The sequence below is a fragment of the Microchirus variegatus genome (genome assembly GCF_963457635.1).
Source record: "Microchirus variegatus genome assembly, chromosome: 1".
Taxonomy (NCBI): domain Eukaryota; kingdom Metazoa; phylum Chordata; class Actinopteri; order Pleuronectiformes; family Soleidae; genus Microchirus; species Microchirus variegatus.
In genome coordinates, this window is record NC_139802.1 from 39,542,550 (window position 1) to 39,685,918 (window position 143,369).

Consider the following 143,369-nt stretch of genomic DNA (forward strand, 5'->3'; position numbering starts at 1 on the left):
GCGGCTGACGAGAGATTCAATACCGAACAATTAAATTCCGCATGATTCGACCTTTCAAACGAATTGATTCCGAACGATTCAATCTTTCCAATGATTCAGTCTTTCGATTGGATCGTTCAGGAAGAACTGATCGATTCCGTGAAAAAATTCTTTTGAACCAATTTTTGTTTTAGTGAACTGATTCTAAAGACTCGGTCCAAGTTTCAATTCCAGCGAATTCAACTTCAAATATCCACTTTTATTTTTCAGACCGACTGTAAACATAAATAACTCCCCAGCAATTAGCACTCTGACTCTGGTACCTTTATTTTAAGAACATGAGCGTTTCATCTGTCATGTTCTTAAAATAAAAAGTCACGATCATGGAGAACTTTCATGCAACTCTGATATATAAGCTACATGTTTAAAATAGTAACAAAGTTGGATGTTTAGGAATTGGAAATTTCAAAAAATCTTTTCCAGATACTTGGATACCTTTGGATACTTACTAATGGTTCCAGTAAGAACCACTTTGATCAAGAGAACCCTTTAAAACCCCTTTCCCGAATAATGTTTTTAAAAGGGCTTCTTGGTGGAAAAAGGTTCCACCTGGAGCCAAAAAGGACAAGCTGAAGAACCTTATCTGGTTCTACTTAGCACTTTTATTTCTAAGAGTGTAGGCTCAACCTCAAAGTGCTTAATGGATGAGACAAATTAGTATTTTTGGTGACATTAACCTTTAAAACTGTAATTACTGAGACATGTTAATAATTTTGTGAAATTAACCTGTAAAACTTTAAAAAGTACTTCAGTGTTACTGGAGCACTCCACAGTGATTTGCATTGCTAAGCAGACACCTGCAGTGGATCAGTGCATGCACCGAAAACACTATTATCATTTTTTTTAATGGAAAAAAAAAAAATAAAAAAAAATAAACAGCTGACATCTTTCCACCCTCTGGCGTCTCTGCAAGGTGACAGTTTTGACAGGTTTTATGTTAAACGTGTTACAGCGTGTTTAACGAAGGATTTTACATTTCACTATCATCATTCCAATACTCGCGTTTCACCTTCATCCGCCCCCCCCCCTCCCCCTCACGTCAAATGTCAAACGACCCACTTACGAATGCATTCACTTCTCCTGCCTTTAATGTCACATAATAGGTAACAGGTAACATCTGGCACACTCACTTTCCCGTCTCTCCAGCACATCTGCAAATAAATCACCCTTCGCTGAATCTTATTTCTGCCGCCCGGCCTCTTTTTTTAGTCCATGCTCTGGTTTAGTTTTCTCAGACGAGAGAGAGTTCCTCTCTCGCTCTCGCGCAGTTGGTGGTGAATTTATCTCGTGTTGTTGTGCGAGAGCTTGAGAAAACGAAGCATTCAGGAAGCATTCATTCAGATTGTTGCTGTTGTGCAGCGATTGTGCCAAATGTCACATTTTTCTCAAGGTGCGAGCGTGTTGACATGTTGCATGGTGATTAGTGCAGGTGTGAACACCGAGGAGGAGGAAGATGGAAGCTTTCGGGAAGCCTCGGTCGATCCTGTGACATCCCTCTCCACACCCACTTACTCTGATTGAAAGCCTGAGGAAACAAGTGTTTTCAAAGTGGCCCCTTCTTTGCATCACGTTGGCACAGACAGTGACGGCCATACAGTATCTTTAATATTCAATTCACACAACGCCTACAGACATGTATATCCCAACCTCCCCCCACCCACCCACAGCAGCTGCACTGCCCAGCGCATCTCTCATGGGTGACTCTCATCTCCTCTCTGTCATCTCGAGCAGCTCCGGCACACTCTCTTCCTCGCAGGCTGCTCGGCACAGACGAGCAAGCGGATGAGAGCGGGTGGATGTTCTGCCTCGCGGTGAAGGATGAATTTACATGCGAAAGACACACAACAACATCTGTGAGACGAGGGAAGAAGGGAAGATTGCCTGGATTTTACTTTAAGGTAAGGAACGAGTGTGAGCGTCTTCAACTTTGTGACTCTCCATCCCAACGCGGTGTAATTATCGTGATTCATTCTCCTCCGAGAGTTCGCTTACACACAGGGAGTGACTTTTTTTTTTTCTTTTTAGTTGCATAGTTTCAAGGAAAAACAATCATTTGCTCTTAATATCCTGCTTTATTGTTGAGAATCACACTGATTGTCACCAACAATAAGTGTCTTCTCTAAGAATTGTATTATTATCATCATAGTTGTTGTTGTTTACATTGATTATAATAATGTAACATCAGGAGCTTGTTCGTTTGTTGTTTTCTTACCTCTTTAGGACTCTTTTCCGGGCATAAACACTGACCTTGTCAGGACCAGTAGTCCTCATGGAGACCAAAACCTGGTCCTAATGAGGCAGAACCTCATTTCTGAGGGACTGGTTATAAGTTTGATATGAATTTTGGTTTGGTTGAGGTTATGATTAAATGCCTAGTGGGTAAGATTAAGGATTAAGGAAACAATATAATTACATTATACATTTCATTCAGGAAGAATAGCTGCTGCAGTATAGCCAATGCTATAGCTGTGTAATATTTGATTCATTTGCATTGTTCAAATTCAAGTGATTCCTCCTCATTAATTACTTACATTATCATCTTACTGTTGTTTGTCAATAGACAGAACAAGAAAAATCACAATGGACAAATACAAATAATAATGACATGAAATTAGGGGGGGGAACAAACTCTATTTTCCTCTATTCTTATGCATTTGCAGCAGCATTTGTATAAACGTGTATACGTACGCTACAGCTAAACATAAAATACGAATCATAAAGTGATTTGCTTTTGGATAATGGCATTGTACATGTATGTATGTTGAAAAAAAAAAAAAAAAAAAAATTCACCTGCATGTGTAAAAATGACCAAAAACAGACAAAGTTTGAAATCAATAGTAACCTCATTCTTTTCCCCCCGAGGCTTAAGATTCACATGATTGCTTTAACCGATTGACAAGCTATCGCACACACGGTTTCTACACTGCTCTCAGAACTGATTGGGTGTTTTGGTCAGCATGTTTTTTTTGTTGTTGTTGTGTGTGTGAGAGCATGCGCTTCACTGAATCAACCCGTTTACAATCATCAAGGAGACTATACAATTGAACTATTGATTTTCTGAGAGAGAGTTTTGTGTGTGTCGTTACCGACGGATTCTTGTTTGGTTCCGCGCTACATGGCGTGTTATATGTGTGTGTGTGTGTGTGTGGTGTCTTCATAATTGTGTCAAGGGGAGATATTGGATTCTCAAGGCAGAACACATGCACCCATGTGCTGAGCACATGGTAGCTTCTCTGGGTGCGTAATACTAATGCCTCTGTCTCCTAAGATATCGCCATGGCCCAGAATCTCACCTGGAAGATGTCAAACCCTTCCAATTCCTCCAGATCTCAGGAGAGCGACGCCGCCGCCCCCCAGAATGTCACCTACGTGGATTTCTACCTGCACAAACCCTCGGTGGCTGCCGTCTTCACCGTCTCCTACCTGCTCATCTTCGCGGTGTGCATGGTGGGGAACGGGGTGGTGTGTTTCATCGTGCTGCGCCGGAAGAACATGCGCACGGTCACCAACCTGTTCATCCTCAACCTGGCCATCAGTGACCTGCTGGTGGGCATCTTCTGCATGCCGACCACGCTGGTGGACAACATCATAACAGGTGACGCCAAACCTGGATTTGCATTGTTTTTTCCTCCAGTGGGAATGTGTTTAATTAAACTCATTGTTCAAACGACTCTGCTTTGCATGTGGGTTTTTACTTCGATCTGCATTAGGTGAATGTGCTCATGTCTTTCTCTTTCTACTTGGCAGTGGTGTTTTTTTTTGTTCTTGTACTGACTCATTTTGTTTCTGGGGGGGGGGGGGGATGTGTCAAGTGTGAAAAGAAAAACACCACAGGATAGAAAAAAGGGAAAAAGTGTTAACTGGCTTTTATAAGCAGCTTTTTAAAAAAAATCCCAGATATACTGTACACTGTTAGAAATAAAAGTGCTAAATAGAACCATATAAGGTTCCACCTGGATCCCTTTCGGAGGGTTCCGTCAAGAACCCTTTTAAAAACCCTTTATTCAGGAAAGGGGTTTTAAAGGGTTCTCTGGATTAGTGTTACAAGGAACCCTTCACACGTTGCTGACTGATAGGGCCTCCAGAGTCCCAAATATAAGGATTTAAATGATTAAAAAGTTGATTTTGCATAATATGGGACCTTTAAAGTTCCTGCATACACTCTCAGAAACAAAAGTGCTAAGTAGAACCATATAAGGTTCTCCGGCTTGTCCTCATAGGAGAACCCTTTTTGGCTCCAGGTAGAACCTGTTTACAAAGGTTCCATCTGGAACCCTTTTGGAGGGTTCCACTAAGAACCCTTTAAACAGGAAAGGGGTTTTAAAGGGTTCTCTGGATTAGTGTTACAAAGAACCCTTGAAAAACCCTTTCTTCTGTTTTCACACTTTGCCAACTGATGGGGCCTCCAGAGTCCCAAATATATAGTAGAACCATATAAGGTTCTTCGGCTTGTCCTCATAGGAGAACCCTTTTTGGCCAAGAACCCTTTTAAAACCCTTTATTCGGGGAAAAAGGGTTCTCTGGATCAAAATGGTTCTTACTGGAACCATTAGTGTTACCAAGAGCCCTTTCTTTGGTAAAGGGTTTTTCAGAAGCAAATGGTTCCAGGTAGAACCTCAGCCCTTATAGAAGGAACCCTTATTCCAAAGAGTGTATCTGCTAACGTCGTTTCACCCTTTTCTCTGCAGGGTGGCCTTTCGGCAGAGTATTGTGTAAGCTGAGTGGGATGGTTCAAGGAATATCTGTGTCAGCATCTGTGTTCACACTCGTGGCGATAGCTGTTGACAGGTGAGCCGACGGCTTTGCTTTGTGCTTCACCGTCTTTGTGCTTCGCCTTTTGTTTTGTAATTAATATGCGTTTTCTCACGTCCTCTCTCTGCCAGGTTCCGCTGCATCGTCTATCCTTTCAAGCAGAAACTAACCATCGCCACCTCAAAGCTAATTATCGTCATTATATGGGTCCTGGCCGTGTTGATCATGTTCCCCTCCGGGGTCATGCTCCAGGTCACCAAGGAACAGAGGGTGCGGATAGTCCTCGGACACAACAACGACGACAACGACAGCCGCCCCTTCTACTGGTGCCGAGAAAATTGGCCCAATCAGGAAATGAGGAAAATCTACACCACCGTTCTCTTTGCTAACATTTACCTCGCCCCGCTCAGCCTTATTGTCATCATGTACGCCCGCATTGGCTTCACCCTCTTCAAGACCGCTATCCCCCTGATGAAGGCCAGCGGAGCTGTGTCCGGAGAAGGGAGCGGCAACAACAAGCTGAGCGCGGAGAGTCGGCACACGATATCCAGGAAGAAGAAGAGGGTGATAATGATGCTGCTGATCGTGGCTCTGCTCTTCGTCCTGTCCTGGCTGCCCTTGTGGACGCTGATGATGCTGAGCGACTACGCCAGCTTGACAGAGCACCAGTACCGCGTCATTAATATCTACGTGTATCCGCTCGCTCACTGGTTGGCCTTCTTCAACAGCAGCGTCAACCCGATCATCTACGGCTTCTTCAACGAGAACTTTCGCCGGGGCTTTCAGGCGGCTTTCAAATTCCAGCTGTGCTCTTCTGCCGACGTCGAGCGCAAGCGGACCTACTCCCACCGGATCAGGGCGAACGCCGTGGTGCCGGCCCAGCCGGCCGCGCTCAGCAGATCCGGCTCCAGAGTCGGGTCGGCGCGAGCGGGCAACGGGGTGTGCTCGTTCAAGGAAGACGGGTTCTTGGCTGGAAGGAATGACAACAAAGAAGACCTGATCATGGAAGATCTGGAAAAGGTGTCGCATATTTAGACTGAAAGTGCACAGCACATAGACATTATGGAGAATCGCTTATTGCAATGGAAAGGTCACAGATATATTCATTCCAAGAAAATGTTCTTTCAAGTTCTGCAATATGTGTATTTTCAGAAAAATCATGCGTGTATATAGCAGAGGACAGTGTCAACAGAGAATAACAATATATTTGACTGACATTGCAATCATAACCAATCACTGGAGTCAGATTCTGATTCAAAAGTTGCTAACGCAGGAACAAATTACACTCTCGTGAAAAAACGCAGCCTGCATGTCACACCCTGTGAGGTGAGAAAGATGCGAAAGACCTTCAGGAGATCGAAAAATAAAACACGAAAGTGAACGTCAAATCGTTCTGACATTCACTTTTTTTTTTTGTGTGTGTGTGCAACCTGCTTATTTTTCATTTTTCTGAATCTGAACAAAAAAATAAACAGCAACACCTGTCTGTCAAGGTCCGGCTTGAGTGTTTTCGGTGCAGGTATTTATCGGACGCAGCTCCCTGCGGTGATGTAAAACATGACAGCAGAGTGTTTCCAAGCTATTTCTGCCGACACTGATGCAACACCAGAAATGGAGGCAATGTCACCTTGTCCGCTCTGACGTTTGAATTCAAAGTGCTGCTAAAGCTACAATTTTTTTTTTTTTTATATCGTTTTAACAAGGTTAATTGGCTTCCGTAAATGCTAAAAAAAAAAATTGGTATGCGAGGTCTGTTTTGCAGGGGTGACGTAAAACGGGTGAAATTCACAACCAGAGTTGAGGGTCAGTGAACGTTGATCTCACGTTTCAGGGCAAATGATGAATTGAAACGCGGGGGAATGAGAACGGGACGCCTGTCAAGAGTGGAGTGGAGTGGAGTGGAGTGCGCGGCAGCTGTGTAGAGAATTGTGTCAGCTTCCTCCAGTCAAAGTGCACGTTGTAGCGCCTCAGGGCAGTCGACTGGTGGTTGACGGCGATGGCGATGGCAGCGGGCGCTGGAAGAAAATCACAGGCTCATTTGGAAACCGTCCGCGTGCCGTGCCCTCCACTTATCGGCTCTTTGCAGGGAGCGTAGGGCGATAGACTTCAGACAAAAGCAGAAAACATACGTACTGTTGTGCACTGTACTACATTTGTGTCATGTATTTTTTTTGTGTGTGTCTGACGTATGCACGTCCGTAACATGTTATTGTGTCGCACTGTTGCCGACGCGCAGGCGCCGAAAAACCGTCGCCAAATTCACATAAAGGTAGATCAATGTGAAATAAAGGCGTAAAACTAAATGAGACTTTAGACACTTTCGAGTTGTGTGCTGTCAATTATAATGTTGCACTAAAATGACGTTGTAAATAACATGATTACAGTAAAGAGTGTGTTTGCTTAAAGCAGGGGTTCTCAAAGTGCGGCCCGGGGGCCAATGGCGGCCCGCAGAAACATTTCTGGCGGCCCGCAATGAATCACAGTTGATTAGTTTTAATCCACGAGCTACTGAGCTTGTTAAATGTTTATTGGACATTACTGGATATAGACCAATAATTGTAAACTGTAGAACTGCTGGTCATTAGAATTATGACAAATCTTTGACTTTTATTTTTAACCTTATGACTTTCTCTTTTTTCCCCCTTTTTTTCCCCTAAGGAACGGGTTCCTAAATTGGCCCTCAGGTACCAAAACTTTGAGAATACTGTGGTGTTTTTGACCACTCCTGCTGTTCCAGAGCACTGCTTTTCAAAAGAATTGTTGACCGCATTATGTAACGATGCATTGTGCACACGACGCCGTCTACTTTCCTGCTGTTAGTGTCAAAAACATTACGTCAGCTGACAGTCAGTTGTACCCGCTCCAAGCAAGGAAACACGCTTCAACGAGTCACGTTCTGAAGTGTCTTACGGTAACGAAGGTGTGCTGTTTTATGCCGCAGTAGCACTTCCTTTGATTATGGCGTTGCGTTGGTTTGTTATTCCAAACAAGTCGGCGGGGGCATAAATATACTTACCGTTAAGCTTTGTGGGCGCGACAGTTTGAAAGCACCCTTAATGATCACTGCAGAGAGCACTGAGAATAACCTGCCCCAGGGAGTGAAGGAGAGGAAGATGAACATCTCACTGATGGAGAGTGTATCCAGCGTTCAGTGCGTACTTCATTTATTGTGATGATGGTGTTGCCGGTGTGAACTGTTAATTATCAGTGTGTGTTCATTCATTTAAAAAAAAAAAATAGATAAAATAAACTGAAAGATGCCATAACACTTGCGAGCATGCGGACGTCTGTGATATGTAACTATTCTGTCGTGAATATTATTACATACGTGCTACTCATTTTTGTGATCTTGCTGATGAACAGTACTAATAATAAAGACATTTTGTGACATTTGTGTAATTGCTGTTTCAGACTGAAAGCTGTTTGTTATTATTGTTTTTTTTTTTTTTTTTTAAAGAGTGCCCTCAACAGCAGGGACACATTCACCATTCGTTGCTCATTTCTGTCTCTCTCTGTCTCCATTATCAAAATGGATTGAAGGCAAAGGGGCACGCGCATTTCAAGCACCAATTATTGTCTCTAAAAAGTTGGGCATTGTTAAAACATAAAAAAAAAAAAAAAAATACTCAAAGAGTAGAAAATGGGTTGAGGACTCAATTGTTTCTGGACTAAATGTGTGCAGCAACGCATTGGTAAGGACAGGATGGAGTCCAGTTACACTGTTAGAAATAAGAGTTCCAATGGTTCTTCTACAAGGGCTGGGGGGGGGTTCTACCTGGAACCATTTGCTTACCTTTGAAAAACCCTTTCCCGAAGAAAGGGTTTTTGGTAACACTAATGGTTCCAGTAAGAACCGTTTTGATCCAGAGAAACCCTTTAAAACCCCTTTCCTGAGTAAAGGGTTCTTGGTGGAACCCTCCAAAAGGGTTCTACTATGAGGACAAGCCAAAGAACCTTATATAGTTGTACTTAGCACTTTTATACAGCGGTGATTAACTGTGTGCTAAACACCACTGTCACATATTGCACATATCGGCCATGTGTTTTAGATCTTTGGCCAGTGTGTTCAAAAAATCTCAAACATTCAGTTCGAAAAACAAATGCAGAGTCCAGAAAACCACTGACCCAGTATCATGATGCTTATTGATTGTTACGCACGGTTTGATTTCCATTCAATTTGACCGCTATGATTTCGAAAATGGGGTATTTTCAGTCCTCCGATGTGAGCGATGTTTGTCCCCGGACGCAGAAATAGAAAGGTTTGCTGCAAACACGACACAAACACGACATAGAAACCAAATAGTACAGACGACAGCAGTAATTTCACAATAATATTAAGATGAATTCAACTTCTCTGGTATACAGTATGAAGCACTTTTAATAATTATTAAAACCAAAAATACACACGTAAAACGTTACACACACCCAAAAGAAAAATGACCCTTTGTGTTTCCCGACATGAGGCTATACCTCGTATATCGGCGGACAGTGAGATCAGATGTGATCAAGTGGATTAGTGAAGGCCATAATAAATGTGGGGCGACACTAACTATCTGTTAAATCTGTGTCCTGTGGGTTCAAAGAAAATGGATTGTCCGCTCAACAGATTAAGGTAACCTTCAGGACCCGCTAATCCCCGAAAGCCATTAGCGCGTCTCCCTCCAGCCATATCTCAGTCTTTGGTCTGCCATTAGTGTTTATGGACCACTTCGTGCGGTGTTTTCATCAAGCACACATATACGCGCCACATCCCAGACCTATTTACTGGCACAGCATGTGTCTATTAGACTCCACTAAGCGCATCATTAATCTCTAAACAACAAGTGAGAAGGGGTTACCTCAGACAATCTGCACTTCATTAAATGCACTGAGCACATGTCAATACTGAAAATTGATGAGATTCGGTTTTTAATTATCTTATTCTACCTGGGGGCGTTGCAGAAAATGCACTCTGACTGAACGAGACGATAGATTCTTTGGCGTGTCGTGTTTTTGTAAAAACTTCCCCCGTGATTGATTTGGGATTTGAGATGCGAGGAACAAATAAGTAAGTAAATCTTTTTTTTTTTTAAATGAGCCAAAACAAATAAAATGTATTTTATTTGTGTAAGGCATGCTACCATGGCAACCCCCCCCAACTCATGGGATTCAGGTTAAAGCAAATGCTTGTATAGCCACAGTAATACTCACAAAGATACGCCGTGTAATAAATCGATTGCACACAGACTGGACACAAAAAGGGGAATGTAGTTGTCTGGTTAGCGAAACAAAGTCCCATTTTGAAGCCTTGAAGATCTACAATGACTGCTGCCATGTTTGTCATGATGTTCAACCAGGCTCATGTTGAAGGCAGTCACATGGTATCCACTCATATTATCTTCTTTTTCTTCTTCTTTCCTTCGGGAACATCTGCGCGTCCACTTCACCCTGAACCTTGTGCCCTCTTCTGTTACAACAACTGGCCTCACGTCCTCCTTCATAGTTTCACTCATACATGCTGTCATTGTATCGTCTATGTTCCTCTTTTTTATTTTTCATAATTTAGAAAATGATTATGTCATGTTCTAATGAAGAAGAGCTGAAAACCAACATTAACTGAGGAAACCAGTGAGAACTAGAAAAGCACTCAGAGAGCGCAGGCCTCCGTCAAGGAAGCTCAGTGCCTACGAAATAGCGATAAATATAGCGATAGCGTCTACGGATCACGCCCAAAATTTAATCACTTGTGCTGACATTTCCTGAAAATTTCCATCCAAATCCAACTGTGACTTTTCGAGTTATGTTGCTAACAGACAAACAAACGCACTAGAAAAGCACTCGGAGAGCGCAGACCTCCACCAAAGCAGCTCAGTTTGGTGTAGGGTTTTCTGTCTTCCTGTCTGCACTTCATCTGTCTTGTCTCATCATTTGATTCCCTGATTGTCTGCACCTGGTGTTGATCGGTTCATGCTCCTTTAAATACGCCCTCACACCTTTGTCTTGTGCCAGTGCGTCATGTTGTGTTTCCTCGTTGTGCGCCTCACGATTCCCTTCTGGATTTTTTAAAGTCTGTTCCCTGTGCCTGGCTCGTTCTCGTCGGACCCCGTCTGGATTTATTGCCCGATCAAACGTAAGACTTTGCTTCGTGAAAATAAACTACACTTGTTTATCGGATCTCTGCCTCCGACTTGTGCTTTTGGGTCCACGCTGTGTTTGAGCACATCACGGCCAGTCTTGTATAAAGTACTTGAAAGCGATACTTAAAGTCACCGTTTTTTTAGAATATTACTTGATTTGTGTAATTAGCATGTCTCGCCTGTACTTGCACCTTCCTACAACACCTGCAGGAAGTCGGCTCCCCGATACCTACATGTAGACAAAGAGGTGTGAAAACACAGCCTGGAAAGGTAAACTCCTTGTCAATTGGAGGAATGTGAGAGAAAGGGGAGTTCCTATGTGAAAATGTGAAAATGTCATTTTGGTTGTAGTGGCGTAAAAGTTATCAGAAATATAAATAATGAAGTAAAGTACAGAATTCTACTTACCTTCTAGCTTTAAGGTACTACTCAACCATTTGGTCGACCACACTTTAAGTCACTATATCTCATTGAAAAATGCATCGAGTTGAACTCACTAACACTAAATGTGACTTGAATGTTGGACTTTATGAATTATGCAAACCAGGTTTATTATGAACAGACGTCTCAACCGTTTGGTAGAGGCCTGTGTCTGAAATACAGTGTACAGTAACAAAGTATTTGTATTTCGTTACATTACAACACTGGTTTGGCCTTGACACTCACCAAAGCAGGTACAAAAACATATATATATATATATATATATATATATATGCTATATCACTAATGGAAAAGCAAAAAAAAAAAAAAAAGCTAGCACAGTCGAGTTGGAACTGTATAGTAAAAAAGTGCCGAAAGTGCTTCAAGCTGCATCGTTGAGTATGTGTTGGGTTGTGCAACAGACAAAAACACCACACCACCTCCCCCCTAATCTCTTGAGGACACATCGTGGTTATTTCGGGACTTTATATAATACATTTCGTACATATAGTACCCTTTTAAGAGGCAAGAGACAACGTTCCTGTTCCAAACACTTCCTGTTTAGTTCGCTCAGTGTGACGCGAGTACGGACACTGGAACTTAATGACCAGCGCTGTGTGACAAACACAGTCGGGGGGTGAAATCGATTTTTCTTTGTTGTTTTGATACAGAACAGTGCGGTTTCCCTTTTGTGCTGTGATCATTTTCCTTGAAGATTCCTGTCCAGATTATAAAGTGAAAGCAAAACTTTAATGGGTAAATGTGCATGTGGCAAGTCTTTTTTTTTTTTTATGTTCATTATAACAAGATTAAGCAAATCCATTGTCCATTACTGTAATGGTATAATATTTCACCTGATAATGAGAAAAGTATTATGTTCAGCTCCTAAATCAATGCCCAAATAATTAGAAGGAGTTGTAAACAGTTAAAGTCGGCTTTTTTTTAAAAGCAAAAGACGTGTTTCCCTTGAGAGTTGAATAGTATCAACGGCTGTCTGAAGTTCCAATATTTCCAATCCCAAATACAAAAGTGGTAGAAGGTGGTATTACCACCAAAAAGATGTTTGCCAGTGTTAAATGTTGTTTTAGGAACATCATGAGCAGCTTAAGAATAGTGGTTGATAATTTTATTTAGAAACATTTCTGCCTCCCTGTGGTCACTAATATGTAATGCAGCTTTAAATTAATAGCTTAACTGTGAGATACACTGGAGATGAGAAGACCTGTTCATTAAGGGTGAAACTATAGGAGGAGGAAACATGTGGCTTATTATTGCTGCAAAATCTCTGCACATATCTGAACCTTACCAAGAATCCTATTGTTTTTGATGTGATTTCTCTTTTGCAAAAAAAACAAAAAAACATTTCTTCCCATCGGTCATTTCCCTGCAGAACTCTGCAGAATTCTGCATTTCGTTACCTTGTACTTGTGACATGTGCAATGACTATAAAATTTAATTATAATCTACACGATGTCCTTATTTTTGAAGGATAAACACATTTCATTCACATTCACATACATTCCTTTTTTCAATGAATATAACATTAAATTAATCAGAAATGCACTCTATACATAGTTAATGTGGTAAACGACTTTTCTAGCTGCAAACGTCTGGTTTTTAATGGAATATGTACATAGGTGTATAGGGGCCCATTTCCTGTGTTCTAATGGTACATTGTGTTTGCTAAGCGTTAGAAGGCTATTGGATGATGAGAAAACCCTTGTGCAATGATGTTAGCACAGCTGAAAACAGCTTTGCTGGTTCTTTGACGGAAGCAAAGTTTGATTATTTTGGAATAAAAATCATTATTTCTAATCTTGTCAATGTCTTGGCTATATTTTCTTTTCATTTTGCAACTCTTTTGATGAATAAAAGTGTGCAGGATAAAGTGGTAGACAATGAATGAATGAATAAATGAATGAATGAATGAGAAGTTGTGTAAATTGATCTATAAAGAGCATGGTAGACTTTTAGTCATTTTTCGTATATATCTCCCTGCTTTATATGCTTGCGCTCGCTGTACATGCAGTTCTTTGATAAGCAGACACAATCTGAATAACAGTGTTCTCAATAAAAAAAAAACAGACCTCCTGCTGTGATCCCTTAATATACTCATCATCAGGGATAGCTCTGAGTTTATTATGTCTGTATGACGACACATTCAAACGCCGTATGTACTTTGTTCAAAGGCCACAGTTAACCCGAGAACACTATCGCTCAATCTCAAAACACCATCACTAACGCCGGGTGATTTTTACCCGAGATAACACCCAATAGAAAGTACTTCATGTCATCAAAATATATCAAAACATGGCAATACATGACAAATTTGAGTAGTGTTCTTTTATTTTAAATGCACCATATGTAAGAATGTGGCCAAAAACGGTTACTACACTCAAATTCAAAATACCGAGGTCTTTTCGGTTTCGTTTTCCACGCCGTTGTAGCTTAGACGTACTGTAACTGGCAACCCGTGGTTGCTCGGCAGCTGAGACTCTACTGACTGCAACGTTTGGTTCGACGGGCGGTAGGTGGCGCCACATGCCAAAACATGATTTCAAAACATAAACGTGATTTGCAGTCTGCAAAAGATTTTTTTTAATGCGAATATTTTGGCTGTACTGTTGTTGTTGGTGAGTTCAGTTTGTTATACGAACATTATTCCTGAGTCTCTGTGACATATTAGGAGGATTTTACGATCAGTTGCTTTAGATTTATTACGTAATGCACCTTTAAACTGTGTCATGTCTAACAAAATGAAAGAAAAACCAGCCACAGATGAGCTCATGTGACACCCAACTTGCACATAATAGTGGAAATGATCTATCTATCTATCTATCTATCTATCTATCTATCTATCTATCTATCTATCTATCTATCTATCTATCTATCTATCTATCTATCTATCTATCTATCTATCTATCTATCCAGCTTCACTTGGATTCATAATTTATCTCAGTTCATACGTTTCTCTTTATTCTGTATTTTACAGTCTTGCATTGTCCCCACAGATTTCAGAAGATCCCACATGTATTTGATGTGATCATTCTTTTTTTCTTTCTTTCTTTCTTTCTTTCTTTCTTTCTTTCTTTCTTTCTTTCTTTCTTTCTTTCTTTCTTTCTTTCTTTCTTTCTTTCTTTCTTTCTTTCTTTCTTTCTTTCTTTCTTTCTTTCTTTCTTTCTTTCTTTCTCACAGTTAGTGCACATTATGCACTAACTGCTGCAATAAAAGTCCAGTGTGCAAGATTTAGGCCCAGTTATTTGGCAGAAGTGGAATATAAACTAATTATTGTGATGTTTGTTTAGTGTGCAATCACTTATTAACCACAATTAAGGAGACGATCAGATCAATCAGATCTCTTGCACCACCTATTGGCCCATTGTTGAAAACGCATGCTTTAAAAAGGGGAACTCATGCTGACTGACGGTGCATGGTGAACGTGTGTTGAACAGATTATCAGTAATCACACACCAGAGGGACTTTTTGGTAAAATTTATTTTGCAAGTGTTTAAGTGATACATGTTTTCCTGGGATTGTCTTAACAATGATGTCCTCCTCCCCCCCCTCCCAACAACTAGGACAGGGAATGAAAAGCAATCAAGTTTTTTTTTTTTTTTTTTACAATAGGAGAATATACAGGAGCACAAGGATACGCATGTTAAACTCGAGTACCCTTGATTACAACGCAGACTTGTTCAATCACGTATCAGAAACAGACAAAGGGCGTACTATCAGCGCTAATCGAACCTCTTTGACGTCGTACATCCAACCGTGTGTGTTTATTCCTATTTTATATAAAGATGGATAGTCTATAATCACATTTTCAAACACGCGTAGAGTGTTTTCAAAAGATGCTCCCGCGTGACCTCCGTTCTCTGACCCTCAAAACGCGTCGTCGTCTCCTCCCTGGAGGAGCCGCTTTCCCCCAGGGTGAGACGCTCACAAATCATCATGCTCCAAGACATTATGAAAGTTTTCCATACGGTCAAATATACAGATTAAAAACAGTCAGGTCAAACTTGGGTGTGTTTACGTAATTATCTGCAGAAGCAATCACGGGGGGGCTAGGGCAGATAAACTGGAAATCAATGTTATTGTTAAAAAGACCAGCGAAATTAGGAGAACGGCACGCGAGTAGTGCAGCAAGACGTCTTAGAATGACATGAGTCATTGAAATGAAAAAAAAAAAAAGCGTTATCCCAAGGGCGCCTCTCACTGAGCGGCTCTTCCTGTTTTTATTTTCAAAGAGCTATATTTTTTTTGCTTTAGAAAATGAGGAAACCATTGAGGAAGGATGTGGCAGTGAACAGACATGGAGAAAAATTACAAAAAATTCGACCGTTCGAAGCTCTCATTTCACCCTTCGTCTTTTGTGATGTTTGCCTCTAGATCCTCGTCGCTGTCTAAATCACTGAAGAGCCTCTTGGCAATGGTGTTTCTGCTTCTCTCCGCTTTGATCCCCTTCTTTAGCTGCACTGGTAATGGGTTCACTGGTTATAAAAAAAAAAGAGAAAAGAGGGTTATTTTCGTGTGACAACCATTCAAATGTTCATCTCAAAAGCTGTTTAGAGCGAGTAATGTGTGACCTTTAAATACAAACGCGTCATAAAGATTCAAAACTGCTGTTAAATGAGTTCACACGATGCTGATTCTCTGTGTCTGTGGCGACGCGGAGCGATGGAGTCGGTAGGTTGTCGCGTCCCTGTTTAGTTCAATGTTTTAAGATAAAAGCATTTTTTATTTTTTACTGTATTGCTTAAAATCTTCACAACCCCCCGATGGCAACCAATCAATGAATGCATTGTCACAAAAATTCAAAATGTCAGTCACCTGTGGAACGGACAGGCCTGTTAAAAAACGCCATCCAATCGTGTTGAACGGCCCGAACGAATGAATTGGATCGTCATGCATCAATCAAACTGCCATCATTAGGTTAAGGAAAACCCCTGCTCTCTGAAATATGAACGAGGTCGTAAGATACTGAAATGAATGCTGACAAAGAACGGTTAGAATATGGACCCAGAGCTGCGATTTCTGGAAGTAGTGGGGTAATGAGATGGTGGTGACACTAGCAAATCTGTATTGTGTAAGTTTTACACATAGACAATAATGAAATATATAATGAACTATAATCTATCTATAAAGCACGTTGCGTCTGTCTGTCTGTGACAGGCATATCTCGCTGACTGTTAGTCAGATAGCCTGAAGACTTTGGATATGGGTTGAGCATGGCCCGATGGTCTGCCTCCTTGATTTTCAAATTGTTTGGAGGAATTAAAATTTTCGCTGATTTACCGCGGCACACCAGGCAGGCAAGCGGCTCATCAGCAGCAGCTGCGCTGTCTGGAGCCGCTGAACATGGTGTGATACTGGAACAACAAAATCTGTGTCCATTCACCAGTACGCGAGCACATATTTATTTTTGCATTAGCGTGCTACGACTTTGCGGCTAACTTGGCAAACCTGTTTCCAAAGGTAAGCTAGCGAGGCTACGATTAGCATTAGCGTAGGGATAACGTAATACAAAACATCGTGCAACCTCACCGGCGTGGCTGACAGTCACAACAGCTAGCTACGCTAATGCTAATGGAAAATTTTAAAAATTGCGTTGTGCCTAATGAAGTTGCACAGTGTTTGTATTATGTTAGCCTTTACGTTCCTTATCATGCATTACCATAACGGAAAAATCTCCTTCAGCTCCCCCTATAGGAATACATACTTACTACGGGCACTGCATTAGTGAATATAATGAACAATATAATGAACAATGCTGATTAAGCCTATCAGCTCCACATGACTCTCTGTCTCAGTATGAAGTTGTTCTGTGAAGACGGTCATAGGCAACAGCAACATTGTGCTAGTAAAGCAAGATGGCTGCAAACATGTGGAAAGTTTCAGAGGTGAATTCTACTGTTGAACAAACAAAATCGTGCAGCAGTTTCACACATGTTGACCCCACCCACCCCCGTGCTGCCACTGTACACAAACAAACGCTCCCTCAGTCAGCACACAAACAGCGTTGCATTGTTTCTGTTCACAAAGACCGAGGCGGAATAATAACATCAAGAACAACACAAATCACCAAACGTTACACACTGCAGGTTTATTTTGTTATTTGGTTACTTGTAAAAACCACCACCCTCCCTCCTGGTGTGTTTTTTTTTTTTTAATCTCTCACCTGCTGATGGAACAAACTGGTCTTCGGCTCTGCTGCCATTATCACTGTGACTCGTGCTGACCGACTCTCTCTGCTCCTCATCTGTGACAATTCTCTGTCTTGCGCTCTCGAAAACAGACTTAATGACAATTGAATCCTCGTAGATCTGCAGAAGCAAACGGAGGCAACGTGCAGACACACACACACACACACACACACACACACAGGTACAGGGGGAGTTAACCGGAGCTAACATCCAAAACCATTTACGACCACATACTTTTGAAATACCATTTGAAAAATGATTTTGTTGCTCCTAGATTAAAGCATTCCCCAGGGCTCACCTGAGATCCCTCCAGATTATAAGTCTGAGCGTTGTGACACAGCAGGAAAATATCTTTCTCCAAATCCCCCACACTTCTGTACTTGTGATTGCGCACACGTTCCTGCGAAGCAAAAGATAAGCAACAACATTTAATGTGGCCACCGCAACAAAGCTGTTCACACACTATTTATTCCAGTGGCATATTCGTATCACGTCACACAAAAATACTAAATCCCTAAATGCAAACCCAGGCAAGGTGATAGAGAGACACACACAGTGGGAAATTACTAAGTGCCATATCTTCAAGGTTGTAATCGCATAAGGATGAAGAGCCACAGCAGTTCAATCACCCCGCCAAAACAGCAGTTAGCATTTGGAAAAGTGATCATTTGCAGGCTCTAGCAGGCACATTGCCGTCATATATAAAATGTATCCACTGGACCGATAAATCCTCTGAGGATGGAAGTTTGTGTAGAACTCTGTGCTGCACTGTGGAGCCAAGAATAGAACTTTTCTTGGCGGACTTCCGGGTTTTCGGATACCGTCGCCCACGCCAGCACTCTCGCGCGTGTTTTACGGACAAAGCGGAGCTCCGCGAGACAACAATTCCAGGAATTTAGCGCATTGTGACGTCCCAGTGAGCACGGAAGTCAACATCAGTGTTTTATCTCCTGTACTTAGACTGAGGAGGACCACAAAAACACGAGTGAGTCATCTTTTTTCACACTTTGCCGACTGATAGGACCTCCCGAGTCCCAAATATAAGGATTTAAATGATTAAAAAGTTGATTTTGCATAATATGGGACCCTTTAGTTTTTCTTTTGTGACTTTTGGAGCTTAGGGTAACAGCGAGGACAGCTCTGTCTTAATGGGAGAAATCCATCTAGCAGCAACAAATAACCATTTAATCTGATCTCAAAGCATTAGTAATCAGGTTCAATGAGCTCTATTACGTTAATGTCCAGCTCTAAATTTGTTTTCTGTGCTTCCACTGGAGGACGTTTGCCTGATTCACAAGTAAAAACAAAAACAAATTAGACTATCTGATGTGGACTGCATCAGCTGAACCTCTGTTAGGCAACAGGAGGTTCATCTTGAGTCCAATCTGGAATATGAGCGAGCAAGTCTATGTTTTTTTTCCTATGTATCAGTGAGCCAGTATAGCACTTTTAATACATACAATGTAAAGTGCTTCACAGAAGAAGAGCAGAAAATACTTTTCCGTGTTTGCTCTTGTTATTATTAGTACTGTCGAAATGCACTGATGTGATGACTCAAGTGGAACAAACTTCCTTTTCCGGAAGCACAGAAGCTAATGTTGCCGGTAAAATGTTTATTCTGCTCATGTCAATCAACCGTAGAATAAACCTCCGCCACTGCACTCTTAGAAATAACGGTTCCAAAAGTGTTCTTCTACGAGGGCTGAGGTTCTACCTGGAACCATTTGTTTTTTAAGGGTTCTTGGTAACACTGTAGGTTCCAGTAAGAACCATTTTGATCCAGAGAAAACTTTGGAACCCCTTTCCTGAATAAAGATTTTAAGTGGGTTCTTGGTAACACTAAGGGTTCCAACATTTATAAAAGGTTCTACCTGGAACCACAAAGGGTTCTCCTATGAGGACAAGCTGAAGAACCTTATATGGTTCTACTTGGCACTTTTATTTCTAAGAGTGTGGTATCTGTACACAGCAGGACATCTATGGCCTATATAACATGACTCATCTAGGGAAAAATGACCTTTGATGGCTCCAAAAATAGCTGGCTCTCATCTTGGATTTGTTTGGCTTACGCGACGAAAATGTTGATGTTATAGATACTGATACCGTTTCAAAGGTGAGTCTCTTCTGAAAGAGATGGCTCCGTTCAGGTTTAAGTGTAGTCTTAAGTCCTTAAAGTAGTCTTTTCCAGCCCTGGGTGTCCATCTCTTTCGATGCATAATTGTAACCTGTGCATTGGTTGCCGTTTCCTCCGCTCTTATGCACTTGATGTGTGTCACGTTAAAGGCCAAGAAAATGTCAGATGTCTCGCATTTTTCCCCCACCTTTACGAAGACACACGGTACCTGATGTGGAATGTACAGTCCTCTCACTTTTGCTTCCCCTTCGCTTTTAATGAGGTGTTTGATTTATGGTCTGGCACACTGACTTCTGACTTATTAAGTAGAACGTGCTTATGTTTACTTATACTTCAGAAATGTACCACTTACTTAAATCACTGGTGTGTGGACCATCCCTTTCTTTATTAGTTAGTTATAAGTGTGAGCTTGACATCACTATTAATGGATCACTTCACTACAGTGAAGTCTATCTATCTATCTATCTATCTATCTATCTATCTATCTATCTATCTATCTATCTATCTATCTATCTATCTATCTATCTATCTATCTATCTATCTATCTATCTATCTATCTATCTATCTATCTAACTACCCACCCACCCACCCACCCACCCACCTATCTATCTATCTATCTATCTATCTATCTATCTATCTATCTATCTATCTATCTATCTATCTATCTATCTATCTATCTATCTATCTATCTATCTATCTATCTATCTATCTATCTATCTATCTATCTATCTATCTATCTATCTATCTATCTATCTATCTACTCAAAATACAGCAATTAGCACAGTTTAGTTGGAACAAAATAAAACTACCAAACTGCCTCATCTACGCCCGCTTTTCTTTGTATAAAACAGGTTTGTGATTTTTTATCTGTTTTTGGATTCGAGCCCATTGCTGCCGTCATTCTGTCACCCCGGTGTTTTCTGGTTTTGCCGCCGATTGCTCGTCCGCTTGATTGTTTGTGTGAGTCATACTTTTTATTTGGTATGTTATTATTTTTAGCCGTCTACCGTCGTCTCTGCAAACTAGAAAGCTTGGCTCCGAGGAGCCATGGCAGTGTGTTCAGGAAATTCTCAACATTCACATGGACGACCATGAAATGATGAGGTACAAACAATCATTGTTCCCGATGAATGAATCCTCAGACTTTTCAAGTTTTTGTGTGAAATTGCGAGGACCTGATCCTTTAAAAAACAAACTTGAATGACTTATTGGGCTTTTGGTGCTTCCTGTTGTTGACTTTGCATTTCAGTTGTTTTTACTTTGAAGTTTTTCTGTGTGTTGCCTGCTGTCTGCTCTGATGTGTCTCACCCATACTCGCTCATCCCGTGCTTCCTTCTTTAGGCATCAGTGTTCCTCAGGTTCTGTCATTTCTTCCTTGTTCCAAAAGTTTTAGCTCTTTCTGTTATACCTGACTTTACTCAGGGGATGCCTGTGCTCTCCTTTTTTATCCCTGCCAACCGGTGAGTATATTTTCCATTACATTCCCTGTTTCCACCTACAGTACTCGCAACAAAAACTGTACAAAAATATACAGAAATATTGGATCAATTCTCATACAGTTGTGATCTATGCAGCATCTCCCCATCACATATTTGTAAACTGTTAAATAATGTCATTCTGCCTCAGCTGAACTCGATTTAGCGGTAAAAGCATTGTTATCCTTAAAGTGGACATATTATACCCTGGATTGTTTAACATTCAAGTGTGTTGCATCCTTATATTTGGGACTCTGGAGGCCCTATCAGTCACCAAAGTGTGAAAAAAGATGACTGACTCATGTTTTTGTGGTCCTCCTCAGTCTAAGTACAGGAGATAAAACACGCGACGTTGACTTCCGCGCTCCTTGGGACGTCACGTGGCGCTAAATTCCTGGAATTGTTGTCTCGCGGAGCTCCGCTTTGTCCGTAGAAACACGCGAGAGTGCTGGCGAGGGCAACGGTATCCGAAAAACGGAAGTCCGCCAAGAAAAGTTCTATTCTTGGCTCCACGGTGCAGCACAGAGTTCTACACAAACTTCCAGCCTCAGAGGATTTAACTGTCCAGTGGATACATGTTATATATGACGGCAATGTGCCTGCTAGAGCCTGCAAATGATCACTTTTCCAGATGCTAACTGCTGTTAGCTCCCAGTAGCCTCTGTGGCTGATGTCATTTCCTGTCCCTTAAGTTTCATTTTACTTTTTTTTAAGGTGGACCTAAAGAGATACTACTAAACAGACGGTTCTGAACAGGGCTGTTTTGGCAGGGTGATTGAACTGCTGTGGTGCTTCATCCTTATGGTATTTTGACCAAAGCATGTCACAGACATGTTCATTAGGACACCAGGGAACTAGGACTTGGAGAAATAGGGTATAACATGAGTCCTTTAACCCCTCTCTCAACATTATATTTACAACGGCGATGCAACTTAATAACTCTCTCGACAGGTTTCAGCCCCAGAGGTTAAATACCTGATTGGGTTTTTTTCCACTTTCCAGTTTGTCAGAACTGAAGAAGCCTCTTGGATATGAGAGGTGAAACATCTTGAACTTAACTCAAGCAAGTCCCGTCTTCTAAAGCTACCTACAGAACATTAATCTGTTCTAGGTCACCAGCCTTGTTGCCGTGATTGGTTATTGATCTCGAAACTAAATCAAATGAAGTGAGAGGTTCCAAATCCATACAGTCTGACGTCGCCAGGCTGTTTGACATCATACCAGACCGCTGTACGTCTCACACTTTCCCCACATTTACACCGGGCTATTGTGAAGTGTTGATGTGAGTGACACTCGCTGTCTTTGGATGGATTATTTACCAGATGAAGATTCATCTGCCACTGACTTGCTTTTGTCTGAGCAGACGAGACATCTGTACGTGTCTCACCGGGATATTCGGCGTCACGTACCCTGATCCTTCGGAAGTCAACGGGCTTTCGGATGAGCTCGTAGTACTCCGGCACCTCCTTCTTAGAGGGGAGTTGCACAAAGCCTTTACTGATCTGTCGGCCCAACCTGAAAGCACAACGTGACAGATCATGTCTTCATATCGGGGATCCGTTTCAGAATGTCACGACGTTGTTGAAATAACAAATGGCCGTGGTCGCGTTCTCTATATATTAGATGGATAATTAAACATCTTATCATCTTTTGAAGGTTGTTTCTCCTGGATGATGATAACATCATATTGTCTGCAGCCATAAAATTGTTTTTCTAATCATTGTTTAATGCGTTCTTAGCACATAATCGCGAACAAAGTCACAATGCCGGCAAATACTGAGAATGCAAACTGCAACAGCAATACTGTAAACTGTAATCCTAATCTGATTTTGGCTTTTCATTTTGTCTATCTATGAACCCAACGTGCCAATGAGACATGCATGTGAGCTTATACGAGAACACACAGCTGGCAAATGCATTATAGCTCATTGGTAACATCTGTACAGCTGTTATAGTAAACACTGAGTTTACTACAGTTCAGCATTCAAACAGACTTTAAATTCTACCAGAGTGAAAGCGTACGATGTTGTCCATCAGCTGCAGCTGTACTTTGTGTGTAGTACAACTGCATCCTCCGTTGTTCACTTTCTGTAATCTCACTTACTTCACGTCTAAGGACCAGCATAAATGGTCCTAGCTTCACTGCTGTTGAGGTTTTGAGGAAACGAGGGTGATCGTAACCATTTTGTGGTTATGAATGCGGAGAGGTTTAGGCACAAAATGTCAAAAAGAAACGATCATGGTTAGGATACGAATGCAAATGTTTTGGAATTGCTCTGGAACTGTGGTCTGCAGCTTGGCATACGTTTCCCCTTGTCCCCTCAACCTCTGGTTGGTGGTAATTTTGCCTCAAATCCTTGAATTATACAATATAAAATATACAGTTTTCTTTGTCTAGTAAGGAGAGGAAGGAGGGCGAGAGAGCGTTGAATGGATAAAAGCTTGCTGTTGGACGCTACACCACTCAATCAGCACAGTATCACACTCTGAAATATCCCAATATTTTAGCGTATCGACACTTTCTTGAATCCGTCATTATCAGTTGTGCAGTCAGCGTGTTCGCCTCATTATAAGCATGCAGTTAGCATTCAGCTCGAAGCGCAACACACAATATTGAATGAATGTTGAACATTCAAAAGTAACTAAATGTATCGTTCAAATTAAAGGACCAGTGCGTAAGAATAAGTGACGGCTAGGGAAGTCGACTTCTTTGTTTACATGGTGAGCTTATGCTCTGGCCGGTATCTATAAAGCAAGTTGTGTCTGTGTGTCTGTGACGGGCATATCTCGCTGACCGTTAGTCAGATCGCCCTATGACTTTGGATATGGGTTAAGCTTGGCCCGATTGTGTGCATCTTTGATTTTCACATTTTTTGGAGTAATTTTAATTTTCACCGATTTATCGCTCTACACCAGGTAGGCAGCGGCTCATCAGCAGCGGCTGCGCTGTCTGAAGCGGGGTGGTGGGAGTGAAGAGGCTGTCCTCATGGTGGTCTAGACACTTTCACACGGTTCACTGCACAACATTTTTTTTTCATTTGGATTAGCATGCTGCTACTTTGCGGCTAACTTAGCGAACCTGTTTCCAAAGGTACGCTAGCGAGGCATCAATTAGCATTAGCATTTGACTGTCACAAACGCTAGCTACGCTAATGCTAATCGAAAATGAAAACAATTGCGTTGTGCCTAATGAGGCTGCACAGTGTTTGTATTATGTTAGCCTTTACGTTCCTTATGTATTACCATAACGGAAAAATCTTCTTCAGCTCCCACTATAGGAATACATACTTCCTACACTTCGCATATTCAATTTCTTCCAATAAACCCTCTTAAATGTTACACACTGGCTCTTCAAAGGATGTCGATATATTTAAATATTGTGGTGATGAATTCAAGGTCATAAAAATCACTCTATCTCCACTTTTTCACATGTTGTGACATTGTGTAAAAGTTATAATACACTCACCCGTCCTTGTAGTTGATAACCATGTCGACCAGTGTGTTCAGCGTCCGGGTGAGTTCGGGTGGATTCGGAGGGAGTTTCTCCGCCGGTGGGCGCCCTCGCTTCCTTTTGACCTTTTCGCCCGTTTCCTGTCCGGCCTGAAGCACTTTCTCTCCATGCTGGTCTCCTTTACGTTTCTTCAGACTGATGTCCTCTTCCATGTCCTCCAGGGAACCGTTTTCTCCTGCTTCAGGCTGCAGTGAGAGGGAACATCTAACTAACTCGAGTAGGTACAAAAAAAACGGAAAAAAAACACAAAACAATCACAAGTTTAATGTGGAGCCAAAACTTGTAATGTTCTTCCTTTTGCGAGTACAACGCGATGCCAGCTGAGGATAAGGAGCAAAGACGATCTGTGAGTGTTTCCCATTCAAACCTCTTCCATTTCCATTCATTTTAAACTCATCCTTTTCGTGCAACACTTACAGACACAGTCGAACAGATGTTTTCATACAATGCTTCACACAGAAAGCTACAGAAGTCTATTACCCTTTAAATTTAAAGCACCCTCAATCTCTATCTTAAGGATGAGCATTCAGAATAATCCAGTACGGCTTTGTATTTCAGTTTATTTATTTATTCAGTAGAATAAAAATGTAAATTCGCATTCGTACTATAGAGCAACTCAACTGCTGTGCTGTGCTCTGAAAATTTAGGACAGATTATTTCATCTGGAGCCTTTGATGTCAGATGATTATCAAGGGGAGGCGCATTTCATAAAGAAAAAAAAAAAAAAAAAAAAAGGCACAATGGATGTGAGTAAATTCGAAGAAGCCATGTTTTTTACCCGAGTCTGAAAGTGCTACTAATGCAATAGATATGAATCAACGTTTCCCTGGTTTTGAAGGTGTGTGTGTGTGTGTTTGTGTCTCTGCTGCGTCCTGTGATATCTCCCTAGCCGTTTCAAACATCTGCAGCAGCCACAGTGTTATTATTCCACAAAGGCAATTAGAGGCCAGAAACATGAGTATGCATGCAGCAGCAGCAGCAAGAACAGCAGCAGCAGCAGCAGCAGCAAAAAGAAAAGGAGGGGAAGGACACAGATCCGGCACGCTGTCCAATCCCAAAACGGAATATTGATGCATCGATCATACATGGGCTCAGACGCATCATGTGAGCGTGCCTTTTTTTCTCAAGGACAGAGACGGAATCCTCCTTTTACAGTTTGCACACACTGGGTCACAACAACAACAATAATAATAATAACAACAACAACAACATCTGCCTTGCATGCACTTCCCGCACCCTGAAAAATACATGGGATTGAGTTAGAAGGTAACAAACACTAGAGAGGAAACAATAGAAATGCTGCTGGGGCTCAAATAGGAGAGGCTTTTGAAAGCAACCTTCTGCTCTCTCTCGCTCTCTCTAAGGGAAAGGGGGTCTGCGGCTGTTTACGGCGGAATACTGGAGGGATGGAGGGGTAATCCTCCAAGATGTATGACACAGCTGAGAGGTGTGTGATTGACAGTGTCTGTGTGTGTGTGTGTGTGTGTGTGGTGGGAGTGGAAGGGTGTCTTGTCAGTGTGTGTGTGTGTGTGCTATGTGATGCTCCATGCTTGTGCCATCTTCCTTTACTAATCTGGCAAAGATCATCTGTTCCAACACACACACACACACACACACCTTCACACTCCCTCTCTTCTCTCGCTCTCTCTCACACACACACGAGACAGACAGACACTCACACGCTTTCCCTGGCGCGCGCACACACATAGACACACACACGCACGCACACGCGCGCGCGCATTTTTTTTTTCCATCCATCTCTTCCCATGCGTTTGTCGCCTGGCTGAATCGTGCGCCCGAGAGGCAGAAAGAGCGAGAGAAAGAAAGGGTTTATTTACCTGAGTGCAATCTGTAGGCTGGCTATCGGGATCGGCTGCAGCTGTGGGGGAGAGAATTAGCAAGCCAGCATAGCGGCGAGCTGCTAGTCTCTTCATCAGCTGATCACTCAGAAGCAGAGCCCAGAAGGGGGGAGAATCAAAAGCGCTATGTTTTTCATATACAAAATCAATGGGCTGCTGGGGCAAGAAAACACCAGCGCCGTGTGCCCATCTCCTGTCTGCAGCTCCCCGACGTCTTTTTCCCTGACTCTGGAAGGCCCCGAGCTTGTCTCCCTCTGCATGTTTTTAATATCGACTCTTGCCAGACGCGAGTTTTTTTTTTTTTTTCTGTTTTTCTTTTTTTTCTCTTCTTCTTCTCTCTCCCTCTCTTCGTCCTCCTACCCCTACTGTTAAAGTTATCCGGTCCATTTTAGAACTTGTAGTATTATTAGTATTACTTCATTTATGCATTGCATTATGGAGAGAGAGAGTGTGTTATTGCATGTCAACCAATGCATGGGGATGTGGGGAAACTGCAGCCACACACATGGTTCATGATGTATGTGCAAACACACACACACACTCACACACACACTGAATTCCAGCATGGTGATTAATGCATAAATATTCACTCAGATTTCACTTGTTTCTGCCAAGACTGCAAAAAAAAACCCAAAAAAATATCCGTGCAACACTGAGCTCCATTAGTTTCTGTGAAAACAGTGGACTTTTTTTTTTTTTTTTTTTTTTTTCCTGGTTTGGACTGATGTTCAGACACATCTGGTTTGTGTAAATCAGTGTTTCTTTCTTCCCCCCCCCCCCTGCATGTTGTGCAAAATGCTGCTGGGGGAAAACACACACACACACACACACACACACACACATACTTGACTCTCTATAGTTGCGTGGACCCTCATAGACAGTATGTATCCCCTAACCCTTAAAAAAAAAACTACATGCGTAATCCTAATCGACTCCAAACCCTAAACCGACCACCCCCAAATCAAGTCTTTGACCCTCTTAAATGTCTCTTAGAGTTGCTAAAATGTCCTCACAACCAACATCTTTGCACACAAAAAACCCTGAGTTTAAGTGTATTTTTTTTTATTCTGTAGCATGACCCTCGAGTGAGGTCACACTCAGACCTTGGTTCAGATCCAGATGTGTCATGCACAGATTTGCCAGTTGTGCAACGTGAGAAATTCATGATACACACGGGTAGAAGAGGCCACCCGCAGCAGTGCTGTCAGCCCATGTTTCTCCAGGTGATAGTCTGGTCCATTTATCATACTTTAACTTTATTTTATTACTTTATTATTATTACTTAGATCCATACTGTGTCTACATGAGCTGCTGACGGAGTAATGTTTCAATACTTGCACCAGATCGTTTCACAAAAGCCTCTGAAAACGTCACTCTCAATTTCCTCACTTATACCATAAAAAAAATATTTTTGGGAGGGGATTCCTCTATTTAGTATTGAGTTCTTTCATTTAAAAAAATTTTTTGTATCAGCATGATCACCGTGCTCGGTGAAATAATTCAGTTCTGTTCTACACTCTTAGAAATAAGGGTTCCAAAAGGGTCCTTCTACAAGTGCTGAGGTTCTACCTGGAACCAAGAGTTTTTCAAGGGTTCATGGTAACACTAATGTTTCCAGTAAGAACCATTTTGACATTTTGATCAGACAACCCTTTAAAACCCCTTTCCCGAATAAAGGGATTTAAAGGGGTTCTTGGTGGAACCCTCCAAAAGGGTTCCAGGTGGAACCTTTATAAAAAAAAGGTTCTACCTGGAGCCAAAAAGGGTTCTCCTATGAGGACAAGTAATAAGTAATACGTTATTGCATTACTACATCATGTTTTTTGTCCTTTAGCTGCTGTCTTGTGATGATGTGAACACAGTTTCTTCACTGAATCCAACCTGGAAATAACAATATACTGAAGTGCCACCAGGGGGCAAAAAACGAGCCATTTGAATGGAAGTCTGTGGGTAATGAGGTCACACTTGATTTACAGCATTTTCCTGAGGACTTGGTCGTCTCAATCTCTCGTTTCTGGTTCTACTCTTAGACATAAAAGTGCGAAGTAGAACCATAGAAGATTCTCCGGCTTCGTCCTCATAGGAGAACCCTTTTTGGCTCCAGGTAGAAACTTTTTATAAAGGTTCCACCTGGAACCCTTTCGGAGGGTTCCACCAAGAACCCCTTTAAAACCCTTTATTCAGGAAAGGGGTTTTAAAGGGTTCTCTGGATCAAAATGGTTCTTACTGGAACCATTAGTGTTACCGAGAACACTTGAAAAACCCTTTCTTCGGGAAAGGGTTTTTCAGAAGCAAATGGTTCCAAGTAGAACCTCAGCCCTTGTAGAAGGACCCTTTTGGAACCCTTGGCACAGCACACCCCGCGACCCTCGTGTGGAGGATAAAGCGGTAGAAAACGGATTGCTGGATGTTTGCAACGACATTGTCACGCGCCTGTCCTGTCTTTAAACGGCACATCGTTAGGAATGTTTTTTTGATTTACAGAGATAGGGTCTATTGACATTGTGGGAAACAGAGCCACGTGGTTTGCGCTCTCCAAGTGCTTTCTCTAGATTATATACATAATTATGAGTCACTTTTTGTCATCGCAGATATATCAGATATATCCTCATGTCTTATTAAATTTACATATATATACGTTAATCCATCTGTGTTCATACGCTTCTGTTCACTCTTATGTGTGACATCTATTGATCTCATCCGCTGTCTCTCCCCCTCTAAACTGCAGGGTGGAGCACTTATAGACAAATATAAGGATAAGCACACATGAAAAGAACCTGCAGCGCTCTATGACACTTAAGTTTGCCGATTAGATGTATGTTGAGATGGAGTACTGATTGCTCATTTGAGTGCCGCGTGCACTTTCGCGTGACATTCATCCGTAAAAATGATATTCACATGAAGAGCTCTCCTCTTGTTCGTCTTTTGTCGACGTTGTGAAGTTGTGAAGGTGCGCGGGAAGAAGCTGCAACTTCAGTAACATTTCAGTGTGCAGTGACTGGATTAAAGCAGTGAAAAGGGGCTTTTGTTTCAGCACTATATTAAAACAGCCGCCTGTTGCCATGGCAACAGCAAATTTTGACGGCGGACCTTGTATATCGTTATTATTTTATCGCTGTCGCTGCGCGCTGAGTCGTCTGAGTGGCTCGCAGTAGTAGTAATGGGACAAAGCGGTACTTGTGTTTTCTTTCTTTTTTTTGTTTCACATAATCTTTGCAATTAGGCGCAGAATTAAAAGGGGGAAAGTCACTGTTTTGAGACACCGTTTGCACAAACTTAGTAGATGACCAACTGTATTTGACACTTATTTTGTGACTTCGTGGCTTATCACATGTTCCTTCAGCAGCAGTGATCATATTTCAAATTTAACTGGAAATTGGTGGGAAATGTGTTGGTGGCACATTCGAGATTATGCAATCATGTTCTTTGATCTAGTTATTATAGGTGCATTATGTAATAAATCTAAAGCAACTGGCCATAAAATCCTCCTAATATGTCACAGAGACTCAGGAATAATGTTCATATAACAAACTGAACTCACCGACAACAACAGTACAGTCAAAATATTTGCATTAAAAAAAACATTTAAATCATGTTTATGTTTTGAAATCATGTTTTGGCATGTGGCGCCACCTGCCGCCGTCTACAAATCATTGCAGTCGGTAGAGTCTCAGCTGCCGAGCAACCACGGGTTACCAGTTATGTCAAAAAAAGAAACCTAAAAGACCTTGTTATTTTTAATTTGAATGTAGTAACCATTTTTGGCCACATTCTTACATATGGCACCTTTAAGAGGAAAGTCAAAAAAGTGTCTATGACGGGCATATCTCGATGAAAATTAGTTTTTGGAGTAATTTTAACTTTTCACTGATTTATCACACTACACCAGGCAGGCATCGGCTCATCAGCAGTAGCTGCGCTGTCTGGAGCGGGGAGGTGGGAGTGAAGAGGCTGTCCTCATGGTGGGTGAGACATTTTCACACACTGCTCACCGAAGAACATGGCGTTATACTGAAACGATGAAGTCGGTGTCCATTCACCAATACGCGAGCACATATTTATTTACCATTAGCATGCTACTACTTTGCGGCGAACTTGGCGAACCTGTTTCCAAAGGTAAGCTAGCGAGGCTAAGATTAGCATTAGCGTCGGGGCTAACATAATACAAACACAGTGCAACCTCGTTAGGCACAACGCAAATGTTTTAATTTTCCATTAGCATTAGCATTAGCGTAGCTAGCTGTTGTGACTGTCAGCCACGCCAGTTAGCCTTTACGTTCCTTATCATGCTGCAGTTGTGTGCAATCACATGCAATTTAAAAAAATGTTGTTTTTTTGAAAAATAACACAATCAAATATGTTTATCATGCATCATGGTTCTTCCACAGCAAAGCATATGACAAATCACACTTACAAAATATGGATTTACAAATGCCTTTATACTATGTTTTTTATTTGATTTGTATCTGTTTTGTGGATGAACTTCCATAAGTCGTAAAATATTTTATATTAAAAAAAAAAATAATAATAATAATAATTTTTAATTTTAACTTTTTAGCTAATGTACGTAACAAATACTACATGAGAAATATTATACTCTGTCATGAACATGTTACCTGCTGAGTTATAATACAATAAACATGTGCGCCCTGTTATACACCTGCTATACAACAGGTCACTGGAGAATGACGAGCATTAAGAATCATGACAGCGTTGATATACTGAATCTGCTCATGTATGATTCATAATTCAAAGTCAGAGGAGGAGAAGAGAGGCTTTCCACTGTGACGAGCAGCTGCCTGTGAAGACAAGAACGCATTGAACACACAATGAAAATGTAAAATAAGAAACAACACAGCACAACTGTAGAGGATAAACTTAATTTGAATGCTGTAAAAAAAAAAAAAAAAAAAGACTTGCTGAACCACAGACCTGCACTGTCTGTGCTTTGGAGAAGTTGGTGTGAGCGTAAAGGAGCACTGCGATGTCGTGATGTCCCGCCTCCAGCGCAATGGACAGGGCCGTGCTTTCATCCTGAACACACAAAATCATACACTTTGTGAGAGCTGTTTGTACAAGTTACAGATGAACATGAACATTATACTATGAAAACCATACTGTGATAGTATTTTGATTTTGTATTTCAAACCTGAGAACCTTTATCAAATAAGTTAAATGCTCGTTTTCACGCCTAATAGTCCGGAAGGCTACGATTGGGGACTCGATTCAATTTGGGATTGCGCTGCATCAAAAACTAAAAAAGCACTCGGAGAGCGCAGAACTCCACCAAGGCAGCCCCCCTCCACGGATCACCAAAATTTAATCAGTTGTTCCTGGTCCCATTGCGGGACTTTTAAAGAACCCTTTTAAAACCCTTTATTCATACAAGGGATTTTAAAGGGTTCTCTGGATCAAAATGGTTCTTACTGGAACCATTAGTGTTACCAAAAATCTTTAACCTTTTTTCAGAAGCAAATGGTTCCAGGTAGAACCTCAGCCCTTGTAAGAAGGACCCTTATTTCTAAGAGTGTAGGTGCTTAGTTCCACTTGCAAAACCTCAACATGGTGCTGGCCAAATCATCAATCCTGAAGTGTTTAGATTATTAGCAGTTCATCAATGGCCAGTTGCTATTTAAAGTGTCACCCCGCAGCTTTAAAGCTACGAAAAGTCAAGTCACAAGTCACGTACGCTGTCGGTCAGCGTGGCCTCGCAGTCCGGCTGCGTGAGGAGCAGCTTAACGATGTCGGTGTGGCCGTGCTCGCTCGCGCACATCAGAGCCGTGGAGCCCTCGTCGTCCTGGAGGTTGACGTCCGCCCCCAGTGCCAGCAGGGTCTGCACCATGGTCATCCTGCCGTGACTCACGGCCAACATCAGAGCCGTCTGTCCCGCCTGAGACGACGACAGAGAGCGGCGGTCAAAAACAGGAAACTGTGGGGTCGACATGCTGTCCACGCATCACAAGAGTGTTCAAAGTACAATTAAGTGCCTTGACGACTTCAGATCTTCGAGTTCACAGAACATGCAAGACAGCGAAATTACAGCAACAGAGGTAAAAACATAGCGTGTTTCAGAAATAGTTTCTTGGACTTTTAGTTGTGTTGCTTGTGTCTTTACTTCCTGTTTTATTTTGTAGTATTTATTTTCCTCCATATGTGTCTCTTAGCTTTACTTCCTGCCATTGTTTTCCCCTGATTATCCACACCTGTTCCTGATTGTTTTCACCTGTGTGTCCTTATCCCCCGCCAGTCATGCTTTCCTTTTTTTTCCCTGCCAGTTGGACTTGCCTCCCAGGTAATAAAAATCCCAAAAACATTTTGTGTGTGTGTGTTTGCTGTAAACAGTGTCTGTTTTTGCCTTTGCCTTTTGTTCCTTGTGTTTGGACGCTGCTATCCTTGCACCGACCTATTTTGCCCTCTGTAAAGACATGTTTTTGCCTCCTTGTATAAGCTGTAACACCGGGTTTACATTGTATAAATTTAAAGAATAATGGAGGTCTTTCAAAGTAAATTCTAGTAAATCTATTCTGAATGAAGAAGTCTGGTACAGTTGTGTACGTTTGTGTAACGACCCTCAGTCTGCATTCACATCACCAGCCTCGTCGTTCCAAGGTCAGATTTGACGGATCGCATTTATATGTATCCGAGTGTCTTTTATGCGACGTTCGTTTGTGTGACTGTGACTGTCCTCGAAAATGGCATTCGTGTGCACTCCTGCTGGTGTCTGCAGGTTGATAACAACACTTTCCTCTGTCCCTTCATATGAAGGCGAAACGCTGCAAGGTTTGTGATATGACCTTTCTCACTCATTTCCCATGGCTATAAGAAAGACATTTGCTATAGGACCTGCAAAAAAAAAAAAAAATATCATAGCTTAAGAAGATTTTTGTCAACACTGCCTTGATGAACTTGACTGTGTAAAACTAATATAAAACTTAGCCAATCATTACAAATTAAAGTCAATTTCGCTGCCTCCACCAAAATGGAGAAGACGACACTGAACGCACACAAGTTGTGTGTTGGTTGTATACACGAAAAAACCAGACCTGTTTTATCAAAATAGCATTTTAAGGCTCCCAAAATGTCACTTCCATATGTATAAAAAGGTGATCCAAAACTTTTCCTGTAAAGTCTCCTTAGTTTGACGTGCTCGGCCCACTTTTTCTAAAACGCTCTTTTCCCCCTTTTTTAAAATAAATCTCATTGGGATTGTGAGCACTGATATTCAAAGATCTGAGATGCACATAGCAATCTATAAAAATACTTTTTTTTTTTTTTTTTAAACTGCTTGTAGTATTTTCCGACCTTTAAATAATGTCTCCAAGATCGTTTATGATAGCAAATCAACTTGCAACAGGGGGAATTGCACCCCCGGCACGATTCATTGGCAGCATAAAAACAAAAGTGGGTTAAGGTTTTGTCAGAGGAGACGAAGAAAAGTGAGCCGGAGGAGAGAGAGGATAAGATTTGTTGTTGACTGAGGGCGACCTGGTTCTGTTACTGTTGGACCACTAAGTGTAAATTATTTGCTTCTATATGTGTTAAAGTAAAAGTCTTAAACTATATGACATTGACTGTACGTGAGTCCTTTGCCGATATAACATGTATTTAAGTTTTAGAAGTAAAAGTATTAAGAAAGGGAGGAGTAAGGATTGAGCCATGGTGGCTCGGTGGTGGGGCAAGTTGTCTTTCAACTGGAAGGTTGTGGGTTAAATTCCTGGCCCGGCTAGTCTATATGAGTCCTTAAGCAAGACACTTAACCCAACTCCTCTTTTATTTGGTCGTAACAAAGATAGTTAGGGGAAATGTAAAAGTTGCTAGAAATATAAATAAAGTACATTTCGTACTTAAGTACAGTATTTGTACTTTTTTTAGAACATTGTATGTTAGAGGTGCTGTCAGAATAATTGGCAATCAACAAATGCAAAAGGAAAAAAACACAAACAAAAAAAACTAGAAAAGCACTTGGAGAGCGCGGACCTCCACCAAGGCAGCTCGGTGCCTACAAAATACACCCTGGGTCAGACATTGAGTGTTGTAACCAGTGATGGCGTCTACGGATCACGCCCAAAGTGTAATCACTTGTTCCTGGTCCCATTGCGGACATTTCCTGAAAATTTAATCCAAATCCGTTGGCGACTTTTCGAGTTACGTTGCTAACAGACAGACGGCAAAAACATAACCTCCTTGGTGGAGGTAAAAAAAACAAACAAATGCAGGTGTTACCTCTACATTCTTAGAAATAAGGGTTCCAAAAGGGTTCTACCTGGAACCATTTGCTTCTGAAAAACCCTTTCTTGGTTCTTGGTAACACTAATGGTTCCATTAAGAACCATTTTGATCCAGAGAACCCTTTAAAACCCCTTTCCTGAATAAAGGGTTTTAAAAGGGTTCTTGGTGGTTCTACCTAGAGCCAAGAAGGGTTCTCCTATGAGGACAAGCCGAAGAACCTTATATGGTTCTACTTAGCACTTTTATTTCTAAGAGTGTACATATATTTTACAACATTTGTAACCCAGACTGAAAGCAGCATTTCCAGTGCGACTGACCTGGCTGGCCTTGGCGTTGACCTCTCCTTTCGTAAAGAGCCGCTCCACAACTCCCATGTCCTCTGGTGTTTCCACAGCCGCCAGTGCAGCCAGCATGATGGGAGTATAGCCCGCTTTGTTCTGCTGATCGACGTCGCACACCTCTGCAGCGACGGCGGTCAGACGAGATTGGAAGACAACGAGCAGAGGTAAACGCACGTTTTTTTTTCCAATTCCAAAGTTTGCTGCTAATTTGTCAAAATGTCAAATAAAATGGGCCTGTAATTAAAAGCCACTTCTGACAATGGTGAGTCACACACACACACACACACACACACACACGTTGAAACCATGGCAGCGCTGCATGAAAGACATTTTAAATGCAACACCTTTCCATAGCAACGGTCTCTTGTAATTATTTTGCCACCTGATTCATCAAAGTCCAGGGGTCTGCAAGTTATGGCTCCTCAGCCCCTCTGCAAAAACATTTCTTTGTTTCTTTCATTTCAAAGTCAACAGCTCTTATTAAGAGCAATGAAATGGAATAAATTATCCTTCTTGTATATAAATGCAGAAGCATATTTTAAAACAGAATTGACTGTAAAAAAAAAACCCAAAAAACGAATTCGTCTTAAATCTGTATCTTTGTCAATTCATTCTGTTAAAGGGCCCAGGGTTTAATTTTAGATAGTGTTCATTTTGGTTCCATCTGTGCAGGTGATTTCTATTGAAATCAGTATATTTTAAGGCAATAATATAAAAGAGAAAAGACTGTTGATTTTAATCTGAGAGAGGAAATGTTACTATTTTGCTTTGTCATTTTGGAAGCATAATAATGTTGAGTTCTCTGGCCTCTGTGTGAAGATATGTCCTTGCTTCTTTCTCTACTATTTATTGTTGTAATATTCTGTTAAACCCAGAGTAAAGTTGTAGTAAAATGTGTGCGGCACAGACTTTCTGGTTCTGGTTATGCTATTAGAACAAATGAAATCAATTCTCCCAGTGAGGAATTACCAAATATGGACAACAAGGAGAATTGAGCCTCCTTTATAAACATCTTTTTTAAGAAAGTCCCTTAAAAACTGTACTGCATCAGATTCAAGTCAACTATAGTGTTGGAAATAATTAAACATAATGTTAATTTACATTCTAAATCTTGTGTGCACAGATTATAATTCTCACCTTGCAATTAGAAGTTCAGAATCTTCCAAAAAAAAACGACATCAGGAGGTGTAATGATGCTGTGCTGTACCTGTGTCGAGCAGTTTCTTGACGATCCCAAAGTTGGAGTGAGACACGCTGTAGTGCAGCGCCGTGTTCCCGTTCCCGTCGGCCATGTTGATGACGTGTTGCATCACTGCGGGTGAAATGACGCTCAACGCCGACAAGTAGTGGTCCACGGGGTCCGGAGCAGCTGACTTGTGGCTGGACACGGAGAACCACTCGTGCTGCAGTGTTTGCAGACAGTCGTGCTGCAAAGAGAAGAAGGAAAAAAAAAAAAAGTGATTACAAACAAATTGAGCCAGGAATAAAAGTCCAAAATATCACAAAGGAAAATGGATCTGCCGTTGTTTCCTTTGCAAATACTTTTTATTATTATTTCAATTTTCATTGTGGAATCTATCTTGATTTTGAGTCATATTATACCCTATTTCTCCAAGTTAACCTAGTTCCCTGGTGTCCTAATGAACATGTCTGTGACATGATTTGGTCAAAATACCATAAGGATGAAGCACCACAGCAGTTCAATCACTCTGCCAAAACAGCCCTGTTCAGAACGCTCTGTTTAGTAGTATCTCTTTAGTTCCACCTTAAAAAAAAGTAAAACTAAACTTAAGGGACAGGAAATGACATCAGCCACGGAGGCTACTGGGAGCTAACAGCAGTTAGCATTTGGAAAAGTGATCATTTGCAGGCTCTAGCAGGCACATTGCCGTCATATATAACATGTATCCACTGGACAGATAAATCCTCTGATGCTGGAAGTTTGTGTAGAACTCTGTGCTGCACTGTGGAGCCAAGAATAGAACTTTTCTCGGACTTCCGGTTTTCGGATACCGTTGCCCTCGCCAGCACTCTCGCGTGTTTTTACGGACAAAGCGGAGCTCCGCGAGACAACAATTCCAGGAATTTAGCGTATTGTGACGTCCCAATGAGCGTGGAAGTCAACATCGCGTGTTTTATCTCCTGTACTTAGACTGAGGAGGACCACAAAAACATAAGTCATCTTTTTTCACACTTTGCCGACTGATAGGACCTCCAGAGTCCCAAATATAAGGATTTACATGACGAAAAAGTGGATTTTGCATAATATGTCCCCTTTAAAGTTCCTGTCTACCCTCTTAGAAATAAAAGTGCTAAATAGAACCGTATAAGGTTCTTCAGCTTGTCCTCATAGGAGAACCTTTTTTTGCTTCAGGTGGAACCTTTTTATAAAGGTAAGCAAAGGGGTTTTAAAGGGTTCTCTGGATCAAAATGGTTCTTACTGGAACCATTAGTGTTACCAAGAACCCTTGAAAGTTCGGGAAAGGGTTTTTCAGAAGCAAATGGTTCCAGGTAGAACCTCAGCCCTTGTAGAAGAACCCTTATTTCTAAGAGTGTCCCTGTATACAAAATCACTGCGGAAGTGTGGAGTCTCCTTTATACTGACACATATTCTGTTTGTTTTTTTTAGTTGAGGGGAGAAAAAAAATGCCACGTCACAAAATTACAGAGTCAACACATCCATGTGCTTTTTGTGTCTCGAGACCTTTTTTCTTTCTCAAAGGAGGAACTTGAACACACCCTGCTCTGGCATCTCCCCACGCTCAGTCTGTGACATGCCATTAAACACACACACACACACACACACACACACACCCACACACACACTCCCCTCAATTGTTCCTACAATAAATACAGAGAGCAAAAACCTACCAATTCCCTGCTGGATAAAGCCGTCTCATCACTTAGATGCACCTTTAAGGCTTGACAAGAGAAGAAGACTTTTTCGCTTAACTTGCACCTGAAAGAGATAAACTGCTACAGGTTAGCGTCAGTTCACGATAGCGAGGACATGATGCAGTGGCGCCTTGACTCCTATATTACCTCTGTTGTGAGTGGGACTTCATAGACCCTTTCGCTCCCCTGCTGGATCCACCTTTGCCCTTTCTTGCTTGTGTTCCGTCCTGAGAGGCTCCCCTTAACTTTTTAGTCCCTCTCTTCTCCACTTCCTCAGCGCTGACCTTCTCGCTGACGGGGAGCTCGTACATCGGCATGGGCTCCAGTCTTGTCAATAATATTGAAAAAAATAATAATTATTACACTGACAACATGCTATCCTATCACAGGTTTAACCTTTTAAGGTACGCACCAAGAAAAAAGCAAAGGAAAAAATTTTCTTTGCATTTTTTTATTATATTTTATTTACTGATAACAATAATGACAGTCTATCAATGTGTGTGTGTGTATATGTGTGTGTGTGTATATATGTGTGTATATTTATATACGTGTGTATATATGTATATAATAATAATGCATTATATTTGAAGGCGCCTTTATATGTGTGTGTGTATGTATATATATATGTATATATTTATATATATATGTGTATATGTGTGTATATATGTATATATATGTGTATATGTGTATATATTTATATATGTGTATATATTTATATATATGTGTGTATATATGTATATATATGTATGTGTGTATATATATATGTGTGTATATTGATATGTATGTGTGTATATATTTATATATGTGTGTATATATTTATATATATGTGTATATATTTATATATGTGTGTATATATATGTATGTGTGTATATATGTATATATTTATATATATGTGTATATATTTATATGTATGTGTGTATATATTTATATATATATGTATATATTTATATGTATATGTGTGTATATATATATTTGTATACGTATATATTTTTTTATTAGACCCTACTGTATTTTAGATACAGGCCTCTACCAAACGGTTGAGATGTCTGTTTTATAAACCATTATAAACCTGATTTGCATAATTCATAAAGTACAACATTCAGAACAAGTCACATTAATTTCGTGTTAGTGAGTTCAGCTTGATGCATTTTTTCAATGAGATACAGTGACTTAAAGTGAGGTCGCCCAAATGGTTGAGTAGTACCTTTTAAAGGGTTAAAGCAGTAAAAATCTATTGTTTAGACATTGAACGCCTCTTACCCCGTTGTCGCTTTCATGAGCTTCATATTTCTCCTGCTGCTGCTACCGCCTTGGCCACCGCTCTGTTTCCTGATCATAGGCCGCAGCGCACCACCGTTGGCTGACCTGTCTAGAAATAACAGTGGAGCATGAGCTTCTACATATGAACTCCTGCAGTCTTGTTTTGCAGCCTATTTTATTAAAGGCAACACGTATCACTGCTACAAAAACAATTAGGTTGATGTTGGCAGGACTCGGTGAGAATATTATTTTTTTTTTTTATATATTTTTACAAATCTGAGGCCCTGCTTCTAAAAGAGAATGTTTTTCCGACGCCGGGTCCTCCTACGAAGCCGTTCGTATTTAGACTCTGGGCCACAAACTGCTCTGTGGTCTGAGCTGCCTTCCAAAACCAGATATCATTCCAAACATTGCAAGTGTAACCCACAGAGAGTCAAAGCTGCCAAAGTGAAAGGCGACCACTTCCTTTTCAGCACGACGCAGCACAAGTTCAAACTGGACCTCAGGAGTGCGAAATACATTTCTGCACAGAGCGTTAGATGAAGATTAACTTGAACTTGAAGCGTAATTGTTCGGGAGTCCCGTGCACGCTTACCTCGCAGAGCTGAGGATGTCTGCTGTTCTAACATTTGAATCATCCTTTTCACCTCAGATTCATTGCCACTGTGCGGCGTCATTCCTGACTTTGGTTCATCACATGGAGAAGAATGGACTGGATGCTGAGATGAACATTGAAACTCTCTGCTGACTGTGGAAGAAAGGACAATATGGTAACATTTTTTGATTATCACTAATACATTACAAACAAATAAGCATTAACGGTACGCAGTGGCGTTTATGACCACTAGGGGTGCTACTGAGCAATGTCATGACTTCACATGGAAGATCTGATGAGTGCGATAAAAAGTTATAGTATGTAGTCATGCTACTTTCGAATTTGTGGTAAGTTTAAATCCAAGAAATGGGCAGTGTTGATGCGAATGATCGAATTAAAGCAAAGTGTGAAAGTAAGGGTGAATTCCAATTCCTTGCTTAACCCTCAATCTCAAAAATGCGCACTCCCGCTAGTGCAAGGGCTGTCCCCATTCTCAGAAAAATTAAGGTAAGGGGCAATTTTAAGGTAAGCTGTATTGCCCTCAATATTGAGATTTTCCGAGACCACCCTTGGGAGCAAGGGCTACCCAGAATGCATTGCGTGTTTTCACATAACAAAGATGGCGCCGAAAGCAGCGAAACGAGTACGCTACAAATTAAGTATTTCTATTGTTAATAGAGATATAAAAATCATGAAAACCATTGTATTATCTTAGTTTAGGCCCATTTTATGGATTACTGACGTCATTGTTGCCTAAAGTTTATTTCTTATTTTTTACGATCTTTTGTCAATAGCCGGATGGTGCGGACAAGCGATCGTTTGCTATCGTTTACTTTTCAATTAGCCGTGGTGTGTGGTAACTGTCAGCTGAATATGTCCGTGGTTGTGGTATTTGTATGAGTATCATCTTATAACTAACTGACAACCTAATAATAACTTGACTGTCAAGCGGATCGTAATGAACAATCGTGACGTATATGTGTTCTTCTTCTTCTTTTTTGGAGTTGACAGACTGGACGCAGCTTTCGCGTTATTCTGCCCCCCGCAGTCTGAAGACGTATCTGCATTTAAGGGGTGTCCCATTTCTAAGTGACAAAACAACCCTCAACAATTGGTTTTGAGGGCCAGTTAAGATTAAGGGTTGAGCTTGAGGGTTAAGATAGGAATTGGAATTGGCCCTAAAACTCAAAACAAAAACAAATTCTGACAAGGTTACCTGGAGGCTGAGAATTTCCATGGTGGATTTCTTCTCTTCCACGTGATGCCGCGTTGTCATTTCCTCGCTTAGTGCAGTCCTCCGTTAGTAGGTCCCCATGTTCCCCGAGGAGCTTCTGCATCTTCTCGATGTAATGGTTAAGCTCAAGATCCCACTGGGCCTGCGGAGATTGCTGGAAGCTCTGACCAGGTGTGCTGCACGCAACGGACAAATCCCGTATCCTTCCTTCCCCCACACCGATACTTCGCGTTTTGATTGGGTCGGGTAGATGAGATGGTCCCGAGGCCATGTTTCGAGTTTTCAGTCCGACCAGGAAATTCTCATTTATGTTCGTAAACCCAACGCCGGCATCTTTGGTTACTGTGCCGATTTGTTTTAAAGCGTTTCCTACCAGAGTGGACGTTCCGACACCAATCGTACGGGTCTCTGGGGTGCATTTGACGTCTCGGACCTTGTTCCCGACAGACACGGTCCTAGTAACGGTTTGGGTCGTGTTGGTGTGCTTATCTTGGGTGCTGATGAGGGTATTAGTGCTGGTGTCTATGCTGAAGGCTTGTCTGGTGTTGGTGAAGCGGGACACGGAGCTGGATTCAGTGTTGGTTCGCTGTGAAGCCGTCAGTGGTGACGCCGTGACTCCCAGATCGGCTCTTCTGACTGGGTCTGTGATCGTACCCTCGGAAACCAGGTCCTTCGCTTGACAGATGATCACATCTACAGAACATTCTCCACAAGCCACGGAATGATACCTTCTGCTCTTTGACACCAGACTCTCTAATGGCACCTCCGTGTTGGTTTCTGCATCGCACATCTTTATCTCTATCGTAACTCCTCGTGTGTTTGTAGAAACATGAAGCCCCACACCCTTTTCCCTGGTTTCAACTCGCCTTCTGACCTCCCACTGGCTCATGGGTACATCTGGTCCTGTGCAAACATTCTTTAACTCGGGCCCACTGCAGGACACTCCCACAGTCTTCACCACTCTCTCCTCCCCTGTGCTTGCATCCCTGACCTCTGTGTGATTGCCCACTCCCTGGCTCGTCGTGTGAGGCCTCGCGTCGATGCCCGCGCTCACGTGAGACGGTCTTATGAGAGTTGCTTTGTCAGCTCTGTTCCTCGCTCCCGCAGCCTGGAGCTCCAGTTTCAGACGGCTCATCTCGGTCCGGAGAGCTGATTCTTTTAACTCTGCTTCCAACTGAGAAATTTTCTCCTTCAAAGCAACAATAATTAGTCGCTTGGAATCGAGCTCTTCTTCCCTGTTTGTGCAAATTCCAAGATTGACCTCTGACACCTGCGTTGTCATGGACCTCGTCTCCTTTTGATTAGCGTCCATATATCTGCTTTCATTTATTGGTTTAGACAACAGGATGCCATCATCGCTCATTTCTGTCTTCTGGCTATGGCCTCCTCCATTCCGTGCATGCAAATGTCCTCCTTTAATTGTTCTTTCCAACACATTAATATCTTCAGTTAGTTTCTTAAATTCCTTGGGGTTAATGAGGTCACCCTCCGTATTCACTTTGTTCTCGGTATCGGACATTTCGATGCTATAAGCTCTCCCCCAGGTGACATCATTCACGTCCTCGTTGCCGCTGTGATTCTTGAGCTGGGACGCCAGTTGCCGCTTTTCCTCCTGCAGGACTGAGATTTTGACCTGAAGGACGGGGATCGTTTTCACCTGCTCCTCCAGCTCCTTCAACCTCTCCAGAGCTACCACCATCTGATCACGGACATGCTGCAGGTGCATGGAGCCAACAGTTGGAGTAACGGGAGTGCTTCTTCCAGAGCTCTGTGGGCTCAGCCTCAGGCACCCCGTGCTGCCTCTGCTGCCGAGGGATGAGTTAAGGTGGACGTGCTTCGGACCATCCGCGTCGGCGACTTTGTTCCAATTGTTGTTCTGGTTAAATGCTCCTTGGCTGGTGAAGGGTGACGGAGATCCTGGGGAGCTCACCCCTCCGAAGCTGGCCAGCCGTCGCCGGGGTTGGGGCTGAGGCGGAAGCTGCCTGTTCAGCTCCAGCTCCAGGTTCTTGTTGGTCTTTTCCATGACGGGGTTCGATTTTTGTGAAGCGAGAGATCTTACAGCAGGCTGAGGCTTTGACTCTGCAGGTGTTTGAGACTTTTTTGCTGGTCGCTCATTCGTTAAAAGCTTGTTATCCAGGGAGGAACCGTGTGGACGAGGAAGGGGCGGTCGACCCCTGGTCGTAGAAGGCGTGCCGGGTTGCCTTGTGTCATCCGTGCTCGACGATGACGGGGATTCTTCCGAGTGACATTGCCTGGAAGAAGAAATCCCACTTTGTGTTTTGTCTGCATGATTGACAGCCGCTCTGGGCCGCCTCTTAAGGCTTAGCCTCTTAATGGTGGAGCCGTTTTGGGAATTGTCCAAACACTTGAGGTAGTCCACGTCCGACTGATAACCGTCACTCCCCAAGGAGTCAAAAACACAGACTTCAGTGCTTTGGCCTGTTTCGACCAACACAATAAAAACAGCAAAAAAAAAACATGTTTAAGTTTAAAACTACACAAATAGACTTCAAATTTACAACAGTATTTATTCAAAATGTAGGTAAACAACAATATCCTTTCACCCATACACCGCTTTATGCTGCATCCTCACTACTCTTACAATGAGTATTTCTTTCCTTACCTCAGTGTGATGCACTCACCAGGGCTAAAAGCCTTTCTCCTGTCACCTTGAAATCCTTTTTGACTATAAACCCCGTCTGTCCCACAAGAAGAGGAGGGACAGGGGAGGGATTTTCCAATCGTGTGTAGACTGTTCTGTTTTCAGCAGTCACTTCTCTCCAAATGCTACGTCTCTCTACATAGACTGAACCCACTCTGTAATTACTTTGCAGCTCTCCCACTAAACGTCCGACCATACTCTTGGCAGGTTTTCTTAACCACGGACGGATCTTCAAAGTATTTTTCTTCCAGTGCACAAACAAGAAGTAACAGAAAGCTTTTCTTAACGGGCAACTAACTATACATGCAGAAATGCACACATTATGTAGCATAAAAGAAGCATTCAAATGACTAACATAATAATAGTAATCGTTACCTGGCGCAGTTCTCAATTTGTAGCTGCCATGAGTCATGACGGTGTTTCAAATGTCATCGATAATGGAGCAATATCTTTGTTAGGTCTCTGAATATATCTGTAAGTAAAAGAAAAAAAACATGAACTCTCCTTCACTTCTTGATAATTAGCCTTTATGTAAAGTCCTGCTGCATCATTCATTCAATCACTTTCTCTCTCTCTCTCTCTCTATCCTCACAGTGCTTACATAAAGGAAATGCTACACCAGGCCGTCAGATATTATTGTTAATTCTGCAAAAGCACAATGGCTAAGCCTCGCTGCACAACACCGAGTCCTCACTGCATTGCCGTATCACTTTCTCATCAGTAAGCACCTTCTGTTCTCTGCTTCTTGAAGTGACCGTCTCACAGATGATGCACATAAGCCCACCACTGTTGGTGCATTAGCACAACAAATATGGTTTCATAACATGAAACCATATTGGCCATATTGTTGTGTGCTGCAGGTTGGCCCTAATGTATATCAAATTATTAGTAAGGAGCTCTAATTGAAAAAAATATGTATCTGTCTGTAAATAAATATTTGGTAATATTTTTGATGATATAGTAAAATTATTATAAATTATTGTATTGTAATGTAAGGTTATAATAGTTTTTCATGAGTTGTTTTTATTTAGTTTTGACTTTTTGTTTTTAAATTAGTTTAAATTAGTTTTTAGAGCAGGTTATTGTTTTTTTTATTTTTTGTGAATGCTTAGTTTTGTTTTAGTTTTTATTAGTTTCAGTGTTAGTTGTTTGTAATATGGAGTATTTTCCAGGTTGCAAGATTGGAAATTAGTATTGAGTCATAAAGATGCCATTTGAACCCTGTAAAGCCCAATACAATTAAATAATTGACAGAAAATTACAATTCTTTGAAACCGGATGCTTTATTGGTCCTTCTGAACAAACAAACACAAATAATTCAAATGTCAATTTCCATATAGGAGTTTTAAAGGTGCATTATGTGATAAATCTAAAGCAACTGGCCATAAAATCCTCCTAATATGTCACAGAGACTCAGGAATAATGTTCATATAACAAACTGAACTCACCAACAACAACAGTACAGACAAAATATTTGCATTAAAAAAAAATCTTTTGCAGACTGCAAATCATGTTTATGTTTTGAAATCTTGTTTTGGCATGTGGCGCCACCTACCGCCGTCTACCAAGTATGCAGTCAGTAGAGTCTCAGCTGCCGAGCAACCACGGGTTGCCAGTTACATCGGAAAACGAAACCTAAAAGACCTCGGTGTTTTGAATATGAATGTAGTAACATTCTTACATATGGCACCTTTAATTTGTATCATATTTGATACAGCGGGTCACAATGCGCAAAGGTTCATTTTTTTTCTTGAACAAAAAAATACACAAACGAATCCAACAAAAACAATGCGGCAATGGAACTGGCAGGGTGGAAGTCTGGCAGACATAACATTTCAGTTATTTTGACTGATTTTGTGGTTCACAACCTTTTTTTTTTTGAGTGATGGTCGGCTTGAAAACAGTAAGCATTTCTCACAGTACACGTGGGAAAATCGGCCTACGCAGTGCTTGCATCTCTGTCGGGTTTGTCATGGGACAAATTGTCACACTGCTCATGTGGGGGGGCTCAAAAACTCGTGTATCACATATGATACGTTTGCCGTTATAAGGTTAACCAACTCTGAATCAAATACAAGAAAGTAACCTGCAAGTGCAAAAAGTGTGCATAAAACTGCTGAGAGTGGCTATAGTTGGTAACCGACAGATTATAGACACACATGAACATAACAACATAAATAATAAATAAGCCCTCATGAGAGACGTCGCATTGTTTGTGAGCCAGGATCTCAGGGAGTTCAATCTGAGGAAAAACATAAGGGAAACGAGCCAAAACAAAAAACATATAATAAAAGACTAAAGGCTCTTTGATGAACTAACTCAACCCAATTAACTACATATGTTTAACTTGCATTGTCTCATGTCCGACATTGTAAACAAAAACAAAGTGTAAACATTTTATTATGAATTAATTAAAATGCTTCGTATACACTTCATATGAACCCAAAAAGATTATGTATGAAATTAATTTACCAAAGCACATTTTCACTGCAAGTATAGTTAGTTTTTGTTTTTTCAAAAAGTTTTTCATTTTTGGTTTTCGTTATTTTATTAGTTTTTGTCAACTATAATAATCTTGGTGTATGTGTTTATAGAAAATATAGATTCTACTCTCAAAGCAACGCTTGTATCTTAACGCAGAAGTGACAGTAGACTGACCCCTAGGGGCCATTGCATATTAATTATTTTTGTCTTTGAGCAGAGTTTTTGTATTTTTCTGCTTCTCGATAATTGGCTCAGCCCCATTAAAACATGACAGATATGTTAGGGCGTTGAATCCATGGAGTATACATTTCATTCAAATGAACTGAAAACGCACTTTGCATTTTGTTATTCATCTTTTATCTACCATTTTCTGTTCATATAGTTATACCGTCATATCCGATGGGATTAACAGTGAACGTTCTTTTATTTAATAAAAGATGTAATACATGAGTATGTATTCCCTTATGTGTGTTTTATTTTATGTCTGTGAAGGAATACAAAATAAAGGTTAAAAAGGTCACATATAAGGTCATTAGGCTTTCACCTCTTACCCATAATCATTAGAAACTTTCTCACCTGTGCAGCAGGAGACGGTGGAACCTGCAAGAACATGGCGGGTGATGATTTAGACGTCATAAAAAAAACCCATCCAACAACACTGTGATCAATATTTAACAGTGTTTGCTCCTCTTCTGTCTGTGGTTTAAGGACGTTGAAACATCTCTTTGGAGAAAGTTGTTGTTGGAAAACACCAGAGCGCATGTGCCGCAGCCGTACAACCTGATCCACAGCAGGTGCTGCTTGGGAGTCGGTCAGGTGAGGAACGGGGCTCAGTAAAATATTCATGACGTCTTTCTGACTGTTTTTAGACGACGTCAAGATGATGTTCGTTTGCGGTTTGCTCCTTTTTCAATGGAACATTATGATAAAACACAAAGCTCGAGGCCAATTTCTAAAGGAAGCTGCATAGTATGAAACCTCTTTCCTCACAAATGCATAATTTCACATAAATGCCGTCTAAATAGAATCTGTGAAACGTACAAATGACTTGAAATTATTATTCCACGCTGACGATGTTTAATACCTCGTCACTGCACGTTCAGAGCAGCAGAGGCAGGAGGTGCCGTTCTCCATGAAATGACCTCTTCATGCTCGCTTATGTTCAGCAGCTTGTAAGTTGCACAGTGACATCATGTGGAAACAGTGGAGAAATGCATTTTATGAGCATCAACTGTCCCTTTTTTAAGAATCTGAATGATCATCACAGTGGCTTTTGTTTAAAGGTACAATAGGTAGTATTTATGGGTTTATATAACCCAAAATCCACTTTTTTATATATATTATGTGCTCCTGCATTGTCTAGTCGCTGTATAATAGTTTTTGTTTCATTTTCGTAGTGTTTCAAAAAGTCATGTTAAATAACATGACCGCGGACCGCGGTTGCATAGCCACTGTTAGCAGCGAGATGCCATGTTTCTACCGGAGCCTGTAAGGACAAACGCGAGAGAACAAAACAAGCGTCTCTTTACTTGTAGCTGAAGTCCCGCCTCCTCTCTCTCCGCTTCGTCTGCTACGGCCGCGGTAGCTCGCCCTCTCCCTCGCCTCACGAACCTCATCTGCTGACACGGAGAAAGACGACGAGGACGACATTTGACCAGCTGCGGATACCGTAGCGCTCAGGGAAGGGAGGGGTTGAGCAGAGGAGCAGGTCTTTGTTGTAAATTTCAGCCTCTCCTCTAGATGGCACTATAAACTACTTATTTCCCCTTTAACTACATTGATTAACCTATGAGTACTGAAGCTTCCCTTATTAGCTCAGTGACTGATATGCTTGTTATCTTGGTGAGTTCATCTGAGGTCCTTCTGTAAGGAGGTTACACACTGCCCTGTTTTAAATAGGTGATTGTGAGCTACTTTCCAAAGGCTGTGTGTGCCAGTGTAAACTGGCAGGGGAGACCGGTGCATATCGAGTAAACTTGCTTGAACTTTACACTTCTTGAATCTTGCGGCGAAGGCCTGCTCCGAGCTGCTCATCGTGTCCGGTTAAGTGCCAGGCAAAATGAAAGTGAATCTCTAAATTGAATTAACGAAACATGATGTTAAACCAGGGGTTGCAATTATTGTACTACGCTGTGTAGTAAAATGCGACCCCAGGGGACAAATTAGGACTGACTGTATGCATAACTACATAATTGGAGTTGATTATCTTCAATGTAGTGTTGACTTTCTGGGCAGTGGTCGGGGAAGCGCAGGGGAGATATTATCTCCAGTGTGTTTTGATGCGTGATGTACATATGTAGCATCACGTTTTGACCTTTTTAGCCTTTTGATGGCTCTTAGTAATAGTTAGAATGGAGCCTCTTTCACTCTTACTCTGCACATGAATGTATATCCTTGTACTATATGCGTTTGGCACAGTGTGAGAACTTGATAATCTATCTATAAAGCAAGTTGCATCTGTGAGTATGTCCGTTTGTCTGTCCGTGACGGGCATATCTCGCTGACCTTTGGATATGGGTTGAGCACGGCCCGATAGTGTGCATCCTTGATTATTTCTTTTTTGGAGGACAGCGGCTCATCAGCAGTAGCTGCGCTGTCTGGAGCCGGGAGGTGGGAGTGAAGAGGTGGGTGAGACATTTTCACACAGTTCACCGCAGAACATGGTGCTACGCTGAAACTACAATACGCGAGCACATATTTTGCATTAGCATGCGACTATTTTGCGGCTAACTTGGCGGACCTGTTTCCAAAGGTAAGCTAGCGAGGATACGATTAGCATTAGCGTAGGGCTAAGTTGTCAGCCACTGGCACCTGGGTAGACAAAACAGCTAGCTACGCTAATGCTAATCATGTACCTAACGAGGTTGCCCAGTGTTTGTATTATGATAGCCTTGGTTAGGGTTAGTCTTCTTCTTGCTCTTCTTCAGCGCCCACTATAGGAATACATTCTTCCTACAGGCACTGCACTAGTTCTCTGAGATTCAAACACAGAGTCAAACTGAGATTCAGACCCAGCAGTTTTAAGAGTTCAGTTTAAAAAGATCAAGAAACGTATAAAATATCTGCTTCATGGAGATATACGTGATGTTAATCAGCACGTCCAGCAAAAAACACACTGTGTTTAAGTTTAAAGTGCAGACTCGCGTCAGAGTGAAGAGACGGACAAACAGGTCGACACAACAACATCCCCGCTATCTTTGACCTTTGCTCTTTTTAACCTATACACACACACAGGAGGGATCAAATCATTCCTCCGTCTGCGAGAGGAGGACGCTTGCGATTGGCCGGAAGAGCTACACACCCCTCTGCCTTCCCTCATACCACACGTCCATGTCTACTTTTTAACTTTGGGCCAATTTCTCACCCCGTTTCACTTCGCTTCATCAGGTCCCCGGTCCCCACACACCTGACGGCAAAAAAAATGTCTGACAAAGGCGTCTTCGACACCAACGTGCTGACTCTGACCAGGTTCGTGCTGGAGGAGGGCAGGAAGGCTCAGGGAACGGGGGAGCTCACCACCCTGCTCAACTCCATCTGCACGGCGGTCAAAGCCATTTCCACGGCTGTCAGGAAGGCTGGGATCGCGAACCTGTGAGTAACTTCTTCCATTACAATATTATTGAACACCGTCAATGAAATAAACCTCAGTATTTGAAGATTTCTAAAAACCATTTAAAATCTGAGTTTAGAGTGAGTTGTATCCGCATGCATTGCGACATGAAGATCATTACGCGTGTTTACCTATGGACCTGGTCAAAGGTAGACTCGGTATGTTGTGTGCAGTCTGTCAGAGCAGAGGTCAAGAGAATAATATGCCTCTCTCATACTGTGAAAATGACATTTAACGCACTTTACGAGCCACTTTGTTTGTGCATTTTTCATCACACTGATGATTATGACTTATTATCCTTTATTACTTGGGCAGCTATGGCATTGCTGGAAGCACCAACGTGACAGGAGACCAGGTGAAGAAGCTGGACGTGCTGTCCAATGACCTGGTCATTAACATGATCAAGTCGTCCTTCACGTCCTGCGTGCTCGTGTCGGAGGAAGACGAAAAGGCCATCATTGTGGACCCAGACCAGAGAGTAGGTGCATCTTTACAGTGCGTGCAGAGAAGGTTGTGTTTCATATCCAGACGCTGATAGATCGATGCATCTCACCTGACAGGGAAAATACATCGTGTGCTTCGATCCACTGGATGGCTCCTCAAACATCGACTGCCTCGTCTCGATCGGAACAATTTTTGCCATCTACAGAAAGGTTAGTATCTCATACAGCCACGCATGATACTGTGTTATTTTTATTTCTATTATTATTATCACATTTTTGTCTGCTATATCAATATTATTATCTGCTGATGCGTACTATCAGTCGTTTTACACCTTCAGCAGAAGATAACGGTACTTCCATCTTCCCAGTATAATGACAAACTTAAATGTCGGTGCCATATTCTCGATATGAAAACCGTTCTATTTCTAGTACTGCAGTCAGTTATGGATTTTCCTCCAAATGAACATTTTTAGAGCTGTGATAGAGCTGCACAGCTCTGGGGATTACAGTGTGGTCTGTCGGTGGTCAGTCCACACACCGCTTTTGTCCACACTGGATCGTCCTGGCAGAAGAAGACAAAGATCCATCAGGGTCCACAGAGGACAAGAGTGGTTGGCTTTTTTCTTGACTATTCATTTCCACACAAACGCCACAGTTTTCATCGTACACATATGTTCCCACTTCAGGATTCATTCTGGTTCCATAGATTATGGCAATACAAAACTTTAGCACCACTCACTTTAGATAAAGGTTCCCTTATCACCTTGAAGGTTATGATCCATATTTCCTGGTTTGCAATACAATATTACATAGTCCATTTTGGTCAACTGCTTTTCCTTATTTATGGATTTGTTATCATATTTACGCATTGTTTCCTTTTGAATTATTTAGTTTTATCCTGTTAACTTGCCAATGTTATAATACTTTTGTATTTTTCACAAGATTTAGTTTTTATTAGGGTTCGAGTACAACTGTGCAAGAACCTTATTGAAACGTATTCTTCTTATTATTTTTCCTCAAAATAAATCACATTTTTGAGGTCTTTCCCATACCCAAAAACTCATGGATTTTTGCGATCGCATCAGACCAGGTGAAAATTAACGTATGAAAGTGGTTGGGGGAATGTTGAGTGGAAAAAATGGAAGTGGGAGGGGCTTATGAAAATGAAAATCAGCTTTCATTAGGTGAGTTTTTTGTCGTTTCACGTACATGAACGAAAGTTGGTACACATGTTAATCGTGTCAGGACGGTCCAAAAAGTCAATGACGCCCTTGCCGTAAGAACTACTGGAAGGCCGCCATCGCCATTTTGGGTTGAACGGGTGCTTTTGGCGAATTTGCACCAATGCTACAAAATCTATCTCGTTTAGTTTTGACTTTTTGGTTTCGAAAACACGCACATAAACATAATAATAAGAAGAATAAAAAAATAACCCGCATAAGACGCATCACATTGCTTGTGAGGCAGGACCTCAATCTAAGGAAAAACATGAGCAAAATTAAAAAACGCACACAAAAATTTAAAATGGTGGCCTTCCTTTTGCATTTGGATCATGGTCATAATGTATGTTTTTCTTCGTCCTGACCTTTTACACATGTGTACCGATTTTCGTGCGTGTACGTTAATTGCGGTGATTTGGACAGGGGGCGCCAAGCTTATTGGCCCCACCCACATCTAATTTTCAACGTACATTCCCCTCGAACGTTTTTCAGACCTAAATTTACACCAGGCTTGATGTGATCTCAAAAATTTGAGTTTCGGGGCATGGGAAAGGCCTCAAATGCCATTAATTAGCGGGAAAATACTACTACTACTACTAATAATAAGAAGAACTCCTTGCATTTCAATAGGGTTCTTGCACATTCTTATAGTGATAGCCGATTCCACCGCATATATAAAAAGGCACAGGTATTCCTGGTAACATTAACTCGGTCTCTGTTCTTTCAAGAGTCCCAGTAAACAGTTTAATTATTTACACCAGGGTTTTCCCCACGGTGACATGTCAAACTGTGTGCTGTGTGGAAAAAAAAGAAAAAAAAAGAAAAGACTATTAGCATTTCGCTCAAGGCACTGTAGCGCTCCCTCAGTACCGCCTGAGAGGCCCTCTGCAGTGATCTGACATCACACGTATATGAAATACCTGCTCTTTTATGTCGTCTCGGAGGAATATCCTCCTCGGTAAGCCTCGATATAGACTCATCAAGGAAAATGACATTCCCACAACCGCCGCACCTTCTGCTCCCCTGCTGCTTCCTGAAATGCTTTTTCCTCGTGTGATATCCCCCCCCCCCCTCACATGTTGTTCTGCAGACCACAGATGGCGAGCCCTGCGAGAACGACGCTTTGCAGCCGGGAAGGAACATTGTCGCCGCCGGTTACGCGTTGTACGGCAGCGCCACCATGATGACCCTGTCGACCGGTCAAGGAGTCAGCTGCTTCATGCTGGACCCCGTAAGAGCGCAGAAAACCCAACAAACGACTATCTCCCCCCCCGATTGCGCTGTACCGTTTGAACGCGCCGCGATTAACGCGTGACGTCTCTCTCTGCAGGCGATCGGCGAGTTCATCTTGGTGGATCGCGACGTCAAGATTAAAAAGAAGGGGAAAATCTACAGTTTGAACGAAGGGTACGCACAGCACTTTTACCCGGATGTGACCGAATACCTGCAAAAGAAGAAATTCCCGCAGGTAAAGGCAACGAGTGTGGTCATAATCTGAAAAGCCAACTTCCCAAGACACCGGTCACTAGTAATATCACATGCACTGTGTTTCCAGGACGGTTCTGCTCCATACGGCAGTCGGTACATCGGCTCAATGGTTGCAGATGTTCATCGCACTATGGTCTACGGCGGAATCTTTTTATATCCCGCTAACGTCAAGAGTCCCAAGGGCAAAGTGAGTGGAAAGCAGCTTGTGTTTTAAGATCATCCGTTTCAAGTTTTGTTGTCAGATGTGCACTAAGTCGCCTGTGTTTCTGCTTCTTGCCTTCCAGCTCAGGCTACTGTACGAATGCAACCCCATGGCCTTCATCATAGAGCAGGCCGGAGGCAAGGCCACCACGGGATCTATGAACGTTCTGGACATCCAGCCCACCGCGATCCACCAGCGAGTCCCCGTGGTCCTCGGATCCCCCGACGACGTGCAAGAATACATTTCCATTTACGAGAAGCATAACAAATGAGAGGGTACCCCACGTCTGCTGTAAAAACTTAAATCAGACGTATAAAGAAGGTGTGCACTGGCAGATTGTTAAGGCTTTTAAATCTTTTTTTTTTTCCAGTTTCTTTGAACACAGCAGGCCACGTCTGGCGGTGAGCAGCCCTGAAGCAGGACTCGACACAATAAAAGTGCACTGATGAAGGAACCAGGAGCTTCACTGGACCTGTGAACACGTCACACTGCTCTGCCATAATCTACCTTCTTGTTGTTGTGTGTTACTTGAAGGCGTCTTTCTGTATTATTTAAATAAAAACACATGGAAAATGCACGTGTTCTTCATTGAGTTGTCAAGTTGTTAGTTTTGTTGTTTATTACGATGGTGTGCAAGGTCAGAATGTGCAGAAGAAAACACTGTGTTTTGCCTTCGTGACACAATGGTTGACACGAGAAGATTTATCCAAATCGTGTTTGAATGCAATAAACCGTGTTTAAAGACTTCAGACTGAACATGTTTCCGCATTTTACTCACGTTCACGGTTGGAAAATGCCATACAACCATTCCTTAGCTGTACTCATGGACTGAGAGTAAAATGTTTGAGACGATGAGCTTGGAGTTTGAAGCAATTTGTTTGTCTTATTTCTATAAGCAGAGGTGGAAAGTAATGAATCACATGTACTCGTGTAGGTTTTTTGTGTACTTGTACTTATTGAAGTCATTTTTAAAACTTGTAATTTTACTTTTACTTTACAAAGTATGTTTTTGGAAGTACTGTACTTCACTACATTTAAATCACATCCTTAACTGAGTAAAAAAAATTTTTTTAAATGAATTCATGTCCTGGAAACTTGCACTGGCAGTGAACGACGAGGATAGGTGAACAACGAGGACAGGTGAACGACGAGGACAGGTGAACAACGAGGACAGGTGAACGACGAGGACAGGTGAATGAGGACAAGTGAATGATGAGGACGGGTGAATGACGAGGACAAGTGAACGGTGAGGACAGGTGAATGAGGATAAGTTAGTGAATGAGGATAGGTGAATGATGAGGATAAGTGAATGACGAGGACAGGTGAATGATGATGACAGGTGAATGATGATGACAGGTGAACGACGAGGAAAGGTGAAAGGTGACGACAGGTGAATAATGACAACAGATGAACGACGAGGACAAGTGAATGACGAGGACAGGTGAATGAGGATAAGTTAGTGAATGAGGATAGGTGAATGATGAGGATAAGTGAATGACGAGGACAGGTGAATGATGATGAAAGGTGAACGACGAGGAAAGGTGAATGATGAGGACAGGTGAATGAGGACAGGTGAATAATGAGGACAGATGAACAACGAGGACAAGTGAATGACGAGGACAGGTGAATGATGAGGACAGGTGAATGATGATGACAGGTGAACGACGAGGAAAGGTGAATGATGAGGACAGGTGAATGATGAGGACAGGTGAATGAATGATGACGACAGGTGAACGACGAGGACAGGTGAATGAGGACAAGTTCTCGAATGAGGACAGGTGAATGGTGAGGACAGGGGAACAAAGAGGACAGTTGAGTGAGGACAAGCGAATGAGGACAGCTGAATGAGGACAGGTGAATTGGCGTTTTAATTAAGTTCCCTGTGAAAGCATTTGTGGCCTATGTGTGTAACCAGAATAATGGTACTTTTACTCGAGCAGAATAGTTCAGTACTCTTTCCACCTCTGGTAATAGGAATGTTCTCCTGTCATACTGTTGGATAAACAACTTCACTTCACCATGTTTTAATTGGACATTATTGGGACATACTGTGACTCAGGAGTAAAAGAGCATCACAGCATCTGTGAGTTAAGAATAACCATAAATCAATCAAGGTTCCATTGACAACCAAACCAGGTTCAGGCTCCAGCTTCATAGTTAACAGGTATAGAGGAGTCTCACATGCAGCTTTACATTTTTTTTCTTTTTGACCTGTTTTGTCCACGTCCATTAAAACCCTTCTTCTCTTCAGAGTGAGTGTTTTCTTGTCAGGTCTTGTGCTGCCTGCTCCGGTATCAGCTGCCCTCACAGGCCCCGTATAACAGCCCCAGAAATGTGTCTGCTTTGCTGCAGCTCTAATGAACCTGAAAGACTCACTGAGCAAAACAAAGGGATCCGGCAGCGTTGCTTTGCACAAAATGCCTCGTTCAATCAATCAAGTTTATTTAGGGAAGCAGTCATTATGGTCCGCAGTGAAACAATGTCTTCGAAAGTCAGAACAGTCTACCCGATATGGTGCTGCGGCCTCCTGACGAAAGGAAAGGAGTAGATTGGAAGTCGGATTTTCGAGGCTTAATCAGGTTTTAACGATGTTAAACACAATAACGCAGTCATGTGGGATGACTGGTTACTGATGTCATATACGGAAACTTGGCAGCCGAGAAGGAATTTTTATTGGGCTTTTTACTCGCATGTTGGCAATTTTAAAGTCTCTTAATGTGAGAAATACTGTATGAGTCATGTGAAAGTTAAATTACGGGAAGCAAAAGCAGATGTTTGATCAGAGATGGAAGTTCTTGGCCATTTACAAAGAGCTCCTCTGTATACGGAGACGACGCAAGAGTAATTTATGTCGCTCCAGCGCGCTGGATGGAATCCATATTGTCTGGTATTCGTAAAAAAAAACAAAAAAAAACTGAACCGCTTCCCTTTTTCATGTGTGTTTGTCACTGTCAGCGCTCAAGGGTCTCGGTGCCCGTGAGACACACAAACACTCGCACATTACAGGCACACATGTTTATTTTCGATTCTGTTCAGACTGTGTATGATTATAGGTTACTGAGTCAATATTTAGATTTTGCAGGAAAAGCAAAACCCAGCGTGTTTATTTTTCCCCCAGCTACTGTGTGCGGTGAGTGTGTTTGTACTGTGTGTACGTGTATACTTGTGTATATAAGGCACCGAGGAAAAAAAAAAAGATTCAGTTTGAGTAATAGTCGTACGTATTCAAATAAGTGGGAAAACTTTATTGACTGTTGTTGACTGTGCGGGGGGGCTGCAGTCCTGCCGGGATTTTAAAGGTCCAATATGCACATTTCTGTCCCACAAACCATTGGCTATGTAAAATACAGAGGACTGAGATAGTGACATCCAGCTCCTCTGAGAGTTGTGATTTGATTGTTGCAACATGTCACTTTTTGAAAAACCGCAACTTCACAGTTGTCAGATTCTACGCAAACAAACATGCAAACATCCCTCTGTTGGGCGTTAAGAACTGTCTGTCACGCGGCTGTTCATTCACATGTGCCGTGCTTTATTATCTACTTCCTCTAAATGGGAAAATGATTTTACAAAATTGACATTTTGCTCTTCTGAAGAAAAGCTGAAACTACACTCCGAGAAATAATAAGTGCTAAGTAGAACCATATAAGGTTCTTCGGTTTGTCTTCATAGGAGAACCCTTTTTGGAGGGTTTCACCAAGAACCCTTTTAAAACTCTTTATTCAGGAAAGGGGTTTTAAAGGGTTCTCTGGATGAAAATGGTTCTTACTGGAACCCTTAGTGTTACCAAGAACCCTTGAAAAAACCTTTCTTCAGGAAAGGGGTTTTCAGAAGCAAATTGTTCCAGGTAGAACCTCAGCGCTTGTAGAAGGACCATTTTGGGACCCTTATTTCTAAGAGTGTAACAATTGAGACCAGTAACTCCAGGGGAAGGCTCATTTCCCCATTGACTCACATTCTTTTTTTGCAGCCTGTGGAGTCGCCCCCTGGTGGCCAACTGTTACTTCTGTCCTACTTCTTAGACTTCTCTTTTCAAAAACCGTACAACTACACTCTTAGAAATAAAAGTGCTAAGCAGAACCATATAAGGTTCTTCGGCTTGTCCTCATAGGAGAACCCTTTTTGGCTCCAGGTAGAACCTTTTTTTAATGGTTACTCCTGGAACCCTTTTGGAGGGTTCTACCAAGAACCCATTTAAAATTGTTCATTCCGGAAAGTTGTTTTAAAGGGTTCTCTGGATCAAAATGGTTCTTACTGGAACCAATAGTGTTACCAAGAACCCTTGAAAAGCTTTTTAGAAGGAAATGGTTCCAGGTAGAACCTCAGCCATTGTAGAAGGAACCTTTTGGAACCCTTATTTCCAAGAGTTTAACAATTGAGATCAGTAACTCACATTTACTCACATTCAGTCTGTGGAGTCGCCCCCTGGTGGCCAACTGTTACTTCTATCCCACTTCTTAGCCTTCTCTTTTCAAAAAACCGTACAACTATATCTTTTTTTTTATTTATTTTTTTTTTTGCGTGATTTGAACGCTCCATCGTCAGATTCATGACCTGTAAAGTCGGAAGGCTCCGGCTTCAGGATGTCCGTGTGTTTCATAATTATGAGTTGCGTTTGGAATGCAGCAGTAAACACAGTCGTGGTAGTGAAAGCAAGATGGTCGAAAGTACTAAGTGTTCAGCTGAAAGTAACTCCCCAAATAGCTCCAGAAAAAAAACTTCAGATAAGGACAGAGATTAAACCAAGGTTAATCGTAACCAGAGTCGCAGAATACCCACGGCTACTATCGTAAATTACTGTTTCATGATATAATATAATGTCCTTGAATCTCTGTAATTGAATTTTGTTGATGCAACACCAGCTTATTCTCTTTTTTCCCCTCCTTCTAACAATAGCAGGTCAGTACCTGTTGTTTCCTGCTGTTAGCCCCCTCTCTGTCTGCCTGATATCCAGCCCATGTCCAGACAGGCTTTGTTTACTTTACACTCTGATGAAGAGTGTTATAGCAGCGTAGTCTGTGGTGTGTCTCTGTGGCTGACAGCTTACTTAGTCAACAACCTCCTCCTCCTCCTCCTCCTCCTACTCCTCTCGGCAGCTCCGTCACTGTTCAAACTAAAAAAAAAAAGATACAACCAGCAGCACGTTTTCTTAACATCATGTTAATCCATAAATTGAGGCGATAAAGGAAAAATATCCCTGAACAAACAACTATTCTAACAAATATGGTGTCCAACAACTTTTGGATGGATTCAGTACATCCTCAAAGCATCAGTTGTTTCTTTCTTTCATCACTACCATACGTTTTTTTTGTATTTGTTCTCTCATGAACTAACGGTTGGATCATGAAATTTCGGTGCAGACTTTCATAATTCCCTCAGCCCCAGCTCCAGCTCCAGCCACTTTGGGTGAATTCCAATTCCTTGCTTAACCCTCAATCTTAACCCTCAATCTGAAAAAATGTGCGCTCCCGCTAGTGCAAGTGCTGTCCCGATTCTCAGAAAAATTAAGTTGAGGGGGCAAGTTTAAGGGCTGTATCGCCCTCAATGTTGAGATTTTCCCGAGACCACCCTTGGGAGCAAGGGCTACCCAGAATGCATTGCGTGTTTTGAACAAAGAACAAAGATGGCGCCGAAAACAGCGAAACGAGTACGCTATAAATTAAGTATTTTCTTTGTTAATAGAGACATAAAAATTATGAAAACGATTGTATTATCTTAGTTTAGGCCCATTTTATGGATTACTGATGTCATTGTTTTGCGTAACATTTATTTTTATTTTACGATCTTTTGTCAATAGCCGGCCGGTGCGCACACGCGATCGTTTGCTATCGTTTACTTTTCAATAAGCCGTGGTATAACTAACCGACAACCTAATAACGACTGATAAACGGATCATAATAAATAATCGTAATAATTTCTTCTTTTTTGGAGTTTTGGAGTTTTCTTTCGCGTTATTCTGCCCCCTACAGTCTGAAGACGTATCTGCATTTAAGGGGTGTCCTCATTTCTAAGTGACAAAATAACCCTCAACACTTTGTTTTGAGGGCCAGTTAAGATTAAGGGTTGAGCTTGAGGTTTAAGAAAGGAATTGGAATTGGCCCTTTTTCTCAGGCACCATCATTATAGTTTAAAGTCGAGTGCCTCGAGTTATAGATGCACTAAGATGCTATTCATTAAAAAAGAAAGTTTATTTTATTTATAACATCTTTTTGACTGGAAAGGAGGGGAGGAACTTTGCAGCTAGTGGTTGGTGGATCTATCCCATGCAGAGCCTACACAGCGCCAATAAATATCTTATTCTCTGGAGGTCCATCTCATCCTCAACCCAGTGAAGGAAGATATATGGCCTCCTGGCGTCCAAGAGCTAACACCCACCATATTTGGTAAATGTCTATTTCCCATGTGACCTTATTGTCTTTCAAAACTGTTGCCCTGTTTTTTTCGGGGGGGGGGGGGGCGTCTTCTCGAAACACGTAAAATGAATGGCAAATATGAACCCCCCGATTGTAAATGTGGAAACCTATACAGTCTGTACAGTATCCGTATCCCCCATAAAACGTCTGGCAATAAGTTCAGGTTTTTATCTACTGTCTTTTTTTCCCTCCTCGTTTAAGTGATGAGCACGGCACAGCGTCATCCCGGTGACATTACACAGACCCCGGAGTGAGCCCCGTGTTTAAATGAAACATAAACTCCGCGTCCCAGACCACCCTGACCGGAGCTCACTCCAAATACTGACACAACCAAACCTTCTTCCCAGAGAGGAGCCATATTTGTACCTGACACTGTGCATCCGTGCATCCTCGACCCCATCCGCTTCCATCATTTCAAAATACTCGCAGCGAGCCATCAAAACTCCATCCAGTGATATATACGAGTGTGGAAATGGCCACATAGCATTCCGGTTACATCGTCAAAATGTTAACGTTTCTCTAAGGGGAAACTATTGTGTAACCATTGTGCTACTAGTAGAACGAGTGTAATATTTTCGTCCAAAGTTATGTTACCAGGCAACATTAACTTCCCCTCCAGCTTTTAAAACATTTCCCCCCCCCCCCCCCCAATTCGTGATGGCTTAGATTATGTCCTATGCCAAGTGTCTACCTCATGACGGTGGAATAACAAAAAAATAAGTCAAATAATAGTCTCCGACAAGCATGTGTGAATTTCTGACTCGTCAGTTGCTGTGCTTGAAATACAGTAGCAATCTTGAATCTTTTGTGGTGTTTATGTATGGAAACAGAAACATTACCTTGCTTTACTATAGTGTCATGTACAGGATGGGGTGTGGGGGGGGGGGGGGGGGCAGTTTGGATGGGACCACCGGTGGTGCCGCACCGTACAAAGGATGGATGTGTTTGGATTAAAAGCATGTGGTTAGTGTCACTGAAGACAGACTCCATCTGAGCTCCGACCACCAGAAACACAGTCGCCACCATTTGGTCTGCTTGTAGGACACGTGTGAAGTAGAATTCGGCAACAATTATTGGAACCGCCAACCAACGAAATGTCATGGATCTCTGGCCGTCCTAACACGACATAGTAAAAGATTCTCTTGGCTGTGTTTTCATTTGTGTTTCATGCACGCAGGTATGCGTCTGTCCTCTAATGTTACACGGCTCTGTCAGTCCGTCAGAGCCAGACATACAGACAGAATAGTTTTTCGCTGGCAGGTTTGAGTGATTTAAGAGAATTCCTTCGTTTTATCGCCATAATCATCTCAGCGTGCTGCCTTTCTGAGAGGTTTATTAATAAATGCGAGTATGTTTTATTGGCATATTTCATCACAGCGGCTGACATTCAGGAGGAATATTTTTCTCAGCGTTAGCTCCTTCAGACATGAACGTAGACAAAGAAACAGAAACTAGTGCAGTGCCCGTAGGAAGTATGTATTCCTTAAGTCGGAGCTGAGGAATATTTTTCAGTTATGGTAATGCATGAAAAGGAACGTGAAGGCTAACATAATACAAACACTGTGCAACCTCATTAGCTAACAGTCACAACATCTAGCTACGCTAATGCTAATCGTAAAATGAAAAACATTTGCGTTGTGCCTAATGAGATTGCACAGTGTTTGTTTTATGTTAGCCCTACGCTAATGCTAATCGTAGCCTCGCTACGAAACCTGTTTCCAAAGGCGAACCTTTGGAAACAGGTTCGCCAAGTTAGCCGCAAAGAAGTAGCATGCTAATGCTAAACAAATATGTGCTCGCATATTGGTGAATGGACACTGACTTTGTCTTTTCAGTGTAACGCCATGTTCTGCGGTGAACCGTGTGAAAATGTCTCACCCACCTCTTCACTCCCCGCTTCAGACGGCGCAGCTACTGCTGATGAGCCGCTGCCTGTCTGGTGTAGCGTGATAAATCAGCGAAAATTAAAAATTCCTCCAAAAAATTGGAAAATCAAGGATGCACACCATCGGGCCATGCTCAACCCATATCCAAAGTCTTGGGGCGATCTGGCTAAGAATTTATTGTAGGCTCCTGTTGCTCAGATTATCAGATGAAGGTTTTTGCATTTAAAGTTGTTTGGTGACTCGGACTGGAAATAGTCGTATGAGTAAGCCATGCAGAAACCGGAATGTTCATAATGTTCACTGACATATTGATTTTCACCGAAATGACACAAACGGGTCCACACAACACAGTCTTGTCTTTACTTTTACAAAATCTCTGCAGATACTGCATGTTTTAGAGACTGAGCTCAAACTGGGTCCTAAATGAGCAGGACGTCAAAGGGCCTAAATTACAGAATGTACCAAAGGAAATGCATAATTATCCTATAGGCAAGTTAACATTATGTAACATAATGATCTATGTTTGTATTCGGGTTCTTGAGGGATTCAAGGCACAGTTTGACAAATTTGGCAGGTTTGGATTTTGCCATGTTTTTATCTCTCTGTTCTGTCATTGTCAGGTCAACGCTCGAGGCTATAGGCCAGTTAAATCATAAAACGAATATTAATTTCACATTTATCACATTTATCTTAGTGAGATATTAAAACTTCCCCTTTCTCTTTATTTCCTTCCTTTTCCAGTTTCCTCTCCAGGCCTTGATATGGTGAACAATGACTTCTTTGTTCCGAGGTCGAGGTGCCATTTGTTTCCCCTGAGCAGCTATTTCCTCTCGCAGAGATACATGATCACGGTTTGGAGTCGAAGAGGTCACGTTTCAGACAAGAACTCAAACGCTCTGCCCTGGAGTGGTGTTTTAACAGCTACTCACCTCCTTTATAGACACAGAGATCCACTCAGAGGTGTTACCTTTGGGAAAAGTCATGATCCTTTCCAACTTTTTTACTGAGGTGCTCTGTTGTCACGACCCGACCGGTGTCACAGAATATGTCGACTGCTAGGCCACTTTAGCTGTTCATTGTTTCTTATTCCCCAGATTTTAGTGTCATTAATCCGCTCCAATATCAGTTACTCTTCTTTGTGATAGCAAAAACCAGCGTCTACCGCTCTGTCTGGGTTTTCGAACAGCCCTGCTGCTCTCTCTACGACCATAAATGATAACGGTCGGAACATACTTCTTTTTGTTATGTTATCCCGTTTCGCTCCTTGTTGTGGTATTAATCTATTCCGAGTCACAAGCCAAAGGAATCTGAGAGTCTTGCTGTTGGGAAACATCAGCTGTCAATTGTCTCTCTCTCTGCTCTTCCTCATTCTCATCATGTCGCGTCCTGAACTCTAGTCTTTCACAATTAAAAGAGCTCTTGGCTAATTTACAGCCGCAGCGTCCCTCGCTGAACTCTGTGAGTGCAGAGTCGAATCCCTTTTTTTCCTGCCGTGGTGAGTGGCTTCACCCCAGAGGGATGCACTCAGCCTCAGAACATGTGGTACCATCCCAAAACATATTTGGTGTGATATTAAAGACATAGGGAATGTGCTTGAGTTTCAATAACATGGGGAGGGAAAACAAATTATGCAATATCTGTGTTGGCGTATGAGCATTGTTTTTAGGATATGCACAATTTGGTAGGACATCTGTGAGATGTTTATTATGGTTTCAGATCCTGGAGATCACTGGACCTTTAAATCTCAGGTCTATATCCAGGTTATCTGCTTTGACACTGTGTGCTAAGCTAACATGCTCATAATGACAAACATGTCTGACAAGTGTTTTCTGTGTGTTTTTTTTTTTTTTTTTTAATCTTGGACTGTATGCTTACAAAGGCTAACAAAGGCTACTTCCTACCTACATAACATTTAGCAGGTAAAAATCAACTTTTTGATCATTTAAATCCATATATTTGGGACTCTGGAGGTCCTATCAGTGTGAAAAAAGATGACTCACTCATGTTTTTGTGGTCCTCCTCAGTCTAAGTACAGGAGATAAAACACACGATTTTGACTTCCGCGCTCATTGGGACGTCACAATGCGCTAAATTCCTGGAATTGGTGACTCGCGGAGCTCCGCTTTGTCCGTAAAACACGCGAGAGTGCTGGTGAGGGCAACGGCATCCGAAAAACCGGAAGTCCGCCAAAAGTTATATTCTTGGCTCCACTTTGCAGCACAGAGTTCTCCACAAACTTCCAGCCTCGGAGGATTTATCTGTCCATTGGATACATGTTATATATGATGGCAATGTGCCTGCTAGAGTCTGCAAATGATCACTTTTCCAAATGCTAACTGCTGTTAGCTCCCAGAAACCTCTGTGGCTGATGTCATTTCATGTCCCTTAAGTTTTTTTTTTTGTTTTGTTTTTAAGGTGGACCTAAAGAGATACTACTAAACAGAGCGTTCTGAACAGGGCTGTTTTGGCAGAGTGATTGAACTGCTGTGGTGCTTCATCCTTATGGTATTTTGACCAAAGCATGTCACAGACATGTTCATTAGGACACCAGGGAACTAGGTTAACTATAGGGTATATAATAGGGTGTAATATGACCCCTTTAAAATGCTGATCCACACAAGGGTAAAACTGATTGGCCTATGTTATCATTTGGCTTTTATATTGATTTAGGTACAGTAAGTACAACAATTCTGCAAAAAAAATTACGACCTGTACCAGATTTCATTGTGGTCCACTTAAGAGTTAATGTGTTTCTTTCAATAAAAAATGAATTATTAATAATGGAATGCATTTCCATCCAGTTGTTGACTTAGCGAGCGACATTACGCAACATATGATTAGGGTGTGTACGGGAAAGTAGTGCCGTGGCACCTAATGTATATTCATGACATGAGTGTGAACTACCAAAAAAAAAAAAGTTCTCCTTTCCTCTGAAGGCATAAAACTCCCGAGTAAGAAAATGGACATAACTATGACAGAAGAAGTTTTCCATGAGCCAGAGAAAAATAAAAATGAAGAAAGAACTTGGCAGCTCCTTTTCCCTCCCTCCCTCCCCTCCCTCTTCTATTTCCCTCTCTTTCTTTCTTTCTTTCTTGCTTTCGCTCTCTGTCTGGACTTGGAAACACTTGAACACAAAGTTCAGTGAATTGTTCTGGCAGTGCAGCTTGTGTGTAATGACTTCTGACAGCAGTGGAGACAAACTGAAGAGCATGTCTGTCTCTGCGAGGGTATTTACCAATCTCCTCCCGGGAACTGCATTCCACTTCTGGAAACTCGATTACATTCGCGCTCGTCGGTCCGCGAACGACTGCGTGTACAGGATACGTACAGTATCTGTACGTACTCTCCTCAACGAAAGGCTGGCTGTGAAGAAACTGGCCACGTGTTTAACCCAGAACACTGCGAGAAGTTTGATACAAAAGTTTTTTGTTGTTTTTTTAAACTGTAAATGATGTATTAGAGTAATTTAAGAGGTACAGCGAGGGGGAGAACAGCTGGCTCCTCCATCATACAGAGCCGCGCTCTGGCTCCACTGAATCTGGCCCGTTGTTCTTGTCTGGCTGACGTCCAACACTGATGGGATTTTGGATCTGCTAAGCATTATGGAGTCCCCGTTAAAAGCGAAAATGTAAGCGTGGCCAGGAAAGTGTTCTTTAGTCTGTTCTTGGTCGTTGAGAGGAGAGCTTTGTTAAATTCCAACTGGTCTGTATTTACATAGCCCTTTGCCAATCTCGATGACCATTCAAAGCGATTTTGCACAACAGTTTTGCTTTGCACTCAATCCACACCCATTAACGCTTTCATACAATGCATCTATTGTCGGTCGCACATCATTCGCGCGCTGCCTGGTAGGGTCATATATTTAAAGAGGACATATGCCATATTTCTCCAAGTTAACCTAGTTCCCTAGTGTCCTAATGAACATGTCTGTGACATGCTTTGGTCAAAATACCATAAGGATGAAGCACCACAGCAGTTCAATCACCCTGCCAAAACAGCCCTGTTCAGAACGCTCTGTTTAGTAGTATCTCTTTAGGTCCACCTTAAAAGTCCACCTTAAAAAAAAGTAAAACGAAACTTAAGGAACAGGAAATGACATTAGCCACAGAGGCTACTGGGAGCTAACAGCAGTTAGCATTTGGAAAAGTGATTATTTGCAGGCTCTAGCAGGCACATTGCCGTCATATATAACATGTATCCACTGGACAGATAAATCCTCTGAGGCTGGAAGTTTGTGTAGAACTCTGTGCTGCACTGTGGAGCCAAGATACCGTTTTTGGTATTGCCCTCACCAGCACTCTTGTGTGTTTTACGGACAAAGCAGAGCTCCGCGAGAGACAACAATTCCTGGAATTTAGCGCATTGTGACGTCCCAATGAGCGCGGAAGTCAACATTGCGTGTTTCATCTCCTGTACTTAGACTGAGGAGGACCACAAAAACATGACTGAGTCATCTTTTTTCACACTTTGCCGACTGATAGGACCTCCAGAGTCCCAAATATAAGGATTTAAATGATTAAAAAGTTGATTTCGCACAATATGGGACCTTTAAATTCGATACCGGTACCCAGGCAAATACCTGATAAAGACATCATCATTTAACTTACCCGGATTGCTCCCTACTCCTTGTGACTTGTCACCACATTTTCATCAGTCTTTTTGCAGATCAACATTTCTCCGCTTCAGTCTGGGATTTTAAGAGAAACATAACACTGAAAAAGAACACACTCATATTATTGCGTTATCCTGTTAAATAGCAGTGTCTGTTCGCATCACAGACGACAGCACCGTTGGTGTGAGTATATAATCCGATAATAATTTGAATATCGATTACTAAGTACCAATTTTTTTGACAAAACCCCCGACTACCCTGCATTGCCTCTCGGAGCTCTTTGGTTTTCAGTGTCTTGCCCAAAGACACTTTGGAATGCAAGCTGGAGGAGCCAGGGCTCGAATTAACTGCCAACCTCATAGTCCTTGCTCTGCAATGAGCAAAAACAACCTCAAATACCCAAACAGTGAACAAATAGAATTGTGTGCACTCATTGTGTCGACTCCGATTTTCTTCCTCTGTTCTTGCTTGCACCTCCTTCGCCGGTTCAGGTATGTTTCTCCTTTTAGGATCAGGGTTGAGGGCAGATCATCAGGTAATGAAGTCACCCATACCAACTGGAAATGCACCGACGTCATCTGCAAACGGCTGTAGCTCACAATGGTGCTCTGCTTTGTCGTCTATTTTCCTCTAAATGGGACATACGTGACTAAATTTACACCATGTTCTATTGATGAAGAGCACAAACTAGCGATTGAGATGATTAACTTCTCGTTTCCCCATAGACTCCCATTCAATTCTCCATTCAAAGTTGTGTTTGCAACCAGCAGAGTCGCCCCCTGGTGTCTAAATCAGTATATTCTTATGCCTTGGTTCGATTCAAATGGCAAACTGTGCTGTGCTACTGCACATACCCATTCCAGCTTTGTTCGTATTACTCCATTTCGTGTCTTTCTACCATCCATTAACATGAGACTGTTCAATTATTTGACTTGACAGAGCGTAAATCCAATCTCCTTGTGAGTCCAAAACACACATGCTCTGGATTTTGTCCCTGTTTTTGTTACTGTTGTCGTCGTCTTCTTCTTCAGTGTACCACTATTATTTCCTGGTCAAAACTCAGGTGCGGGAACTATGGAGCGTGCACAGAGCAGACCAGTTAAAGTCCGACTGAACATGTGCACGCAGAAGTAATTTGACTCCCGAGTGCATTATCTGGGTTGGTTTAGTTCAGACTAACACGTTTTAATGTATTTTTAAAGGTTGTATTGAGTTGGACAAACACAATAATCATCATTGAAATGTAGTTAGTGCGTGTGTGTGTGTGTTGTCTTTGGCATGATATCAGTTTCTTTGTAGTTAATGGAGACCCTTGACCAATTCACCATTTGGGCCTTTCTCCAAACTCCACTTTGATGTTGCTCTTAAACTGCAGTCAGCCTGTTGCTCTGGTATGTCAGCTGTAAGAGAAGAGGGTGTGTGTGTGTGTGTGTGTGTGGGGGAGGGGGGGGTGTTTATTTGGCTAAGAATCTCCTTTGCACTTGTCTTGACTCCTCTCTAATCTCTCTAATTGGCATCAGGAGGGTTGAGGTTCCTCTGGGAGCTGCCAGCTCTTCGTGGTCATATTGTGGTGATGTGACGGGGGGGATCATGGAGCACACAGTCATCTCAATGACTGAGTGGATTTGTGTCGTATGCGTGGTTCTGCACCGATCTGCACTCGTTCCTGCTGGCTTCATGCTCGATGTTTGTTTGCACCAAGTGTGATTGCAGTTGTTCTTCACACCTCATTGTCTTCTTGTGAAGTGTTGTTGTTGAAGTGAAGCGGGAAATACCAAAAGGTAAAGCGCTGGGTGATTAGCGTTTCACACTTAAAGGGCAAATGTGCCTTTTCTTTAACAGTTCTTGCATGAAGGCCTCTGGTAATTGGTGCGTCCAAAGACGCCGCAGCAGTGTGGAGGTGAGATGATTAGAAGACTTGTTATGTTTCATAGGGGGGGGAAGGTTAAAACAGGAGCTCTGTGTGTTCGACCAGCTGTTGTTTCGGCCTGCGGGGAAGCAACGCAATTCAATTTGTTGTTTTGGTTACCAACTATGATCATTATGTGAATTATTAAAGCGCCAGCAAGAAACATTAAGGAGGATTTATTGGCAGTATTTGAATATACTACACATAAGTGTGTCCACCATCTTACGGTGCCATTTAGCCTGAATGGGCAAACCAGCCACATGTGTGCATTACACATTTTGATTTTAAAGGGCCCATATTATGCTAAATCAACTTTTTAATCATTTAAATCCTTATATTTGGGACTCTGGAGGCCCTATCAGCCAGCGAAGTGTGAAAAAAGATGGCTCACTCATGTTTTGTGGTCTAAATACAGGAGATAAAACACGCGATGTTGACTTTCGCGCTCACTGGGACGTCACAATGCGCTAAATTCCTGGAATTGCTGTCTCGCGGAGCTCCGTTTTTGTCCGTAAAACACGCAAAAGTGCTAGCGAAGGCAACAGCATTTGAAAACTGGAAGTTCTATTCTGTGCAGCACAGAGTTCTACACAAACTTCCAGCTTCAGAGGATTTATCTGTCCAGTGGATACATGTTATATATGACAGCAATGTGCCTGCTAGAGCCTGCAAATGATCACTTTTCCAAATGCTAACTGCTGTTAGCTCCCAGTAGCCTCTGTGGCTGATGTCATTTCCTGTTCCGTAAGTTTCGTTTTACTTAAATTTAAGGTGGACCTAAAGCGATACTACTAAACAGAGCGTTCTGAACAGGGCTGTTTTAGCAGGGTGATTGAACTGCTGTGGTGCTTCATCCTTATGGTATTTTGACCAAAGCATGTCACAGACATGTTCATTAGGACACCAGGGAACTAGGTTAACTTGGAGAAAAAGGGCATAATATGACTCCTTTAGTGCGCTCAAAAAGAGAAGCACCACCTCACCATCCTGTGACGCTCACTGACGTACATAACTGTGACCCTGAACAAACAAACTCAATAAATAACACTTTAAAACATCTGTTTCTGGGAAAAACCTCGCTTGGCTGATGGATGACTCGACACACCGGTTGACAACGACATCCTTCCTGGTGAGTGAGGGCCACTGTCGTTCCCTGCTGTGCTTAGGAAAGGGAGGAGGGGGGGTGAGCAGATGAGTCCTCCATTTGTTACCAATGTCCCCTGCACTTACACAGGGGACATTTAAGAATGAAATTAAATGTTGTTTCATAAGAACAGACGACAAACAGAAACAGTAAAGGAACCTCTTTTGACTTAAGGTTTTTGAGCTGTTTAATTAAAAGTTGTAGACCTCTATTACTAATAGTAATAAAAACATATATAGCACATTTTCAAACTAACACACCGCTTTACACACTGTTTACATAATGTATGTATATACTGCGTATGTGTGTATATACATACAGTATACATGCTGCCACTTATATTATACATACATGATCTGTGAATAATATATATTCTGTTCATCTATAACTATATACATTGCACTTTATGATATTTTCATACCTATAAAGAATCAGCCCAGCATTGCATTGTCTCTGTACCTGTAACTCTGCAGTTAAATCTAATCTAATCTAATCTAAAGGCAATTAAAACTAAAATTTTAAAGGGCGGTTTCACCCATTTTTTCCCACTTGGTCAAATGAAGAATAAGCTTAAAATCATTATGATGCTGCTGTGTTTGTTTAATTCACATTCTATCGGTCGGATAGAGCCAGATTAAGGTTTTTTTCGGGCTTTTATTTTGTTAAGGAAGTGACTTTGACGTCGAACCTTTTGTCAATTGTATATATACATATATATATATATTTTCAATCCAACGAAAAAAGGAATGTTTTTGCATTCTATTGGCCAGATAAAGGTTTTTTTAGGGCTTTTATTTTGTTAAGGAAGTGACTTTGACGTCGACCTTTTGTCAATTTTATATATATATATATATATTTTTTTTTCAATCCAATAAAAAATGATGTTTTTGCAGGTCGTCATCAACAATTTTCTCTGTTTTTAAATGAAAGAAATATTGTTACAGAACTACAAATACAAACAACACGTGATTCTGAGGAGTATAAAGATAGAACATTTAAATTTAAAAAAATGAAAAAAAAAACATTAATTTCATAAACATCTTCCTCTTCTTTCAAGTTTAAAAACAGTGGTTTGCGTCACTGCCCGCGTGTGACGTCAGACACGCAGCAGCTCATCGGACCAATGGGACGAGGCTGTTGCAGGACCCTCATCAGCCTCATCACTACACAGCCCTCATCACATAAACCTCTGCTGGGAGAGAGAAAGCGGGACCAGAGCTGACCGCGTACGAGATTCTCTCTCATACTTTGATCGACTCTGGACAACAAGTCTTTGCGTTTTAGGAAACCTTATAGCGCGTCTTTGTGGAAACTTGTGGACAAACAGAAACTTGGGGACTAAAACTACAGCAGATCCCTAACAATGAGTGTGACTTTGCCGTCGTCCCCGCTCCGCTGCTGCCTGTTAGTGACTCCAAAACAACAACTGTGACGTGATATGGAAGCATTAAGGAGTAACGCGGTTTTTACGCAGCGTGATGGGATTAGAGAAGTTCCACTTTTTTGAAATCCGCTCTTCCTGGAAATGGCAAGTCGTGCCACATTGATGGAGCGGGCAGTTGTTTTCATATGCAGCGTCTTCATCCTCACCGACGTTAGTGTCTCCGGGTCTCCGAACCACAGTCGTCGGCTGGTCTGCTGGAAAGCCATCCTCAAGTGCCACGGAGAGCCGGAGTGCCATTACGCGTACGATCAATACCTTTACGCGTGCGCGTCCGTGCTCACCGGAGAACGCAAGAAGTGTCCCAGCCACTGCATATCGTCCCTGATCCAGCTCAACCTCACCCAGAGCGGCCCGGCTCTGGAGGACTGCGACTGCGCCCAGGACTCGGTGTGCCGGGGCACGAAGCAAGCCATCGAGCCGTGTCTGCCGCGGACCAGCACCATGGGCTGCACGGAGGCGCGGCGGCAGTGCGAGGCGGACCCGTTCTGCAGCTCCGCCATGAGGGATTATTTGTTCCACTGTCGGAAACTCTTCGGCGGGGAGCGGTGCTCGGACGGCTGCCGCAGGGTGATCGCCAACATGCGCTCCGTACCCAAGGCGCAGCAGCTCGACACTTGCGTGTGCGACGGCACGGAGAGGAACATATGCGAGTACATAAAGGTCAGCATGAAAACTTTCTGCTCCGATTCCGGCGACAGCAGGCTCTCGGGGAGCGGCTTTTCCGACACCGAGGACGACTCCGAGGACGATTACATCGACCAGGGGGATTATATCTATGTGGACAACTCCAGTGACTCCACACCTTCTTCTCGGAGTGTGCTCACAATCCTGACCACCATTTTATTTTTAACCAAATTTCTGTGAAAAAAAAGGGGGCTGCATGCAGCCACAATGGAACACACTTCTGAAGAAATAATGTCTGCCATGATTGCCTTAAAACACACACACAAAAAAAGTTTGGTTATTAAATTCTGGATTGAATCTACTACTACTTATACAATTTGAGCATTTCAGATCTGTATATTACTGTAAACATACACGAATTAGAAAAACAAACATACCTTATAATGTTTAAGGATGGCCTGATTCACTTTTCTGTGCCCAATATCACTGATAAAACCCTGAATTTCTGCTGATATCGGTCCAATACAGTTGTTATTTCACCCATTAACATCACGGTCACTCTTAAAAGCATTTTGCCTGTGTTTACCAAGGCTTTTAGATCATATTAAAGGTTATTTTGGCCAGTGTAAGACTTGTTATGTATATATATCTTTATAAAGGTAAATTGTACAGTATATTGTATCAGATTATTTTTTTTGGGGGGGGGGGTTTAAAGACTTTGTTTATAAGTAACGGGATATTTGCACTGTAGCTGAGTCTGTTACTGCGTTTTAGAAGGAAAAAAAACTGATGTGTGTGTGTGTGTGTGTGTGTGTGTGTGTGTGTGTGTGTGTGTGTGTGTAAACGTGCCTGAAAGTCACTTTGTGTTCACCAGTAAGTGGCCGCATCTGTGAAAACAGCTTTCCCAGCTGCGCCTGAGACTTTCTCCACAACCCCTTCATTAAAAACCAAAGTTGATATAAGCCACTAAAAAACTTGTCTTTGAAACAGCGGGCATGTTCATGCATCTGGGAGGAGAGGAGGGGGAGGAGGGGGAGGAGGGGAGGGAAAAATCGTCTCCTAAGAGCGATGCACTTGACCTTGTAAACATGGATGTTTGCACAAGGTATAATCTGTTAGTTCCTGTGAGCTGTTCAAACAGAGCAGAGAAAAGGTAAACGCGCTTCCTCTTGCGTGGGGATTATGCTGCGCAAACGGAGCCAAAAAAAAAAAATACTTCCTTCGTCTTCACCTCATACGCGTCTTTAATAACCCTTTAAGGTACCACTCAACCATTCGGTCGACCACACTTTAAGTCACTGTATCTCATTGCAAAATGCATCAAGCGGAACTCGCCAACACTAAATAAATGTGACTTAATGTGAATGTTTGCAACCAGGTTTATTATGAACAGACATCTCAACCGTTTGGTAGAGGCCTGTATTTAAAATACAGTAGGGTCTAATAAAAAAATACATATATATATATATACATATGTATATTTAGAAATCATTTTTCCTTTGCTTTTTTCCTGGTGCGTACCTTAAAGGGTTAAGTCATAACTGAAAGAAAAAGGGGGTTCGTGGAGATTAGCGCTCATGATTAGCACACTCCTCTGAATGTACATTGCACATTGAATAAACAAGAGTTTCAAAACGACTGAATTCCGTCTCGATTTTTTTTTTTCCTTTTTCCGATCAAAGGAGAAGAAGTCATTATTCGCTCGATTGCTCTTATTTGTTATTTTTGACGTGTTTAAGTAGATTTATGTCGAAAAACTGTGCCGCGGTGAACAGCAACCAGGTCTGTGTCTTTTCTTATGGGATTTAAAATAATCATTGACCCACCGCCGCTGCAGAAACTAGAGTCATAATTTCATTTCATTCATGTGGTTTTGAGCTTTATTCCATGTGTGTGATTGTAGACCTTATCCACAGCAACTCTATATTGAAATTCCTCTGGTTTTCTTGTGATAAATACATATATACTAGCTGTTTTACCTAACAGACACAGTTTATCTCATTCCTTTAAGTGAATAAACGCAAATGTGTATATTAGAGCTCAACCATGATCCATTAAATCTATTAAAAAGTGATTATTTACCTAAAGCTTTACGAATAAAATCGCAACTGCAACGTCTGTTAGAAGAAGAAGTGCAATCAGACATTTTCCCCGAAACACTGTGACACAGTTTTTATGAGTGCTTCAGCTACTCTCAACTCGAAACCCCACTCCTTGATTTCTCATGATGGCTCTTGAAAAGCATTGATGGCAGCCATGTTGCTTTTCAGGCTAAAAGAGATGGCCCCCTCCGGCCTCCATTGATTGGATGAGAAGTCGAGTGGCACCTCTATTATGGAGATGCTAAAACACACAATGGTGAGGCGGCACAATGTGGGGGCACTTCATTCACACTCTTCCCCCTGACACCCTCTTCAGGGAGTGGGGGGAGTGTGAGGAGAACTCTCACTGAAGAAAACAGAGCTGTGTGAGAAAATCCAAGTTTAAAGGGGGTCATATTATACCCTATTTTCTCCAAGTTAAACTAGTTCCCCGGTGTCCTAATGAACATGTCTGTGTCATGGTTTGGTCAAAATACCATAAGGATGAAGCACCACAGCAGTTCAATCACCCTGACAAAACAGCCCTGTTCGGAACGCTCTGTTTAGTAGTATCTCTTTAGGTCCACCTTAAAAAAACAGTAAAACAAAACTTAAGGGACAGGAAATGACATCAGCCACAGAGGCTACTGGGAGCTAACAGCAGTTAGCATTTGGAAAAGTGATCATTTGCAGGCTCTAGCAGGCACATTGCCGTCATATATAACATGTATCCACTGGACAGATAAATCCTCTGAGGCTGGAAGTTTGTGTAGAACTCTGTGCTGCACTGTGGAGCCAAGAATAGAACTTTTTGCAGACTTCTGGTTTTTTTGGATACCGCTGCCCTCGCCGGCACTCTCGCGTGTTTTTTACGGACAAATCGGAGCTCCGCGAGACAACAATTCCAGGAATTTAGCGCATTGTGACATCCCAGTGAGTGCGGAAGTCAACATCGCGTGTTTTATCTCCTGTACTTAGACTGAGGAGGACCACAAAAACATGAGCGAGTCATATTTTTTGCACACTTTTGCCGACTGATAGGACCTCCAGAGTCCCAAATATAAGGATTTAAATGATTAAATTGATTATTCCAATATGACTGCACAATGAAAAGTATCTGTAGGGTTAAAGCGATGACCCAAATAGTAAATCCTACACTGACATCGACAAAGTTCTCGAGGCAATTTTTTGGGGCCCTTTTGTTTTGAAAAGTAAAAAAATAAATCCTGCCGCTGTCTCTTTAAGAGCGCAAGGCCTTTTCCTCCAGCCATTAATAATTGTAATGCCTTTTTATTATGGTTGGGGATAATGAAGGGATGAGATTCATATGGGGGGGCCCCCAGACTATACTTTGCCCTGAAATGTTTTCTATTAACTTTTGGCACCCGAGCAAAAACAAAAGGAATGTTGCGTGTTTTTCCATGCAGAGACTGAAAAGAGTCAACCGGGGGCCTTATGAGCAGGGACTGGAACCTCGTTAAAAAAAAATTGCCTCATCATAATTCAAACCATTGCTTCGACAACCTTCCTTCTGCCGCGCCCCTGAATCCTCCAGCGTATGGCACCGTATGTACGTCAGCTTCAGCTTCACGTCGTACGTATACGATATCGAGTCAGAGGCTGAATGTTTTTTTTGGTCTGCCTCGCGGTGGCCCCGACATCAGTCTCGCTGGCAATGAAATGACTCTCTTCCCTCTCAGAGTCCCAGTGGAACATTACTAAACATTTTTTTTAAACCACCTCAGCCACCAGACTGACTTTTTCCTGGTGAGCACATTTGGAAATTCCCGGTCTCGAAATACAGAGAGACGTGCTTCTCGTTGGGTTTGATTCATGTGAGCCCAAAAAAAAAGATGCTGTAATGAGGCTGAAACAGAGCACAGTGTGATTTACGGATGTGTTGAAAGCAAGCGCACACATCCTGGTGTCTATCGATTTTAAAGGTGCAACACACAAGCGGAGGAGTGGACAAACTAAGGTTTTGGGCTTTATAGATTAGCCTATTATATCGAGAAAATACTCGGCCATAACATTAATTGTTCTGCACGATCTCAACTCATTCAATGCGTTTACAGCGGCTGTAATGGTGCAAACGCACAGAACGCTCCTACTTATGATCGATTGAATGCAACAATGCGATGTCAACACAAAGATGCCAAATTGTTCACCTTAGTTGCCTGAGTTGAAATAATTAGGACCAGCTTTGGAGAAACATATACAGTTCTTTGGCTTGTCCTCATAGGAGAACCCTTTTTGGCTGCAGGTGGAACCTTTTTATACCCTTTTGGAGGGTTCCACCAAGAACCCTTTTAAAACCCTTTATTCAGGAAAGGGGCTTTTAAAGCGTTCTCTGGATCAAAATGGTTCTTACTGGAACCGTTAGTGTTACCAAGAACCCTTGAAAAACCCTTTCTTCCAGGAAAAGGGTTTTTCAGAAGAAAATAGTTCCAGATAGAACCTCAGCCCTTGTAGAAGAACCCTTTTGGAACCCGTATTTCTAAGAGTGTATGCACGCTCAACATCTTATTCGTTCATTATCTTTCCGTTGAATTTCCTTTTCAGAGTTACAGCGCCACATACAGGCCTGGCATACACATGTGTATACTACACCCTTTTTCTTGAAAACTATTTTGTTTTTTATAGAACACCTTTTACGAATGAAAAATAAAAATAAATCTTTACCACTACCTCTACCTAGGAGACAGAGGGTGACGTCTTTCAGCTGTAAGGGTGTGCGGGTTTGATTCTCGGCTCCGATCGTCTACATGTCGTTGTGTCCTTGGGCAAAACGTCCGTGTATATGTATTTTTACTTGTTTTTATTACTTCTAAATGTTCCTTTCTGACACTAAACACTGTGTTCTTTCCCTTTTTTTTAGTAACACAGTTTAGCTTTAACCTTAACCTGCAGCTAAATGGATCTCAGCTCAATTTTCAACCATAGGCAAAAGAAAATGAGGGGGGAAAGCAAAGTGTATAGACTCACAGAGACTCACAATAATTGGAGGCAACAAGGGGCGGACTTGAATAAGGCAGGACTCTTGCTTTTTTTTAGTGAGGTGGGAAAGGTGGAGGAGGGGCTGATTTATGATTGGGGGTTCATGGGGGAGGGGGGGGGGGTCTGGTTTTGGGTGGAAAGGGCTGAACTGGGCTGAATGTCAGGGATTTTCAATTCCTCTCTGAATGCCGACGCACACAGAGGGAGCATTTAATCAACCAATCGGCACAGGTTTTCTCAATCTGCGGTGGCTTCAGTGGCCTCCCGTGTCCTCCCTCCCTGCAGCCCAGCCAAAGAGCAGCGGCTGCAGGGAGGGAGGGAGAGGTGGGGGAGAGAAAGGAGGAGGAGGAGGAGGAACAAAACATAGCTGACAAGGGGCATAACTTCATTTCCACGGTGCTGGGACAGCTGTGTGGAGTAATCTGCCGTAGCAGCCCTTTAAAACTTCAATGCCTTTAGTGACCCAGTTAAGTAGGCAGGGGGCAACTCCTACTGTGACCAGGCGTTTAGGAGTGAGAGGGGGCTCCCTTTCACACCCTTCTAAGGGCTTTTGTAGAAGAAAAAAAAAACCCACATCCCTTACCTCTTCCCTCGCTGAGAGCAGGGACTATATGTTTATGAGATGAGGCAACAATGGGTTTGCATTTGGAAAGCAAACGTGGCTTTCTGCAGCCTGTGAGAAACTACTTTTCAAAGAGAGTCCAGTTTCTATACAACACAATCAACAGCATCTTCTGTGTTTATTTTTTTTTAATGTTTGTGAGGCATGAATGCATTCTGTAAATTCTTCCAAACACATTAAAGATCTCCTAATTGTTTGACCTTAGATTTTACTCTTTAATGTGCATTTAATGCGTCTAAAGTGACAAATATAGAAGTATAAGAAATGTTATTTTTTTTGCCTTTTTATCTTTTCACTGGTTCTTAGTTTTTTTTAGTATGAGTAAATATTAGTTATATAAAAAAAAAAAAAAGACAATCGGGGCAGTCAATTGATGCAGAGGGGTTCATTATTTTGTGCCCACGATTCCACCGAAGGCTGGGGGAAGAACAAAACATTTTAGGCTAAGATAATGGCTCGAGGCTGGGTTTCTGTCTGGACTGAATGGGGTCTCCCTGGAGCTCAATAAGGTTCCAAAGTTTTACTCCATTATGCTGACAACCTAAAGGCCAGGGGCCACCACCCCCCCAGTGGTTACTCCTCAAGCATGCATTTATCACCCCCTCCTCCTCCTCCACACACACACACACAAAATGTTTAGGACTCCTTTTCTATTTAAGCGATGACAGGAGGTGATATTCCCAGAGAGGGGAAAAAGTCATAAATCACGTGAGTCCAGGACAACTAATACTGTTGAGGTTTGTTAATTTTAACAAAGCTCTACTCCGGGAATGTTTTGGTTGGTTCTGAGTGTTTTTTTTTTTTTTTATGGCAGTTAACATCTTCTTCTTCAGAGTAAATCCTCTAAGAGTAGGTTATAAAAGGAAATGCTTATATCCTCACAGTTTCCCCTTTACAGGTCTGTGCAGATTCCCAATGTTGTTGTAGTAGTGTGTGTAGTCGTAGTGCTGCTGCTGCTGCTGCCTGCAGTGTTGTTGCTAAATGGCTGAGTCTAAATCCAAGAGCAAACACAAAATCAAAGGTGGTTAGGCTGAGCAAATACGCCAGTAAGCCTTTTTGCCCACTTTGAGGAGCAATTACAGAAAAAAGAGAGAAAAAAAAAGGTGGGAATGATTTTACCACCGACAAGGAGAAGTTAAACAAAGTTCTGCTCTTTCACAAAACAATTAAGAGAAGACGTATGAAAAGCAAAGATGTTGTGGATTACAGCTCAGAACAAGGATAATCTGTAAAAATACACCACATCACAGGTTATCATTAAAGGTGCCATATGTAAGAATGTGGCCAAAAACGGTTACTACATACAAATTAAAAATACCGAGGTCTTTTAAGTTTCGTTTTCTGACGTAACGGGCAACCCGTGGTTGCTCGGCAGCTGAGACTCTTCTGACTGCATGATATAATAACATAAACATGATTTGCAGTCTGCAAAATATTTTTTTTAGTGCAAATATTTTTGGCTGTACTGTTATTGTTGGTGAGTTCAGTTTGTTATATGAACATTATTCCTGAGTCTCTGTGACATATTAGGAGGATTTTATGCCCAGTTGCTTTAGATTTTTTACATAATGCACCTTTAAACATTTTTTTGCGACATATCATTCAGCCAGACCAGGTACTTTAAGTATCTGTGCTATTTGCATTAGCATTTATGAGGAAAGACTCAAAGCTAATGTTTGTAACTTTCTTTTCCCAAATGTCACCAACCATATATCTGTATGTGCACGTGTTAAAGTGGTTCCAGCATCAGTTAAAGGCATCATATGTAAGAATGTGGCCAATAACGGTTACTACATTCAAATTCAATTCGTGGTTGCTCGGCAGCTGAGACTCTACTGACTGCAATGATTGGTAGACGGCGGTAGGTGGCGCCACATGCCAAAACATGATTTCAATGTATTAACTGTTTTTCGGCCACAAAAAATACGGAGGTCTTTTAGGTTTTGTTTTCTGACGTAACTGGCAACCCGTGGTTGCCCGGCAGTTGAGACTCTACTGACTGCAATGATTGGTAGATGGCGGTAGGTGGCGCCACATGCCAAAAACATGATTTCAAAACATAAACATGATTTGCAGTCTGCAAAAGATTATTTTTTAATGCAATTTTTTTGGCTGTACTGTTGTTGTTGGTGAGGATTTTATGGCCAGTTTTTACATAATGCACCTTTAAACATATTTTTGTGACATATAATTCAGCCAGACCAGGTACTTTAAGTATTTGTGCTATTTGCATTAGCATTTATGTGGAAACACAAGACAAAAACATCTAATGTTGCCCAAAGCTATTGTTTGTAACTTTCTTTTCCCAAATGTCACCAACCATATATCTGTATGTGCACGTCTTAAAGTGGTCCAGGATCAGTTAAAACACTTAAAGGCAAAAGGAAAGCCTTAATGTCTATATGTGATTAATTCCTTTTTTATTGAGTTTATGCCCAACACCTTAATCTCCGCTCTCTCTTATTCACTCCTCTGTCCATCCAGCCACGATCATCTGGTTCTTGTTTGCACAGCACAGCCGAATGGAATGTGTCCGTGCTTTTAAAGATGAGTTATTAACCCCATTAATAGGCGCCTAAGCCAACACCTTTTTCAGTGAACTGAGGCTGAAAGACACTCTATTGTTCCTCGGGAAAAAAAAAAAAAAAAAAATCCTGTCTGATTAATGACTTAATGATCCACGCTGACAGCACTGACTTCAGAGTTAAACTGGTCTGAGAACAGTTGAATTACAAGCAAACATGAAAAGGACGAGAGATACGATCAACGCATTTATTAGATTTGTGTCATTCCTGAGAATAAATAACAGAAGGCTTGTTGTTTTACCCATGAACTGGATCATTTCAACCAAATGCACATGTGTCCATACTGTATTTACAACTAAATCACAAAAATAAACTGAAATCAAATCAGCAAATAAAACAAAACAAAGCACTGCAAGCATATGAAGTGCATTGTCTGTTATCAACCTCCAGGTGGTGCTGTTCTCCTAAGCTCTCAAAGACAAACAATGCATATGAGTTCAACTCTCTTTTGGAGACTGTCCCTCCTCAGCAGAACTCTTCCCCGTTGGTGTCGCCTCTGCACACACCTCCACTCAGTCCGTCTGCGTTGCAACTGCGCGATCTTGTGCGTTTCCCTCCGCTACAGTTGGACCAGGCGGACCAGCATGTCCAGTTCCCTTCCTGGTTAACATCTGGTCTTGTAGCTGTTGTCCAAATGAACACACACACACACACACACATAAAAAAAACATAAGTAAGTGATATGACTGGACTTGTTTATACTTGTGCATCGATCAGGGTTTGTAGACGCAGTGATTCACGTACCTGGGTGTTTCGCTTTATCGCCCTTGAAGTTCTGGCAGGCCATGCCTTCGAACAGGTGAGGGCACAGGCACATGCACTTTCCGTCGAGCAGAGTGAGCGTGCCGCCGTTGTGACACGGCTTACACTTGCAGACGTTGTACTCGGCCACGTAATCTGACGTGGCCTGCTTCAGGTTGGCTATCCTGGCGTTGGCGTCGGGCATGTCCAGTGGAATTAACATGTGGATCGGTTCTGGCTGTCGGGAAACACGACAAGAGGGTAAAACACCGCTTCAACAGCGGTTCTTTGAGACGTCCTCAGGTCAACGATATAATGTTTTGACTATTTGTTTTTAAAATTAGTTTGATTTGAGAGCGGTTTTGCTCGTTTTAGTTTTTGTAATATGGAGTATTTAGGTATTTAGGTTAGGTTCAAAAAGGTGATAATAAGTATTGTAAGTGTCTCAAATGCAACCTTTCAAAATTGCAATTGTGAATCAAAGCCCCACTCACGCTGCTGTAACATGAAATGTGCAGAATGAAGTGTACAAGTACACATTGAATGCGTTTAGACCGGTACAGAGCCACTTTCGGGGCACTGAAGACTGACTAAACGCTAATGCTGTTTATTTAGCAGGTATGATTTTAGTGGTTGCAGCAAGAAGATCCGGGTTCGCGACCCGGTTGGAACAAGGGCCTTTCTGCATGGAGTTTGCATGTTCTCCCCATGTGTGCGTAGGTTTTCTCCAGGTTCTCCGTCTTTCTCCCACAATCCGAAAACATGCAATATGGGGATTTTAGGTAAATTGGTCACTCTAAATTGACCGGAGGTGTGAATGGTTGTCTGTCTCTATGTGTGGCCCTGCGATGGACTTGCGAACTGTCCGGGATGTACCCCGCCTATCGCCCTATGTCAGCCGAGATTGGCACAGCACCCCCCGTGACCCTCCACAGGAGAATAAAGCGGTAGATAATGGATGGATGGATGGATTTTGATCGTTTAGTAGTTAGCACTCTTGCCTTTGCAGCAAGAAGATCCGGGTTCGCGACCCGGTTGGAACAAGGACCTTTCTGCATGGAGTTTGCATGTTCTCCCCGTGTGTGCGTAGGTTTTTAGACTAATACAGACTAATGTTGACACCAACAACCATGCCACAACCTGTACTTCCTACCTCGCTGTTGATAAGCGCCGGGGCGTCAGTGATGCTACGGGCCCAGGTTTGATAGGTTTCGATGTCCATCACCCCGTCTCGATTCAGCTTGGCTCTCATAGTGACGGCACTTTCCAGAGAACCTCCTTTAACCGAAGTCATCACCTTGTCCACCATGGCGTTCCCATGAATATTACCTGCGTGTCAGCAGCGAATGCACTCTTGAGTGACGTCGTATAACAGATGCATTGATGTAAACCGGTGTGTAAATGTTTATGTTCTCATCAAAAAACAGAGGTTAACGGTCAGGTTTGTATCATTGTACAACCTTTAACACAGATGATGGGGTCAGGATACGGTCTTAGAAATAAAAGTGCGAAGTAGAACCATATAAGGTTCTTCGGCTTGTTCTCAAAGGAGAACCCTTTTTGGCTCCAGGTAGAACCTTTTTATAAAGAGTCCACCTGGAACCCTTTTAAAACCCTTTATTCAGGAAAGGGGTTTTAAAGGGTTCTTTGGATCAAAATGGTTCTCACTGGAACCATAATGTTACCAAATACCCTTGAAAAACCCTTTCTTTGGGAAAAGGTTTTTCAGAAGCAAATGGTTCCAGGTAGAACCTCAGCCCTTATAGAAGGACCCCTTTAGAACCCTTATTTCTAAGAGTATAGAACAAAAGCACTGCGCACTATACTAAGATAAACTTTCTTCTCAGTGTGATCAGTTTAGAAAAAGAGAGGCAGACCTTCTTGTGTTGTCTTGACATCATCACAATCGTCAGTGTTATAGTTCCCTTTTCCCTTTCCGGCAAAGTCTGCTGTGATGCCTAATTTGACGCATTCTTGAATCTTCCTCTCCGTCAGATCTGCAGGAATCAAAAAGAACAAAAGTACAGTAAGTGCCGATGACAACAAAAATTGTTTGGTGTTTTTTTTTCCTGTTGTTTCAGGGGAAATGACACATACTTTTTGCTTTGATGGTGTCCTGGTTGAGAACATAGATCAACTCGTATTCACCACCAGTCTTCCCGTTTTTAGTGTAGTGGGTTCCGTAATCTTCCAGGAAGGCAAAGTAAATGCCCCGCTCGTATGCCAAGGGCAGGGACTTGATGTGCTCCAGGAATTCATCGGCCACCTGGAGTTCACGAGAGCGCAGCCTGTAGCTGCTCAGCTGTAATCTGCCCTTCACTCGCATGAAGCTCTTGTTCTGAGGACAGAGGACACAAGGTCTATTTTAGGTTTATTTTTGAATTGATATATTTTGTCTTAATAGTTTGTGCATAAAAAAATATGAGCTCCAAGACACCACAGAGATAAATGGCAAATACTACGAAACAAACTGAGTTTGTTTGTTTTACAGTATTTAGAGAAACTAGTGCAGTTTTTTCAGTTATGGTAATGCATGATAAGGAACGCTACGCTAATGCTAATCGAAAATGAAAACATTTGCGTTGTGCCAAATGAGGTTGCACAATGTTTGTGTTGTGTTAGCCCTATGCTAATGCTAATCGTTGCCTCGCTAGCTTACCTAGGAACGTAAAGGCTAACTAAATACAAACACTGGGCAACCTCATTAGGCACAACGCAAATTTTAAAAATTTTGATTAGCATTAGCGTAGCTAGCTGTTTTGTGACTGTCACCCATGCGCCAGTGGCTGACAATTTAGCCCTACGCTAATGCCAATCGTAGCCTTGCTAGCTTACCTTTGGAAACAGGTCCGCCAAGTTAGCCGCAAAATAGTAGCATGCTAATGCAAAATGAATATGTGCTTGCGTATTGGTGGATGGACACGTCGTCGTTTCAGTATAACACCGTGTTCTGCGGTGAACCGTGTGAAAATGTCTCACCCACCGCGAGGACAGCCTCTTCACTCCCACCTCCCTGCGCCAGACAGCACAGCTGCTGCTGATGAGCCTCTGCCTGCCTGGTGTAGCGTGATAAATCAGCGAAAGTGCAGCATGATAAATCAGTGAAAATTAAAATTTGTCCAAAAAATTTGAAAATCAAGGACGCACACCATCGGGCCATACTCAACTATATCCAAAGTCTTAGGGCGATCTGACTGAAGGTCAGCGAGATATGCCCGTAACTTGCTTTATAGATAGATGACTAACCAACTATTTTGCATTAATCTTAAATAATCATTCTGTACCAATGGAAGTTGTTGACATTTCGTTTACCTTAATGGTGGTTAACTCTGACATCTCCCTGATCATAGTTTTCTTCTCATACTGGTGGCTCAAACCCACATTCACAGTAGTTTGACTTTTGGACAAGGACTCCTCACTTGGGCTGAATTTGAAGGAAAGTCCAGCGTCGACCTTGACGGTCATCTCTCTCAGCATTTCCCTCAGGAGGCTGTGTGTGTCCTCATAGATCTCTCTTGAGACGGTTTCATCTACTAGAGTCTGGAAAGTTTTAAACAAAATCATGTTAATTCAGTGAACGCATCCTCAGGATAATTTAGGAAAAGTTACACCATGGCCTCACCTCGTAGCTGAGAACACCGACATTCCAGGGAAGCCTGTCATTCCGAAGTGTGTTTGGATTTAACAGTTGCTCACATTGTCCGTTGAAGAAGTCGTTGTTGAAGGGGTTCATACGAGGATCTGCACCCAAGATGTTGATTCTGGTGCAGGGACACGATGGTCAGTTTCAGATAGTATGATTTTATGATCCTTACTTAAACTATCCCAGGGAGACATAAGGGATTGAAGTATGATGTAATCATAACATGACTATTTAAATAACATAAAATAATTTTGCATGTATGTATGTAAGTGTATGTGTGTAATTGTATATGCTCCTAAAGTTATAGCAACACAATGTATGTGCTATATAAGTAGTAGCATTAGTATAGTATTTTAGTGTTTCAATTTGCAGTGTGTAACTTATGGTGACCTTTGTCTTCAGTTGTATGCTGCTTCATTTTCAAATGTGCTCTAATCCGAAGCTCTAATCCTCTCGTCAATACTGTATTAGACTTTACTGAGGGTGCGTTTTGTGTGAGTACGGGCACAAGAAGTGTTTGTCCCGTCAAACAGTCATAACAGCTAAGCTGACAGTCATAACAGCTAGCTACGCTAATGCTAATCGAAAATTTAAAAAATTTGCATTGTGCCTAATGAGGTTGTACAGTGTTTTTACAGTGTTTTATTATGTTAGCGCTACGCTAATGTTAATCGTAGCCTCGCTAGCCTACCTTTGGAAGCAGGTTCGCCAAGTTAGCCGCAAAAATAGTAGCATGCGAATGCTAAAAAAATATGTGCTCGAGTATCGGTGAATGGACACCGACTTGGTTGTTTCAGTATAACACCATGTTCTGCGTTGAACCGTGTGAAACAGCTCCAGACAGAGCAGATACTGCTGATGAGCTGCTGTCTGCCTGGTGTAGCGTGATAAATCAGCGAAAGTGCAGAATGATAAATCGGCAAAATTAAAAATTCCTCCAAAAAATGTGAAAATCAGGGATGCAGACCACCGGGCCATGCTCAACCCATATCTAAAGTCTGAGGGCGATCTGACTAACGGTCAGCGAGATATGCCCGTCACAGACAGACAGACAGCGAGAGACGCAACTTGCTTTATGGATAGATGACAAATCCTCCTTTTACAGCTCTGCTAAATTAGATAATACATAATTCACTCTTACCCGTATCCTGCTGTTCTGCTTTGCTCGTTGGTATCCAGGACTTTTGTACCACACGGCTTTTTCCCGGGATCGCAGTCCTCATCTGATCCGTCTTCGCAGTCGTAGTCCCCGTTGCACATATATCGCTTTTTAATGCAATAACCTGTTCAGAGATGACTGTTAAATGTCATGTAAGACATCAAACAATGAACTACTACTATTGTATGTGACGCGAAACGGTCTGAATTACCTGACTCGCACTGGAATTCTGAGTCCGAGCACACGGGATACTTTGGCAGCAGACATTCACCAGTGGGCGTACAACTCTCCCTGTCCCCAAGTGATTCCCGACAAGCGCTGCCTCTAAACTGGCCAAACACTTCTACGCTTCGGGAACGTCTCTAAGGATCACAAACGATATACTTTGATAAGTGTTTTTGCTGCCTTACAATTTACAAAAGGGCAAATTGTAAATCAAGGGGACTGGGAAATTGGGTTCTTGATGATCCGTAGTTGATTTTTGCTGAAGGGAAGTCACATTCTGGTCAATTTTGGTCCAATATGTCAGAAAAATGTCTCGTCTGTTTCTGGCCGAAAGGCTTGAAACTGATAAACTCATAAAACCAGGTTCAGAACTGTATTTGGCAGACAGACACAGCTTAAATAGACTCACTCTGGTTTTTGTGCAAGGATCACAAGCACTCCATTCCGACCAGCGGCTCCACGCACAATTCACAGCTGGTGGATCAGGAAGCTCCACTGCCCTGAAAGACACAGATTAGATGCAAAGAACTGTATCCAATAAAGCAAAATCCATACTTTGATTAAAAGACAACAGTCTGTGCTGTGTTTAAGCTTAAAACGAAACAGGAAATATAACATACATTCCTTCTCCGAGAAGTGCCAGAAGAGTCAGACACAGGCCACAGAAGCCCAGCTGGAGAACAACCTCAGTCCTCATGATGAACCTCTGAAAATACAAATGGTGTTTGTGTGTGTGTTTGTCGTCTATTTAATCTCCCCGTCTGTCAATGATTGCACAATAGTCAGTCGTTTTGATTTCAGGTGCAGCATTATTGATTTTGAGTTGGGAAACTCCAAAACCAGAGTTTGGAGTGTTTGTTTGACTGAGAACATTTTACTCATCCAGTCTGCAGGTTTTGTTCCTCACAGTGTCATCGAAGCCTCTTCAGAAACATAAAAATATGTCGAAGTGGGGACTCATATCTCATCATCATAAACGTTTTTTAGTTTTTCTTTGTTAGCTTGCCTCAAATTAAACTGATTATTCACTTCAAAACTACGAAAATAGACAGGTAAACATTGATTTTGGATGATTTATGGAAGAATATTATTGATGGTTTTTCTACACTCTTAGAAATAAAAGTGCTAAGTAGAACCATGTAAGGTTCTTCGGCTTGTCCTCATCGGAGAACCCTTTTTTGGCTCCAGGTAGAACCTTTTTAATAACGGTTCTACCTGTGCTAAGTAGTGCTAAGTAAGTTCTTTGCATGTAATCTGTGTCTTTCAGGGCAGTGGAGCTTCCTGATCCACCAGCTGTGAATTGTGCATGGAGCCGCTGGTCAGAATGGAGTGCTTGTAGAACCATATAAGGTTCTTTGGCTTGTTCTCATAGGAGAACCCTTTTTGGCTCCAGGTAGAACCTATTTAATAAAGGTTCTTCCTGGAAGCTTTTGGAGGGTTCCACCAAGAACCCTTTTAAAACCCTATATTCAGGAAAGGGGTTTTAAAGGGTTCTCTGGATCAAAATGGTTCTTACTGGAACCATTAGTGTTACCAAGAACCTTTGAAAAACCCTTTATTCAGGAAATGGGTTTTAAAGGTTTCTCTGGATCAAATTGGTTCTTATTGGAACCATAAGTGTTAACAAGAACCCTTGAAAAACCCTTTTCTTGGGGAAAGGGTTTTTCAAAAGCAAATTGTTCCAGGTAGAACCTCAGCCCTTGTAGAAGGACCCTTTTGGAACCCTTATTTCTAAGAGTGTAAATGTCAAACTTTGTTGAAGGCACGTTATACTCAAATGTGTAATAATCTTCCAATAGAACTCAAAACATGAAATGATTATTATTATTAATAACAAATTAAAAACAAACATAATCTGACAACATAAAGGTCCGGTTCTCCTTTAAGGACATACGAGCTCTCCCGTTAACTACAGAGAATTTGTAAATGCTCGTGTTTCCTGGATTATGTAATCGTCTGGGTCTGGGCAGGTTTACAGGAAGGCACAGCAAATATTTAAAGAAGCAAACGCATTTTGACCGTTGTAATCCATTGACGAGACACGTGGTCCATGGTCCTTTTGGGTCATCATCTGGAGCAAGTGTTGTCAAAAATCCAACCTGGCATTCACTCACACTCACTCACACAGGGTTAGAGGTTTCATTAAAACTGTGATGCACAAAGAGAACGCACTGAAGTGCTCCTCTTTGTCCACAAGATGGCAACATCGAGCAGACTGTACGGATAGAACTGTTGCCATGTCCAACATAATGCAGTCACACTCTGTTTTTTATGTGTCTTGGGTGAATTAAAGCACCGCTATAGAGGCTACACTGACAAAAAAAACTACACTGCTTGTTTTGCGCTAATGTTGCTCCGCACCACCTCGAACTCTGTTCACTCTGTTTTCTGCACGACTTGTGTCCTTGCACAGGAAGTTTTCAAACTGTTGCACCTAATGATCTGTCATGTGATCTGGGAGGCTTTTTTTTTTGCTGAATTTGCACTACTCTGTTCTTCAAATGGAGCCGGAGTGCAAGTGTGAAGAAACCACCGCGCACAACAACACACACAAATAGAAAATAGAAGCTGCCTCTCGGCGTAGTCAGGTGGAAGAACTGCGATTAAAATTCGCTTATTGTTCGTGATCAGGTGAGCCGTGAGTCACGGACCCAGACATGTGGCAGCGTTCAGAGGCAAATACCTGATATATTAATAGTTATCCCCCTCTGAGAAAGTGGAGCAGAGAATTACTCGCGTGCGTGTTGACACGGATTTTTTCCTGCTGACTTAAATAAACACAGTCAGACGATTCCCTGATGTCTCCAGAGTAAATCTGGGGGCCTGTGCCCCCGGCGTCCTCGGCCTCTCGCTCTATCTATCTGCAGGCAGAGCTGGGGTAGTCTGGGGGGGGTGGTGGTGGGTGGGGGGGGCTACGTGGTCATGGCCTGCTGGAGAGGCACAAATATGTGCTGAAGTCACCACTTTCACAAGGTTCGGCAGTTTCCTCCCCAGCTTTCTCAGGAAACCAGAGGGTAGGTAAGGTGCTTGGCCAATATTTCTCCTGACTAGAAAGACTTCCTGTTTTTTTTGGAAGAGGGCGGGGGAGGGGGGGGGGGGTTGGTGGAATCTGTGTGGAATTGATGCGCCACATCATCCCAGCAGAAACCTGTAAACTTGTGACGTTTTCGTCCCGCACCGACACCTTTATGTGCGACCGCTTTATGCCGTATATTCAGTCTCAAAACGGACAGGAGTGGCGGATGTTCAGCTGAGAGTTAAAAACACAGAGTGGATAAAAAAATCTAAGGCTATACCTCAATTATGGACTGGAGATAAGTAGCTATCTTAGGTTCTGGCTGTGGCGGGCAGCTGGTGCCAGGAATCACGCCCCTAAATGCTTTCGTGTTTGGATTGTGTCCTTCCTGTCATAAAGGAAAAGAAGGGACACTTCCCATCACATTGTCTCTGTCAGCATTCTATCATAAAAATAAATCCTCTTTTTTATGCCATGAGAAATGGGTATCCCAGATTTTTTTTTTTTTGTCCAACCACCAGAACGTCAGAATGTGTCTGAACTCCACACGAGCAAAAACACGTCTGACATGACATCTGATGCGGTTTCGCTGGAAGCGGCCGTGATCTAAACAGAGGATGAATCACACACACAGAGAAAAACAAGGAACCGTCGTTTCATGCCAACGTCATCAGAGTAAAGAGGATTTTGCCGACTCTGCCGTCCTCGCTGTGTGACTGCAGTTGCGTATATGTGTCAAATCACTGAGATTTCATTAATAACCCCATAAAGGGCTGTGAAGAAAAATTGTCATTGTGGAGGAAAACACACTCTCATCTCGAGAATGATCTGGTTTTTGTGTGAGGCTCGTCTCCAACAATCCAGTCAGCAGAACGCAGGATACAAAGCCAGGAAGAGCGTCCTTCCTCTCCTCTGTCTTTTCTCTGTCATTTTCCACTCTCAACCCACAACACATATGCTACTTTTAAATATATATATATATATATGATATACTGAGTGAAACAGACAACACAGTAGCCTATCAGATTTCAATTTCCATTAAAGGTACAGTAGGTAAGACTCTTAACCCTTAGAACACAGAGTATTTTGGCTGTTTTTTTCCCTATAACTATGTTAAAATGTACATTATATACAGAGGCTATAAGAATGTGCAATATAGAGTGTCTTATATCCTTTTTTTTCAGCACAACCTATAGGCAATCTGATGACATGACTTTCACTAGAACTTTATAAACACGCCTGAGCAGAAAAGAGATTGAATTTGGCTCGTTTTAATAAAAAAAAAAAAATAGAAGAAAAATGGTCTACTTTGTGACTTCTGCACAATTATCACTACTTCAAAATATACACACTTTTTTTTTTATTCAAGCTTTTTATATAGGTTCAACCTGGAACCCCTTTAAACACCCTTTATTCAGGAAAGGGGTTTTAAAGGGTTCTCTGGATCAAAACGGTTCTTACTGGAACCATTAGTGTTACCAAGAACCCTTGAAAAACCTTTTCCTCCAGGAAAGGGTTTTTCAGAAGCAAATGGTTCCAGGTAGAACCCCAAGAGCTTGTAGAAGGACCTTTTGGAACCCTTATTTCTAAGAGTGTATACTCTTATTTCTAAGAGTGTATATACTTTAGAAATAAAAGTGCTAAGTAGAGCCATATAAGGAATTTCAGCTTGTCCTCATAGGAGAACCCTTTTTGGCTCCAGGTAGAACCTTTTTATAAAGGTTCAACCTGGAACCCTTTTGGAGGGTTCCACCAAGAACCCGTTTAAAACCCTTTATTCAGGAAAGGGGTTTTAAAGGGTTCTCTGGCTCAAAATGGTTCTTACTAGAACCATTAGTGTTACCAAGAACCTTTGAAAAACCCTTTCTTCTTGTGTATTATTCCCACTGCAATTTACCAAGGGTGCAACTGCGACTAAGGGTTAATGATTAATAATTTATTTTTTCACCAATCACAGAGAGTGTGCACTCCCATTGGTTCTTCCATTACAATAACTCTGCATACAGCTCCCATAAGGGTTCCAAAAGAGTCCTTCTACAAGGGCTAAGGTTCTACCTGGAACCATTTGCTTCTGAAAAACCCTTTCTTCGGGAAAGGGTTTTTCAAGTTTTCAAAGGGGTTCTTGGTAACACTAATGGTTCCAGTAAGACCCATTTTGATCCAGAGAACCCTTTAAAGGCCCTTTCCTGAATAAAGGGGGGTTCTCCTATGAGGACAAGCCGAAGAACCTAACATGGTTCTACTTATGGCACTTTTCTTTCTAAGAGTGTACAGCAACCAGCAACACCTGCCTACACTGCCCCATAAATCCACTATAAATAAACAAACATGTTGTGTGGCGTATGAAAAACGGTCTGTGTTCTACTATTTTCCGAGCAGTCGCGCCGGCGTCCACAGACAGACCGTGTGTGTGTGTGTGTGTGTGTGTGACACATCGTCACAGAAACAGACGTTTTTACAGAAGTGAAACCCACGCGTTCGAAGGAAAGAAGCAGAGTTGACATCACCGCTACCGACTGCTGATGTTTACCCATCGTCTCGTTACAGACTATTATGAAGTTTAAGCTCTCTGCGTTTCTAATTGTGTGCCGAGTCGAGCCCTCTTGCTCACACGGCCCCCCCCCCCCCCCTCTTAATTATCCCAAACAAACATCCACTGATACTTCTGCAAACATGACACAAATCACTTCCTGAGCCACTCGGAGATTTTTTCTTTTCATGGGAACATCATTAAGTGGCACTCAGCGAATACAAAAAAAACGGTCATTAACGAAAAGGCCGAGCCATAACATATTTGTCAAAAAGCAACGTTTATATTGAGGAAGCTGACGGCCCCGTCCGCCCGCCTGCTCTCCAGCCATCTGTTTACTGTAATAGGACGAGTTCACAGCAGAGGAAATGTAGCGCGCCTGTGTCAGCAGTGATGGAGCTTTCCTCTTCCCTCACTCCTTCTTTACTTTATGTCACGGTCGCTCTCGTTGCGGCCGGTTCTCTGTCGATTGCATGAATTTTTCGTTTTTTTTCCCAGTACGAAAGCATTTTTTTTTGGTATCCATCGTAGGATCGTCGACGTCGTCGTCATCGTCATGGGTTTCAGTTGACCCCTGACCACTGAGGAGATTACTGACACATAATGTTGAGCAACATATCATCTTTACTTCCTCTCGACAGAGCCGTTGTCACTTTTGCGTTGTCTTAACACCCCAACCCCCCCAACCCCCCCAACCCCCCCAACCCCCTTACACAATAGGAAAAATGTTTAACATTTAATTTAACCCTTTAACATCGAGCGTGCACAGGTGCACTTTGCATTAACAACGGTTTTGTGCTATCGGAAAAATTCCAACGTTGCACGTCAAAGCCAACGTGTGGTTATTACGGTAATTTCACTCCACACTGTAAAAAGAAAAAGTTGTAGAAAACTCAAAATTTTAAGGCAACTTACTGCAATCAATGTTTGAGTTTACAGCCCAACAAAAGAGCTCAGGTTTTAAAAAAAAAAGTTTCATCGACTAATATTATTTTGTTAGACAAACTTGTAAGTTACAGTGGTGCCAACTCAAAATTCTGTTTTCAAACAGTTTGGCTAACTAATCAAAAATAACATTTTGAATTGGCTGACTTACAAGTTTGTCTATGGAACTTTTTAAAAACTTGTGATCTTTTGTTGGCTGTAAACTCAAATATTGATTGCAACAAGTTGCCTTGAAATTTAGAGTTTTTTTTTTTTTTTACAGTGTATCGGTTTCTGAAAAACTAAGAAGTTGCACGTCAAAAAGTAGAGAAAACTGAAAATTTCAAGGCAACTTACTGCAATCAATGTTTGAGTTTACAGCCCAGCAAAAGATCTTGAGTTTAAATTATTTTGTTAGATAAACAAGAAAGTTAGATTTGTGCCAACTCACAATTCTGTATTCAAACAGTTTGACGAACTAATCTTGTTCACATAATTTAAAATAAATATTAATAAAATACAATTTTGAATTGGCACAACTCTAGCTTACAAGTTTGTTGTACAAAATAGTATTAGTTGATGGAACTTTTTTAAAAACTCAAGATTTTTTGTCAAAAATTGATTGCAGCAAGTTGCCTTGACATTTAGAGTTTTCTTTTTTTTTACAGTGTATCTGTTACTGGAAAAACTAAGACGTTGCACGTCAAAAAGTAGAGAAAACTCAAGAAAATTTCAAGGCAACTTGCTGCAACTAATTATTTTGTTAGACAATCTTGTAAGTTAGAGTTGTGCCAACTCAAAATTCTGTTCTTCTTGTTCAGATAATTTAACAATTAAATTTAAAAATGACATTTTGAAATGGCACAACTCTAACTTACAAGTGTGTCTAACTTAACTAACATTAGTTGATGGAACTTTTTTTTTTTTTTTTAAACTCATGATCTTTTGTTGGGCTGTAAACTCAAATACTGATTGTCGTAAGTTGCTTTGAAATTTTGAGTTTTCTCAACTTTTTCTTTTTTTTTTAGCCAATGCTCCGAAAACGGAATCGGTGCAGTGGTGAGAACGTTGCTGAGATAGACATTTAAGAGATGTGAAATCGCAGCTGTGCGTCCGCACACACGTGCAAACGCAGTGTTAAAAGATACACATTTAGATTGGATCTTTGAGCTTCTTCGACGTTGGGGGTGTAGGACTTTAATGTCATTGTCTGGTATTGTCAGCGGCAGTTAGTTACTGTTTTCAACAACAAAAAACCCACCGTGCACTGTCTGCACACTGTATAGCAGACATACAAGGGTTAGGGTTAGGGTTAGGGTTAGGGTTAGGGTTAGTTTAGAGTAAGTTTAAGTCAATGTGATTAAGCTTCATATCCTACTGTATATGTGACTAAGCTACTTTCAGACTGCAGGCTCATGTGAACCAGTGGAATCTGATTTTTTTTAAATCTGATTTGGAACACATACTGTATATATGAAAGTGGCCCAAAATGAAAATTGCTATTTCTGGGTCTTACCTTAGTCAGGTAAGGGAATTATCAAAGGATGTTTAGAGTGGGATGTTTTGCTTTTGCTTGCCTATAAATTATGTTTTTGTCATCTATATTGACATTGGCCATTTTGTATTTTGGTTGCCAAAGCACTTTGTAAACTCGTGTTTTTAAAGATCCACCGTGTAGGAATTAGTGACATTTAACGGTGACCCCCGATTGGAACAAATAAATGACTCGCCCGTCCGTTTCACAAGTGCATCAGGAAACTACACTGTTAGACATTTCATTGGGTTTTTACAGTAAAATACTGGCAGCACTGATGCCAGTATTTTACTGTAATTCAGATTTGCGGTATGATTACTGTATCTCAGATTACAGTATCATACTATATATTAGTTGTACAGTACTGTAAACACCCAGGTAAACAGTACTGTACTGATCACTTTTAATATTATTAATTATTATCATTGTTATAAAATTGTTTAATTTAACCTATACAGAAGTATATTACTGATAATCAAATGTACACAGCCAAACTTTGCAAAATATTTTAAAATTTATTTTTCAAAACAAACATACAAAAAAAATTGTGTCATTAAATGGTACACAATGTAATATTTGTAGATCCTACACAAATTAATGGAGTGTCTTACGCACACTAAGACCCGTACAATGTGCCACACAAACATAAGATTACATGCTGTTGGGATAGTTGGAATATATAACGTTTTTGGACTGAAATCATAAATGATTCTACAAACATCCTGAGGTATGTGTGTACAGTGTGTGTGTGTGTGTGTGTGTGTGTGTGTGTGTGTGTGTGTGTGTGTGTGTGTGTGTGTGTGTGTGTGTGTGTGTGTGTGTGTGTGTGTGTGTGTGTGTGATTCTCTCAATCGATGGTGCATCCGCCTCTGGACTGTCGCAGGTGTGCCTAAGGAAAAAAGAATACAAATAGTTAGATGATGATTTTTTTAGATAGATAGATAGATCCGAGTCAGGATAAAATACTAGGATACTTGCAAGTGTCTCACCCAGTCGGAGTGCTGCCATTCAAATTGTGCCAGTCTTGACACAAACAAAGTCACTCTGCTATTATACCGGTACCGACTTTCTCTTCACCACCTGTCCTGTTTTTCTGCTCACACTTATTTTGGACGTGCATTTTGTACCTTCCTCTGGGTTAATTCTCACGAATAATCTAGAAAAGAGATAAGCAGATGGAAAAAAAAAATCAGATACATGATCAGCATGATGAAGATGAACTTTTCACATCCCCTTTGGTATATGCTACAAGGTAACCATTAGCTACATAGATGACAAACCACTATGTCATTGGAAAAAAAATTAAGACGTTTAATGTGGACAATTGTGTACAGAAAGCTAGGAGATTAAGATAACGTCCTCCTGCATGCTAGTGCTAGCAGTGGCTAACTTATGAAACCCTACCAAATTAAATCAGTGCTATCCAGTCTTCATTTCAACGAAGACTGGATAGCCTATCAAACAAATGATCAAGGTCAAGGTTTTGCTTACCTTTACATAGTGGGACTTGTTGATGTTGATCGTGCAAAATGTTGAGGGACGTACTCGTACTGTAGCTCTTCACCGTAGAGAGGCAGGCAGATCTGGTAGAGGAAGCGCAGGGTTGGCTGTACTGGCCGTTGGGAGGAGGCGGAAACTAGTAGCCTACCGTATTTCTTAAAACAAACTGGTTACTTACCACAATTTTTAAAAACCTGGTAGCATACCACTAATATCACACAAAATGACCAAATTAACAATAACTTACTGGAAAACTTTTTAAAAGTATTTTACTGTAGTATTGGAAGTAAAGTACTGTAGAAATTGCTGAAATGTCTAACAGTGTACAATGGCCTCTGCATACCAGAGAAAAGCGCTGTTCCTCTTCGTCTAAATGCAGAAACATGCTCTGGCTGCTGCTGTGGAAACCTCCAAGGTTTGTTCCAACGCCGTGAAAACCAAATTATTATTTATTTCATAGCTGCCGTGCTATAACTTTTTTGTGATTTTTATTGTTGTCGATGTGATTGTTCTGCCGGTGATCTTATATCCGATAATGCATTTTAAAGCCAATATCTGCTGGCATTAGATGGGAGTATTTGGTTATTAATTAAATAAAACAATAATAATTAATTAAATAAATTGATAAATAAATAAATAAAATAGCAGGAGTTCTGACTTGTTTTACTTTAATCTCAGGAATTCTTTTTTTTCCTCAGAATACTGACTTTAATCTTAGAATTCTGACTTTTTTATCTCGAATTCTGACTTTTTTAACTTTAATTTCAGAATTTTTTCTCAGAATTCTGACTTTAATCTTAGAATTCTGACTTTTTTTATCCCAAATTCTGACTTTTTTTTAACTTTAATCTCAGAATTTTTTTCTCAGAATTCTGACTTTGATCTGAGAATTCTGACTTTGAGCTGAAAATTCTGACTTTGAGCTGAGAATTCTGACGTTTTCGACTTTAATCTCAGAATTTTTCTAGAATTCTGACTTTGATCTGAATTCTGACTTTGATCTGAGAATTCTGACTTTCATCTGAGAATTCTGACATTTCGACTTTAATCTCAGAATTTTTCTAGAATTCCGACTTTGATCTGAGAATTCTGACGTTTTCGACTTTAATCTCAGAATTTTTCTATACTTCTGACTTTGATCCTGTACTTTTATCAATTTTACTTTCTTTCAAACATCTGTTTACATTTGGCCCTAATATTTATATTAATTATACATACATATATATATATATATATATATATATATCCTCCTATATATATATATATATAAGATTTTATTTTTTTATTTTTTTTTAAATGCATGACATTGAAGTATTTTGATACAAAATATGGAGGCATTCCATCCCATCCCTGTACATATACACGCATACACATATATACAAAACATATATATATATATATAATTTGTATTTTTATTTCTTTATTATTATATAAATATTAGGGCCAAATGTTTGAAAGAAAGTAAAATTTATAAAAATATCAATCAAAATAAATATATATATATATATATATATATATATATATATATATATATATATATATATATATATATATATGTGTATATGTGTGTGTGTGTATATATATATATATATATACACATATATATATATATAATTGATGATGCACTTGAAGGCTGTGTGGTGGCTGGTGTTAGTAGAGACCGCCCACCGTCTCTCTCTCCCTCTCTCTCAGTAGAAATGAACAGTGAGACAGAGCCTCGTCTTCAGGCAGTGAGAGGGTTAAACTCACCACACTCTCTCTGGCTGCTCTCCGTCCACTGCGTTCAGCGGAAAACATCTGACTCCTTGCTCGCTTTCCGAGGCTGTGTTTGACTTTGGGTCTTTCTTTTTTCTTTTTTTTTTGTCTTGCGCCGTGTCCGCGGAGACATCGCGGGAAACCAAACCAAGTCTGAGCTGAAGCAGAAGCAGCAGAAGCAGAAGCGGCAGAAGCAGAGGCAGCAGAAGCGGCGTTTCGTGTCCAGCAGGATCTCACTGACTCAGTCCCCGCCACCATCACTACTGTCTGTGCGCTGTCTTTCACACAGGTACGGTTATTGGACGACTGGTGCATGCGTCTTTTCCATCCGTGCATTGATTTATTAACACGAGTGGCCACTTCTTGTGCGTAAAAGTACTCTTGAGTTAGTGAAAGTTGGTGCTTTAAAGTCTGAAAACAAAAAAAATCAAACTTTTTTTTTTTCATTTACAGCTTAATTTATGGTCCTTTTTTGTGTCTGGAAAAAAAAAAACCAAAACAAAACAAAAAAAAAACTTTTTCCTCTGTGTTGTCTTTCTATGCATGATGATTACAGGACGTAAAGATTTAAAGGACTTTTCTTATATATTTCTTAACATTCCCTCACACATATATCTATATATATATGTGTATAGTTGTGTTGAGTAACAGCTTTCCCTGTTCCCTGTGCAGTATGAAAGTGTTTTGCATGCTCTGTGTTCACAGTGGGCCCTGTGGTATTTCACCATCTCATTCACTTGCAGAGACTGAGTCATTGCCTGATTTCCTCCAGATGTGCGCTCGTTTACGTTTCCTGACTGACCCAGGATTGTGACATTTCTGCCTTTTTTGCTGTGCAGCAGCAGCAGCAGCAGCAGCAGCAGCAGCAGCAACAGCAGCTATTCTGCTGACGAATGTGAATTCGCAGAGTTCTCTCTTTCCGAGAGACACTGTCGGATGCTGTTAAAAAAAAGAAAAGAAAAAAAGCTCCAGATTCCTCTGCTCATCCTTTCGTCTCTTGCAGTCGTCAGCTCGTTGTTAAAGGATAATCCTTTAACTAAACATCTGCAGTGAGCAGCTGACGCTTTGCCCTTTTTTATGAGCGTTTTTTTTCTTTCTTCCCCCCCCCCCCTTGCAGTTAGTGGGACTCTGACACCTACTGCAGTGGCTTGGACCAGTGCAGTCATGTGTCACGCTCGTGTTTTAGAAGGAGCGTCAACAAGTGTTTTGGGGGGATCTTGGATTTTTTTCCACGCTCTCCCTCGCACGGCGGCGAAATAACAAGCATGTGAGCCTTGTGGGAAATTGAAAATTGTCGCCACTGGGATCCAAACATACATATATCAAAGGGGCGTATCCTGCTTGTCCCACTTGGCAGTGGCAGATCAAATGAAAGTTTTTTTTTTTGCTGTTTTACACAGTGATGTAAGAGAAACATTACCAATCTCTTCATCCTCGGTGTTGAATCCGCAGCTTCCGTTAACTCAGATCCGGTCAGATTTGCGTCGATAAAGGGGGAAAAACCCTACATCTCTTATCTCGGGCTTGTACACCTCTCATTTCCTTTTGAGCTTTTGAGGACATTCTGAGTAAATCATCACAGCGAAGGCTCCAAATTCTCTTTATAGCTGCTTCGCTGGCCATCACGAGATCTTTTGCTTTGTTAGCGTAAAGTGAACCTCAGGTAATTGCTCAACCTTTGCCCACGATCAACCTTTGGTCCGCCCTAACATGCTCACAAAGCTCCTCTGCACAGCTGTTGCAGCCAGTGTCGGCCGTGGAAGTGGTTCCTAAAGGTACGGTACGGTACGTCAGCGCTGGATTGAAAATCTGACTGAATGCGTGGGATTAGTGGCGGTGTTTGTTTATTCTGCGATGAGGATAGTAACGGTGAAAGTAGGTCGGTCGTCTGAGGTCGTAGATGAAGAATCGGCTGATGTGGAACTTGATTTTTAGTCCAGAGGCAACACTTTCACAACACATTACTGTTTCTGTGTTTATATGGTGCTAATCTGATCCGCAGCTACCGTGGCTCACTGGATTGTGTCAGGCACTGTGGGGTTCTCTCTGTTTATGTTTACATTACCACTGAATCTGCGTAATTCCAGCCAATATTAAAACAGATTGAATTAAACGAAGAGGTGAACAATGTTACCGTTGCTGTATTTGTCTTTTGAGATAACATATAAAGCCGGGTTAAAGAGCATGTGTTTTCTATATGGTGCAATGGTATTTTATGGCTCGTAGATCGTGTTTATGTTCCTCTCTGCGGTTGTAAACGTTTACTGTGCATTGTTAAAAAAGCCTGATGATTGTTTATGATGTTCAGCTCCCTACAAAACCTTTTTTTAATTATCACCAATTACAGTCGCACCTTGTGTTGCGGTTTCACAAAGAATCGACCATATTATTTTCCTTTGTTTTTTGTTTTTTCTCCCACACTGAAGCATGTGCGGGTGTTAGGAGTCGTCTGCCCGGTTGACCTCGCTGTCCCTGAACACAGAGCTTCCTCCTGACCGTCTTCTCCTCCAGCGAAGGCTCTCTCTCTCGCCCTCTCTCCGGACGCCATGTCAGCAGAGGTGGAGAACAGCGCGTCGGTCCCCGCCAGCCCCGGCGCCACCTCCCCGACGACGAGCTCAACCTCCACCACGCCTCCGGCCTCGCCGGCCACGGCCACGTCCAAGGTTCCATTCAAAAAAGAGAAGAAGAAAGGTGACCGATCATCGAGACTTTGGATTAAGCTTTTATTTTTTTTTATTATGATATTGCCAGAGCCGTTTCTTGCTATATGCGGACTATGCAGCTGCATAGGGCCCCACAGCCACCAGGGGGCCCCCCAAACTGCAAGTTCAGACTCGTATTTTATTATATTTTTGTGGGGTAATCAGAAAAATTTAGGAATCTCTACCACGAGTTTGAAAAAAAAAATAGGGGCCCCCAATAGTATCTCACATAGGGCCCCCAAACAGCTAGAAACGGCCCTGGATATTGCAATAATTCTTTTTCTTACAGTTCCAGAGAAAACAGATGAGTACCTGCTGGCCAGGTTTCAAGGTGATGGCGTGAGATACAAGGCCAAGCTGATTGGCATCGATGACGTCCCAGAGGCCCGAGGAGACAAGATGTGCCAGGACTCCATGATGAAACTTAAGGTGCGGCATGACATTGTTCTGCTAGCTTTGCAAAACAAATTTAAAAAGAATCCATTGTGCGGTAATGGTGAGACTGCAGATTGTAAGACTCTTCCGTATACCCCTCTATCTAACAGTGAACTTCCACAAAAGGATATCGTCCTTCTTTGTTTGTGTAGTAAGCTTCTGTTTTAAAAACGGAAACGGGCCGCTGTAGTCGCGGTGCAAGATGGCGGCCTCTGTAAAACAAGGCCCTTGCTGAAAGTGCATATAAAATGCTTACTAGAAGCAGTGATTTCATTTTAAAGTGATTAAAACATACTTGAAATGTTACAAAGTACTCCATAGAGGCAATACACTGTTAAACATACACAAACTATACATGGTTATCGGAACCAAAACACATAGAACATTGCACAAACGTATAGATTCCACTCTCTACTAGGAGTGTGTTCCATAGTGTTAGAGCTACTAACTTTTAAAAGCACAGTATTATCCATATTGTTTTTCATGTAACTCGTGCCCGTAGGAAGTATGTATATGTATATGTATATGTATATGTACTATAGTGGGAGCTGAAGAAGATATTTCAGTTATGGCAATGCATGATAAAGAACGTAAAAGCTAACATAATACAGACACAGGCGTGGCTGACGGTCAAAACATCTAGCTACGCTAATGCTAACCAAAAATGAAAACATTTGCGTTGTGCCTAATGAGGTTGCACAGTGTTTGTATTGTGTTAGCGCTACTCTAGTGCTAATCGTAGCCTCGCTAGCTTACCATTAGAAACAAGTTCGCCGCAAAGTAGTAGTATTCTAATGCTAAATAAATATGTACTAGCGTATTGGTGAATTGACACCAACTTCCTCGGTTCGGTATAACACCATGTTCTGCTGTGAACCGTGTGAAAATGTCTCGCCCACCGTGAGGACAGCCTCTTCACTCTCACCTCCCCGCTCCAGACAGCGCAGCCGCTGCTGATGAGCCGCTGCCTGCCTGGTGTAGCGTGATAAATCATCGAAAATTAAAATTCCTCCAAAAATTGTGAAAATCAAGGATGCACACCATCGGGCCATGCTCAACCCATATCCAAAGTCTTAGGGCGATCTGACAAACTGTCAGCGAGGTATGCCTGTCACAGACACACAGACGCAACTTGCTTTATAGATAGATGGTCTGTATTTAGATAGCGATGATGTTGCTGATTCAACCCCTGCCCTCAACTGCCTGCCCTCCAGAGGGCGACATAGTGCCAAAACTCGTCCTGTTGTGTTTATTTACATGTCATTTTTTTCCACTCTAGGGCATGGCGGTTGCCGCTCGGTCCCAGGGCAAACACAAACAGAGGATCTGGGTCAACATTTCCATGTCGGGAATCAAGATCATTGATGAGAAATCAGGGGTGAGTTTGTCCTTTTCACCACCACCCCCCCTCTCATCCCGTCAGGTCAGATGAAATGGCGTTGTATTATGCTAATGAGTCCCTGTGTCCCTGTCACTCAGGTGATTGAGCACGAGCACGTGGTGAACAAGATCTCCTTCATTGCCAGAGACGTGACGGACAACAGGGCGTTCGGGTACGTGTGCGGCGCAGAGGGGCAGCACCAGTTCTTCGCCATAAAGACCGCACAACAGGTACGAAACGAACGGGACACGACACGTTCAGTTCTCCTGTTTTAAAGCCAAGAACGTTTAATAATGGTCAAAACGAGACACATATTTGTGCGTTACATAATGTTTCGGACTATTTTTACCGCAATTTCTGCAACTTCTTTTGAAATGGTTGAAGCCGACTGCAAAAAATATCTCCTGTGACCCATCTGTGGGTCCCAACCCAGTCTCCAGGAATGCCAGCTCTCAGCGTTAAACAATACCTTATGTGCTTTCCTTTGAATAATTTGACAGTCACTTAAACAAAATCCTGGATGCAACGATGCAAATGCGCAAATGTCTTTTTTTGTTTGTCACCACAACAGGCCGAGCCGCTGGTCATCGATCTGAAAGATCTCTTCCAAGTCATCTTCAACGTGAGGAAGAAAGAGGCAGAGGCCTCGCAGAAGGTAACTAGTTCAGGCACTTTTTTGGCTTTCAGACTAGGATCCTTTTCTTTTTTCTTTTTTTTTTTTTCTTTTTTCTTTTCAAAAGTTGGACAGTGAGGACATTTTTCCCTCTGAAAAAGCTTTTGGCGTACTCGTGTGGGAGGGGCGTTCAGGATTGTAAACACCTCTGGAAGGCCAACACTGCCTCTCTGTGCTCTGTCAGGGAATCACATCTCCCGGGCGAATGATGTGAAATGACAGGAAAATCTGTGTAATCATTAACTGTCAAACTTGTGTTTACAGGGTGAAAATGGCAGTGCACTGGTTGAGGTAAAGCACTCAATTTTTACTCGGCTTCTCTTCGTCGCTATTTCAACTTTTCTGTTTATCCAAATTTTTTTGTTTGTTTGCAGAATGGAAACATGTTAAGTATGGATGATGTCAAACCTGCTCAAGTAAGACCTCCCCCCCCCCCTTCCTGCTCTGTTTGCAGCCCAACACTGAATAAAAAAAATATCGCTGTTATAGTGGATTTTAGTAGCTGCATAAATACAGTATGTTTCTGTTTCTTCTTGACATCCAGCCAGTGGAGCAGCTTGACCTTTTTGGAGCCATGTCAACCCCTCCAGACATTCAGGCTCCAAATGTAAGTGTGGTGCCATAGTGTCAAATGTCCCTTTTTATCCACCACATAGTGGAATTATACTTGGCCAATGAAGTGTAGCTGGTATTTATGGCCTTGTTGGCTAGTTTTATTTCATCTAAAAGTGTTAGAATAGGTTTTTACATTGAATGTTTTCTTTGTCGTCGGGTTGGCAAACGAAAGAGTGGATGCACTAAATAACACCAGCTCCTTCCAAATCATTCCCGTTGTGTGTGTGTCTGTTTGTGTAAACTCGATTCTTGAAAAGACCACATTTAAAGGTGCATTATGTAATAAATCTAAAGTAACTGACAATAAAATCCTCCTAATATGTCACACAGACTCAGGAATAATGTTCATATAACAAACTGAACTCACCAACAACAACAGTACAGCCAAAATATTTGCATTTAAAAAAAGTATTTTGCAGACTGCAAATCATGTTTATGCTTTGAAATCATGTTTTGGCATGTGGCGCCACCTACCGCCGTCTACCAATCATTGCAGCCAGTAGAGTCTCAGCTGCCGCGCAACCACGGGTTGCCAGTTAAATCAGAAAACGAAACCTAAAAGACATCGGTATTTTTTGTGGCCGAAAACGGTTAATACATTGAAATCATGTTTTGGCATGTGGCGCCACCTACCGCTGTCTACCAATCATTGCAGTCGGTAGAGTCTCAGCTGACGAGCAACCACGGGTTGCCAGTTACATCAGAAAACGAAACCTACATTCAAATTAAAAAAATACCGAGGTCTTTTAGGTTTTGTTTTCTGACGTAACTGGCAACCCGTGGTTGCTCGGCAGCTGAGACTCTACTGACTGCAATGATTGGTAGACGGCGGTAGGTGGCGCCACATGCCAAAACATGATTTCAAAACATAAACATGATTTGCAGTCTGCAAAATATTTTTTTTAATGCAAATATTTTGTCTGTACTGTTGTTGCTGCTGAGTTCAGTTTGTTATATGAACATTATTCCTGAGTCTCTGTGACTTCAGATTTATTACATAATGCACCTTTAATGTTGCTTATAAATTGGAAATTGCCAAAGGTGCAAAAACACTCCTTTTAAGGACCGAGTTTATGCTTCGTGTTCACAATCTCATTGTTCATTGAATGTTTAAAGCTGCTGCAGGTAGAGTTATATGTCAAGTTGCTATATTTATACCAAAATACTTTTTTAAAACGAGTGACAATTTAGTCACAACGAGATTTTGAAAGTTGGATGATGCTAAATTGTTGTCCAGAGTTCATCACGTTTAACCCCAAATCTGAGATATTCGGGTAGCAGCTTTAAATATTCACTCTTCTCACACCACGTGATTCATTTTTCATTGTTAACACATGTTTTATCTTCTTTTGCAGAAATGATTCATAAATCTGTTTTTTTTCTCTCTCTCCTACTTTCCCCATCTCACACGTTTAACCAGGACTCAAATGATATTCTCTTGTTGGACTTTTCTGCTGAAGTTGACAGCAATCAGAATTGCATAAAGGGAAACTCCTTTGTAACTTCCTGTGGCCCCGACAATAGAGCATCTTTCCACACAGAGAATCCCTTCTCCTCGGCATTTGGTTACTTTCCAACCCCAGACAGCGACCCTTTTAGAGATGACCCCCTGTCCTCTGGGCCAGCACCCGACCATTCCCAGATCTTCCTCAACACCAGTCCCGTAAACAGCACTGCTGGCAGCACTAACGAGACAATTGTTAACGGCGTTCTGAATGGAAACTCTGAACTTCTTAGTCGACAGATAAATGGGTTAACCAGCAAGACCATGATCCTTGCGCTCAGTAACGGACAGTGGCCACTAGGGGGCAAAATAACGCAAGGCAGCACGACGACCATGATGGACGGGAACGAGGGCTCTGGACCAGCTCTCTCAAACAAAAACCCCTTTTTTGACTCGTCTTTGAAAACGCCCGCCGTCGCTAACGGCATAGCTCATCACACGCAACCCCCCGCGACCCATAGCAAGGATTCAGTTGTCATAAACCCGCCTCCGCAGAGCTCTAAGGCAGGACGAGGTCGAAGGAGTGCAAAGGTGAAATTCCGTGGGCCACATGAATCACAGTTAGAGTTGCATGTGTGATGCCTAAATATGGAGTTTATGTGCATTTTTACAGGGAATGGTGAGTTGCTAACATCTCCCTCTCTGAACATTTGGGCCATGACATCAGTGTCAGACAGGGTGTGATATGCTCGAGAATGCACTGGGTTTTATATGCGTTTATATGCACAGCCTGTAATTTAGACCTGTGGTTAAAGGCTTGTTTGGATCCATTCTGTCTTGGTGCATGCACAGGTGGTCACATGCTTCCCTAACTGGCTTTGGTATATGACACTTTGACTTTGTCCTGCTGAACAATCCACTGCACACTCTTTTCACCTCTGCTCATAATCATATTTTCTAACACTCATGCTACAGTGACAAAGGCAAGGGTAAGTGGAAAAGCATGTATATGTATTACTGTTCATAGCATTTATTTTTGACATATATAATTCTAGTATTATTTTTGCTGCATCTCTAGACGTGTCTTTAATATCGTTGTATTTTTTTTGTGACTAGGCGACATCAAGTGACCTGTTCGGAGCAGAGATTTTTGCCGCTCCTGTTCAATCCGAGGAATCGTCTGCTCCGAGCAACTTTTTCAACAGTGCGCCTGCCAACTCCGCCCCCAACTCCCTAGCTGCGCTGGGTAATACACAAGAGGGGAACTTTTGTTGCTTTTAACCAAATGTGTTTTTCAGGCTTTAAACTGCCATGTTCCTGCGTTTTTTTGTGTCCATATTCAGGGAATCTTCAGCTAAGTCCTCCAGTGACGAGCATCCCTGCTGCAGGCATGTGGGGAGCCTCCGCCGCCGCACCCTCCATGTATCCTGTGCCAGGTATGACTTCTCCAGGCCCCAGGCCCAACTACGCACAGCCGTCCGCATTTGGCGGTCTACCCATACCACCCGCAGCCTGGGGCCAGCCGGTGCCGTCCCAGTTTGGTGTCCCACCTCAAGTCTGGGGCCAGCATCCGCCACCTGGTCCAATGGGTGCACCAGGTTGGGGTCAGCCTGCCCAGACCAATCCTTTCCACGCTGGAACATTCCCTGCAATGGTTGACCAGCATGGTCCGTCGCGTGCACCTCCCAGGCCGCCTGCTAAAGAGGCTCCTCCGAAGGTAGAGAACAGTGCCTTCACCGCGTTGGACCCTCTTGGAGATAAGGAAAAGAAGATGGGAAAGGACATGTTTAAGGATTTCCAGATTGTCAAGCCTCCGGCCATTCCAGCGAGGAAAGGGGAGGTCGGGTCCAACTCTGCTCCGGCCTCTGGCAGCAATGAAGCCGGGGCGTTTGATCAGTACTTTTCCAATAAAGTGGGCGTGGCTCAGGATGCTGCAGATCATGATGACTTCGACATCAATCAGATGTCAGCGGTTAATGGTAATGCAGCCGCGTAATGACTTCAACTTTGAACTTTGGTATGAAAACGAATCTGAGATTTCTCAATAATTGCGTTTCGTGTTGTAATGTGTCTGTTTCCAGACGTTCCTAAACCTGCACCTGCTTTGGCTCCAAGCGTCAACTCTGGCCTTCTTGATTCCGCCTTCTCTTCTGCCACAAACTCGGCACCATCCCAGGGACAAGGCTTCAATCCAAGCATGTTTGATGACGCATTCGGGGCTCCAAACTCGAGTTCGTTCGGAGCACCACCTGTAACTATGGTACACAGATTAATATATTAGACTCGAATTTGCACAGCTCACAGTGATCGCGTGTTTATCATGTGTAATTCTGTTTTATTCTAATCCTTATTATCGCAGACTGCTGCTGTTGGTCAGACTTCTGCTTCAACAGCCGCCTTTGGAGATCCTTTTGGAAACCCTTTTGCTTGACCACAGCTTTGTTCAACAGTAAGTGTTTTGTTTAATGACGTACACCATCTGTTTTCATGGCAGTGCAATTTTGATTTCTTTTCTTTTCTTATTTCCCTCCAGTGAAATTACAGTAAACGGAGATCTCCATGTCTTTGGGACAATCAGCTGCCTGCCTGAGACAATCTAAAGTCTTCAAACTCTTGTTTTTTTTGTGTGCCTCCCTCTGATGCAATTGTTTCCTGTCCTAATAGTAGTTCCCCTCATGTTTCTGAAGACCACTTGATCGAAGAAGTAAATGTTGTCTCATGATCTGCTGAAGAAAGAAAAAAAACGGGATGTATGAGAGAAGGCATGTCCAAAGAGGCTCTCTGCGGACGTTGTGTGTATTAAAGAAATAAAATAATTCAACTGTAATCCTGCACGGTGTGGACGTTTCTTGTATTCCTTGGATTGTTAGTGATTGAGCAGTTTGCAGTGTTTGTTGTCTGGTTTTGCCCAGTGCTGATGGAGTACATGGATATACACTTGTACAATTGAAATGACGGGCAAGAATAAGGTCCAAGCATGACACTTGGCATTATAAAAAAAAAATTACCAGACGGTGATGCTGTATTAAGGATAAAAACTGATATCTGATGAGGTTTGGTGCAAAAACCACACCAAGAAAAGACAACAAACTGCTCTATAAAAAGTCTTGTGGACCATAAAAGCCCACTATACGTATTTTTTTGGTCTCTAAATTTCTATAAACAGTATAATAATAATAAAAAGTATGAAAACAAGATACATGGATGGAATGATTATATGTTAAAATGCCTAGAAATGCTTAAAATGCTAATTGTATTTTCTGGGGGTTTTATGAGTATATATGAGTCAGTTATCATTCAATGAGGCCAGACTCAAAAAAATAATGATTGCATTAAAAAAAAAAACATTTCATCACATCAAAGGCAACTGACTCAGCACTCCCAAATGCAGTTTCCGATTTAAAATACTACTACTGTTAATACCAAATGTTTTACATGAATTTAATTCATTTGATTATTATTTCTACGTTACTCTATGATACATGTTGTTTAAATAACACCCACCCAGTCAGTGTATTGCTCGGTAACGGTGTGATCTTGCCTCATCGTCCAGCGATTTACTTACATCATGCAGAGACTCCATCTCCCACAATCCCTTTCGCTCGCGCATGCGTCGATGAAAGAAAAACATGGCGCCTGATAGTGAGCGTGGAGTCCGCTATTTGACACTCGTCGTCGTTAACAACAACATATGAAAGCGAATTTCTCCCTGTGAACGACTTCTTCTTGCACAGGTACGTCGTTGTGTACACTTTAACACACGCAGACGCGGTGAAATGATGAACGCGGCTGCCTTAAATCGTTCACTTTTAACGGTTACCGTGGGAGACTCGCACACACTCAACTCCTGTCGACTTTCATCACAGGCGTGTTTTGTTGTCATTCCTGACTAGTTTTGTGTGCTAACGTCTGGTCTTCACAAAGTCTTGTGCTCGTTTTAATGCGATGCCCTTGCTTGTTAAACCTGGTTGTGACTATTTGTGCTTTTATTTCACTGTTAGTGTCCTCGATGCGGCTGTCAACGTCGCTAGTGTCGTCAGTAAAAGCAATCGCTGAGGCTAGCACCCGTCACGAAGTGTGTTGTGTTTTGCTAGGTTGTGTCTACGCTTGCAGAGCCATTAGTGTACAGATGTTGCATTAAAATGTATACCGTTATACACGTTTATACTGTTACTTAACTACCTCTCAAACAATCAATACAGTTTTAGTTGGAAACTCTCTGTATGCTCATTCATTTATGAAATAGAGTGTAGTGCAGGGAAGCTTCTGCATATCACGTTTCACTTTGATTGTGACATTAATCTGCATTAGCCACTACACTGTAATGATTAATTAAGTGTTATTATAAGTATTATGATCCTAATATAGAAAACTGTTTGATTTCTTCCCCCCCAGATATTATTATACAAGGCCTGTGACACTGCTCATGAGTTCCAGATCTGCCTCAACAACATTAAAAAATGTACAGAACAACTAAGGCCTAATTTGCTTGTACATGCCCATAAAAGTACATATTATGAATGCTTCACAGCAAGAAGGTTGACCGTTTGAATCCCTGTTTGAGGGAGGACCTTCCTGTGTGTGCATGAGTTTTCTCCAGGTACATCAGTTTCCTCCCACAGTCCAAAAACATCCATCCATCCATCCACCCATCAGCTTTATCCTCCACTGGAGGGTCGCGGGGGGTGCTGTGCCTCTATCTCAGCTGACATAGGTCATATAGGCGAGGTACACCCTGGATAGTTCATCGCAGGGCCACACATAGAGACAAACAACCATTCACTCACACTCTCACACCTACGGTCAATTTAGAGTGATCAATTCACCTAATCCCCAAATCTGCATGTTTTTGGACTGTGGGAGGAAGCCGCAGAGCCTGGAGAAAACCCACGCACACACAGGGAGGACATGCAAACTCCTTGCAGAAGGGCCCTTGTTCCAACCGGGGCTCGAAGTCAGTCCAAAAACATGCAGAGGTTAATCGATTGAATGGTTGTTTGTCTCTGTATGTTGGGACCGGGATGATCAGGCAACCTGTCCAGGGAGGATCTCTCCAGCTGTGGAGGATAAAGTTATAGACACTGAAGGAATCATATTTTGGGGGGGGAATTTTAATATTTTAATCATGATTTCTCATATTGACATTTATTATCCCTTTTACCATTACTAGCTTTAAGTAGGACCATCTGCCAAAAATGTAAAAACCTTGTTAAACATAGTGGCTGGAAAACTTACTGTATAATATCAAAACTGACATGATTGTAGCTGATATACAAAACACTATAAGAGCATGACAGAATATCTGATGAGTATCTTGTTCTTGTTATCCCTCTGCTTCTGAGATTTATGAATTAACTATGAAGTTTGCAAGCGAGAATACGGCTATTTAATGCATCTTGTAGTAGATAATCTGCTAATCTGACTGTGAGTTTTAGTCATTGATTTTTAAACTCATAGGTCATACATCTGATGTTTTCCATTGCAGTTGTAATTCTCTTGACTTGAATTTTACTGTCGAAATGTATGTTTTGACACCTCCCACCCCCCATTTGTAGGTCAAAATGTTTCGGCGGTCGAGATTTAGTGTGCGGCCCAATGTCGGTACTACAGGCAGAACGACAGCAGCGACGGCCCAGGAAGCCCCCTCATCAAATCAGGAGGCCACTGAGACCCCCAAAGACACAAGTACAAGCAGCACTCCAACTGCTGTGACGGAAACCACACCTGCTGTGACTCCACCGGTAACAAGTACAGCATCAGGGTGAGTAAAATACGGTAAATTCAAAAGGATTGCCGTATTTTACATTTAATTAAAAAAACATTTTTTTCTAATCTTTAGGGATGGCGGTGACCACAGTGTGGAAGGTAGTAGCTCCTCAGCAGCAGTCCAGAGAAGGAAGCGGTTTTCTGTCAAGCCCAAAGTGGCACCGGGCCGCATCTCTACCATTGGTCGGACTCCAAAATCCCCCATCAAGTCAGTGTCAGAGACTCCTGTTGAAGTGCCCAGCTCAGATCTTGATAAACCAACAGCATCCAGTCAAACTGGAACTACAGCAGCCCCTCAAGGACTCCAGTCCCCAAGGCGACGAAGGCCTTCGGAAGAGAGCAAGCAGCCCAAAGTGCAACCCAAAATCACTCGCACTCCTTCTGACTCTTCAGACCCTCCAGCTGTCCCTCTACCTGAGGAACTGTTACAAAAAACTAATCTGACACCAGACGCTGGAAAACAATCAGAAAGCAAATCAGAGAGCCAAGTTAAAGATGTTCCTCCCAGACCTCAAGTACTCTTCTCTCTACCAGACAAAGAAACTGTGGAACTATCAGAGAAGGCCAAGACTTTAGTGTCATCTAAGAGTGGACGGACTCTCGCTCCGTCAACATCTTTAAGTAAGCTCCTGAATGACCCCTCTGATCTACAGAGGCTGGCAAAGGCCCAAAAACTTCGAGAGCTACTCAGACAGGAGAGACAAAAAGACATGGTGAGTTCAGATTATTATTTAATTAATAGTGGTAAACTAAGCACAGGGGATGAGGGTCAGTATGTGCTCACCCTCATCCCCCAATGCTTAGTTTACCGCAAAGATAAGTGGATGTTCTTTTATGCATATTTTGAAATTAAATGTAAGGAGTTGTGTACTTTGATGTTGCAGAAAGTCAAGAGATCCAAAATTCGTGTGAAGGAATACACTTTAGATCCTTCAAAAATGACCATGAGCGACCTTGTCCATTATCTCCCTCTGTCTAACCCCATGACGTAAGTGTCTATTTCGCAATTTTGTCAACCTTTTGTCAATTTCGACAACTATTTATCTCTTGCTTTATGAGATAATGTTTTCTATTGATTATCTTGTATCTCATTTGCCAACATTGTCTTGTCTGTGTGACTTTTTTCCAGATCTAGTTTAGAGGACACAGGTCAGGAGAATGAGAATGAGAATGAGACTGTGGTTCCACCTTCACCAGGAAGAGAAGAGTAAGTTGACGCCGTCATCATTGTTTGACACAAAGAAAAAATAGTTGGAACATAATTGGAAACAATTAGTTTTGACCGTAATCGCTTCAGCAGTCCAAGGGCATGCTTCAGCATTTGGACAATGGAACTTAGACCTTACCCCAAATCAAATGCTGCTTTAGCTAAAGCATTAGCATCAGAAATGTCAGTTTCTTCTTATGAAGAGCATTGTGCACTAAAATGCTAAGCCGTTTCACCAAATAAATGTAATTGATGAATTACGACTGCCACAAAATTGGTCAAAGATGTGCGTCGACTGTAATTTTACTTTGTCGAATAGTTGTGTCGCTGGCACCTTAGAGAACAATGTCTTTGTCGCGCCATAGTGGCTCGTAATTACAATAACAGGCAGAGCGGTAAGGGGCAATCGGTACACTTAACTGATTCCTCTGCCTTTTGTTTGCAATAAAATGCCTACAGGTCTCCAGAGAGCGCCCAAGAACCTGCTGTCCCACCTAAAGAAGCAAACCCGATGGGTGAGGAGGAGGAGGATGAGGAAGAGGATGAGCAAGATGAATCTCTCATGGTCCCCCAGCTCAAAGTAGCAGAGGATGGTTCACTGATCATTGATGAAGAGAGGTGAGTTGATTTAGCTTTTTATGTTATCTTTATCGACATCCAGGTTTATATTAACTGAAACATTGTTGAATTATTTTGATATTAGAGGCGATGAAAACAGTTGTTAATGATAATAAAAATAATAATATTCTTTCAACTTGTGTCTCAGCTTGACAGTGGAGGTCCTACGAGCAAAAGGACCAAACCCAGCACAGGAACGAGATCCCATTTTTGAGCGAGGCTCCACGACAACTTACTCCAGCTTTAAAACAGTGACCCACACGAAACCCTGGACCAATGAAGGTTGAGTTAGCATAAATAATATTGATTTTGAATCTCTTTATAAATAACTTTTGTTCTTGTTCTTCTTTGTTGACGTGTGTGTAATACAGTATTTTCTGCTCTTCGTCAGAGACGGACATGTTCTTCCTGGCAATTAGTATGGTGGGGACAGACTTTTCCATGATTTCTCAACTGTTTCCTCACAGAGTTCGGGCAGAAATTAAGGTCAGTAATAAATGTATTTACAGATGGGGAAGAAGCAATTCTGTGCTTTTATTCATTACAGTATATTAAATCACGTGGGGTTTAATTTCCAGAACAAATTCAAAAAAGAGGAGAGACTGAATTCCTGGAGGATTGATAAAGCTTTCAGTGAGTGTTCAGTAAGAATAACAATAACTGAGTTGTTAAAAAATGGCGTTGATATTCTAATGACTCCTTGAATGTGTTCTGTTTTGTAGGAGAGAGGCGTAAACTGGACATAGAGTATTTTTCCAAGCTGCTCGAAAAAATTCTGGAGTATCAGAAAAACAAAAAGAAACTTAAGGCACTTGCGAAGAAGAATGCCCCGACGAAGAGCAAGAGAAAGAGCAAGGGTAACTTGCTGGCTATATTTTTGTCATGTTTAAATCATAGTGATGTCTGTCTGAAATGCAGTTTTCCATGATTTTGTCTCAATTTGAGAGTCTCATTTCCTCCACAGGAAAAAAGGCTACAAGCAAACTGAGTGATGTGGAGGAGGAGGAGGAAGAAGAGGATGATGCCAATGAAGTTCCTGACTTGGACGATGAGGAGGGGGGAGAGAAAGAGAACGAGGATCTCTGTAACGAAGGCAAATCCTCTGTTTCTAAGCCGAAGAGGCAACGCAAAAGGAAGACCAAACAGGCGGATTCGAACGAGGAGCCAAAACAAAGGAAAAGGAAAAAGGGTGAAAAGAGCACTGATCAAGGTAGAAGGGTATTGCAATATTTCATGCAAATTAAATAACGATTGTTGTGCTGTGGTGGATGTGTATGTTTGTACATAAACCAAGCGAGCAATTTAAGTTTTATTGAAGTGTGATCGAAAAGTAACTACCTGGCATCACCAGACCAATCCCCTCTTGCAAATTGATCTAGAATATCTCAGTTTATTTTCAATTTACGTGACATAATGGCTGCGGAGCTACAGATAAATGCAATCATAATTCCTTAATCAGGAATAAAATAAACATGAGTAAGGACCATGTTCCCCAAAAAGTAGTTTTGACCCCAGTTTTTTCCTCACTTTGTGCCTCGCCTTTGCCGATATCTGATAATGGCTTCATTTTGCATTGCCTTTATTTTCAGATGAGGCTTGCATACCTGAAGGTACCGAAGCAGCACTTCCTGAGGAACATACAAGTTCAGATATGTAAGAGAATATATTCCAAATGTGTCCATTAATAAAGAATTTCATTTATCTTAAGTTGCTCATTGTCTAATTATCAGAACCGAAAAGACTGAGGATGCAAATCCATCCAAGGACACGGCTGTCAAGCCTGCTCAACTCTCACGAGGCAGAGCACCAAAATCGCTTGTATCTTTGGGCCGAAAGTGGGGTAAAAAACCTCCTCCAGACCCGAGAAAGGACAACGATGCTACACCAGATAATGGAGACGATGACGTGTGTGATGGAGCAGCGAAGGAGCAGGTTACTGTATCGGCTTCACTGTGGAGTCATTCTGTCTTTCTGTACAATATCACTTTGCCTCATTAAATGTGTTGCTAAATTTGTAGGTACATGAAGAATCATCACCTTTGAGGCAAGCCAGTAAGAAGCAGTCAGCTGATGGTGATGTTTCCTCTGAAGAAGAGCCTGCCAGTGTTCAACCTCCAAGACCTACCAGGTTGGGAAATGTTTCACGTCTTCCATTCCAACATTGTTATTAAAACATCTGGCCACATCTGTCTGTGGCTCAGTGGTAGAGCAAGTCGTCTTTTGACTCAAAGGTTGTAGGTTTGATTCCTGACCTGCATCTGATGGCTGTGTGTGAGTGGGTAGGAAAGATGAGTGATGGAAAGTGTATGTGAATGGCAAAACTGTAGTGTAAAGCAGCATTCAGTGCTCATCAATATTAGAAAAGTGCTATATAAATACAAATCATCGCAATATAAATTGGCATGAATTGTTGATCAATGTCTGTCTATGTTTTGTAGGTATGGAAGAATGCCTAAACCCGTCCAGCCACTGAATTACCCTGCTAAGGAAGATGCCCACTCCTCTGCATCTGATGCCACTCCTGGCTCACCCAAAGTGTCCACTGCTTCCACTACCAAGCCTAAGCCCAAAAGCAGAGCCAAGAGAGTAAGAACATCCGAGCAACAGTCAGCCCAAGTGTCCAAAAAGCCCAAACTTGTCACCCTCAGAGCCTCTCAGACAACATACGGTGATGACGAGGATGATGAAAAGCAGCAGGATCACGCAGAGCTAGAAGAGGAGGAAGAAGAGGAGCAGTTTGCATGCAGTCTCATCGAGGACGGCACTGCCCCTGTCTTTGTGCCTGCCAGCCTGCGTTCCCCACGTCCTGTGATTTCACAGGTGGAGGAGACTATGGAGGAGGTATAGAACATTATTTTTTTACACAAATGCACTGCATCCACTCATTTTATTTTCCATGATTCATAAAACATGCATACATACTATGTTTTGGGTTTTTGTGCATTTGTTTTTGTTTGTGCATGGATTTACATTCCATATTTCACACCCTCCACTCTGACTCCCCCATCCCACTCTTAGCTTGATATCTTGGCCAATATACCCGATGTGTTGGGCATCTCCCAAGATGCACTATGCCCTGGTGTCTCTTGGGAGCAGGCACAAAATGAGACAGGCATACCTGAACCATGTGAACATCAGTTGGATCTGCTAGTTGTAAGTGTGCCGTGTCTAAAATATGGTAACCAGTAAAAATCTAATCATTAACCCCTGTTGCTCTTAACATGTGTATGATTTTAGTAGATGCAGTCTTTCAGATTTGACTGATGAAAAGCAGTCTCTTCTTTTAACGGTCTCCTCTTTTCTGTTGTTAAACATGGTTTGTGGTGGAATCACACTCATGTTATGGCTTGGCATTATTTCCAGCTTTGTTTTGTACACTTTAAATGGAGAAACGCTTCATATACGAGTTTGAGCAATGATGCTAGCAGCTTTGGTATTTTAGTACATTGTCAATTTGCATGAACTCGGAAATATTTTATGTCTAGATGTAATCACCTAACAGAGACACTGATAGAAAAGACAATTATATGAAGCTACTGTAATGCTGTTTTCCATACATTGAATCCCATTTCACAACATAAGGAGCCTTATGTGTACCTAACAGCATACTGTATTTCCCTTACAGGATGTTATAGACTTCCTTTCTTCAGAACACAAAGAAGGTATGTTGAAGTGCTGGTCGTGGATTACTCATATTTTGAAAAAGATGCTTTTCATTCAAGTTAATATTTTTAATTTCAGTATGTGAAGACGAGAGCTACAATGAGGCTGCTCAAACCCTGTTGGCCATTGGTAACCCAACTCATTTGCCCCAGACGGCACAAAATCAGTTAGCCGCACAAGAACACTCAACCGGTAAGAGCTGTCTCTTACCCCACAATATTCTTCAGATTGGTATTGTATTTATTGTATTCAATCAATTTACAATACCTTTGTAATGTTTCTACTTGTTTCACTGCAGAGATATTGTCAGTCAGTGCAAAACAAACTGGGCAACACCTGGAAGAAGCTGCTTTTCAAGAGGCAAGCAATGACACTCTTCTTATGTTTGGTCTTGGAGACACTGAAACATCAGAGACGTGTGTTACTGTTGAGCAGCAACATGCAATAGCAGACAGTAGTTGTATTCCCATGATTAAAACCAGTGATCAGACGTGCGATGCGGCAACAACTGATCCCAGTTTACAATTGGAGACAGAAAGTTCGAAACAAAATTATCCACAGACCAGAAAAGGACGCTTATCCAAAGTGAAACCTAAACCTAACCTGGACCGGAGCTCAAAGTCTGCACAGCCTAAATCCCAACCACCAGACACAAGAGCAGCTGAGAGCAACTCGGAAACTGCAAACCATCACCAAGTCACAGAGACATGGTCCATTCCCGAAGAAACGATCCCTCACCTACCAGAATTTTCTTCAACTTCCTCAATAGATGACATTTCTTGTACTAAAGTAAAGCTTGCAGAAAAGCAGTTGTTCTCTCAGGAAGGATCCAGTGCAGTGACATCAGATCAGAGTATCTCAGAAAGCCAGAGTCACTGCTTTTCTGATGCCCAGTTTGAAGAAAGTGGGAAACGAGTCAACAGAGACACTCAGTCCACATCTGAGTCAACCAGTGAAACGCAAGCCGAACAAGGGTCCAACACAGATTCTGTCCCACTGTCCCCAATAAGTCAACATACTGCTGCTTTTGTCACACCTGCAGAAGATTTACCTGTCGGTCAGAAAGAAGTGACTTCTCAGTCTAGATGCAGTCGATTGCAAAAAGTCAAACCCAAACCAAACATACCACGGACGTCAAGAACTGCTCGATTAACACCTCAAACACAAGACGCAAAAGACTCTGCAGAGAATGACTCGACACGGATCTTTCCGAATTTCCAAGAAAAAGCAATGGTAGAGCTTGAACCGGAAGAAAAGTGTGGAACTTCTCCTGAAAAAACAAGTCATGGCACTGGTCCTGCTCCAGCTTTAGTATCGTCATTCGATCCAGAGTCTACTTTGTCACCCACAATGGAATTGTCTTCAACTGAGGAAAAAAGGATAGATGATGGAATTGCTGGTCAGTTGCATTTTGCTGCAACAACATCAGGTCAAAGTGGCTCTGAAAACCAGAGTCTCTCTGATGTTTCTTTTAAACCCAGTAGCAGCGACACAGGGTCAACATCTGCAACTATACATGAAAAGGGAGCAACTCAAGATCAACCAGCTGAGAGTAGTGTTGACCTGGTGACATCTCTCTCAGCTGTAACAGTATCACAAGCTGGACAAGAGAGTAAGGAGCATCATGTCACACCTGTAGATGATGTACCTGTTCTTCAGAAAGCAGAAAGTGAAGGCAAAACTTCTTGCCAGTCGAGAAGAAATCGATTGCAAAAAGTCAAACCAAACATTCCACAGACATCAAGAACCCATCGTTCTACTCCTCAGACAACAAAAGACTGTGTAGAGAATGACTACAATCCAACACCAGTTTTGAAAGCTGTGGAATCATCATGTGATTCAGCCTCTACGCTTTCAACAACTCAGGAATTACCTACAAGTGAAAAGGAGAAAAGAACAGATGACGGCCATATTGGTCAGGTATTCTCTGTTGCTTCAAAATCGGACCTGAGTGTTTCAGAAAAACAGATCTTTTCTGATATTTCTTTTGAACCCATCAACAAAGACACAGGGTCGACATCTGCTGCCACAGATCAGAAATTGCTTCCTCAAAATGAAATGACTGAGAACACTGACATTTCTGTGACATCGAACTTGGCTGCTACGGAATCACAAGCAGGATATGACTTAGCTGCAGTGACGGAGAGCACTGAAGATCCTGCCACACATGTCACACCTGTTGAGGATATATCTGTCAGTCAGAAAGAAGTGAGTGATGCCACATCTGTTTCTCAGTCTAGAAGCAGTCGATTCCTAAAAGTCAAACCCAAACCAAACATACCACAGACATCGAGAACTGCTCGACTCGCATCTAGAACAAAAGACAAAAAAGGCTCTGCAGAGAAAGACTCCAACCCAACACCAATCTCAAAAATCCAAGAAAAGGCAATAGAAGAGATCAAACCTGAAGGAGATTGTGGAACTTCTCCTGAAAAACCAAGTCACAGTGTTGGTCCTGCTACAGCTTTAATGTCATCATGTGATCCAGAGTCTACTTTGTCACCCACAATGGAATTGTCTACAACTGAGGAGGAGATTAAGACTGATGATGGACTTGTTGGTCAGTTGCATTTTGCTGCAACATCAGGTCACAGTGGCTCTGAAAACCAGAGTCTCAATGATGTTCCTTTTAAACCCAGTAGCAGAGACACGGGGTCAACATCTGCAACTATTGATGAAAAAGGATCAACCCAAGATAAACCAGCTGAGAGTAGTGTTGACCTGCTAACATCTCGCTCAGCTGTAACAGTATCACAAGCTGGACAAGAGAGCAGGGAGCATCCTGCCACACATGTCACACCTGTAGATGATTTACCTGTTCTCCACAAAGCAGAACGTGAAGTTAAAACATATTGCCAGTCAAGAAGAAATCGTATCCAAAAAGTTAAACCAAAACCAAACATTCCACAGACACCAAGAACCCCTCGTTCTACTCCTCAAACAACAAAAGACTGTGTCGAGAAAGACGACAACCCAACACCAGTCTTGAAAGCTGTGGTACCGTCGTGTGATTCAGTCTCAACGCTTTCAACCACTCTGGGATTACCTGCAAGTGAAAAGGAGAAAAGAACAGATGACGGGCATATTGGTCACATGTTCTCTGTTGCTTCAACATCAGGCCAGAGTGTTTCTTTTGGACCCATCAACGAAGACAGGGGGTCAACATCTGCTACCACGGATCAGAAATCGCTTACTCAAAGTGAAATGACTGAGAATACTGATATTTGTGTGACATCTGACTCGACTGCTACAGAATCACAAGCTGGACATGACTTGGCTGCAGTGACAGAGACCAGTGAAGATCCTGTTACACATGTAACAGATATATCTGTAAGACAGAAAGAAGTCAGTGATGCCACATCTGTTTCTCAGTCCAGAAGCAGTCGATACCAAAAGGTCAAACCCAAACCAAACATACCACAGACGTCAAGAACTGCTCTACTCGCATCTCGAACAAAAGACAAAAAAGGCTCTGCAGAGAAAGACTCCAACCCAACACCAATCTTGAAAATCCAAGAAAAGTCAATAGTAGAGATCGAACCAGAAGGAGATTGTGGAACTTCTCCTGAAAAGCCAAGTCACAGCGTTGGTCCTGCTACAGCTTTAATGTCATCCTCTGATCCAGAGTCTACTTTGTCACCCACAATGGAATTGTCTAAAACTGAGGAGGAGAAAAGGACTGACGATGGACTTGTTGGTCAGTTGCATTTGGCTGTAACATCAGGTCACAGTGGCTCTGAAAACCAGAGTCTCAACGATGTTCCTTTTAAATCCAGCAGCAGAGACACAGGGTCAACATCTGCAACTATTGATGAAAAAGGATCAACTCAAGATAAACCAGCTGAGAGCAGTGTTGACCTGGTGACATTTGTCTCAGCTGTAGCTGGAACAAAAGACGGGCATATTGGTCAGGTGTCCTCTGTTTCTTTTGAACCCAATATTGAAGACACAGGGTCAACATCTGCAACCACAGATCAGAAAAGGCCAGCTCAAAATGAAATAACTGAGAGTAGTGATATCCCTGTGACATCTGACTCGGCTGCTACAGAATCACAAGCCGGACAAGGCTTAGCTGCAGTGACGGAGAGCAGTAAAGATCCTGCCACGCATGTCACACCTGTAGACGTATCCGTCGGTCAGAAAGAACAGAACGAAGTTTCATCTACTTGCCAGCCTAGAAGAAGTAGATCACAGAAAGTCAAACCCAAACCACTCGTACCACAGAGATCAAGAACTGCCCGACTCGTACCTCAAACGACAAAAGACTCCAATCCAACACCAATCTCAGAACTTCCTGAAAAGACAGAAGTACAGATTGAACAAGAAATAAACTTGACATCTTCTGAAAACCAAAGTCAAATAGCTGAGCCTCCTTCAGTCTTGGTTACATCTTTCGATTTTGGCTCTTCTCCTGCGACCACAAAGGAAATGTCTACAACTGAAAAGGGGAAAAGGACAGATGGCGAGCTTGTCGGTCAGACGAACACTGTTGGAGTGAATGAACCCAACAGCAAAGCATCCACAGATGACACAACTGAGAGTAGTGGTAACCTCCTGACACCTGACTCGGCTCCCACAGAAACACAAACTGGACAAGATGTAGCTCCACTCCAAAAGAGCAGTGACGATAATTTAACACGTGTTACACCTGTAAGTCCAAAACGAGGAGGTGAAGTTACAACCGTTTGTCAGCCTAGGAGAGGCCGATTCCTTAAAGTCAAACCCAAACCAAACCTAGTTCAGTCATCAAGAACTGTTGAGTCTAAACCTCAAGTAATACCTGCACAGCTTGAGGAGAGACCCTCCAGCCCAACTTCAAAGTCTGGATCCACTGACAATGCAGCAGCAGAGGTAGATGCTCTGCCAATTTGCACTGTCAACCTTCCTGTAAAACCAAAGGAAAGCACTAACACTTCTTCAGTTTCAGTGTCATCATTGGAGACATGCACTACTCAGAATACCACAGAGGAATTACCTGCAACTATGAAACAAAAGACAGAGCTTGCACTTAACAGCAGCTCAGACAGTTCAGAATCAAAAGCACCTCAAAGAAGAAGACACTTTCCCAAGGTCAAACCCAATGTTGGGTCATCCACCAGACCTGTACGGACAAAGCCAGAGCCTCAGAGTATCAGCTCTTCAAGTGTAACCTTAGAAAAACAACCCGTGGACAATTCACAAACAGAACTAAACCGTACAGACACAACACAATCTGCACTTGATGAGTCTGAAAAGAGACTTGCCAGCACACATGATAAGAGCATGTCCTCTCATGTTATTTCCACGCCAACATCCGGGGATGCTGAGATTCAGATAGATTCAGTTATTGACAATAAAAGCAGTGAAATGTCCACACTTGAGAGGGAATCCACAGGACATAAAATGTTGAATACCCAACCACCAGATAATTCAACTGTAGCTTCAGGAGATGGCCACACAGTATCAAGGACAGAGTTGCCTCTGTTTTCTAATGAGACGCAGCTTTCTATAGAAACTGGTGACGCTGAACAAACATCAAATGACAAACTTCACTCTGCCCAAAGGTAAGATTATTTTTTAAATAGTTTTTATTTACAATCTCATATGATATAAGAATTTGCCAACTCTCATGTAACTTTATTTTTATTCATTTTAACCCTACTTAAAGCACTGACCCCGCACACTCGGCTCTGTCCGATTCCTCCAAGTCTTCCAAAGAAGCCCTGCAAACTCGGAGAAGCAGGCTTATTAAACCCAAACCCAACTTGGGCCGCGGCAGTCGACCTCTGCGAACCCAGGTCCAGAACTCCACACAATCAGAAGCAGGTTTGACACCGTGATATTAAAGTTGTGTTATCCACATAAATGCATAGCAGAGTTTTGGGATTCCCACCACTAATGTTCTTTTTTTTTTTCTTTATCAGATTCTAAAGACGGGGATGCTTCAGTTTCCCATGACCCTGTGTCAAAATTACAACCTGACACGCTAGAACCAGTAGAGGGGGCTATTGAGACGCATAGTAAACCAGAGTGTCCTCCAAATGAGTCCTTGCTGGGGCGCTTGACACAAATGATTGATCCACCCTCTTCAAATGATGCTGCATCTCCTTTGGGATGTTTGACACAAGTACTGGACACGTCCTCTGAAGTAAGACATTGATCTATATGTATGGGGCATGCTTTATGTTTAAATTTCTTTGTGTATTGAAATGCTTCTTAAGCTTTTCTATATACATGTGGATCCTGCTGCTCAGTGTTGTTCATCCAGCTCATTTAGTACAAAACAACTGCCTCGCATGTACGATCAGTGAGTGGCCACAAGTTATGTATCTCATTCCTACACATAACTAAAGCTAGAGCTGCAACTAACGATTATTTTTGTAGTTTAATAATCTATTGATTATGTTCTCGATTAATCGTTTGGTCCATGAAATGTCAGAAAACTTTAAAAAACATCGATCGGTGTTTGTCAAACCTGGAAATTATGATCTTGTCGAATGTCATGTTTTGTCCACAAACCAAAATTATTCATGTTTAATGATTTTTTTGTCACATTTAGGAAGCAAAAACAATCAGAAATCTTGTTTTAATAATGAAAACAGCTTCAAACCGATGATACATTATCAAAATAGTTGATGATTAATCTAGTAATTGATTGTTTCAGCTCTAATTAAAGTGTAAAGTGATATTTTTTCCATTCACTCACACCTACGGGCAATTTAGAGTAACTAATTCACCTAATCCCCAAATCTGCATGTTTTTGGACTGTGGAAGGAAACCTAGTACCTGGAGTGAACGTGCGAATGGATCCTTACCCGTTTTAGTATAATATCAAATGAACAATTGTGTGACCTTGTTCAAGGTGAAGCTCTAATCTATAACCTCTGATTCCTTCATAGAATACACCAATGCTAACGACAGAGGGAGAGACCCAAAGTCATCCGCGTCTCACGCTTTTCCCCCACAGTAAGTAGAACATGGACGACGTTCCGCTCGCCTGCACGCGGCATAAACGCTGGCGCTTTTGTGAAAACCTCTCTCGTCCGTCCTCAGTGACATCAGAGCAGGTGCCTTCGGATCAAGATGAGCCGTTTTTCATCCTCTCACTTACCGAGATCCCGGTCGACTCATCGGGGGAGTTGGTGGAACCTGCAGCAGAGCCTGTCCCTTTCGTTGGAGAGACATCGATACAGCAACAGAGGTGTGTGCGCCTTCCTCTAGTCACCCATGCAGGCATGGAGACCACTTTGCTCAGTTCTCCTTCTTCCACAGCAGTGTTTCTGGAGAGAGTTCGACACCTGCAGGAGAAGGTGACCCTGTGTCCACGTCCACAGAAGTAATAAGTGAAATGGGCTTTTTCAGTTTAAAAGATGTGTGGTTGGACTCGGCTGACAATACTGTAAGTCACGTTGCAAAGAACCACTTTTGTTTGCAAAATATCTGCATTTGTCTCATTTGTTTTTCTGTCCACACCAGGATCCGATCATTGAGAATCAAGTGGATCCACTGGGTAAAGAATAAAAAAGATTTTAAGCTCAAGACTTGTCACAGGAGTGGTCGTTAATGTTGATTTTTTTTGTGTGTTTTGTGGAACAGAGAAAACAGCAGTGCAGCCCTCAAAATTACAAGAAACTGTAGATGACAACAAGACTGGAAGTCCCCCTACAAAGCAGAGTCTAACAGGAACTGGAAGAAGAGGTATGAAAAATGTAAACATCATACACTGTCTGCAAACTTCTATTTCTTCATGCATGCTTCTCTTTACGAACCAGCCAAGCCCCAGGTTAAACCTCATACTGTGAGAAGGACGCGTGCCAGCAAGTCTGAAAACGCCAACTTGGACTCTGAACTTCCAGGACCTTCCGTGCAGCCAGAAGGCTCTGCCGGCAGCGACCTTCTCACTGAACCACAGGAAAGAAGCGACGAACCTGAAAACACTGAAAAGGAGTCTCCAGCAGGTGAGAAGGGTCCCGAAGATGGCCGCCGCACAGGAGCACGAACGCAAACTCCAAGGGCTGCAACGAGGAAAGGGAGCAGGTGAGGAAATAATACAACATAACAAAATATACAACCTTTTGGACAAATGGCCTAATTCCTTTCTTTTATCTCAGCAACACTCCTTCAAGCGATCCCTCCTCTGGCAAAGCAGCTTCCAAGGGCTCGAAAGTCAAAACTCCGCAAACGAGGAGAAAACATTCCAAGCCGTCGCCTGCAGCTTCACCGCCACTCCACGTCGCTGCCTCAGCCGGTTCGTCACGGCAGCCAGAGGAAATCCACTCGGCGTCTACCACGTCAGCAGCTTTAGAGGTGGATGTTATTCAGCAGAACACTGATCACAGTCAACAGCGGTCAGACCCCATCCCGAGCACTTCTCAGTGTACAGAGGTAAAGGACGTCGTCTTCGTTCACTGCAACTTTTACACACAGAAGGAGTTTAATTGCAGCTTTGTTGTTCTTTGTTTCAGGTTTCAACTCCTCAGCAAAGTCCAGAGAGCAGCGTCATAGAGGAGGAGCCCACCAATGTGTCTCAGTACTTCCTCAGTGATATTTTTACTGAAGTGGAAGAGGGTTAAAGGGCACAGAGAGGTGGAGAGAGAAAGGATTTAGTTGTAAAGTTGTCTCTCTATAGGTTTGTTTATGACAAAAAGGCAGTTCTATTATTTTTGCTACAGTGAATTTAAGCTGAATTTGTTAAAGTGACAAACACATTTTCGTTATTGCGGCAAGGATTTTTGAATGCATAATGCATTTCTTTGTATACATTATACAAAGTCAGTGTATATAGTCGGTGTATAATTTATATTCTTTACGAAAGTGCTTTTGAAAATGCGTTTGTCATTAATAAACTGTGAAATAACCATTTTCTGACTGGAGGCCAACACCTTTTTCAAATCCTAATGATAAAATACATTTTTGTTTGTATACCAACTATGTGAATATTGTACCATAGAAAACCTTATTAATGTCTGTCCTGTTTTTTTTTCTGTGATTTTATTTTGACAAATTTCTGTTTGTATTACAGTAGATTAAAAAAAATGTGTCATTATATTTTGCAAATTTACCCCATACAAGGAGGTACTTGTTGAAAGAAAGTAATCCTAATTAAAATAAAGTTAAGAAATTGTTTGTTTATATTGTGTATATAGTGTAGATTAGTTCAATGCACAGTGAGGTCATTGTACAGATATATACTTTGTATTACTTGAAACAAAAACACTCTTTGTTCTTAAAGGTTTCATCAACGTGGCTTTTTATAAAAAATCTGAATAAATTCACTACCACCAGACTCAGTATTTATCCTCATGTATTATTATTATTATTATTTGTAGCTGTATATTTTTTGTTTTGCTTTGTTTCGTGTGAACGCAAAATAAAAAAAAATCCTAATCGTTATTTTGTATTCCCATTTGTTTATAACCGCCCTCCCCCTGTTTTTTTGTTGTTGTTTATTACTATTTGCTCTGTGAATCCCACTGACGCTGCGCGGCTGTCGTGAGTTTCAATCGTAAAAAATTTAATAAATCACCAAAATTAATAAAAAAGTAATAACAACATTATTATCATTATTAACATCGTCACTATTATTAATAATAATAATAATAACAATAATAATAATGACGATGTTAATAATTATAATAATTTAACATTTAAAAATGTAAATGTAATAACTTTCTGTCATAACACCTCAGGTTGTCATGGTGACCCGTGATGACGTAGTCAAAGTCTATAAAGGTGAGCCGCGATCAGGTGGTGGACAGTTGGACAAATCTGTGGTGGAAACTACTGGTGCATCCAACTTCTGTCTCCGGCATTGCAGGCGCATACTACTGAGTGTAAAGCAGCTTTGTGTGGACATCGAGACTAGAAAAGTGCTTTATTAATACAGAGTATTTGCCATTTATTGTTGGAGAGAGCGTTCTGCGCAGGAGCCATGGGTCCTACGTGTTTCAACCGGGAGAAACACATGCTGACGATCGGCGTCTCCAAAGTGCTGGACGACCGTTATGGTAAGTACCATGTTTGCTCCGATTTTGTGCCGCAAAAGAACAAAAAAATAAGAATTACTTAATATGTATGTTAATGTTTGTGTTAGCACCTCCGTCAGTTATGTGTTTGACCTGGTTTATCTGTCTGTGAGTGTGTGTGGGGGGAAGCTAATTAGCTTTAGCAGAGGTTTGTGCTCACGGAGTGTTTTCTGTATAATATATTATTATTAGTTGATTATTTTGTTGACCGTTATGGTAAGTAACATGCATGTTCCGATTTAGTGCCGCAAACAACAAGAACATGAACCAAAAAATAAGAATTATTTAATATGTATGATAATGTTTGTGTTAGCACCTCCGTCAGTTATGTGTTTGACCTGGTTTATCTGTGGGGAAGCTAATTAGCTTTAGCAGAGGTTTGTGCGCACGGAGTGTTTTCTGTATAATATATTATTATTAGTTGATTATTTTTGATTAAGTTTAGTTTAAACGTTAAATACAACCACCGCACCCGCGTTAAACGTATTGTTGTATTGTTGTAAAAAAAAAATTGATAAAAGATGGCGAACGTTGAATTTTTAAATAAAAGTTTTGATTTGAATGCGCGCCGTTGTCAGTGTGACGTCAGTGTGACGTCAGTGTTGACGTCAGTGTTGAACAAGATGGGCCCTTTACACAGCTGCTATTTTACAGGTCACGGTCACAGGTGTAAATAATCAAATGAATTTAGCTAATGTGCATGAACTGAACATTATTAATGTCATATTATGACATTATAAAACCTGTGCTTTTCCTGCTAAAACATAACAATCATATTAACTGCAATTACTTTATTAAACATTAGATATGCATTTAATAAGAGTAAATAACGTTTATTGAGGTACAGCTGAACACACACACACACACACACAGCCTTGCTGTTTACCTGATTCCCAATTGTACATTTTCACATTTAAGAAGCTGAAATCAGATACCTTGTTTTAAGGTTTGAATCAAAGAGTTGTGTTTCTTATTATTATTATTATTATTATTATTATTATTTAATAATTTATCAAACTACTTCAGATGTGTGGACATCCCATTTTGGGTTGTCAGCACGATAAAAGAGTGTTCTACTCTTCTGAGACCACTAGATGGCAGTCTAAGTGTCCACGTTCATGGACATCAGGCCCATTTTATGATGAATTAAGTTTTATAGCATAGACAACACAAAATGCAATGTCCACGCATGTGGACACCAGGTCTTAGATGTACAGCCTGCTGAAAATGTTCATGTACGTTTTCATCGAAATGCATTGTTTTGATTTATGAATCCAGGCTGTAATGAGTCTAATTATGTCATCCAGACTCACGTGGCTATTGTTTTTCTTCTCCTTTTCTTCTCTCTCAGCTGCTGATTTACCTGTGATGAGGAAATTCCTGAAGCTCTGCGTCGCCAACATGACGATGGTACCTCTGAGCCGCACCGACGTCCTCTCCTTGAAAGACTCCATCCTGAGCCTGTATCACAACCTCTGCACAGGCTCCAAGGAATACCCTTTTATTCCTTATGATGGATCAATCCACACAGCTGAGAGGAGACCTTGTATTGTCTTGAAGGAGGAAAACGGCGACATGGAGAGCGTGACACTGTCCACCATCTACACTCCACTCATTCCTAGGTGTTTGTCGCGGGGATGGCTCATGGTGTTGGAACTCAGGGACCATGTCCAGCACATCGTGGTGGACGGGAAGCCTGTGACCAGAGTCATCTCTCCCGTCTTCGTCTCTGACGGCTCTGAGAGGAGAAACCGCTGGAGAGTGAGTGACTACTGTGCGGACGGACAAAGGATGATGTCTGTTCTGTGCAAGTTTATTGCAAACTCGAAGGCTCAGAGAAAGATGATAAGTCGTGAGGAAGAGAGCAGCAGTTGGTCTTCACGGAGATACTTGCGCGTGTGATTGGATGTTTCCCCTCACAGGACCTGCAGGCTCCAACCACTTTTCCTGAACATTTTACTCCAAGCTATAGCCTTAGCGTCTGGCAGGGCTAGCAGTTTCCCAGGTCGCGTCTTGCACCGGGACTTGTGTCAAACTCAGGCTTGGAGGAGAACATTTGCAGACCATGAACTGTGTATATTTGTATATCTTTTTGTTTGTGATGCACAGGTCAGTGTTCATGGTGCATCTTGCACTGGTGCTTTTTGCACTTTTATTTATTTCTTGGAGCTGACCTGTGCATCTGTTTATAGAGAAGCAACTGTTTTACTCCTCACTGCTGAAGCCTTAGCGTCTGGCGGGGCGAGCAGTGTCCCAGGTCGCGTAAGGATTTTTGAATGCATAATGCATTTCTTTGTATACATTATACAAAGTCAGTGTATATAGTCGGTGTATAATTTATATTCTTTACGAAAGTGTTTTTGAAAATGCGTTTGTCATTTATAAACTGTGAAATAACCATTTTCTGACTGGAGTTCAACACCTTTTTCAAATCCTAATGATAAGATACATTTTTGTTTGTATACCAACTATGTGAATATTGTACCATAGAAAACCTTATTAATGTCTGTCTTGTTTGTTTTTTTTCTGTGATTTTATTTTGACAAATTTCTGTTTGTATTACAGTAGATTAAAAAAAATGTGTCATTATATTTTGCAAATTTACCCCATACAAGGAGGTACTTGTTGAAAGAAAGTAATCCTAATTAAAATAAAGTTAAGAAATTGTTTGTTTATATTGTGTATATAGTGTAGATTAGTTCAATGCACAGTGAGGTCATTGTACAGATATACAGGCTTTGAACTAATTTCATGAGAAGCGTTCATTCTAACTTGTTTGCACTTTTTTGTTTTTATTTTTAATGTATTGTTTGTAATGTGTTTTTTGTATTTGTCATATTTATGAAGACGTGTGCTACTGACCTCTTGGCCAGGTCACTCTTGTAAATAAGATCTTCATCTCAATGGATCTTTTACCCGATTAAATAAATAAATAAATCACTTTCATAAAATTATGAGCTTTCGGTTTCTCAGTTTGTCTCTTTAATGGCAGCCTTGTTTCGTTGAATAAACCAGGATTGATACTTCATGACATACTTTATTTCTTGTCGTAATAAAACTGTTAAACAAGTCGTTTTTTCATTGAACAGTCAAACTGACTATTGCTAATTGCAGCTAATAGTTGAAATGGTCTTGCATTTTATACTGGGCAAGTGTAGAGCTCAATATTGTGTATGCATGTACTGATCACCCATGATATTTACACCGGTTCTCTGTTTTCATGTAACTGATCAGTGCATGTAGCAACAGAAAAATATACAAATATTTATAAATATCACAAGAGGTGGACAGTCATGGTAACTCGAGCCATGATCGGGCAATGGTTCCCTGCAGACGACGTCGCTACGCGAGTCTCCGCGTCTGACCACGTTGTCGGGCTTTGAGCACCTTGTCCAAGCCAAGCACTTGACACCGTCATTTGAGAAATATCCGTGCTGACAATCCTCGCACACGGTGTCCGTTTCCCTGGTTCCTGTTTCGTTTATCTGCTGGCCAGCAGCACAGCGTGAATGTTTCTGTGCCAGGCTACATCCTGTGCGATCAGACCCGGATTTGCACATGTAGCCACTCGAAACGTCGCAAACCGTGTCGGTCGTTGCCGTACACGCCCGCTTGACTAAAAGACCGTCGGCCGAAACACAGGAAGTGCACGGGAAACACCTGTGTTCCCCGTTTGGTCGGTTCGTGAACGTCCCCTCCTCGCAATTGTTGCAGCGAGTGCCGCCACCTTCGTTGCAATCTCTTCCAACAAATGTGCCTTCTTGGCACATCGGACAGCATTCTCCGTCACCGGTCTGATACTCGCTTCATAGACAGCACGACCCTGGTACAGCGAATGCGGCAAAACACACAAACGAAAGCGACACAGACAACATATTTGCGACACGTCAATCGAAGAAACCCCTCGATAAACAAGAATCGGTTAAGATAATAACAAGGAAAGTGTCATTTAGACGAAAGCCAGCACGTGGTGCTTGGAAACGTCCAGTCAGTGCGTCACAACCCCCGACGCGATGTTTGCGTCCCCTCTGCGCAGGTTCTGGTAGGGCGGTGTCGTCGCGTCCTGGGTCCGATTGCGGAGGAAGCTGCTCAGCTTTCCACAATGACAGTCTTCCTATCCACAATTGTCAATTTCAGATATCCACAATGGCAGTCTTCCCAGCCACAATTGTCAACTTCAGATATCCACAATGGCAGTCTTCCTAGCCACAATTGTCAATTTCAGAAATCCACAATGACAGTCTTCCTAGCCACAATTGTCAATTTCAGATATCCACAATGGCAGTCTTCCTATCCACAATTGTCAATTTCAGATATCCACAATGACAGTCTTCCTAGCCACAATTGTCAATTTCAGATATCCACAATGGCAGTCTTCCTAGCCACAATTGTCAATTTCAGATATCCACAATGGCAGTCTTCCTATCCACAATTGTAATATCAGATATCCACAATGACAGTCTTCCTATCCACAATTGTAATATCAGATATCCACAATGACAGTCTTCCTATCCACAATTGTAATATCAGATATCCACAATGACAGTCTTCCTATCCCCAACTGTAATTTCAGATATCCATAATGGGATTCTTCCTAGAACAAAGGACTTCACTTTTGCCTTTCATGTGTACTGGGCTTTCAACTTCGGATATCCACAACGTCATTCTGTACATCTAGAATGAACATTCTGGATATCGGCAATAGAACTCGGAGAAACTGGGCACTATCCACATTGTGGATAGGAAGAATGTAATTGTGGATAGGAAGAATTATCAATCACAGATATCTGTAATACATATCCAGTCTAGCTATTAAATGTTAAAAAAGGCTTTCCATAGTCTCCTCGTTTCATTGGTCCCTTTCGGTCACGAACGCTGTTTAGTTTGGGTTCTCGACGGCGAGCCGGTCTACACCGTTCGGCGGATTTTAGAGTCACTGAAGATGTTGTTTTCGTCTCTTCATTTCCATGCAGTTGTTTACAAATGTTTAACAGAGGAAAATTGCAGGATGCATCTCACGATTCACGTGTTTCTGCAGATCAAAACACTTCTATGAAACCGACCTCAGAACCAGGACTGAGAGTCCAGCTCTAAACTGTGCATTCAAGACCAAACGTGCACCGTATTTGATGCATAGAGTCAGATATTCTTATTCATGTGTGCTCATTCTCTCACACACACACTGGTATCAGATATTGTCATTGATCAAAATTTGATTTAATCCAGTAGAATGTGAAGCAGCTTTGAAGAACATGAACTGTCACTGTCTGGTTCAATGAAGTCATATAAAGTGTAACAGGAAGGGGGCGATGGAAAGAAAAAGAAAATGGCCGAGCAGTTTTTCTCACCAGAGCAGGAAGTGAAGGGAGGAGGGGACTCATAAATCAGTTACACCTGAGAGCTGAGGGAGTGGAGGGAACAAAGGAAAGGAGCTGCTGGAAGGTGGGAAGTGAGTGCTGACAAATGAATTGAATATTCTGTTTATGAGTTATTTGAGCAACTAAGAAAAGTAAAAACTGAAAGACAGTTCAGTGTGGGACCAAAAAACGGGAGGAATAAGCTGATCCCTGGAGCAGGAGACCCTGATGATCTTTGAAAACCTGCTCGGATGCAGTGGCTGAATTCCCGTTTGGAGACGCCTTGTAAGTTCAACATTTCTGGAACTTCTAACCTCAAGCTGCAGATCCTCCCTCTTCTCTCTCTTGTCCTTTTTCCTCCCTTTCCTCCTCTGAACTGAAAGAACATTATTATTGAAAGACTTCTTTTTTTTATGCTTTCTCTGATTGATGATTTTGAATTATTGTTTTCACTTTGTGGGTTTATTATGTTGATTATAATATACATGAAAGTAACTGCCTTGGTTTGGTTTGTTCATGTCATTTTGGCATGTTTTGTAGCATAGAAATAAGATAACCGGGTAACCTCTGAATTATTAACATTCTAATTTATTTTAGATGATGATATTAATTAGATGACTAGATTAATTAATTAATTAATTAATTAATTAATTAATTAATTAATTAATTATTGATAATGTATTATTATTATTATTATTATTATTAATAATAGTAATAATAATAATAATAATAATAATAATAATACATATAAAAATTAACTATTTAATGATTAATAATAATAATAATAAATATTTTTTTTTTTATTATTGTTATTAATCAAAGTTCATTATTAACTAAATACATACATAATTAATTATTGATAATGTATTATTATTATTATTATTATTATTATTAATAATAATAATAATAAAAATTAACTAATTAATGATTAATAATAATAATAATAATTTTTTTTAATTATTATTGTTATTAATCACAGTTCATTATTAATTAATTAATTAATTAATTAATTAATTAATTAATTAATAATACATAATTATTAATACATTATTAATACTTAATTAAATAATTATTATAATAATAATTATAATAATAATAATACATTTAATATGGTTTTCTCTAGTATTGTAAGCTCTTTAACTTTCTGTATATAGTACTAGTGCATTTTTTATGATTATCATTTCATAGAAACACAATAATACGAACATAAACAAGGACGCACCTAACCGTTATTGTCATTGTAGGTTTTTATGCAAAGGTTTTGTTATATGAAATGTCTAAAATTATAAATAAACAAATAAATGAATGAATAAATAAATAAAATGGTGTTATTATGAATTCCTGGAGTTGACTTTCGAAAGCAAATATACATCATTTAAATGAGTATACCCCGCCTGTGTGAAGAGATTTTCAGTGTATTTACGTAGTATACTCACTCACTAATACTCAGGAAAACAGGAACATGTATTTGACCTGGAATAATCTCGATTTCTCCATTAATTGTTTGGTCCATAAAATGTCCATAATGTATCCGAGGTATAATCTAGCATAGGCCGCTTTAACCCTGGGTTTATTCTCACTTACTCACTCTTACTCTCTAGACACTCAAAGTCTGTCTATTAAGACAGGATCATTATTAAATCACTTTCACTTTTTGAGCTAATAAAGAAAACCAACACGGTCAAAATGTATTCATTTAATTGTGGGATTTGTTTTATTTTGTGGTGTTTACAGCAAAGACGCTAGCTCACAGCTGCTTTACATCCACAAGTACAGTGTTCTTAACCTGTGACTGTTTGTATGAAATAAGATCGGTAAAAAGTTCACATCGTTAGGACGGGACTATGAAAGCAAACTAAAGACAGGCATCGTAATTTAAAAAAAACAAACTTCAATTGCACAATCTTTAAAAAAAATAATCTAATTTGAAAATCAACCAGCCTCATGTAATATCATTTTGTGAACTGTCTGCATTTAAATAAAAAAATATACATATTTTTGGTCTTTTTTTTTTTGTAATGTGAATACTACCCTGAGTTCATGTAGTGTTCTCCTGCAGCTAAAAACAGATTCTTAGCATCCACATCCTCATCATAAAAAGGTACATTTACATCAGGATCTCTCATTATTCAGCTACGGAAACAAACTAGATGTTAAAACAACTATCTTGCTGATGTTGTATTCAAACAGTGAGACCTGGACCTCAGCAGTGCAGACGACCCTCGCTGACCCACAGCGCTGACGTTAAAATAAGGATCGGGGCAGGCGTTCCTCCAGTTAACCATAAAGATTACACATAAATGCAAACAGTGGATTTAAGACACAATTTCCAAGGCTCTCAGAAAACAACATCTCTGATTTGTTGTTGAGGGACAAAAAGGCAGAGACCTCAACCTTTGGAATCGGTTCCAAAGAACAGCAGTTCAATCTTATTGATTTCTTCGTTCAACTGGCGCAGTGTGCTTTCATTCACTGGAAGCATGTGCAACTTCCTGTGAAAGAGACCTCCCTCAGAGTGCAGCCAGATCCATGTCCGCTCTTTAGTCAATTGGCTGCGAGTGGATTCCTTTGTTTCTTTAAAAACAAAAAAAGAGGTGTACATAACGTGTGCTCAAACGTAGCGTCCGTCGCACGGCGATGTTATAAGTAATAGTCCAACTTGCTCTCTATCGTCTTGCAGCCTTTGACGGAGAAGACTCTTTCCTTTTTGGGGAAGTAGATTAAATCTTTGGCCACCAGGTCGGCCACGTGCGGGTCGGGCTCCATCTCTCTGGCTTCCATCTCGGCCATGGCGCACTGGACCACGTGTTTGTACTCCAGAGGCAGCAATGGGACGAAGAAGTCCACCAGGTTCTTGTCGATCAAACTTGTGCGATAGAAGCCACCTTTAGAGAGATGGATACACGTTTGTGTTAATATCAGAGATAAGATCTCCTTGCGTGTCATTTTTTTTTTAATACTCACTTTGGTTGTTGTTAAACACCGACAGCGAGAGCAAGGTTTCCAGGTCTTTGAGCTCGATCTCTTCTCGGCTTTGTCCTTCGTTCCAGAAATCCAAAGCCGTCTGAGCGATGCGGTCTCCCCCAGCGTTGCTGCGAGTAGAATCAGAGACGCAAGTCAACTCGGGTCAGATTTTCACAAAGAAGACAGAAAGAAACTAGAAAAGCACTCGGAGAGCGCAAGGCAGCTCAGAGTAGAGCTGCAACTAACGATTATTTTCGTAATCGATTAATCTGTCGATTACTTTCTCAAGTAATCGATGAATCGTTTGCTCCATAAAATGTCAGAAAATGTTAAGAAACGTTGATCAGTGTTTGTCAAACCTGGAAAATGATGATGTTCTTGAATGTCTTGTTTTGTTCACAAACCAAAATGATTCAGTTTTAATGATTTCTTTGTTGTGTGGAGCAAAGAAACCAAGAAAATATTCACATTTAACAAGCTAAAACAATCGGAAATCTTGTTTTAATCATGGAAAAAGCTTCAAACCGATTATCAAAATAGTTGGCGATTCATTTAGTAATCGATTAATAATCGATTCATCGTTTCAGCTCTAGATCAGTGCCTACAAAATACACCCTGCCGGCACGCCTGGGTCAGACAGCGAGTGTTTAACCAGTGATAGCGTCTACCGATCACGCCCAAAATGTAATCACATGTTCTTGTCATCCAAATCTGTCTGTGACTTTTCGAGTTATGTTGCTTACTAACAAACAGACAAACAAACTCCGGCAAAAACATAACCTCCTTGGCGGAGGTCAAAAATGGAGGAGAGTGAATTTGAAACATTGAGGGGAAAAGTAAAACGAAATGTAAGGGACAGGAAATGACATCAGCCACAGAGGCTACTGGGAGCTAACAGCAGTTAGCATTTGGAAAAGTGATCATTTGCAGGCTCTAGCAGGCACATTGCTGTCATATACAACATGTATCCACTGGACAGATAAATCCTCTGAGGCTGGAAGTTTGTGTAGAACTCTGTGCTGCACTGTGGAGCCAAGAAAATAACTTTTTGCGGACTTCTGGTTATCGGATGTCGTGTTGCCTCGTGTTTTACGGACAAAGCGGAGAATAATTCACAAGCTGTTCACCTGAGGAAGACGAAGATAGCTTTCCGATACGAAACTCCTTCCAGCACGTCGTAGTAGTCCAAGTACGGCTTAATGCAGTCGATCAAACCGGGGTGCATCTTGTCCATCTCGTCGAAGACGAACATGGAGCGTTCGCAATTGGTGACGTTGCCTTTGATCCACTGCTGTAGCTGAGACTGAGGGGGGAAACAACCGCACATTTCATTTCATGCAGGGGGAATCAATGTTTCATACGAGCGTTAAAGGAACCGGCGTCTTCCTACTGCATACCTTGTACTCGAGAAACTGACTTTGATGCGGGAAGTGAAGCGTGGACGTGAACACGTGCACAAAGCTGCTGTGCATTCCCTCCTTGTAAACGCTTTCGGCGATCAGCTTACTGATGAAGTTCTTCCCCGTGCCGGTCCACCCGTGCAGGGAAAGCACCAGCGGCTTCTTCGGGTTGTTGTTGGTCATGAACCCGTTCACGGCTTTTGAGATGATGCGCGAGGCGATGTGCTGCCCGAACAGCTTCTTGTCCAGGTTGACCTGGAGGGCTGCGAAGAACACGACAATAAACTTAAAATAGCATTGGACTGTGGATACCACAGATTTGGACACATCAGTGTTTTTTTGTGTATCTGTGTGTATGTGCTAGTAGTTTCCTACTCCTGGATGCAACTATAATTTTAGTCACTTGCCGTAAAACATTTAATACATGACGCGTGTCAGTAATCGTGTTTAATCCATATACGTTACATATTTTATCTTTAAAATACATCTCCGTTGCTCTCTAACCCTATGGTGAGCCCGTCCACCCTTTTAGAAATAAGTTTAAAAAATATTTTTCGTTATTCTGTTTTTAATCCTGATCCATCTAATTCTTATCATGGTATGTGGCTTTGCCTAGTTGTGTACACATGACTCCCCCTGAGACTTAATGCCACTCCTTCACAAGCACAAGCCATTGTTGTGTGTGTGTGTGGCTGCTTGTGCACCTGGTAAATTTCCAATTACTTATTTAATTATGGTACGAAAAGCCATTGCATAATTGCAGAGGCATGCAGGAACATTCTGTGTGCTCTCTAAAGTGCTTTGGCAGGACAATGACCATAGCAGTCTGGGCTGATTTTTTTTCCATAGACTCATCCTTACTAGCAGTCAAAGAGTTTTTCAAAGTAAAAAAGAGTCAATCAACAGGTAAAAGCTGAAACGATTGATTTTGGATTGCCTTTAAATGCAGAAAAATAGTCACTCTAAGGTCGTGTTTAACACTTAAATAAATGCACGGTGGCATAAACGCAGACGTGTTTGAGCTCGATGAAAACATTACTGGGTGTGACCCTCATTATGCAGAAATAAGTAGAGCCTGTTTACACCACATAAACCTGATCGATCGAAGCAGTGTGTGAATCTTCCTCAAGTGCACTCTCAAAGGTGAGGAAGTTGTCAGGTGACTATGATTATGATTGTTTACATTTATGACTCCTAATTAAAACTACTCAATGATCAGCTTTATCCAACATCAACAATCAATAAAAAACATGTTGATCAAGGATCTGTAACATATGGAAGAGACCGTCACATCATAGACGTGACAGATCATAGACATCAGCAAAAATCTAGGAATATATAATAGGTAGAAACAATCCAGTGGATGTTCTGTCTCTCAGTGCACTGTTTCTTTATCCTCGCTTTGTCTTTTTACGCACTTGCAGCTAAAAACATAATTTAAATGTGAATCTCGGTGTCCTAGCACAGAGCCTGAGGAACGTGTGTGCCACTTTTTAACCAGGTAAGTGAAAACATATCTAATAGCTACTAATATATTAGTCGCATTCAAATAGGCTGCACGCATTTACCTGTTGCATTGAAGGCTATCCACTTTGCATCGCAACTTTCGTGTAAATAATTGTAGATCGTCCGGCCCAGTGTCGCGCCGATGCCGACCAATACTGTTGTTGTGAACGGATCGAACGCGCTCACCAGCACGCCGACTGTCGAGAACACGTACATCGACAGGTATAAATGTGAAGGTTTCATTCTCACAAGCGCCAAATCGCTGACATTAGTGGAGCGTTTACGTGATTACAAAGAAAACAAGGCATTAAAAACCGCCGAGTGGTGCAGACGACGCGCTAATACGACGAAGAAAAACGGCTTCGCTTACAACGCGGAACTTCCGCATACGTCATCAACATGTGACAAACATTCCGAGCTGTGTTCAAAGCAAAAGTGTTCAGGACGAGGAAATGATGCAAAATAAGCGAAACCACAGTGTTTACGTGTCCTTCTTTGAATGAAATCATGTTTAAACCCTTCCTAATTTATGCGGCATGGTGATTTAAAGTATTATGCGAGATATTATTAATTTTTTCAACATTGTTTTTTAATTAAAAAAAAAAGAATGGAATCATATTTTTAGAATAAGTATACGCAGACTTTGTATTTATTTTATAGCAGTGTTCTACTTAAACGTATTTTTTGTATAAAAGTAGTATACACGTTCAGGGAATGTTTACAAAGCCTTAAATCCCTCCTTTTTAACTTATTTTGTGCCGTGTGGCTAACTGACAGCGTAGCTAACAACAAACCCAGTTTAACAAAATGGCGCGTGTTAGCCGTGTGCACATTCACCTGTCCTGTTGAACGAAATCCACTCAGGTCGACAGCACTCGTGGAAGTAGTAGAAAATGTTCGGGTAACTCGCTAAAAACGCCGTCAGGGTCGCAGCCACGCCGACAGCGATGGTGGTGCTGATGGGCTCGATGGCCTCGGCCAACACACCGGAGCTGAGCAGCAGCCACAGCAGCAGGACTTGTTGCCTCCTCGGCTTCATGTCGCACCGGTGGTGTCCGCGACTAATCCACGGAGGAAGAAGTGCGTGAAGAACTGTGAACGTGAATCGGCAGGAACTCCACCGGTGAAGAGATGGAGGAGATGCTGCGGTTGTCGTGAACGCTCATCAGAGCAGGATGTCGTCACGTCGGAGTCCAAAGGTGCGCACTTCCCCCCCGCCAGGGGGGGGAATTTTCCAACTTGCAGAACGATAACTTCACACAGGTTAAAGTGAGGTGGGGCCCCTTTAGGGAGGTTTCCTACTGAGGTGTCATTGCAAATTGCCCATTGTTTTTAAGGGGGACAGGGAGGCTCGGGGCCCCAAGCAGTTGCCTGCCTTGCCTGTTCACAAGCTGCGCCTCTGACCCCCACCCCCTTTATATTTTACTCTCCTCTGCATTTTTACTCTTCTCCTCGGGTCAAGACATTTTTGAGAGAGTGAAGTGGGGCTTTTTAGGTTCAGTAATGTTCAGCATTCCTGACAAACGTATGCAGTTTGCTGTGCACGAGTTAAAGTCCACGAGATGCGTTATTAGGCGGTGCATGGCTCAAGAGACCAAGACACCAAAACATTACAAATGACCTAATAATAAATATTATTTCTCACTTGCAGCCGATTTAAAATACACTTACGACTGATTTGCAAAGTTGACAAAGTGGCAGTTGACATGTTGTTGTTTTAATTCAACACATCACAGTCACAGTATTCTGAGAATATTCACAATTAAACATATAGGTCGTCCATCACAAAGTGCTCGTGTGCATATGCACGTTCGCTATCATGCGCTTGATTTTTTTTGTTTACAGAAACACGGTACACAGACTTCAAGTTAAGACGAGGTGTCGGGTTCACAGCGGCAGAGGCTTATTTATAGCTGAAGATCCACCCTAACATCACATGAACACACACACACACACACTCTCCCCCCCTGTTTATTCACACTCATGACCCGTAGCTCTCCCTTGAAACACACCATAATTCATGCATTATTGCCATTTCAATTAAGTGTAGTCCATTAAAAATGTTTCTAAAAAATGTCACAAAACTGCTGTAATTTAGGATCTTTCCTCGGTATCTTTTAAAGGTGCCATATGTAAGAATGTGGCCAAAAACGGTTACTGCATTCAAATTCAAAATACCAAGGTCTTTTAGGTTTCGTTTTCTGACATAACTGGCAACCCGTGGTTGCTCGGCAGCTGAGACTCTACTGACTGCAATGATTGCTTGACGCCGGTAGGTGGCGCCACATGCCAAAACATGATTTCAAAACATAAACATGATTTGCAGTCTGCAAAATATATTTTTTTAAATGCAAATATGTTGTCTATACTGTTGTTGTTGGTGAGTTCAGTTTGTTATATGAACATTATATGTCTTTGTGACATATTAGGAGTTGCTTTAGATTTATTACATAATGGGCCTTTAAATCTCTGCTTAACACTTTTAAGTCATATTTGCATTTATTTCTTTGTTAATTGACTGTCAAAAAATTTTTTTTAAGACCATTTCAGTAAAATGCATCTTCAAAGTATTACACACCGTCCTTTGTCTTTAGCTGGCTCAGTTGCTAAGGCAGCGGAGTCCTCTCCTTGTTTTTCTGGACAAACCTCTGTTTCAGCTGATTCTGATGCCTTCACATTTACGTCCTCCGATTCAGTCTCTTGTATCGCCGCTTCGCTTCCCTCCTCTGTTTCAGTGTCTTTACCCGCCGCCGCATACGGTTGAATGAGTCTGAATGTTGTTGCGTTGCTTTCACTGCGTAGGGCCTCGGGTTCCTCGGACGAATACGTCGTCTTCTCTCCGTCTCCGTCTGCTTCGTCGGCGGTCTCCCCAGGCGACGCCGTCTCTTTCTCCTCCACCCTTTGCTCTTTCCCGGCAGCCTCTTCTGTTTCCTGCGTCATCATGTCGACCGGAGTCAGAGGCGTCAGGTCCAGACTTGTCTTCGGAGAAGTCGTCGCCTTTTTTCTGGGAGGGGCAACGGGCTTTTGCGATTCCACGTCTTCTTTCCAGAGTGTCTGATTCGAGTGACCGTCCTCGTCTGGGATTGCCGGAAAATCATCGGCGCATCCCCAGTCTGACTCCTCTGGGAGAAAATCAGAGCTTGAGGCGATTCGTGGATCTACCGGTACGTCTGCGACCTTTACTTCTTTTATGGAGACGCTTTTGCTCGTCTTAGCTTTACTCTTAACTTGTATGTCGTCCTCTTTTACCGATCGAGAGAGAGGCTCAATATCACACGGAGAAGAATTTCCGCTGGACCTGAAGAAGTCGGTGATTTCATCCTCATAGTTTGGCAAGTCACCCTTTTCAGGCTTGGACAGAAAAGTAAAATCGTACAGATCTTGAGTCAGTGACCGAGGGCCTTCGTCTGGGCCTTTATCACTTGGTTCTGCGTCCACTGCAGGAGTCTCATCTATGAGGGCGTATTTCTCCAAATATCCCCTGGCCTCCCGGTCCGACTGCCTGCTGTGGAAGGACTTCTCAGAGGTCAAACTTTCTCTGTCCTCTTCTTTTTGCCGACTGCCAATCGCTTCCTCGTACAGGTCCGTGTAAAGGAAGGCCATCGCTTTCGGTTCCTCCAGCAAGATTTGGTCGATAATTTTTGGAGGACCTTCGGGTAGGAAAATGGGAGTCAGGATGTCCTCCTGGCTCCCAAATAAAGTAGAACCGCTTGGTTTTGGAGGGAGTCTCAACAAGGGCGCTCCTTGGGCCTGTCCACCTTTGGCCTCGCTGTCCAGACTCTTCATGAGGTAGTTGTCTGTGCCACAATAGAAGACCTCGTCGAGATGCTCGCTGGTGATTTCCCCGAGACTGACCGTATCTGACCAGTCATTATCCTCGGTTGTGTTCCTGGTGTCTTTAGACTGCACTTGTTTCCTTGAATCCCGGCTCGTGGTGGTATCCTCAGCCTCTGGTTCCACTTGTCCCTCCGTTACGACGGCAGGACTTCCTGGAGCCTGGGCGTCGATCAGCGTAAACGGCTCAAAGTAGTCCACATTTCCAGAAGCTCCTCCACCTTGCCCTCTGGCCACTGGAGCCCCTGGTGGATCCATCACATGTGCACCCGTGGGATGCGGCAGCTCCATCTGTTCGGCTCTTGCTCCAGCCGACATCAGAGATTTTAAGATCAGTTGCTCGTTATCGTTGGTCTCCTCACTTGCTTTCGTAACGGGACTCTGCTCCAGGTAAGATAAGTTGTCCACCATTTCTTTGCTCTCCTCTTCATCCACAGTCGCCAGTTTAGGCGGAACAACAATGTTGAGGATTTCAGAGCCTTCAGACACTAAGCTAAATAGCCATTGCTCTTTGTCTATTGGAGGCTCAGTTGGTTCCTCATCAGATCCTTCCTTGGCTTTTACATTCGGCTCGGAGAATTCCACTAATTCCGGCCGCCCCGTAATACAGTCAGCACTTTCTACAAGGTCATCCTGTGGTGTCTTCCGACTGCTCACTCTCTCTTTAGTTTTCTTCCGTCTCGAAATGAGCTCCTCGTCCATGACGAAGATGATCTTTCCAGCTGGGACGGACCCAGGCCTCGCTGCAGCCGAAGAGCCGGCATCGACCGCTGGGTGTCCGGCTTCCGAAGCCCACGGTGTGCTGCAGCGACTGGGCGTCGTCTCCCACGCGATACCGCTGTCCTCGCCTTGCATGGTTACCATGGAGAAGGAGGAGTCCATCATCAGGCACTGCATCTTAGGTTGGACGTTGTCGTCGTGGACGGCCTCGCGTAAACTGAAGACGGGAACACACAAGACAACGTGGCAATGAGATCATATTCACGTCATCATTTTTGGGATTGGGCCTCATTGGGCCTTGTTTTAATCGTATCCAATATATTTTACATGCAGTGTTGCTAATGTGTGTCCAGTGACTGATTCACCAAACTCGGCACGATGAGTTTTTGGTGAGCGTTGATGAGATTTTGTCATTTGTATAGAAGGTTGCCCATTCGGCTCTCAGTTTATGTAGTCATTGATGACCCCTATGGGGATCCCATAGAGCAGGGGTGTCAAACTCATTTCCACTGAGGGCCACATCAGCATAACGGTTACCCTCAAAGGGCCAGATGTAACTGTCATACAGAATAAATGTAACTAAATGTAACCAAATATAATGTCAAATAAAGGTAACTACTCTGCAACATATTGCGAAATAACTTTCCGTATTTATTACTTATTCAATTTCACTCGTCGCAATGCATATACAATGATACACTGCGATCTAGTGGCGGTGCTGTCACTTTGCGGGTAACACAATAGCCGTGCATTGTGGGAAATGTAGTTCATGGTCAACACACGCCTTAAAGCAGCGTAGACCTATTTTAACACAGATTTTTTAAGACTCGCGGGCCACATAAAATGACGTGGCGGGCCACGTCTGGCCCCCGGGCCTTAAGTTTGACACGTGTCATAGGGTCATAGGTTCAGTGCTTGTTATGTGCATATGAGGCCAAATGCTTCCTGCGTGAAAGTTATAGCATATGTTAGCATAACGACACAGAAAAATGAAACGCCCTGTGAAATAATCGTAAAAGTTTGCAGCTCCTTTTTAGTTTTAAAGGTGCATTATGTAACAAATCTAAAGCAACTAACCATAAAATCCTCCTAATATGTCACAGAGACTCAGGAATAATGTTCATATAACAAACTCACCAACAACAACAGTACAGACAAAACATTTGCATTAAAAAAAATATTTTGCAAACTGCAAATCATGTTTATGTTTTGAAATGTTTTGGCATGTGGCGCCACCTACCGCCGTCTATCAATCATTGCAGTCAGTAGAGTCTCGGCTGCCGAGCAACCACGGGTTGCCAGTTACGTCAGAAAAAGAAACCTAAAAGACCTCGGTATTTTGAATTTGAATGTAGTAACTGTTTTTGGCCACATTCTTACATATGGCACCTTTAAGTGTTCTTCATAAATTGGCAACTGACTGCAGTGGCACTGATGCAATGCAAAATGAAGGGTTAGCAATCGTTCACCTGTTTCGAAGCTCCTCCACTTCATCGCTGGCTTCGAGGTTGTCCTCGGTCATATCTTCGGGCGTCAACACCATCATCTCGGCGTCGACATCCGACCGCTCAAAGTCTTCGCTCGCAGTGTCCATTATTGTAATATCTTGACGAATTTGCTTTAACCTCTCAACGCAACTCGGCGCTGCTCCGTCTTATCACATTCTCAAGTAGGAGTACCCGAGTGCAGTTTTCATGCTCAGCCTAATCTTGAAATAGAAAACGAGTCCTCCAGTGTTTCACGTCAAGCATTTGCAACATGCGGGAAGGTTAATTTGCGATCTGTTCACACTCTCGCAACCCCTCGCATTCGGTATGTGCACTAATGCAGGGTTAATCCGTGTTAATAAACTGAAGCCTAAGAATAATATGAACTGTTAAAAAAAAACAAAAAAAAAAACGGTATGAGGTAAATGGCTCGGTCTAAATATAAGTTTTGCTGCAAGCCCACATGTATATCCAGTGTCAAGAGTCTGTCAGCAAAGGCAGAAAGTGGGTACAGTTTGCTCTTTAGTTGTGCACTAAATGCCCCTGATGCAGCTTTTAACCTGTTTAACACCTGTTTATGCCTGTTATATAATGTGATCGGGGTATGACATTGCAAATGAAAGACTGGAGGGGTTTGAAAGGGTTTAGTCAAGAGGTTGTATCTGGGCAAAGGGTCTCCTCGTGCAAACCAGTGCGACATACCTTGCATGAACTGCTCACTTGTACGCTTGCACTTTAAGGGATTATTTGACATCACCATTTATGTGACTTTATTGATTTATTCAGAATGGACTGTTGTGACGGTAACATCGTTGACTCTGTAATGTGCTGACTTTAAAGCTGCGTTATGTAAATTGAAAATAAACAGATGCCTGTCATATTCAAATGTTGTTCTCACAATGCTGATTAACCCTTCTGTTACCATCCTGTTGTCGCGGATTGACAGGATTTGACATGCACACTGGAATTAGCGTTGCAGTTTCGAGCCTCGGACCTAGTGTCATTGGCTTGAAACTGCATGGCCAATTCGGCACTTTTTAGACCAGTGTCCAGTGTAAACAGTGTCCGCCATCTTTG

General features: G+C 41.9%; 11 protein-coding genes across 12 annotated transcripts; 5 read left to right on the plus strand and 6 right to left on the minus strand.

Moving 5' to 3' along the window:
- Positions 1-3,315: 3,315 nt before the first annotated feature.
- LOC310940386 (neuropeptide FF receptor 2-like) lies at positions 3,316-5,826 on the plus strand (the record flags this gene model as incomplete). Its single annotated transcript, XM_083905338.1, has 3 exons — positions 3,316-3,634; positions 4,728-4,827; positions 4,923-5,826. 3 exons carry the CDS (start codon positions 3,316-3,318, stop codon positions 5,824-5,826), a joined length of 1,323 nt encoding a protein of 440 aa, XP_083761464.1.
- A 9,857-nt stretch (positions 5,827-15,683) lies between these two features.
- Positions 15,684-24,802, minus strand: LOC310940479 (putative global transcription activator SNF2L2; the record flags this gene model as incomplete). Its single annotated transcript, XM_083905456.1, has 5 exons — positions 15,684-15,817; positions 17,506-17,650; positions 17,829-17,930; positions 22,549-22,654; positions 24,606-24,802. The coding sequence occupies 5 exons, from the start codon at positions 24,800-24,802 to the stop codon at positions 15,684-15,686; spliced, it is 684 nt and encodes a 227-aa protein (XP_083761582.1).
- A 6,432-nt stretch (positions 24,803-31,234) lies between these two features.
- Positions 31,235-44,137, minus strand: kank1b (KN motif and ankyrin repeat domains 1b; the record flags this gene model as incomplete). Its single annotated transcript, XM_083905571.1, has 11 exons — positions 31,235-31,308; positions 31,442-31,543; positions 32,199-32,399; positions 35,056-35,198; positions 36,287-36,506; positions 37,951-38,038; positions 38,122-38,301; positions 39,235-39,343; positions 39,830-39,982; positions 41,046-43,502; positions 44,101-44,137. 11 exons carry the CDS (start codon positions 44,135-44,137, stop codon positions 31,252-31,254), a joined length of 3,747 nt encoding a protein of 1,248 aa, XP_083761697.1. The 3' UTR covers positions 31,235-31,251.
- fbp1b (fructose-1,6-bisphosphatase 1b) lies at positions 39,955-53,651 on the plus strand. Its single transcript, XM_083891614.1, has 9 exons — positions 39,955-40,004; positions 49,597-49,800; positions 50,135-50,297; positions 50,380-50,472; positions 52,573-52,713; positions 52,813-52,950; positions 53,038-53,157; positions 53,255-53,447; positions 53,543-53,651. The coding sequence occupies exons 2-8, from the start codon at positions 49,631-49,633 to the stop codon at positions 53,441-53,443; spliced, it is 1,014 nt and encodes a 337-aa protein (XP_083747740.1). The 5' UTR covers positions 39,955-40,004; positions 49,597-49,630; the 3' UTR covers positions 53,444-53,447; positions 53,543-53,651.
- A 16,707-nt stretch (positions 53,652-70,358) lies between these two features.
- Positions 70,359-71,790, plus strand: gas1b (growth arrest-specific 1b). Its single transcript, XM_083888586.1, has one exon. It carries the CDS (start codon positions 70,662-70,664, stop codon positions 71,442-71,444), a length of 783 nt encoding a protein of 260 aa, XP_083744712.1. The 5' UTR covers positions 70,359-70,661; the 3' UTR covers positions 71,445-71,790.
- A 7,982-nt stretch (positions 71,791-79,772) lies between these two features.
- c9 (complement component 9) lies at positions 79,773-85,954 on the minus strand (the record flags this gene model as incomplete). Its single annotated transcript, XM_083888209.1, has 11 exons — positions 79,773-80,112; positions 80,234-80,468; positions 81,384-81,559; positions 82,108-82,227; positions 82,328-82,568; positions 83,543-83,770; positions 83,853-83,991; positions 85,015-85,156; positions 85,244-85,394; positions 85,667-85,757; positions 85,878-85,954. 11 exons carry the CDS (start codon positions 85,952-85,954, stop codon positions 79,955-79,957), a joined length of 1,758 nt encoding a protein of 585 aa, XP_083744335.1. The 3' UTR covers positions 79,773-79,954.
- Positions 85,955-96,511: 10,557 nt separating this feature from the next.
- On the plus strand, positions 96,512-106,574 carry dab2 (DAB adaptor protein 2). 2 transcript variants are annotated; one of them, XM_083893169.1, is made up of 15 exons: positions 96,512-96,805; positions 98,943-99,207; positions 99,508-99,647; positions 100,933-101,031; positions 101,133-101,264; positions 101,606-101,689; positions 101,972-101,998; positions 102,082-102,123; positions 102,252-102,314; positions 103,743-104,357; positions 104,883-105,012; positions 105,110-105,745; positions 105,848-106,026; positions 106,126-106,215; positions 106,300-106,574. In XM_083893169.1, the coding sequence occupies exons 2-14, from the start codon at positions 99,063-99,065 to the stop codon at positions 106,195-106,197; spliced, it is 2,364 nt and encodes a 787-aa protein (XP_083749295.1). In that variant the 5' UTR covers positions 96,512-96,805; positions 98,943-99,062; the 3' UTR covers positions 106,198-106,215; positions 106,300-106,574. The 2 variants fall into 2 exon arrangements, with proteins under 2 accessions (XP_083749295.1, XP_083749296.1); XM_083893170.1 differs by lacking the exon at positions 103,743-104,357.
- A 2,753-nt stretch (positions 106,575-109,327) lies between these two features.
- On the plus strand, positions 109,328-124,294 carry LOC310940692 (uncharacterized protein; the record flags this gene model as incomplete). The annotated part of the gene is made up of 28 exons (XM_083905681.1): positions 109,328-109,527; positions 109,606-110,245; positions 110,417-110,520; positions 110,662-110,739; positions 111,199-111,357; positions 111,506-111,639; positions 111,749-111,843; positions 111,936-111,990; positions 112,080-112,214; positions 112,322-112,567; positions 112,947-113,010; positions 113,088-113,289; positions 113,376-113,485; positions 113,796-114,198; positions 114,376-114,510; positions 114,983-115,019; positions 115,099-115,212; positions 115,319-120,563; positions 120,668-120,825; positions 120,924-121,147; positions 121,899-121,965; positions 122,053-122,200; positions 122,272-122,398; positions 122,476-122,509; positions 122,596-122,697; positions 122,772-123,036; positions 123,111-123,384; positions 123,465-124,294. 28 exons carry the CDS (start codon positions 109,328-109,330, stop codon positions 123,570-123,572), a joined length of 9,663 nt encoding a protein of 3,220 aa, XP_083761807.1. The 3' UTR covers positions 123,573-124,294.
- A 2,720-nt stretch (positions 124,295-127,014) lies between these two features.
- LOC310940790 (tumor necrosis factor receptor superfamily member 14-like) lies at positions 127,015-128,899 on the minus strand (the record flags this gene model as incomplete). The annotated part of the gene is given in 3 exon segments (XM_083905795.1): positions 127,015-127,065; positions 128,390-128,830; positions 128,834-128,899. Coding segments are annotated over 3 exon segments (558 nt in total).
- Positions 128,900-132,181: 3,282 nt separating this feature from the next.
- On the minus strand, positions 132,182-136,553 carry tor1 (torsin family 1). The gene is made up of 5 exons (XM_083900382.1): positions 136,314-136,553; positions 134,743-135,008; positions 134,473-134,648; positions 133,346-133,473; positions 132,182-133,266 (listed from the first exon to the last, which is right to left on the minus strand). The coding sequence occupies exons 1-5, from the start codon at positions 136,492-136,494 to the stop codon at positions 133,022-133,024; spliced, it is 996 nt and encodes a 331-aa protein (XP_083756508.1). The 5' UTR covers positions 136,495-136,553; the 3' UTR covers positions 132,182-133,021.
- Positions 136,554-137,953: 1,400 nt separating this feature from the next.
- On the minus strand, positions 137,954-142,763 carry LOC310929468 (uncharacterized protein). The gene is made up of 2 exons (XM_083892237.1): positions 142,275-142,763; positions 137,954-141,022 (listed from the first exon to the last, which is right to left on the minus strand). Exons 1-2 carry the CDS (start codon positions 142,397-142,399, stop codon positions 138,814-138,816), a joined length of 2,334 nt encoding a protein of 777 aa, XP_083748363.1. The 5' UTR covers positions 142,400-142,763; the 3' UTR covers positions 137,954-138,813.
- Between the last annotated feature and the right edge of the window lie 606 nt (positions 142,764-143,369).

What these genes read in the sequence shown, in the direction of transcription:
- LOC310929468 (XM_083892237.1), bottom strand. Translation starts at nt 142,399, where the DNA reads ATGGACACTGCGAGCGAAGACTTTGAGCGGTCGGATGTCGACGCCGAG. An exon ending in GTGGAGGAGCTTCGAAACAG is followed by an intron (nt 141,023 to 142,274) that starts GTGAACGATTGC and finishes TCCCGTCTTCAG; the next exon opens with TTTACGCGAGGCCGTCCACG.
- dab2 (XM_083893169.1), top strand. Translation starts at nt 99,063, where the DNA reads ATGTCAGCAGAGGTGGAGAACAGCGCGTCGGTCCCCGCCAGCCCCGGC. An exon ending in TCATTGATGAGAAATCAGGG is followed by an intron (nt 101,032 to 101,132) that starts GTGAGTTTGTCC and finishes CCTGTCACTCAG; the next exon opens with GTGATTGAGCACGAGCACGT. An exon ending in AGGCAGAGGCCTCGCAGAAG is followed by an intron (nt 101,690 to 101,971) that starts GTAACTAGTTCA and finishes TTGTGTTTACAG; the next exon opens with GGTGAAAATGGCAGTGCACT.
- gas1b (XM_083888586.1), top strand. Translation starts at nt 70,662, where the DNA reads ATGGCAAGTCGTGCCACATTGATGGAGCGGGCAGTTGTTTTCATATGC.
- tor1 (XM_083900382.1), bottom strand. Translation starts at nt 136,494, where the DNA reads ATGAAACCTTCACATTTATACCTGTCGATGTACGTGTTCTCGACAGTC. An exon ending in GATAGCCTTCAATGCAACAG is followed by an intron (nt 135,009 to 136,313) that starts GTAAATGCGTGC and finishes TGTTCTTCGCAG; the next exon opens with CCCTCCAGGTCAACCTGGAC. An exon ending in GGTGTTTAACAACAACCAAA is followed by an intron (nt 133,267 to 133,345) that starts GTGAGTATTAAA and finishes ATCTCTCTAAAG; the next exon opens with GTGGCTTCTATCGCACAAGT.
- fbp1b (XM_083891614.1), top strand. Translation starts at nt 49,631, where the DNA reads ATGTCTGACAAAGGCGTCTTCGACACCAACGTGCTGACTCTGACCAGG. An exon ending in TTGTGGACCCAGACCAGAGA is followed by an intron (nt 50,298 to 50,379) that starts GTAGGTGCATCT and finishes CTCACCTGACAG; the next exon opens with GGAAAATACATCGTGTGCTT. An exon ending in TCAAGAGTCCCAAGGGCAAA is followed by an intron (nt 53,158 to 53,254) that starts GTGAGTGGAAAG and finishes CTTGCCTTCCAG; the next exon opens with CTCAGGCTACTGTACGAATG.